The sequence below is a fragment of the Dreissena polymorpha genome, chromosome 15 (genome assembly GCF_020536995.1).
Source record: "Dreissena polymorpha isolate Duluth1 chromosome 15, UMN_Dpol_1.0, whole genome shotgun sequence".
Classification (NCBI taxonomy): Eukaryota; Metazoa; Mollusca; class Bivalvia; order Myida; family Dreissenidae; genus Dreissena; species Dreissena polymorpha.
In genome coordinates, this window is record NC_068369.1 from 20,248,072 (window position 1) to 20,361,874 (window position 113,803).

The window sequence follows — 113,803 nt, forward strand, 5'->3', positions numbered from 1 at the left end:
GTTAGTGAATACTTAATACGAAAGTATCCGATTGTTTGCGATTGGCACGGTTAATTGTATGCGCATGTTGAGGTCATATGCAAGTTTTCTCAGCAGTTTTCACGGAAAGGTGGACTCAAGAACCATCATAGTTAACCTTACGTGAACACCAGGATGTTTACAACAGGCACTCGTTACACATGTATCAAAATCCACAAATAACCCCCATTTTCATAACTGGTGAGCAGAGAAACCCACTTTCAATAACTTGTGGTTACGCGAAAGTCTGAGTACACAAATGAATCAAAGCGCTGTAGGCACGGAAGGCCTGGGGCTAGGTTTAGTGTGACGGAAAATGCATTTACGATGTTTTGTCCGAATTTCTACCTTTTTCCGAATTTATACGGATTGACCCTAGCGGTTGAGTGCAGAAGCTCAGAGATTGTAAGACAAGACAATAGTTGTGTATATACTACAGTGTACTTAGACGGTGGAGGACAACACGATACTGGTTGTGGGAACGATAACCTTTTGTTCAACTCTTCAGATCTGGTAGAGGTTCGTCTACATAGGCGGTGAAGATATGCAACAACAACATGGCCGCAAAAAAACTGTTATTGTTGGCGTCAAATAAATCACTTTCAATAGCCTAAAATAGCTTTCTATTACATAATTAACAGATCAGGAAAACACTCATACTTCCTTTGTAATGACTATACAAAAGAAAATCCACTTAAGCCCAAGTCTCACTTTGGCCGTTAGAGCCCTGATCTATCCCGGTTGGCTAACGACGGTCGACCGGCGAGGACCGGGATGATTCGTAGATTTTTTTACGCAGTCACACTATTTCCCGTAGCCCCCCGGTTGAAGCCGGTCAACAGCCCGGCAGAGTCCCGGTCGACCCGGACTGGTTACGGTTTATCCCGGTGAAGCCCCGGCAGAGCCCCGGTCGTCGCCGGTAGTGCCCCGGTGAAAGCCGGCAGTGTACCGGCATAGCCCCGGTTGTCGACGGTAGTGCCCCGGTTGAGCCCCGGTGAAAGCCGGCAGAGCCCCGGTATACCGTAACACCGCCGGCACTCACCGAGTCTATACCGGCATCAGACGCCAGCAGAGCTATGGCATGCCCCCGGTTTTACCCCGGTCGCCGCCGGTAATGCCCCGGCGGAGACCCTGTGAATGCCGGTGGCTTTTCGGCAGAGCGCCTGTTTTCTTACATGCCGTAGCTATACCGGGACTCTAACGGCTTTCACCGTGGCGTTGTCGTAGCTCTGCCGGGGTCTGTATGGGCCCCGGTGGAGCTACGGTGCCGTCCCGGTTGTTCCCGGTGCCGTCCCGGTTGTTCCCGGTGCCGCGTCGGTCGTTGCCAGTCCTTCCCGGTGACTCCCGGTACATCCCGGAGGTATTAAGTATTCTAATACTTTCCCGGTGGAGCACCGGTTTTTCCCGGTTTATCCCGGTCGTTCCCGATGGAGCCCCGGTTCATCCCGGTAGAGACCCGGTTCATCCCGGTAGATTCCGTATCATGCAAAGGGACCCCGCTGGCATTATAGTGAGACAGGGCCTTTACCCTGATAAAGAACGGTGTACAGATTGTGTACGTTGTCTCACGTTGAACTTTTCGCGCTCGATTTGCGCGCTCGATCTGCGCAGTGAAATATCATATTCGGTAACTTCGTATATATCCGAGAATGATCATGAATATTTGTTGTTGTTTTTTTTTTCATTTTCTTTTTTCTTGAATGTCTCGTTAACGCAAAATAAAATAACAATATCTAAAAATATGTTTATAAATACCAAAATGCAATGTCTTCAAAAAATGTATCAGAAAAAAAATCTTCTTACTGTTTCGGTTGACACTCGTATCTTTTCGGCCTAGACCGTCAAGTGAGGAATAAAATATAAATGAATAATAATAAAAATAATAAAATAAAAACATATATGAACATGTTGATATTAATAAAATAAAATAAATGGAGAAAGCGAGCGCTTAAAAAATAAACATACATTGTATGTTTTCAGTTTTTAAATAATCAGATGCGAGCGATAAGCGCAGCATAAACAATGTTGTGTCAAAACATATTTCTGCCAAACCTATTAAAAGCCTAAAAAAATTGCTAAAGCGCTCCTCATAAAACTATCTTGTTTATATTTTCATTGACTTTTGTTAGCGTTTTATGTCAATAAGTATCCTTGACTCGTTTTGTTTCTGGTGTAACTCATGTATAATACAGGACATAGTTTAGCCTAATTACCATGGGGTGGATTTTACGGAAGCATCTGATGGAGCGTAAGTGAGAAAAATACCAATTGGTGTTCAAAATGGCGACCAACGGCAGATTGTTTTATGTTTTCGCCCGAACTTTTGAAAGGTAAGTAAATTTTTCATACTCATTTGACATTTTCCTTACGCACAGGATGATCTAGTGATGTCCATTTAACCTTAATATAAATTATCGATATAAAATAGTTAGTGAATACTTAATACGAAAGTATCCGATTGTTTGCGATTGGCACGGTTAATTGTATGCGCATGTTGAGGTCATATGCAAGTTTTCTCAGCAGTTTTCACGGAAAGGTGGACTCAAGAACCATCATAGTTAACCTTACGTGAACACCAGGATGTTTACAACAGGCACTCGTTACACATGTATCAAAATCCACAAATAACCCCCATTTTCATAACTGGTGAGCAGAGAAACCCACTTTCAATAACTTGTGGTTACGCGAAAGTCTGAGTACACAAATGAATCAAAGCGCTGTAGGCACGGAAGGCCTGGGGCTAGGTTTAGTGTGACGGAAAATGCATTTACGATGTTTTGTCCGAATTTCTACCTTTTTCCGAATTTATACGGATTGACCCTAGCGGTTGAGTGCAGAAGCTCAGAGATTGTAAGACAAGACAATAGTTGTGTATATACTACAGTGTACTTAGACGGTGGAGGACAACACGATACTGGTTGTGGGAACGATAACCTTTTGTTCAACTCTTCAGATCTGGTAGAGGTTCGTCTACATAGGCGGTGAAGATATGCAACAACAACATGGCCGCAAAAAAACTGTTATTGTTGGCGTCAAATAAATCACTTTCAATAGCCTAAAATAGCTTTCTATTACATAATTAACAGATCAGGAAAACACTCATACTTCCTTTGTAATGACTATACAAAAGAAAATCCACTTAAGCCCAAGTCTCACTTTGGCCGTTAGAGCCCTGATCTATCCCGGTTGGCTAACGACGGTCGACCGGCGAGGACCGGGATGATTCGTAGATTTTTTTACGCAGTCACACTATTTCCCGTAGCCCCCCGGTTGAAGCCGGTCAACAGCCCGGCAGAGTCCCGGTCGACCCGGACTGGTTACGGTTTATCCCGGTGAAGCCCCGGCAGAGCCCCGGTCGTCGCCGGTAGTGCCCCGGTGAAAGCCGGCAGTGTACCGGCATAGCCCCGGTTGTCGACGGTAGTGCCCCGGTTGAGCCCCGGTGAAAGCCGGCAGAGCCCCGGTATACCGTAACACCGCCGGCACTCACCGAGTCTATACCGGCATCAGACGCCAGCAGAGCTATGGCATGCCCCCGGTTTTACCCCGGTCGCCGCCGGTAATGCCCCGGCGGAGACCCTGTGAATGCCGGTGGCTTTTCGGCAGAGCGCCTGTTTTCTTACATGCCGTAGCTATACCGGGACTCTAACGGCTTTCACCGTGGCGTTGTCGTAGCTCTGCCGGGGTCTGTATGGGCCCCGGTGGAGCTACGGTGCCGTCCCGGTTGTTCCCGGTGCCGTCCCGGTTGTTCCCGGTGCCGCGTCGGTCGTTGCCAGTCCTTCCCGGTGACTCCCGGTACATCCCGGAGGTATTAAGTATTCTAATACTTTCCCGGTGGAGCACCGGTTTTTCCCGGTTTATCCCGGTCGTTCCCGATGGAGCCCCGGTTCATCCCGGTAGAGACCCGGTTCATCCCGGTAGATTCCGTATCATGCAAAGGGACCCCGCTGGCATTATAGTGAGACAGGGCCTTTACCCTGATAAAGAACGGTGTACAGATTGTGTACGTTGTCTCACGTTGAACTTTTCGCGCTCGATTTGCGCGCTCGATCTGCGCAGTGAAATATCATATTCGGTAACTTCGTATATATCCGAGAATGATCATGAATATTTGTTGTTGTTTTTTTTTTCATTTTCTTTTTTCTTGAATGTCTCGTTAACGCAAAATAAAATAACAATATCTAAAAATATGTTTATAAATACCAAAATGCAATGTCTTCAAAAAATGTATCAGAAAAAAAATCTTCTTACTGTTTCGGTTGACACTCGTATCTTTTCGGCCTAGACCGTCAAGTGAGGAACTTATTCTCGCATGAATATGAAAACAATAAAAAAAACTATGTGGTAGCCAATGCTTAGCAATTTTGCTTCAATAATATTTTTTACACGTTTTATGGCACTGTCATGTTATACAGTGATGTTCTGTATTTACAAGGCGGGTTATTGAGATCTGCGAAGAACTTCTTTGATTGCGAATGAATTACCGCCAAGTGGTAAATCGGACTTTTGGGAATTCATTCATTCGTGGGTTTTGGCAGCCAGTCAATTCTGACTGTCTCAGAAATTTGTATCATTGCTATGGCCTTAGGGCTACGCCCGAGGCCAAAAATCATTTCATTAATGATAAAACATAAAGTTAATACACATGCTATACCTATTTACCAAGTAAATTAACCACCAAGAGTTTTGAGGAAATGTTGAAAATTTCCGTATTAATCTAAATATTTACTCCTTTTTTGTGTGTACATGATAAACCTCATTCTTAATAAAATTTCTATTTTATATCAGTTGAATGGCTATTACACGCGTTATAGAAGCAAGATCTTCAATAAAACATGTAGCTTTAGGTTTTGAACTGTGAAAGCATTGAAAAAGGAAATACCAATCGTTGTATATTAAAAAACATTGAAAACAAGAAATACCAATCGTTGTATATTAAAAACATTGAAAGCAAGACGTACCAATCGTTGTATTTTAAAAACATTAAAAACAAGAAATACCTATCGTTGTATATTAGAATTATTGAACACAAGAAATTCCAAATCGTTGTATATTAAAAAAACCCATTGAAAACAGGAATTATCAATCGTGTTATTATGAATAATGCTAAGTTATGCTTCATTTTGACCGTTGCACATAAAAAGTAAATTGTAATACGGCAAATCGTCCTGTGGTCGAGTGTCCGAAAATAAATATTTTCAAACATCTGTGTCCTGTTGTATATTTTCGAAAACATACATCAGTTATAACTTTTTAAGACCTTTCCCGTTACTACCGTATACACACACACACATGGATACGATGTAGCATTCGCTTGCGCGATAGATGGAAGCTTTTACACTTATTATCATAGTAACTAACAACGTAAATATTTCTTTTTTGTGTTTATATATAATCAGCACATAGTGACCGTATTCTGTTGCTGTTCATTTGTGAGGAAAAACTTCTAATATGACTCGTTTATTTCTCTATAAACAGGCACGTGCCTGTTATAAAGTAGTATTTGACATGGCAATACATTTGCTCTTTGGATCTTTATACTAGATGTTGAGCTTATGAAAACCACAAACAAATTTATTTATCTGAGAAGACAGTTGTCTTCTTTTTTTAACAAAAGGCTGTTAAATGTGTTGTTTTCTACAGTTTGTATCAAATAAATACTGTGTCGCCATGGCCGTCAGTGAAATAAATCATACTCATAATTACGCTAGTAAATTGAATGGAATTGACGTAAATGTAGTGTCGAATCGGAAAATTGTTTGGGCCATTGTTAAGCTTTCCAAAAAATGTTAAATATTTTATAGGTAACAAAAGCATTTCCCATTCGTTACGAGATGTAAATCAATAACTTACGCAAAACGGCGATCATATCCGATTTATGTTCAAAATAACATTAAGCATCGGCAGCAGTATAGGTCAAGGACAATGCAATACGATTGCCGAATGACGTCGCGTTAAACCATGGCATGCCGCTTTCTGTCGGTCCTTCTATCGAGTCAATGTATTATGTATGGTTTTCATAAAAACATATATAACCACTTACTCAAACAATAACACTTTTCCGCGAATCAATGCGAGCTCATGAATGTATGTATTAGACCGCTATCGTTGCTGTCTAATATGACCAAGCAATGGCAGTGCCTCATTGCGTCTGTTAAGCTGCAGCTTATCGTTTGAGGGACATTCATGGGCCTTTAACATAATGCATGCATGGGCTTCCTGCCTATGAAATATTAAAATATATATCACCATTGAAAGTCATGGTTGTGAAGTGGACACTATGGTGACCTCCTAGCATTCAGGAGGTCACCGGTTCGATCACCACTATAAAAAAATCAGTTTTCTTACCGAAAAGAGGTACTGTTTTACCCAGGAAAAGACTCGAGAGAGTATTGAGTGTCTTAATAAGCCTTAGGCTTTAGAATCAATCAACCTAATTTGTATTGTATGGTAATGTCCAGACGCTGTCTCTTTCGTAGCTTAAAGATCTCAATGAAGTAGTTCGTCATGGCCGTTTGTAAAAACCAATGATTATCATCAGTATCATAATTATGCTAATCATCATGTGTGAACCAATGTCCGCTTTTGGAAAAAATGTATAGTCTATATTGACTGACAATATGCGTTCATTATGCAGTGAGTACACATAACAAAGCATAACAAAGTGTGTGGGTCGTATCTATTTCTAACAACAATTCACAATAACACGTGGGACAAACTGAAACGTTTAAATTTTATATATAAAGTAGGGATAATACAACTGCTTACATTTCTCTTAAGTTCTTTCTCTCTAACATGACATCCGCCTCTTACTGTACCAATAATAAGCACAGTCGTAAGATTATATGACATGCGAATGTACCATTCATGTTGCTCATTGACTTTGGCTTTTTGCTAAATGTTAAAGGCTCTATAAAGGGGACAAATCCAGTTATTATGCATATCAACTGGTCTCATTTTTACCGGATTTCAGTTACTCTTGCATAAAAACTGCTAATAAAACAGCTTAGGTACAACGTTGTCACGAATTATGGAAGATAAACCTGTTTCATAATTGGAAGAAATGTTTACATTTTTGCAACTAACATGATGTGTAGCCTCAGAGCGGCGACATATGCTTAAATAGCAGAAAGAAAATTCAATTTTAATTCTATTTTAAACAACTTTTAACCAGCAGAAAGTAACTTATTAGATCACTACAAACGTTTTAACCATTTAAAAGAGACCTACTTTGTGGGTGATACCTGAAAACTTAAAAAATCTTCGTTTTATTTTTGGTGACCTGAGTCACTTTCACTTTCTCTTTTCCGAGTAAACAGCGATGTAAATAAACTGATTGTTTGTAAACACAATTGACTTGAAGGACACTTTATTTTGAGCTCAAAACAAGTTGTATGGCTTTTTTTTTGGTAATGTCCAAGAGCATATATATATATGTTTTTTGATAACCTTTATAAATAAAATATGAAAAATTATAATTAAAAATCGGTTAATAATTACGGATCTTCACCTTTATAGAGCCTTTAAATGTTGGGATCTGTCAAATGCAAGTTGTTTTTGCGACTCATCTACAACCAAAGTTCCATAATAATATATGCTCAATGCTCATAGTGAAATAATATTTGTCTGTAAAACATTCCTTACTGATACAGAAATCACGTATAACAATACTAGTTTCGTTTCTGAAAATGCTTTTTATTTTTGTGCAAAATATAATGTCACAGATAGTCAAGAAGTTGATTTCCTCGAAATTTGAAAGATCAAGCTATTTAAGTCTTAATACGATCATGCATTACTCAAGACAATTATTGCAGCCAATCAAAAGTAGCTAAATACCATCCAGCATTGCGCTATCTGAAATGATCTGTTTGGCAAAGACCTTATTCTATTTAACTCAACAATAAAGTAAGTTAAACGTTGAGAATAACGCTTTAATAAAACTCGACAAACAATACATTAAAGTTGAACGTCAATGTTGTTATTATTTAAAAAAAACAACATCCTGACATCACTGTGTATGTTTCTATGTAATGCGGATGTCCCACTTATATTATTGCTTAGGATTCGATATCATATTTACATTTGGATCGGTGGGGGTTATATATTCCAAAAATCATAAGAAAAAGATGTGCTTTGTCAGGCTTTGCCAATGCTCGAATGAGTTAAATGACCCATTTTTCGGATGGTCCTCTCTTGTTGGCAGCGGACCTTTCTTGCATTATTCTTTTATTCCACGGTCCCGTCGGCAACGGGGGGGGGGCGGGGGGGGGGGGGGGGTCATGCATGTGTCACATTAAATCTTCGGGGGAACATGTTTTGAAGGCATTGTTATCATCAATATAGTTCAAGCGTTTACAATAATACGACAAACAAGGTATTATATAAAATCGAATTGCTCAAGGTTCTTTGTGATTTCTCTTTAAATAATAAATGGTGTTCATTGACAGAAAAAGTATCAGAGTTTCCAAACAAAACACTCATAATAATCAGTCATTATTAACATGAATACATGGGTATTTGACTTTTGTCAGAAAACGTGTATAAAGATCGCGATTCTCTTATTGTGTTTCATTCGGGGAACATCAGAGGGACGAGAGGAGAAAATGACGGACTAGTAACCAAATGACCATAATGGACGTGCAGCGTATAGGACCATGCTTTATAGTAATCGGCATTTTGTTAGTAACACACGAGGGTGTAGAGTCTGTTTCTGCAAATACAAGTAAGTAAATGATGTATATTGTCTGCTGTCTTTAATTAAAAGGAAATTGCGATTTTTTAAATTACTGTTGTTTAAAAAATATACTGGCTTAGAAATTATAATATATGTATTTTTAAAGTTAAACAACCTTCCAGCATATCTTATATACCCTGTAAAATGGCATATTGCATTATATATGAATTGTTTTAATACCTAATGTCGTTTTCGTTTATGCGTTTGTCTAGGTATTAACTGGTAAATGGTAAACCTTCTAAACGTATGAGAACCGTTAATTACTATTCATTTAATTCCCCAAACAGGAGTATTTTCCAGTAAAAGCCATTGCTCATTTTTTTCATTAAATGGACCAGTTCATAAATAATAGACATATACAATTAATAAGGTTACATGCCATACATAGCTTAATTTAAATAACTGATAATACAATTCAAATGTTTGAGTCGTCCGGGAATAAGACGTGCCACGATAATGTTTCAGCCTCCCAAAATGACCTTTAGGACTTAAGGGGGTCCACAATTGACCAAATTTTGAAAACAAAAGTGACAAAATTTAAGGATTCTTTGCTTTTGTTACCATATATTTTAATTTGACTACTAGTAATTTGAAGCGTAATATAATTTAGCATTTGTGGCAAAGTATTTGATAAATGTTTTATAATTTAGAAAAATATAAGCATGTAAATAATCTCATAAGCTTAAATATAATGCCCTTGTTGTCTTCAAAATCCCCATCTGAAGAACCCCGCCACTTGTCTCTTTAAGGTTGAAAAAGCCCTGGCCAAAATCTCGATAGTTTTGTGCGAGTGGGGTTAAAACAAAAAAAGTATTTATACAGACAAGATGCAGTTTTTTAAAATGTGATATATCTTTTGAGCTTACCATTTAGTATAATTTGATATATAATGTATACAGTTACATTAGAGTATCGGAATATATAATTATAGGTAAATATCAAAATAAAAAGGACATGTCGTTAATGATGTTTTGAATTATTCTACGAGTGCATGCAAAATAACATTGCGGATACTGACCCAATTTTAAAAAAAATTAATAATTATAACCCTGACCGATAACACTTATTATCTCCACATATTTCAAAATTATTATGTCCCTTACCGGTTACATAAGTTTGGCCCCGCCCACATTTGCGATCCTCATGCGAATCTTCTATGTTTAATCATTCGTAAGTCACGCCTACGTGGAACTATTTTTGTAGGAATGTCGTTAAAAAAGTAAACACAAAATTGATCTTGGATAAAAGTTTAAAATGGATTGTTAGAATGGAGGTGATTATCAACAGCTCGGACAAAAATCATACGCGAAATAGTACCTGAAAGAATTAGGATACGTCCTTGTTAAAAAAGAAACACGTAAAGTTTATATAATTTAGTTTAGTTTAACAGGCCCGTAGCCAGGGTTTTGAAAAGGGGCCGCGAAATTTTGCCATCGACGATTGTTATTGAGCAACGAAGTGGCGAACAGGATATGTGCGGGAGGGGATGTCACCCTCCTGCAATCGGGGGCTTTGGAGGTCCTCCCCCTAGAAAATTATGAAAATGAAACAAAATCTACTGCATTATGGTCACTTTTTAACTGTATTTAGAGACTGAAGTTATAAAGCATTTAATATGAAATTTCACTTTCATTGACCATACTCAATGGTTACTGATCGACATGAATATGATATAGAGAATACTTGGTTAGCGTTGAATACAGAGAAGTTTATGTTGCGAGGCTTAGAATGCCGGGAGCGCGAGCCTTGGCGAGCGCTTTCGGTGTTCGAGCCGAAAAAAAGCAAAACACGTTCGAACTAGTATCTTACCTTTAATTATCCTTTAAAATCCATCTAATAATCCATTTAACTCAACAATTGACGATTTTGCATCTAGGGTATTTAATAATTATTTTAGCATAGTTAAATAAAGACCGTTATGCCATCCTATCACTATATTCAAATGAGTTTACGAACTCAAACTTTTTTCTCCGTCACACGCTACGTCATGTACTCTATGTACATTACTGCTGTTAAAATAAACCGGAACAGTTTATCAAATAATACTCGGTTGCATATGCAGATTTCTGCATACAAACATAATTATGTTTAAACTTGCACAATTTTGTATTTGTCTATGGTAAATGCGCTTATTGTACAAGAAAATAATTTAATATATAAATACATATATACATATATACAATGAAAACATTCCATTACACAACAAATAAATGAGTGGATAATACCAGTGTACAAAATAGGACGTTCCGAATTCCAGTGTGGTGCTATTTTTACCATCTTATACTTTACACAGCTCTATGCCTAACGTGAATTAATCGGAAAGCAAATATTGCAGATTATTTATGAATTGTGCGATATTTGTATGGCTTGTTGTACATTCCTAAATGTCAAAAGTATATGCATGGGTTATAAACAATGCACATTACACGAAATAAGGAAAATGTGAAAAATTGACAATTCAAATATGTCGTTATACAGTACATGTACGTGTGAAATAAGTCGCGTTTATAATAAATCGTCAATTTTTTTTTTTGGGGGGGGGGATGATGCAATAAGTGTCATTTTCAGCTGATTCATCATTATACGGGTGGCGAAAAATTATGTCATATGACTAGATTTAAAGGTTGAAGGCCGTATAATTTTGAAGCTAAAGTTTTCTCGACTTTATATCTTTATCTCGTGGCTTGTGCTATTTCGCATCACACTCGAGGCTCCACCTCTCGTGTGATACGTCATCACACAAGCCACTCGAGTGATACAAACTCTTGGAACAGTTGACTAGCGTAATATTCCGTATTTATCTGTTGAACGGCCCCTTTAAAATACGTTGGGCAACTAAAAATCCTCAATCGAATGGTGTGATGGTAGACCATTAAACACTTCGTTCAAAGTGCAAACCCTGGAAAAGTAATATTTTTTATTCTTATAAATATTTATGAAATTCCAATTATTATATGTTAGTACATGTATATGTGTTCGTCAATACATTTAATGAAATTAAACAAATTATGTGAACCGATCCCATTAATACCTAAATATTTTGATATTACTTCACAGATTGTGGTTGTGGTAGTTTCAAGTATATTCTGTATTTATGCACCACGTGTGTGTTACTGTACATCAACACGGAACAACAATGTGTATTTCTCTTGCTAGGTCGGGTTCGAGGAGTGGGTAAGGCCGACGAAGTTAGCCCTTTACTTTAATTCCGGGGCCGGCAGCGTGAATGCCATTAAGTGCTATGATTTCGTTATAAATGACCATGCTCTCTTATGGAGCAAAAATCAAGACAACATAAACAGGGCTTTAGATAATTTTTGGGGTAATTTGGTTTTTTACCCCCTGTTTTGGCATCAAAAGGGTTTTTGTAAATTCAATAGAGTTTTAGCCAAAAAAATTACCCCCTACTTTTGAGCTTAATTGGGTTTTTCAATCCCGGTTTTTAACTCAATTGGGTAATTTAGGGAATGACATGTATAATATAATACAAATCTACTAAGATTACTATATTATTATGTGTATGTGAAAAATAAATCAACATTAGTTAGTTTTAATTTACTTTTCATGTGTGTGCATAATGTACATTTCATAACTCCACTTTCCATATCCATCACCAGCCACGGGTGTTTGTTTCGCCACTCTATTAAAGTTTTTTCACTAACACTCCCCATAACGTCCGTTTTTGGGGTTTAAACTTAAATCTCCGATAATAACGGGCGAACTAAATTCTCGGAAGAAATGATCACATCTTGCAACAGATCGTTCAGCAAAGCAGCCCAGAAGCTTTCGGTTTCCCCAATATTCTGGCGTAAATATCTGTCCAAAGATTTGTTTGTGTGAGATTCTCTTTCTACGGCCACGAATGGCCAGTGTGATATTTTAAGAAAATGAAAGTAGAAATCGGACGGGTCCACGAATAATTACAGTAATTTACCTCAAAGATTGATAAGCGCTGGAAAGACTGCGTTCTTTTCCTCATAGGACGTCATATAAACTATTCGGTACATTTTTGTACGGGAAATAACCAGTCTAAAAATACGCCCGGTGTTTTTAAGAATTGCGTTTCGTTACGCAAGGTTTTTTATGGGAATTACTTTATTAAATTTATATTTGCGTTTTTGTTCGCTTGATTGTGAATTTAATTACGTTTTTGGTTGTTTTAATTGCGTAATAACGCACATACGCTTGTTATCTATAGCCCTGCATAAATAATGACAGACAGAAGACCGTCTCATACGTTGTGGTAAGTTTTTTTCGGAGGCCGCTCATGAGTGCATGAGTTGCATCGATCGATGAAAGTGGTGTCTTGCTCATTTGGTCGTCGTCGGCTAATTTACTATTTAACTGTACCCCGGGAAGTGTACTTCAATTTACCAAGGTTACGGAAAATAAGTTTCAAGGCAAACGGTCATACTCCGGGATACTTTTAAGTAAATTATTCGTACCCCGGGGTACTTTAAAGTACATGTAGTATATGAGCGGATAATGGCCTATCATGGCTTAATGTGTGCACGGATAAACGCAGAGATAAATATTTTAAAATGCCCATTTGTACATAAATTGGTTTATTAACGCATCATGATTGTCAAAGCACAGTTCTTCTGAAGGCTCATACATATTCTCTGAAAGTCTATTTAACTTCCCTTAAGACGCATGCCATGTAGTAGGGTTGATTAATTAATGTTTTAGGCGGATGGATGCATACATGCACATGAAAATATGATTGCATGTGTTGTACCGGTATGTGTATTTCGAAATGCCAAAGTTTAAAGTTTTATTTCAGAGTTCCTCATGCTATTCCTTAAAGTATATTGCGGTGTTTGCAGTATCAAATCACATGCTCATGGTAGACGCTATTTCATTACGCGGAGAGACATGTGAGTAGCCATAAAGTCTGTATCTATTTAATTATCATTACAAGATAAGTATTGATGCAAAGCATCAAAGAGCGTCGGGAATTTCAGTGTAAAAGGCACTCAATGAAGGTGCATGGAACGATTTTTTTCTACTGTAAATATTAATATATTGGCCGATTATTTTTAATAAAATAGAAAAAGATACTGGCATTACCATTATCTATGATTTTATGTTATAACCCCCAAGTAACTATTATCTATGATATTGTGTTATAACCTCCAAATAACCATTATCTATGATTTTGTGTTTCAACCCCCAGATATTTCATAGTTCATTTTATTTACATTGGTTTCCTTTCTTTTACTGGAATCCGTGTGCAGTTTTCATAAATGGAATAGAACTGTGTAGGTTTAAAAAAATCTGCTTCATCTTGTAAGCGTAATTTCATATTTTTCTTAACTTCAAGGGGAGACGATTCTGAACGTATTCTTACGTTGCTCATTTACGATAGGGGTTGAGTACGCATTGATATGAAAACAATGTAAAAGTTTTAATGTGTTTACGAAACCCCCCCCCACCCTCTCACACATATTTTTCATGGGCATAATAAAAACAAAACATGGTTACAATAAAACAGCATATTTATTTAACTTAAAATGTCTACATTAAAACAAAAGGTTTACATAGAACACAAATAAAAAAAATGATTCTACTGGGGCTAGAACCTTGGGCCTCTCACATGTGAAACGAGCGTGTAACCACTACACTACGGAACCGCTTGAAATATCACCTTCTAACTAAGATATTAATAAGTGACTGTAGTGTAACGGTTATCAATAAAGCAATAAACTATGTAATCGCTGTTGTCTTGTAAAATTGAAGAAAATACGCGTTAACCAAAACTCGAACAGCAAAAGTCTGCGCTATTGTTAGAAAAAACACAAAATAAATATATTTTGATTATGTTTTGTTTTTATACAAAACCAGAAAGTTTCACCGGTTCGCGTATTTGCCCAGTCCCTGTGGTCTTTTATTATAGCCCAGTCCATGTGATCAGTCATTAATTAAAAGAATTAGCTTTGCATTATTGGCAATAAATGTTATAGTAAATGTAATAGGCACAAATGCAGTGCTTATTAACACTAATTTACACAAAAATCACCACTATGCAAGATATTCTGACAACAAAAATATATACATTGATCCGTAAAATAACTTCTCCTCCCATAAGGAAAAAAAACGTATTACATACACGTCGCCGCACTTCAGTGCGACGCCAACAATAGTAGCAATAAATATTTTTGTTTATTTTCCCACGCACTGGTTTCCTTGGCAACCGCATGAGAATGAATCAGCGCAGGAACCGACAGGTTCACAGATTCCTGAAATGTATTTAGAATTTACCAACAAAGAAATAAAAATAATCAAAACTCATTTTTTTTAAAGAGACTGTGTAAACGGGACAATTAATATATACTAAGGTTAGGACAAAAAACGGTTAACCATTTTTGTCACATGTAAATTTCCAATCGCCACGCAGAGTTATCGTTTCTTGCTCTCACATACAATCTCTGCAATCACAAGAAAATCCTTCCAGATCTAGAACGATGTTATTTTGTTGGTTATGTATTTTACTATATTTGAGTCAACTTCAATGTTTTAGAAATGAATGGGGCATATGAAGGAAAGAATACAATTAGATCGAGTCGTCGTTTATTTAGGTATAGACTGTGTTCAGTAACATAATAGACAAAAACTGTCAACTGTAATATAATCTTCTAAATTCTTCCATTCTTATTCAGATAACAAACTGTTTACAGTGGTTTCCAGCCCTAGCTGAATTATGAATTTTCAGAACAAAAGCTGAAGAAAACAAATGACTGCTCGATTACTGGCGTGTTAATGTAAGCGAAGTAGAATCCCCATGTAGACTTTGTTGTGCTTAAGGCCAATGATATAAACAGTGTTTATTTGAATGTAACGGTCATCATGTAAATAACTAAATCTCGCTACGAGGAAACGGGCCAGTGAATCTCGCTACAGGAAAACGGGGCTTAATGCATGTGCGTAAAGTGTAGTCGTATATTACCATGTGAAGTCCGCACGTACTTATCAGGGACGACACTTTCCGCAATGATGGCAGTTTTGCTTAAAGAAAGCCTCTTCTCAGCGAAAATCCAGTTAAGTATGGGACATTTTTACGCACATGCATTTAGCCACGTTTTCCAAAATCAAGTTTCATATGATTACCCGGATGTCCGGTGGCTTTGCCGGTGGGCACTCCACCCTTAACCCAGGCGCACGTCGGGTCTCCCAACTCCGCACCGTTAGTTTTCCCGTCACTGTCACTGTCCTTCATACACAGGTCACGTGTCCACGCTTGACCAGCGGCGAGAAAGTCCTACAACATTTATAGATTACATGGCCTGGTTTCAGCTTAGTCCAAAATTGTGCTTTGGACAAACATCTTTCAATGTTTACCTCCCCTTTTGAGATAATACACTGATTCCCAAGTCAAGAGCTTCCAGATTTGGCAGCATTTATAGTTTGTAATGGTTTTCATCGCATGTGTAAATGAATGTGTTGTTCGTGTCATTTTACAGATGGTTTACCGTCGATAAAGTAAATTCAATAAAAATTAAGATTTCAAATGTGGTTTGTAATGACGTCAGGGATACATGCGCGGAAGTTGATCACTATATTTGTATTTAACTCCACGCTACGTTTATACGGATAAAACCCATATCTACAAATACTTTAAATATATTTGCAGAAGTAAATTATATCGAACTCTCATGTATATAAAAGGAATAGTTATGAATCTTGAAATACTCATGGAACAAGGCGTATTAGTTTAGAACGTTTGTGTTTTGAATTTGTTAAGTTTCATTCCTATCTGTACGGCTATCGTTTTGCGTAAGTCTTTATTAAAATATATAATTAGTAATTCATATGTTTATGTAATCATTTGCTGAGTGTAAAAAAATGTTTAAACATGCAATGACCGAAATTTGAGTGACATTCAATACCAGTCCAAACCGGTTCTTGTTGTTGGTGTGATGATTGGGGTCGTAGTGGCCAACAGCTTCCCATATTCCGCTGCCACAAGGGTTCGGCACAGTGTAACTAGGAAATATTATTATAAAGTATACTTACTTTTGTTTTTTTAAGTTTGAGTTGATTATATTTTGCGAGAGTGAAGCCTAGCAAGAGAGTATCATTCTTATTCAGAAATCTTCACAGCGTACCGTGTTTTCTCAACAGTGTACACTTTAGAAAAATACATGTGAATGTTCAGGTGAGCAAGAAACAATTATTTGAAACTGTATCAATGGTTTATTTGATCTTAAGTTGTATTCTAGTGTTGTTATTCAACACCGCGAAGAAAAGTAAATGGATTGCATATACACGCCTATAGAAAGTGAGTTTCTTTTATTTAATATTCCTTTTTTATATGCATGTGTTGATGTAAAATTCATAAAATAAAATGATAACATTTTCAAGGTGAATTTGATACTAACCAACGGATTATATGTGTCTTATTCTGAGAAAACTGGGCTTAATTCGTGTGCGTAAAGTGTCGTCCCAGATTAGCCTGTGCAGTCCGCACAGGCTAATCAGGGACGACACTTTCCGCTTTAATTGTATTTTTAGTTTCAAGGAAGTCCCTCCTTACCGAAAATCAAGTTTAAGCGGAAAGTGTCGTCCCTGATTAGCCTGTGCGGACTCCGCAGGCTAATCTGATACGGCACTTTACGCACAAGCATTAAGCCCAGTTTTCTCAGAACAAGACACAAATGTTGAAATAGGCTGCAAGTAGTCTCGAAATTAATATGATTAAAAAACATGCATGTTCAACTCGACACATTTAGCAGAAAACATTAGGAAATGTATATGTATTCAACATTACTTTTCCTGCTACAGAAAGCACAACATATTAAAAAATTCTCGTTTGAACTTAAAATTTGCATATATAATTGAGTTGGCTTTACCCATTTGGAAAGAAGTCCCTGAAGTCAGGATAAGCGCACGAAACGGCCAGACATAAAGCAAACACCAGTATAGACCGCATTGTATCACCTGTCAACATAATGTGTCTTGAACGAAGAATCCTGGACTAAAGTTGGTCAAAGTGGGAGAGCCTTTGATAAATAGAGATAGCGTCATAAACGTTATGTCATAACTAAGGGCAGGACAACAAACAAACATAACTTGTTTCGCGTTCCGTAATTGTGAAACAGGCAGATGTTCTAAGTAACGATAGTAAGAACATACCACTGTTCGACATCTTGTTTTAAATAATGCGTAAAATATATTTATCTACTGATCACAATGTTCTTGTGAAATAAGTGAAATTTTACAAAGGTATATATGATTGTCAATCACATAAATAAAGGTTCACCGCATGTCACAGAACGAAGCTCAAAACAAACTTCACAAACATGTGAACATTTCCTATGCGTCGGGTTTGTGTGCAGAATACTAGATCTGTATTATACAACAACGAAGGATGATAGTATATTTTCATGGATGTAAAATAATATGTTTAAATATTCATACAAAGTCATGGGCTATTTGTCAGCTGAGCTTAAAATAAAACCTCCTTGCAGCTGGGTCAAATCCATGCCTATATAACCGACCACGTGATGATAGCCAAGCCGAGTGGTACAACCATTTTAGCGTTGTTATTTCTACTTTTTTTTAAATTAAGTTAATTTATTTTTTAATATGGACCTAAACTTAAACAATATTTTGCAAATATAACAGAAGTTATTATAACTTTTCATAATATAATACTTAAACAAAAACATTAAATCCTACCAAATCTGGTTCGATTTTCTTGTGGTGGCAGAGAGTGTACGTGAGAGCAAAGAACGACAACTCTGCGTGGAGAATGCTTTAAATAATGATGTGTGTATCTTTTCATTAGAATGATTTTGTTAACACATTTTGCAATGGTGATGCAAGTTATTGAATTCAGATATTATTTGCATAACAGTCGAAGTGTGTAAGTGATTATATCGCATACTGATATGTGGGTAAATGACATTCTTCAGACTACATCATCGCTACAATAGCATCAATTCGTCTGCAGAAATATGTAACTAAAATATGATTGCACGGACACAAATGTGGTGTTAAATTTTACAAACAACCGTACATAACCACAAACATATTGACATACGCACACAAACAAGGGCGTAATCACAATGACTCCAATGACATTATATTAAACACAAACAACTGCTAGCTCAGTTGGTAGCGTGTGGACTAAATTCCGAGAAACGACCGCGGATACGAACCCCGGCTCAGCCATATAACTTAAGTGTGTTTTTTTTGGTCATAAATCATTTCAATGGCAATCCTGCCTGACGTTCGTGAGTAAAGAGAGTTGATAAGGTAAGAGGTTTGGGACACAAGCGCGGTCATCATATAATGCAGCCTTTGGAAATGAAGGACCTAATAAAATTCGAAATTCAAGGCGGAGAACAGCAACTTTGTGATATACGTTTTTCTGGGTTTATGCGAGAAAGGAGTCTCGGACCTACGCCTATACGCTGGATGGTAATGCGTCACATATGTGATGTCATTGATAAGCAACAATGGCATGAACAGAAATGATGGTCTGAAACGAGCATCGTAATCACACTGTAGTACGTGGTCACTGAACTATAACAGATAGTAGAGAAACGCAAGAGATGTCAATGACACCACACTGTGTCAATCGTGATCCTACACCATCAATATCAATTTAGTAAACACTAATGTCCGCATATTAAGTTACCATAGTCACTCTGACCTCGACCTCTTTACTAGAGAGAAGGTTATTACATGCCGCATGCTTTCTACACATTGCAAACATTTGTTTTCAGTTTTTATTGTTAATTGTATTTTAAATGACTTATATACAGTCTAGACATTCTGTTTTTTGCCCAAAATTTGACCTTTTTTATTTCCAACCATGACATAAACCTTTAAGACAGGAAGATGTGGTTAACACGAGACAGGGTAGCTGATCTTTGTTAATATTTTCGGCAATTTGAGTTTTAATTGTAAGATGACTGATGCAATAACTGTTAGACAAGTAAGGGCGGACTCACACACGCATGCTCTTTAACACACACAAAACATAAAACATGGTCACACCTTAATCGCGCATAAGTAAGTAACATTCTAATACTATTTACAAATTGTGACAACAGATCTACATGTAAGAAATGAGACGAGAAAGGCATCTAGCTTCTAGCTTCTAAATTAAGAAAACAGACCAGGGTTCATATTACAGTTCATGTTAAATGAAATCTTATTGGTAGCATTTACTTTTGTTGTTGTTCATATAAGTTTATTCCATGTATATATCAATTGTTCTTATTGGAATAGAATTATACGGCCTAATAGTATTAATATAAATCGCATATCATTAAACTAAAATTATAGTTATTAAAATATCGATAATTTACACTTAGAGGATAAAAGGCTCTATGGCGCTAATTTAAGACCCAGATGAAGTTAAAAATTGAGCAGTGTTCATAAGGCTTCGGGAAGAATTGAAGGTAAAACAAACCCCACATTTGGCAATCAAGTTTTTGAACAAACCATTTTCAGATGGTGGAAATCACGTGATAGTCAAGATGGCGACGTCTTTGCCAAGGCAGTTATTTTTCGCCGTTTAATACCTGTATTATTTGTGTAAATGCCGCTCACTTTGCAGCCATATCAGCAAGAAAGTTAATAGCGTTTGTTCTTTTTAATATTCGCTCCTTATCTCGACTTCACTCGCTGCAATATTACCCAGCGGGATGATGTAATTACAGCTCCACGAACAAAATTCGCGCGGAGTTAAGTTGAGAAATGAACATAATTTTAATACGAACTAAACGCTATTCACCTTATTACTGATATGGCTAAAGGTAAAGGTAAAGGTCTTTTTTATTATAGTGTCACCCATATTGAAAGGGCCAGCCAATTTGGCTTATGAGACACCTTTGCGTGTATACCATGTACCTCCCATGATATGACTGAAAAGTGAGCTTCATTTGAAAATTAAACAAAAGCAACAAAGGGTATAAAACGGCGAACAATTTCTGCCTCGGCATGGACGTCACCATCTTGTATATCACGTGATTGGCCTGCATACGTAAAAGTAAATTGAACATGTCTTTCTATATCGCTTAAAAAGTTTGTTTGATAAAAACGGCCAAGCATTAATGAACACCATAGATAAAACATTAATATAGCTCTTGATAAAATAATTTCATTTCATGAAGCTGGTGAAGTTATGTCACAGTCTCCAAGGTGGGTGAGAGACGAGCAACCAAAATGGTGGGACGGACACTGTAACTTTAAAAAAAATGCATAGATAGAAGTATTTACAGAATTTTTAGCCGTCCAATTCATCATATGACATACGACACATCAAAGAAACACATTAACAAGTACTGAAATAACAAAATATAGTAAAATGAAATAACAAACAGAAGGAAATTAATTAATAATCGCAATAATCCAAATAATATATGGACACAAAATAAATAGGCTTAACATAAAACATGCAGTGACATAAGTATACGTCCAAATATTTTGCGAGATTATTCCTCTAATTTACTTTATGATAATAATGATATCATAAATAAACGATTGTACGACTGGACATGAACTAGATTTTAACGTTCTTGACATATGTGTGCCCTAAACGGAATGGAAATTAGTCTTTGAAAAACACATAAATAATTGTATCTAGAAACACTGGACCTTTAAGAATTTACGAACACTGGAATTTCCGTTGCACGCGATCAAATACTACCTCTATTAATAAATACATGGTATTATTATTGTATAGTGGTATTGGATAATACCAAAACTTTCTTAGAGCGCTACACATGAACAGCACAAGCACATAAAGCAATTTTTGCTTTTTACAATTTAAAAATTCATGTGGGTATTTTTCGATTAAAGAATGATGTTTATTATTCGATAGGATGATAAAACCAATTCTATGCTAAGGATCACAAATATTGGGGTACGAATATATTGACTCAATTGAAGTTGTAAATAACACATTTTGTAAATGATTTTTTATGTTAAAGAATCTATATTATTGCATAAACTCTATCTATAATGCCCTCTGGCGAGGTGCAGAAACTTGGCAAAAGGAGGGTTTGCACGGGAGAAATCGTGTATTAACAAGGCGATTCACGTGCAGTTCAAGCCCTGTTATGTGTTTTTCATATCCATAATCTGGTCCACGCGCAGTTACTTCCCTTCTCCATCCTTCGACGACTTTCCAAGCATAACTGAATTAGCACCAGTTTCCTCATGCATGCAGGGATAATGGCAATGACTATTTCAATCCACTTTTCAAATTATACCATCTGCACTATCTTGACAACAGCTTTATTGTATTGGCAACGTTCAATGTAGTTAAGGTTATTTACTCAACACTGTCGAAAGACTGTGCTGTAAATGTAAGTGTTTATGTATCTTCAACGCCCCTGCTGTAAAATCCAAAATAATTCCTCATTTCTTACTTTGCGCGGCTGCATTTCAACTTTGCATTAATCCACTGTTTAAACACATTTTAAATCGAAAACTGCCTATCCGAAGGTAAAGCCTCGTCATTTCGGATGATGACCGAGTGAGGCATATGTAAAACACAACCTTGAACTGTATTGAAATAATCGAATTATTTTGTCGATGTCGAATGAACAAGACATATTGTTTTCAATGTTATTTTAATTTATTTTTGTATGTGTGATTTGTTAATGCAATAATAGCGGAAATACACATTTTCTCGGACATGATCATCTGCGGGCGCTCTCAAAATCCGTTCCTGCCCTCGTGCTGCGCACTCGGCAGGAACGGATTTTTCGAGCGCCCGCAGATGATCTCCAGTTATGTGCTGCCTACTTTTTCAATTTTATTATATATTGGTGTAATAAACTAACTATGCCTAATCATACCCAAAACAATGTTATACAATGTTTAAAGCGTTAGATGAAGAAACTGCTTGACTTCAAAAGTCAAAATAAAGTATCTTCGAAATGGCTATGGATATGCATCGATAAATATAATGTTCGACGTTTGAAATGTATTGAATTTGCCGCTGGAGACGCTGTAGAAGCACGATGATATTCGTTACTTGACTGAACAGTGGTCAGTTTTTGTCATTTAGCCTTGGAAACTCGCACGGTATACATGTTATTTTTATAATACTTTGTTAATATTTCATATTGTGAAAATGAGTTTTGGAATTGAATAGTTGATATATTTATTGTATTAAATTTACAAAAAAAATGTCACTGCATGAATAATGAAGAAAAATGTGAGGTATGTTTGACTGTTTGATGATGGTTGTTACGATGTTAAGTAATAATAAACTGACAGCCGGTATGCGAGTTCCAATTTTGAGTACGAAATACATTGTTTTGGTTTGTTTGCTATATAGGCAAAGCAAAGAAGTGATGTAAGGGAAGTCGAAAAATTGGTGATGTTAGTTTATTCATAACACAATTTTGCCAACGCATTACTGATTGTTATACTCTTAACTGGCAAAGTGATACAAACAATTCATCTCGCTGTCACAATTATATGTATCAAAGAACAATACTACATATAGATATATTTCCTCAGAACACATACCAATTAAACATAAAATTGCTGTTTCTAAATTTAGATGTTCTAATAATAAATTGTATGTTGAGATCGGTCGACACTCAAATATTATATTTGATGCTAGACTGTGATATTTTTGTCTTGATAAAAATATTATAGATGTTAGTGATTAAGAATTTCATACATTTTCCATTGTTTTAACTATAGAGAAATCCGTATCCAATATCTTTCTATTGGTAAAATGGTGGAAATTCAGTGTCTGATTTTTATTCATTAATTGGATCAACTAATGATAAAATAACATATAAAGTCACAACTAATGAATGCCATCTGTTAAACAACATCAATTTAAAACTTTATATTTATATGTATATCTTGTAAAATGAACAATAAATAAGGATACAATAAGTTAGAAGGCAACTTTGTGAGCGTATTCTGTATTTTTAGCAAGATGCCATTATTTACTTCAATGAAAGCGTGTGAGTTTTTAAAGTGTTTTCTTAATCACGTTATTTACTGTAGAATTATAATAATGCTGCACGAAAAACGTGTCGACCAATCGAATCAATTCACCTATTCTCGAGAAGATTGGTTGTGGGGTGCCTGATTCACGAGATAATAGAATGTTGATCAGCCCCTTTCAGTTATATTTCAATTCATGTTTTTATGAAGTGATGACCTTATTCTGATATGAATTTAATTTAAATGAATTTAAAAATAGATGATGAAGATACCATTTTCACGCCATGGACCACACGTCTTTGAATTTAAAATATTCCAGAAATAATCCCTCAACAAAGCCGGACTAAAATAGCTTGTATATAGCATAAACAAACCAAAAACAGTACAGCTGATGTTTGTAGTGTTTGTGTAAGTCTTCATTGACAAGTCTGATATATTATTGCAATTTAATTATACCTTTCGTTCAGTATATGTAATGATGCTAGTTCTTTACGTGTTTTATATCAAAATAAACCATTATCCGTGTTACGTCATTTCTTCCCACGATATCTCTGCATATATTTTAAGTATACTCAGCAATTACATGCATGATAACAAAAATTAATATCGTTATGAATTGAACATATTAGCACTACTTAAGATTAGCTGGCAATGATAGGTAGAAAAGAAATAAACTATCTAGGTGAACCAATACTTTTTTTTCTCAATACAACGTTCTTAAATAATATGCATCAACATAAGTATAACAGAGAAATAAAATACCTCTAGATATTGATCACTTCTACTGAAATCATATCATGTATTCATTTGCATTAATCTTTCTATCCACTACAAGTTCACTTCCCACTCGCAATAATGGTAGTTTTTGTTTCATCAACTTTCTAATATAATAGAACCGGCTTTACCCTTTTTGCGTTTTCATTACAAATATCGAGGGGTTAGAGCCAGAACGTGGTAAATGCACTTTTTATCAAAAATCACTTTTTTGCACGTTTAGAAAGCTATTCAAATACTCTTCAATTTGCACTATACCCTGGAATCATATCTTGTATACAACAAAGTATATCCGACAGAACCAAGGTGCACTAAGTGCGTATCGACAAATCCCTTGTATGCCAGAATGCTTTATATCCTTTTCATGACTGCAAGAAAGCTTTAATAGCACTTAAGTCTTTTTGGCACAATATGTTTTCATACATATTGAGAGGTAATACATGTGCCAAAAAGATTTAAGTGCACTTAAATTAGTTTAATATAAGCCAGTTGTGCCCCTTATTCAAGGTAAAAAAATAAAATATGAAGCCCTTACCTTGTAAAGGAATTACTGTATCTGGTTTATATCAACAGGAAACACAAACTATTGTGCTAATGGGTAATTATATAGGGAGAAATATGACTTTATCGGTGTTTATGTTGATAAAAGACACTGTTCTTCCACTAAGATGGTAAAATAATATAATTGTTACAACACCTTTCTCATTGAAAGTTCTTTCTTATAGAAAGAAGATGTTTTCAAAGAAAACTACTTTTACAGTAAAAGGTAAGATTTTTAGGTATTATATTTGTGTGTAAAAAGCTGTCTATTATAATTAAAATACTAAAATGTTTCACATTTGGACTTGAAAGGCAGGAAGAAATTAATGCTTATCTTTTTTAGATTTTGCAGTAATTAATTTTATACTTGTATTACAGGTATATGTCTCTCTGACTTCAGTGCCATTTGATATGTTCACTATAGACAGGCTTCATTGCAGATGTATACTTTTATGGTTATAGCATTCAAGCAGTTCATTACATATAGAAAGTTTGAAAAAGCATGTTAAAAGCTGGGCATCTATTAACTTATTTTCAAATAAACGTTTAACATGCCAAAGTTGTGCTTATATTTTTACAAAGAGTTCATATTAACGTCAGAAGAACGTCTTATGTTCAAACATAACGGCATAGGGTGTTACGACTGATCTGATTCGACGTTTCACTTTTAACGTGAAGAATGCGGAAAACCTAATTGGTAAATATTCCAGTGATCATAAATTGGAGAAATGGTAGGTGTTCGAAAATGAGACCTCCTTAAAATAAGTGAATCCACAGTATGACGTCATTGGAATGTGCGTTTAAAAACGTCAATCTTTATGTTTAAAAGTATAAACTGGTGGACAAAACTTGTCATAGTGTGTGCATCGTTATAAAAAAAATTCAAATGAATTTTGATAAACACATGTTTTGTGGATATTCTGAAGACATATAATATTTTAATCATTGTTCTTATATGTTTACTGTAGTGAATAACATAATATCTTTAAATTTTTCATTGAAAATAAAGAAGTGAAACTCCAGGTGCTGGAGCAGTATTGCATGTTAGTGACATGCAATTAGTTGGTCAGTAATTTAAGGCAAGTGACCAATTGCCAAATAGTACAACAAGGCACAATACAAAACAACATAAACATATACAAAAATAAAGCTTGTGTCACCGCCTTGGAACGGTCAACCTCACACTTGGCCCAGCAATATTCATGATACATATAAGTGTGAATAAAATTTAACCTCATAGCATTGCAACTCAAATTAAACAATAATAAAAGGAAACCAAAACGCATTCATTTTAATTACCATTTAATTACTCAATGGTAGGGAAGAGACCAGAGCAACAAAGTTACAACCTTTTGAGGAACGATGAAATGAAATTACGAACAAGTGTCAATTACGTCCCTTATTTTTAGAAAAAAGATTTGAGAATATAGCAAACCAACTTTTATTTGAATAACATAAATCTTTACTCAAATTAAAATATAAAAGGCGTAGGTTAAAACTAAACCCATACATTCCAGAGTAGGTAAGCAGCTAGAAATTCGCGCATGACTTCTTGGCTTCCTTAACTGACTTTTTTCTCCTGGCAGTATTTGATGTAACATTATGCAGTCAATTTGTTTACTGATAATGACGAACACATATTTTATAGAAAAATGTTTAAAGATATATTCATGTTCTGTAATCAAATCCCTTATCATTAAAACAAGGCAACAATTTTTCCCCATTCATGTTGCAAACTGACACAGATTGAGCAATATTTAAAGGACACGTTCTTGATCGTTCTTGTTGATGCCCTGTGTTAGTGTCATTTTCATTACAGATTAAGATGGAACAATATAACATAAATTGGTTAAAAAGTTCGCAATTTATTTTAACAAATATTATTAAAGCGAGACAATACGATTTTTGTATGTGTTAAATTGTAATATATTGATTTAAATATGTTACAATAACGCAAAATAGGCAAGAAAAAATATACATTGAAGACAAATTTCATAAAATGCAGCAAAGACAAATTAGCGCCCTGAGCCGATTGTGACGAATATATTTCGTACATATTTTCCTACAATAACCGAAGCATTCATCTTTTTATTAGGTTCGGAGTTAGTGTTCGTGTGTCGTATGAATATATATCTTTGCAGGAAATTAAAATTATCTGTAAAACAAAATTTAGATTCACATCGTACATGCATGATATACATGCTGGCAAACTCGACTGTACAGACATTGTCGATTTCAGAATTAAATATCAGGCTTATTTCGCATTTTTCAACACATGTCCTTCTTAACTTTTATTTTAATCTATATTGAAATATATGTATAATAAGTTTTTACACGTTTTATATAAATTCATAAATATTTGACAAAATCGTACAATCTCGGTTTAAAACGGAAATAATATAGTTTATGAAATGACATAAAATAAATATTAAACAAAGATATGCATGTCTATTAAAACATGCCTACTTAAAATAATATACAGATTAAAACAAGATGTGTTTGTGAAACACTATGTCCCCGTATATGACGTTTGACCTTGGAGGATGACCTTGACCTTGACCCTTCACCACTCAAAATGTGCAGCTCCATGAGATACACATGCATGTCAAATATAAAATTGCTAGCTTCAATATTGCAGAAGTGACATTACATGAGCAATTTTGACCCATATATTTGACCTTGAAGGATGACCTTGACCTTGACCTTTCACCACTCAAAATGTGCAGCTCCATGAGATACACAGGCATGCCAAATATCAAGTTGCTATCTTCAATATTGCAAAAGTACTCATCAAATGAGCGATTTGGGCCACATATATTTGACCTCTGACCTGGAAGGATGACCTCGACCTTGACCTTTCACCACTCAAAATGTGCAGCTCCATGAGATTCACATGCATGCCAAATATCAAGTTGCTATCTTGAATATTGAAATATTGCAAAAGTGTACATTAAATGAGCGATTTTGACCCATATATTTGACCTTTGACCTTGAAGGATTACCTTGACCTTTCAACACTCAAAATGTGCAGCTCCATGAGCATGCCAAATATCAAGTTGCTATCTTGAATATTGAAATATTGCAAAAGTGTACATTAAATGAGCGATTTTGACCCATATATTTGACCTTTGACCTTGAAGGATGACCTTGACCTTTCACCACTCAAAATGTGCAGCTCTATGAGATACATATGCATGCCAAATATCAAGATGCTATCTTCAATATTGCAAAAGTTATTGCAAATGTTAAAGTTGGCGCAAACCAATCAACAGACCAACAGACAGGGCAAAAACAATATGTCCCCCACTACAATAGTGGGGGACATAAAAACAGTAAAAGCATATTACGATACCATACAATATGTACTGCTATATATTTGTATCATTTGTAGTTACCGGTAAATGTCTGTTTTTGTTTAATTTAAATTTGTTGCTGTATTAATTTCTTTTAGTTATATCACTGACTTATGTCAGTCAACCTTCTCACAAAATAAGTGAACAAGTCCCTTCAAAATCTTACACTTTCTTCCTTCCATGAACATCCCAGCCCATATGACAATAAAAATGACCCACAGGTCAGTACAGGGGCAAGGTGGGGGCCATCCTTAACATGGTTAGAAGAGGCAGAATGAATAAAACAAAAAACTAAATAAATGAAGAGTGCAATGAAAAAAGAGCAGTGAATTAAAAAAAGGAAAGTGCATTAAACACTTTACTGCGCCGCTCTTTGTTTCGTTGCACTCCTCTTTTATTTAGTTTTGCACTCTATTTTTCTATCTCGATCGTTCCCTTAACTTAGAAAGTTTTTCCACAACATAGCTTACTCGTTCCCACGAGTTAGTAAGTCGTTCCCTTGAGATAGTTAAAATGCTCTCTTCTTTTGTTTAATGCACCCCTCATATATTTACTGCACCGCTCTTTTTTGATTGCACGCCTCTTTCATTTAGTTGTACACTCCTGTTTTTTTCTATATCATTCACTCGACTACGCTGACTGTTCCCTCGAGTTCTAGTTAGTAGGTCGTTCTCTCAAGTAAGTATGTCGTTGGAACGAGATAGAAAAAAGAGGAGTGCAATGTAAAACAAGAGTAGTGATTAACAAAAAGGAGTGAATGTCACCTATATGCCACCGTACTACTGATGATCAATACATGCATCTTACTGGAACGTTTTGAACAACATTTAAACAACTGCTGTAGAGAATCAATATGCATTTACAACATAGGCATCAATTTACATAACCTAAGTGACAAGGCGGTTCAGAATATAATAAGTTATAAGTAGTTTTTGGTCTATCGATGTGTTTAAAAGGATGTTGTCCCTGGAGTGCGGAATGTAAAGACTCCAGGATCATAATTAACATGGATGTTAGTCAATATATATAATATAAAACCTATTGGCATTGCATTTTGAATGCGCTGATGTTGAATGTTTTGTTGATATTTATAAAATCTATATAACCCATGCGACCCTGAACCATTCAGGCTATATTTCATTTGACTAAGTTAAAACAATCAAAGCATTTATAGTGTTCATAAGCTTTTTCTTATAGTTGACATGGTAAACTAAGTTTTGAAAATACTTTACTTAGATTTCATCTTTGTTGTGATATTGTTATGATACAAATTCTTACCAAATGTGATCAACATTTAGTCATAAGGGTAGCTTCTACAGTTGTTACACCTTTAGCGTAACCGTTAACCTGTTGACCAGGTTTTTTATATCAATTGGCCCAAATTTTACTTTGATTTAAATATTGTCGAGATAAACATTTTTACTTTTATATTTTATTTGGCCTTAACCGAAAATCGGAGTTTGCTTTATTAGATCAGTACTGTAACTTTGCTCTACTTTGCTGTCGGTGTCATAAACTGTAATGAAATCATTGTAGGTCCCGAATTTGATGGTATGAAAGTATTAAACTTTGCATATTTTGGTGATTTACCCAGACAAAATGGACATGAGTTAATTAGAAGCGAATTAATAATTGTCTTCGTGAGGATATATCACCAACGGTTTGGAGTTCCGATGAATAGGAATTAATTACAAGCATCAGAATAACAAACCGTTGGTTATTACCTTAACAAACAACGTAAGCTATATATGATTTTAAATCTAACATGATCGTTTATACATAATATGCCCTTTTTCCACAAAAAATACATACATTTGTTTTTATGACGACAACACACTTAAATTATAAAAACTTTTGTCAGGTTCATTAAGAGTATTTGAGGAAATTACATTCAATAAAAATATTAAGCTAATCATGCAAAATGTATACCATGTACAGGTTTGGTAACTTATGTATGAACATTTTACTACTTAAATGTGGTTTCACTGGGCCGAATGCAGAAATGATATGATTGTCAAACGTCTCCTATATCACATATTTAAGGAGGCACATTTTACTGAACTGAACATCTGGGAATTCTTGAATTACCATGACAACAGAGGGCTCTCTTTCCTTTTTTGTGAAGTAAAAGTAAGACGCTCAATTTATTTGGAAAAAAAAATCCCACAAATTTCAAAATTGTGAGAAATTTAGTCACAAACTCCTCAAAATTTTACAAACATATTTCACATACTTGTAGAAATTGTAAAATGATGATTTTTATGCATAGTTATAGTAAAATATTTTCATAGGCTGGACACTTTTGCTTTCGAAAAATAAAATCATACATCATATGAGCAACTAAATTCTGACAGGTTTAACTGTATCTTCAATGATCCATAGTCAATACTTTTGACAAACATTAAAATGTTTGTCTATGTGATTTCTGTTGTGTGGCTAGACACATTAGTTATACATTGAATTTTAGTTCTCGTGTGAGAAATGTAAGCCATATAATTTTTCCAAGTTTAAAACCTTTGTCAATAACAATTGTGCCATGTCACATGCACATAGGATTCCCTATAAATCATACATATTAACAATATTTGACATTAAAATGCATTTCATGAACTGCATTTTAATCTATTTGAAAAGAAATTATTCAAGCTTTAAAGAAAATTTACACATATAAACGGATAAGAATACGAAAATCTACTCCAAATTGCTGCCCTTGCCTGGCTCTCTGCCAGTACTACATTACTCAAGTGTTTTCACTTTCGTCACATGATCTTTCTGATTCAAGGTATTTCCGTTGTAAAAGTGCATGCTTAAATCTTACTGTGATATCTTTAAAGTGACTCCTAATTCAAACAAATCTGGATCCCCACACTGACTTTTTAAACAAAGGATCTCAAGTTTTACTATACAATTTACTGACGGTCCAATGCACTGGTGTGGTTTTTTAGCCGAACTAACGTGACAACACTGGTTTCACCAGTTTCATACTTGTTATTCCTTAACAACAAGCAAATTCGTTGAATTGATATCCCCCTTCTCCTCATTTATATATAGACACCTATGAAGTTTCATGTTAAAAAAACTTAAATAGTTTTTCAGATATAGCTCCAAAAATGTTGTGACAGACAGACGGATGAACTGTACTTTTGAATATAAAATTTCTGTTAAATGTCAAACAACTTACAAAGGCTGGTTTTGTAAAATAGTGTGGATATATTAGATTTGTGAAATGCTTGCATCAAAACTGTGAGATGGCTGACCTAAGCCACACGCAAAGAAGGAAATAAGCCCTACAACATTTACAGGTTTTGATAGCAGAATAACTCCATAATGTATTGCAGTATAACCACATGATTTGTCGCAAAATAACCTTTAATTTTAAAATCTGTCTACATAAAATAGGTAAGGGTGGTGAAAGAATGATAATCAATTAAAGCAAAGTAAAAAACAAGAGGGTCATAATGGCCCTGTATCGCTCCACCGTTTTTTATGCGAAAAAAACGTGCAATGCGCATGTGTTGAAATGTACTCAAGCATGTGACTTTCTCTTTCTATCCCTCGTCCCACTGGGCGCTTAAAAGTTGGAAGGGTGAGCGTTTTCATATATGGAAAAAGTTACTACCGTGTTAACTAAAACAGATTAAAAAGCCCGGGAATTGTTGCACAGGTCTTTTGCTTAAAACGTAGGTACATTTATCTCGCCAAAAGATATTGTTGTTCTTTCTATTTCACATATTTTTAGATGCTGAAGATCAAATCTACGCATTTGATTTGAAACAGATTCACAAGACCCATAGGAATCAAAATGCCTTAACCCTTTACCAAACGACACATTTTGGACTTTCCCAATTTGAAAGAGGTTGCAGACGACAATTAAATTGTAATGGAATATGAAGGAAATGATCAGGTAGGGTAGAAATAATTGTGATAAAAGGAGAAATTGCTCATCTTGAGCAATTTCTCCTTTTATCACAATTATTTATAAAGTTGTCAGCTACAAACCCGTAAAATCCTGTTAGTGTTTGGTAAAGGGTTAATAATCTCTGGTTTCTTCTTAGAGCCTTTCACACATTTATAACAAATACAATAGTAGCATCTTTCTTTGTAAAGAATCATCTCAAAATATAATTAACAACCCACACATCCCTATAGACCAACAGGCCTGAGAATATTATGATAATCTAAAGATTATTTCTTTATATTTATAAATGTATATAATTAAGTCATACATTTGACTTCAAAGATCAATTCATAACTTATTTTAAGAAAATTATAAAATGGTCAGAAATATATAGATCTATGGATCGTTGAGCAATTGACAATCATATCCACAATTTATGAGTCACGAATCACAAATGAAACAATGAATCATTAGTTATTAAAAAGCAGCATATACGATAGTTAAGAACATTCCACTTCATTAATTCCAACACCTTCTCTTGGATACAAAGTTTGAGTTAACCATGCAGTATCATATATTGACTTTTCTTTAAATAAATATGTTCATGGAAGTTGTGTTTTAAAAATCAATAAGATATTATTAAACTGGTTTAAACACTACAAAATAGACATGAAATTAACATGTCATCCGAAATATTTTTATCCGGATATATGTTCATATTTAAATAAAACCCGATTTTTTCAGTTTATAAGAAAAAAAATTCTTAACACTTTTTCTTACTTCAATTCCTTTGTAAGCAGTCACCATCTGATCTAAAATGGCACTAAATGACAGGGTTTAATCTCATGTTTACAAGATGTTGTTGTTGGTCACAGACACACGGCCGCAGTAATCTCCCTTGGTAAACGTCATATGTTCAGTTTTGTGACCCTCGGGGCAGAGTCAAATTTGAGCCCAGGGGAATAATTTGAACAAATTTGGTAGAGGACTATTAGATATAACTACACACCAAATTAAGTAGCCCTAGGCTCTATAATTATGAACAAGAAGATTTTTAAAGTTTGCACAAAATAGGCCTTAGTATCTTGTGGAGCTTGCTTAAAAATGTATAATAAGTATACGAACTAAATGTTCTAAAAACAAACCTCTTTAACCATTGGTGGGTTTTCATACACGAAAATACTTTTTCCAAGTATATAATCACAATGATGGTATTGTTAAGTTGAGTGTGTCTTTCAAAAATCACTTTAAGTTTCAATTAAACATTTCTCATTATGAATAAAATCTTCCTTGTTTAGGAGAACACTTCTAGTTATTAACTAGTGGTTGAAGTATGCATTCATGACTCTGTATTGAACCACTTGAGAACAATCTACCATTCATCCTCCTCCAGTCTGAATGTTAAATTATTAAAAGTGTTTTTGGAAGAGAGCATAACAAAACTGCCAACTAAAATATTTTTTATAGATTAAACAATATCTAGCATTAATATTTCATGTACAGTAAATTGTGGCCTTCAATTGTTTGCGTAAAATCTACTTAAGTTTACATGGAAGGCAGAGTGTTTGCGTGAAATCTACTAATGTCGACATGGGAGGAAGATGCAAATAGCATGAACACACAAAAAACATAAACATGTGCGTAATTTTATCTGGCATCAATTTTCTCGCTGCATACAAGTATGGAAAGGAATCTAGATCAAAACCTCTGGATAAGACAGCTACAGTAAAACAAGAAGGTCAACACACCCTTGTTGACTGTGAGTACTTAAATAGTGGATGGCTGGAAATAGCGATTAATAAAAATTGCATCCTTTTTCTGAATTAGTGGCTCTTGACTGACTTCATAGAAATACATGTTGAATGAAATTAAGCACGAATCTTTCCCCACTGCCATGTCTTGATTAAGATACATAATTATGTATATTGGGCACCTATTATACATATTTCCATGTGAGCTGGTAAGGTGTTGGTAGTTAAATTCTGTCTAAAAATGGACTTTTAAAAACACATGATGAGACAGCATACTTTGCACAAGAAACAGATTTTAAGATACCATGTGTAGATCAGTATTGTAAAGTCAGTAATTAGTCACTAGCCTTAAAGGGGCAGTCAACCAGATTGACGAAAAAAGAAAAGTTCTAAAATACCGTTATAACTCTAACCCTGCGAGTAACTCGCAGACTGTTTAGGTTTTTATGCTGTTCGCTGCTAATCATTATCTAAGGGTTGAAAATGAGGCCTTTACAACTTGCATCTTGTTAAATAGGAATTTAATTTAATAGTATTTTGTAAGAGACTACAAATGTGTACAAATATGTATCTAAGTTGAAAAGGGTTAAACAAGAGATTGGACTCTGCATTAGTCTGAGCCAAATGTAGGTCAGCGTCAACAGCAACATGAGGTAAGGTTAGAGTGGGTGTGTTGATAGTGTTCAAGGACAACATCCATGCAAGTATGAAAGCTTAGTAGGAAACATAATTGATATTCTATGGAATGTGCCATTTTGTGTTAACCATGTAGAGATGGAAGGATGAGTCAATCATTATATACCTCTCAGCCAGTCAATGCCGGGGCAAACACAATATTTTCGGATTGGGTCTACTTTTTAATATATTACTGTAAGTACCACATACAATTTGGTGTCACAATCAAGATCAACGAAAATAACTACTTGTGAGGAGCGGCAAGCAGATCTGGTGAAGGAAAGGGCATACTTAAATGTTGACTGTGAAGGACCGATAGTTAAGTATTGCTATTATGAACATCATAGTTCATAGATACAACAACAACCAAATTAAACACGATAAGAGTTAACAACTTAACAGATACATGTATATCAGATAGTCACTAACAAATTGTCCTATGTATATTTCGCTCCGGATTCATACAAACATTGCTAATTTTGACCGGAAACACTAGTTGGACTGCCACGATCATGCTGACAAGCAAAACTTAGAATGGCAATATACATGTTATAATATTATCTGCAACATAGCACTTTTTCAAATCGCCATACCCTTAAGGATGTTTCCTATTGAATGTTTATATTTGTATGACACGAAAGTTTTGCCTAACTGCTCCAGATGTATTTTTTTTTGTTATTAAAAAACAATAAATCAAATAGAAATGTAATGAAATAGATTGTGGGTAAATGACATGTATTATTTTACAAAAATTAGGTCTATGCCCTGCAATGTTGTTACCTTCTAGCACTTAAACAATATATCAGAGGAAGATAAAACGCTGCAATTTGAAAAACTCGGATATCAATAAGAAGAGCAAATGAACGAAAAATCAAATGCATACATCGTTGCAAAAAACTAATTTCTTTGTCAATGTATGAATGGCCATGATTAAGTTGTATCATGCAGAGAACACACTGACCTGATTGTTGTATAAAGCAGGGTGCACATTTACCTCAGTGTTGCATTATACAGATAACACATTGACCTGATTTTTGTAATATGCAGCCAACACATTAACCTGATTGCATTACGCAGCGAACACATTTATCTGATTTGTGTATTATGCAGCAAACATATTGACCTGATTTCGTTGCATTTTGCATCCAACGCATTGACCTGAGTGTTGCAATATGAAGCAAACACATTCACCTGATTTAGTTGTGTTATGCAATGACCACATTGACCTGATTTAGAAGTATTATGCAGCGAATACATAGACCTGATTAAGTTGCATTTTGCTTCAAACACATTGTAGTGAGTGTTTAATTATGCAGCATTCACATTCAAGTGATTTAGTTGTTTAATGAAAAACAACACATTGACCTGATTGTTGTATTATGCAGTGGACACATTGACCTGTTTGATGCATTATGCAGTTAACACATTGACCTGATTGTTGTATTATGCAGTGAACACATTGACCTGTTTGTTGCATTATGCAGTGAACACATTGGCCTGATTGTTGTATTATGCAGTGAACATATTGACCTGTTTGTTGCATTATTCAGCAAACACATTGACCTGATTGTTGCATTATGCAACAAACACATAGACATAAATGTTGCATTATGCAGCGAACACAATTTGATCTGATTGTTGTATTATGCACCAAACACATTAAACTGATTTAGTTGTTTTATGCATTGAACAAATTAACCTGATTGTTGCATTATGCAGCAAACACATTGACCTGATTTAGTTGTATTATGCAGCAAAAACATTGACCTAATTTAGTTGTATTATGCAGCGAACACATTGTCCTGTTTGTTGCAATATGCAGTGAACACATTGACCTGTTTGTTGCGTAATGCAGTGAAAACATTGACCTGTTTGTTGCATTATGCAGCGAACACATTGATCTGATTGTATTATGTAGTGAGCACATTGACATCATTGTTGCATTATGCAGCAAACACAATTTGACACGATTTAGTTGTATTATGCGGTGAACACATTTACCTGATTTAGTTGCATTATGCAGTGAACATTTTTTACCTGATTGTTGTATTATGCAGCAAACATATTGACCTGATTTATTTGTATTATGCAGTTAACACATTGACCTGATTTGGTTGTATTATGCAGAAATCATATTCATGTGATTTAGTTGTTTTATGCAGCGAACACATTGACATGATTTAGTTGTTTTACGCAACGAACGCATTGACATGGTTTAGTTGTATTATGCAGCAAACACATTGACCTGACTTAGTTTTATTGTGCAACGAACACATTAACCTGGTTTAATTGTTTTATGCAGCAAACACGTTGACCAGATTTAGTTGTATTATGCAGCAAAGGCATTGACCTGATTTTCAAAATCTCAATTTCAATAGGTGTATGTTAATTCATTATCTACAAGGCTGCCCGGTTACGGTTATGCAGTGGTTGGTACATGCACTTCTCACTTCTGCAACCGGTTTCCCCCCCCCCCTCCCCCCCGCACCCAGCATAGGACCACACCAAAATTGAATAACTTTCAGTAAAACCTAAATACATATGTAGCTGGAAACTGAAGCTTTAATTTAAAATTCGTTTCAACTTTCATGAGTCTAGTAATTAAATTAGGTAGGAGTAGTGGAACACACTATGGGTCTCCACATAATGCAGGCACTGTTCCGGAAGGACCTCATGAACTTTTAACATTATCTATGATTATAATCTTTTTTAATAATTTTTTTGTAACACCCCGCATCAATTTACGTAGATCACTTGTTTAAGCAATGAATGATTATCAGCATGTTTCTCAGCATGTGACATCCTGCCAATCTCGCTTAAAGTAATAGTTACGTCTACCTTAAGTCTCGAATAGCATCACGCACATCAGGGTGTTATACTTTACTACGCATGTATCACTGTTACCACGTAGGTTTTTTTTTATTTTAATGAGGGACATGACCACAAAAGCCAATAAAAAACATACCAATACAATTTAACACAAATAATGCTACATTTATGAATACAATCAGTCAATATGTTAGGGCCCAATGGTATAACAAGGAGGTATTTTACTCAATTTCAAAATGTAATTCACGCACATGAAATGGAGAACAAACATAAGTTTCCCTCCTACCAGTTTATAATACACACATTATAATAATTTTAAACAAAGTAACCATACTAGTATTATGCATGAGGAATTTGAGTTATAACCTATGTTACTATTTTTTTATACCAGACAATGGCTATACAATGTATTAAATATTATAGTCTGATCGGGATATATGTTAATCCAACCTCATTCATATTTACATAATTCAGGGATTGTTTTCAATATTTTACAATTGCCATTAACGGGGGATGTGCCGAGTCGTGTAAGGACACACTCATCAAAGCGCAGAGCTATTTCCAGAGTATATCACTTAGATACGAAATGTGTTTGCAAAGCTTTCTTCCAGAAGACGTTAGCTATTGGTGGCAGAATGATAGATCCAGCACTGAAATCACTATCTTCAGGAACATTTGCTTCCTTTGACAGGCGTGGAAAGCACACTCCCCATAACAAAACCCCAGATGCAATCATAGAAGATGTTCGTAATCATATAGAATCATTTCCTACTGTAGAAGCACATTACACACGCCAAGACACTAAAAGGCGTTTTCTACAATCTGATTTAAATAGTAGTAAATTGTATTTATTATACAAAGACAACTGTAAAGAACGGGCAGGCAATACATATCAAGTTCAATGTATCGTACAATTTTCTGTGAGGAGTTAAACTAGTCATTCCATATAACCAAGAAGGACCAGTTTCAGACGTGCGCTGTGTATAGAAATAAGGAGATAGCAGGCGAGCTAACCACCGATTAGAAAATTGCTTTTGAATACCATATCAAAAGAAAAAACAGAGCTAGAGATGAAAAGAAGTTGGATAAGTCTCGTGCAAAACAAGACAAGTCATACCATGTTGCAACATTTGATCTAGAGGCTGTTTTACCGATTCCATGTTCTCTTGTGAGTAAAGTTTATTATAAAAAAAGCTCAATTGTTACAATCTTTCCTTTTAAAATTTAAAAAACGCAAGTTCGACATGGTTTTTGTGGGATGAAACTTAAGGAAAACGGGAATTTTGTGAAGAGGGAACTTGTCTTTTGACTTACATGAAATCTCTTCATATCACAGTAGAGAATGTCTGTTTTTATTCTGACTGTTGTTGTGGTCAAAATCGAAATAGGGTTGTTACTGTTGCATTGATGCATGCTTAAGAGAAATGTAAAAACATAGAGACACTATTGAACAAAAGTATTTAGAAAGTGGACATACCCAGATGTAGTTGTGATAGTGTACATGCTTTGATAGAACGAGCAAAGAAACGTACATCGGTATATGTACCAAGCCAGTGAGAAACAATTTTGAAGGTTGCACGAAAAAGAAATCCGTATGTTGTAGTGCCGATGAAATACTATGACTTTTTAGATATCAATCATGTAGCCAAATATGTACTACCGTTAAACGTTGTAAATGTAAGTGGACAAAACGTTTTATGGACAAAAATAACATGGATAAAACTGCAAAAAAGTGATCCGGGGCGTGTGTTTTTTAAGAGCAATTTCGATGACACCAGTTTTCAGTGTGTGCAACTTAAATCCTCATGGAAAGGACCTTCTATAAAATGTGACTTAAAACCCTTGTATGATGCCAAACTTCCAATTACAGTAGCAAAGAAAAAAGACTTGCTATAACTTTGCTCTGATGAATAATTCCTTCAGAATATGACCAGTATTTCAAGGATATTCCATCTGATAAGACAACTAGGGACAGTCTTCCAGAACCAGATACAATGGAAGAAAGTGAAGATTCAAATGTGGAATAGAAAATCTGAATCTTGACTTTCTTCCATTGTGAAGGCTGGAGACAAACAAGTCCATACTGATTGAAATATATGTATTGTTACATGTGTATGTCCTGTTAAAATCTAGAATGCAAAAGGAAATAATGATGTATTTTCTGTATAATAATATCTCTTAATATTTATATGAACTTGTGCTACGTGCACATGTTTCGTTCAGTCTCTCAAAATAGATGCATAGCACACGGCTGTTTTGCCTTAAGGGCACTTAGACCTGTATGGCATTGGAAAAGCAGGGTACTATTCTTATGCTAAGTAGCACCAAGTGCACTTAACACAGTGGCACACAGAAAATATATATGTTTTACCTTTATGCCATAATGAAGTAAGTGCTATTTTGAATACAAAAGCATTAAATATTGTATGCAATTCTATGATATGTTTATAATGCCATAACAATACTTTTACTTAATATTGTAACATAAAATTATGCTAATATTCATATTCAAATAAAAGTTGTAGTTTGTCAAACCTTCTTTTGCGTTTTTCTCCACTATTTGAAAAATGGACTTATTACGTTCTGGCTCTTACCCCTCGATATATTGCACGTATATGTAATTGTTTTGTGTGCTTAACTGGAGTGGTACTCAGACGTAAACTATTTTTGTTTGTCTATTTGAGCATAGTTTTCTCCGTAGTTGTCAACAAATCCCCGGAAAACTAGGTTGTTTCTTCTTGATCTTGCTTCAATATCGATCATTTTATATGCAAGGGTCTTAAAAGAATCAGAATGATTATTCGCGGCTGATGCAACTTGAGAAAGCTTTTCATTATTGTTAACGATTTCTCTGTGCATGTATATTGCATTCAAACTACAATTAACTTGCTCGTTTCGGATGAATTAAGCGTAGTTCATAAAACATGTGTGTCACTTAATCTTGCCTCGATATGCTTGTGTACACACTTCCTCTTTTTGTTCATTAATATCCCGCTCCCAAATGGCGCTAAACCGGTTCCAAGGGCACGGATAAATGGTCAAAATCCATGTTTATGTCCTTTTAATCAATTGCACACACATACTAATAGCTGACAGTTACCACTTACTTTCTACTTACATCGATAAATTTGGTAGATTTTTAGCTTAAAATAAGAAATAATTTGTATTTTTACGCTAAAATGTTCACGACGTAAACACTCTGTCACGTGACAAATAAAACAAAGACAATTTGGAGATTCTTTATTTATGAGCAATATTTGAAGTAATAAACTGCTGAATGACTTTTAAATTTATTCAAGGACAAGTCTATATGAAATGATTAAATGTCGTTTTGACATATCGCAGGCGTGTTTTTGGTATTGTTCGAAGTGCTATTCTGAAACGGACACTAACTTTCGACTAATTAATTTACTATATATATATATATATATATAAATCTGAATAACCTTATATTGTTTTGCAAAACAAAATTAAACAATGTTCTTTAAATCGTTGCGCTTGTTTCTTGGAGAATAGATGGATTACTAAATGCAACATTATTTGTTGTTAGAACATAAGTTTTAACATACAATTACAAAAAATTAATAGTAAAAACATCAAAATATGTCATATTAACAATGTTTACAAGAGGATAAAACAATAAAATTTACATGGAAAATGTTGATACAAATACATAGCGGATAAAATGACGAGATAAAATAACAACTGTCTGACATTGTTCGAACGACAAAAACATCTGTAGTTCCAGAATAAATTTGGTTTATAATGAAACTCTAGGAAATGCAACAGCAAATTTACAATTGTATCAGTCCAGAAAATGCATAAAGCAAAACAAAAATATAATGTTAAAAACTCGATTTACTCTTACACGCTCTTTACAAAGCAGTGTGGGTAACCGGCTTTAAGGGCGAGCATTATCTCACACCGCCTATAATAAGTCGACGAACAAACAAATGCATACTTATATTTTTATATATATAAACGTTTTTATTATCACACAGTGGACGTAATGGTGCATTTAAATATGTAAGCATGAAGTTATGTATTTTTTATAAACACAGTGTTCCGTTTCAACTTTAGCCAAAGGATTAATTCGAAAATTTCGACTTCAGTGTTTGGAACATGTCTTGTTTTCTCATATATTTGCTCAGGAACTTCTAGACTGTGCAGTTATTGTCTAAATGTAATAAGTTCAAATTAGTTTAGCTGCTATACATATTGGGAACAATTTACGTACATGTACTTCACCATGGCTTCTATTGAAAATCATTAGATATCTTTATCTTCATCATTTCCTATCCCTCTTCAGTGTTTGCGTCTGTATTTCAATGTCTGGTAATGTTTATGAATTGTATTTATATTCTTGTTCGTAGTATTCTCCGCGACTGTTAAAATATGCGCCGCCGCCGCTTGGTTGTACTCGAAGAGCGCCTGTGATAGTTCGGACGATATTGTCCACAGGAGTTTGCTCCACAACTTCAATTTTTGACGCTGCCTTGCCTTGGTTTAATTGTCGAATACGGCTTTCAATATCCTGTATTTCCTTAGTTATTTGACGACGCAGAAGAAAAAGATGCTTATCATTTCCATGTTGTTTTATTGAATCGATGTTGTCTCGATCAGTGCTTATTTGGTCTCGTAGATTAGTAGTAGTCGTCTGTCGCATGTCGATGTTTTGCAAAAGTGTACGAGTTTGCATTTCACATTGAGACATTACAGCAGTCTTGAGGGAGTTGAACGCTGATTCCAGCTTGGCCTGAACAGCCTGGAGGTCAGCAGTAACTCTTGAAGCGCTGTCGGCTACCATGGAGCGTTCATTTGCGTCTTGTGTCAAAATCTCTGCTAACTGCTGATCCATTTCAGTCAATTGTTCAAGAAGAGTTCCCTCTGATAATATCTTCTTCGCAACATTTGTTTTCACAAGACTTTGTTGAAGTTGGTGCTGTTTTCTTAATCTCACCTGAAGCGCATTTGCTGCTTTTGGTACATTCGGCATTTGATGTGTAATGGTTTCGTTGTATATCGCGGTTGTCATGTATTGCTCAATTGTTTCCAACTGCCGACATGCTCTGTGGCTCGTATTAGCACATTGGTTGCAGCAGAGTTGGTCTTCATCAATGCAGATGTAAACTACTTCTTCGGACTGATGGTTGGGGCACGTGGTGAGTTTTTTCAGCAATTTGACGACATTGCCGGACGGCGCTTCTGCAACCTTCGACAATTTGTGATCCTTACTCAACTTGGATTTCGTGTGACAAGTGCCGCATACCTCACAAAATTTCTCGTCACAATCTAGACAGTACAGAACTGCAAGTATTTCTTTACAGTTAGAAAAGCATGGATCACACAACTCATTGGATGCCAATTTTACGTCGTCACTGCCGCTGGTAGCCATTTTGGTCGATTAAAAGTTTTAATCACAATGCGCACATTTTTTTTTATTTCAAAATATATATGAGTATATCCCGCACATAAAAAATACAAGCCACTCAATTTTCAAATATAAATGTCTGTCTATTCCGGTAAGTAAATATAGACAATGGCAATTAGAAAGCGAACGATAATAAGTGGGTAGCGTTTGTGTATAGACATCGGCCACATGAGGCATAACGATTATTTAAATCAACACCGACAAAGAGTGACGCATGTATCCCATTTCGTCGTGAACGTAAATGTTTTAAATGTAGATTTATAACTCCTTTATCTTTCATTTTTTTCATCCGAGCTGGATCTACAAATACGAAGAATATGCTTAATCCAATTCCTCACTAGGTAACAAATATTTGATAAAAACTAGTTGTCGCGAGATTTATTGGCGTTGTTAAAGCTTGGTTAAATGGTAATTTATCATATTGAATGCCCAATGTTAATTTTTTTACGTAAGAAATATATAAATAAATATAACTGGAAGAACACAAACGTGATCAAGTTTATTGACCTCTTACAGACTTACAATGAAAAAAGTGAAATCTTTATCTATTTTTAATTTTAAAGCTTTTAAATTGAGAGCTGACTTATATTATCAATTGTTTCTCTCCGTATACTTACATATATTTTTCAATTCAATATTAAAATACAAAATACGATAAAGTGTATACAATTGTTTTTGTATTAAGACTTTTATATAGGTTCAGGTTGTATACAAATTTTTGTATTACGACTTTCAACTAGGTTCCGTTAAAAATTCTATACGTCATTGACCATCTGTTTATATACTTTGTTGTAACGTGTGTGTACTCAATGGTCTAAAGCCTAATGTATGTTACAATAAACTTTAAAATCTATCAGAGTTTATTTCACTTTCATCATCTATAGTAATTTAAATAATATTGAATATAGCATTTATTTTATCTTCTTATTAACTACTTTGTATGCTTGAATAAAACATAATGCATACACGGGAGAAATTTAAACATTCAATATTGTCGCTTTTGTAAAGGAAAGTTGATAACTGACATCGACCTTTGAATACATCAATAGTGTTTGCCTCAAGAAACGCTTATCGATTCACTAAAACTTAATGAATGCAAGATAAATATTGCATTTGTGTGTTTAAATAAATGCTTTGGCAAAATATCAAATCGGTAATAATTATCGGGTCAAAATTTAAGTTCACAATTTAAAGTCAGATATCTTGATATACTAAAGCGTGTTACATCCACAGTGCACATGCTATTATAAAATATGACGACCTGTTTCTTTAAGAATCCACCGATTTAAATAACATTGTCCATTCCGCGATGAACTGCATTATATTTCTTTGGTTTTAAACATCATATGTTAGCTCGCCTTGCTTTTTTTGTCGATGACCCGAAGTCTTTTAGTTAAGAACTTGTCTTAATGAAACTTAGTAAAAACATGTGTCCAAATGATATCTTCGCCGCCTTCAAAATTGGCCCAGGTGAGGTAACAAATATATCAATAGGTCATATGAAACACTTGTTAAAACTCTGGAGTCAGATTATAGTCCTGTCTGCATGAAACTTGGTCAAAGCATTTGATCTTATGTTGTCTAAACTGAGAAAATGGTTCCGGTTCTAACTAAAACATGGCCGACAGGGGCGGGGAACTTTTCGTTATATGGCTGAAGTGAAACCTTGTTAAAACTTTAGAAGTCGCATTCTATAGTCCAATCTTCATGAAATGTATTTAGACTTTGTTCTAATGTCTGAGATCTACAATGATTGCGAAATGTAGCAAATTATGGCTGCCAAGCGGTGGGGCAGTTTGCCTTCGTCGATTTTGAAACGGAGGAATGTGAAGTAAAAATCTATGCCTTATGGCCAAGAAAAAAGAAACAGCTTTTTAACACAAGCCATATTTTAAATGAAATATGCTGAAACTTGGTCAGACAATTTATTATTGTGATATCTCAATGTGCCTATAAATTAAATATTAAATGTTTTATTGTTCCGTAGTTTTAATCATACTACTAGTATTATTTCCTTGGTTTGGTTCATTTGATCGTGAAGATTGGCGACTAACGTCTGACGAATTTTGATCGTCTGTAACATCAATTGTTTACGTTTGACTTTGTATAATAACTTGGTTCCTAAAAGGTGCTAACTGCAGATGTCAGCTTCCGTTTTTTGTGTTGCTCGTTAAGGAATGCCTTTTAGTTTGTAGGTGTACGTGGATGCCTGTACGACATTGCCTGCTAACTGCCTATCCGGACCATTTAAAGTACGTTCCGGAGAGAAGATTCAAATACATGTATTTCAACGATAGTCTTTCAGTGAGGCATCGCATGTTGTTAGCATAAATAGAAGTCCGTTGGTTTCAAGGCGTATGTAATAATGTTTATTATACTTTAATATTGCATTCTCATCATCATAGTATATTGTCCCTGACTGAACGGAGTATGTTTACATTTTTGCTAGTTTGTTTCTAGCTGTGTGCACTGTCCGTGCTGATTATTCGTACATTGGTTGCAATTAAGCTGTTCTCGTCAACAAAAATGTAAGCCCCTAATTCAGAGGGATAATTCGGACATGTGGTTCGTTTCCTACTAAATTGGACCACATTTGAAGAGCTATTTCATGGACGGTATACACTATCGTTCTTGTATAGCGTAAATTTCTTGTGACAATATCAGTAGAGTTCACAGATATGTATGTGCTAATTTGTTGAAAATAGAACCCCTGCAACTTACATATTTTTCGCAATACATGGGTTACATACTGCAGTTGGTGATGCTAAAGAAATGAAATTATAGTAGCGCGCGCAAAATTAAAAAAAACTATAATTCTGTTAACGCATACCAATAAGGTTAATTATATTATTCTATTAACTATTATTGCTCTATTAGCCGTTAACTTATAGTTCTATTGATGCTTTATCAATATTGAGGCTTGTTTTAGAGCAAAAAATAAATAGGAACGATGGAATTCCAGGAACAAAATGAGATATAATCTTACTCTTATTCTTACAATACCCACGACTATCTCATTTCAGAAAATGACCCATAGCCTATACATAACAGGCCAATACATGCCATTTGAAACTAAAACGATGATCAAAGGGAGTCAAAATGTTTGAACGATCAATGCAAAGCACAGGGTGTTTGTTTAGACCGGTTGAAGTCCGGATCGACCTTCAAACATAGTGACGATCTAATCCAAATGTGTATATACAATTTAACCTTATAGCATTGTTATTAACATGAAAGAGCAATAACTGACGATTTAAATTCGAATAAATTGAATGTTCTTACTCAATGGTTTACTATACACCTGAGCCTCAACAGACTAACATTTTTCTGAGGCACGATGATATTAAGTCAATACAACAACATTATTTCTTATTTAAAATGTTTTAGAAGGTAGTATCATATAGTTGTAAAGCCAGACTATCGTAAATGCATCCCATAATGAAGAATGTTTAAAGCCTTATCACAAAGGGTGTAGATATAAATACAATGCAGTCTTGGTATATGAATCATACCTTTTTTACCAAAGATAAACATTGTTGACTCAAGGTTTTGCAACCGATTTGTTCTTCTCAGTAAGCCACAATGAGTTCAGGTGCAATTAAAGTGTTCTTGTGTCGTATGAATAGATACCGTAAAGGGCATGACAGAGGAAATATTGCAAAATGAAGGACTAGCGATTGCATTAACCAAAGTTATCGGACAATAAATGAGACCGCTAGAGTGTTAACAAGGCAAATGTTGCCGCACAACGGAAAAAAGGCGAGCAAAAAAGCTCACCATAAGTACCATGTGCTAAGGTGAGCTAAATATGCATAATAAATGACAAACTTACAATCCGGACAAGCTGTTTCATGGTCAGATGCAAGTTCCAGCTCCTGTTGTTACTTAAACTTTGGGGAAGGGACACAGGTAATACATGCATCTGTGTAATTCCAAAATTACACGATAAAATACAAGGTAAGAGTCCCACCAGGCTCCTACTCACGCACGCAGATACAATCGACCATTATTACAGCTATATCGAACTGTTCGCACACAAGGCTCGACAATAATGGTTTAATCATAATCTGCATTTTTAGAAGTAGGTTATAAAGCTAATAGTTAATGGTAAATATATTTGGGAACAATTAAACTTTTTCCTTTTAATAAAATAGACGATATTTTGAGGATCAAAATATTGCCCACCACATCGGGACAAAAATCGATTTTCCACATGTAATTGCAATATCTGTATAATATCGAATATCATACACGCATTTGAATTTAGTGACAAACAAGAATATCAGTGAAACTGATGGATGCTCCCCGATGGTGCGCTTTGTCAATGTATGTGTTAATAACCACCTGATTTTTTTTTTATCAGCCTCGGTGACCTTGACCCCAGTGACCTCAAACCTCATCAAAAGAAAGAGGTTTATGCAAGGTACATACATGCCAAATAATTAAGAGATCGGTAAAATAGTGAAGGCGCTATGAGAAACTGTAACAATAGTGACTGAAAAATGTATTATTAGCCTCGTTGACCTTGACCCCAGGGACATCAAACCTCATCAAAAGGTAGAGGTCCATGCAAGGTACCTACATGCCAAATGCTAAAGCGATCGGTAAAGTATTGAAGGCGCTATGAGAAACGGTAGCAAAAAAGTGACAGAAGGAAGTCTATTATTAGCCTCTGTGACCTTGACCTTGACCCCAGTGACCTCAAACGTCATCAGAAGGTAGAGGTCCATGCAAGGTACCTACGTGCCAAATATGAAAGCGATTGGTAAAGTATTGAAGGCGCTATGAGAAACGGTAGCAAAAGTGTAACGGAAGGAAGTCTATTATTAGCCTCGGTGACCTTGACCTTGACCCCAGTGACCTCAAACGTCATCAGAAGGTACAGGTCCATGCAAGGTACCTACGTGCCGAATATGAAAGCGATTGGTAAAGTATTGAAGGCGCTTTGAGAAACGGTAGCAAAAGTGTGACAGAAGGAAGTCTATTATTAGCCTCGGTGACCTTGACCCCAGTGACCTCAAACGTCATCAGAAGGTAGAGGTCCATGCAAGGTACCTACGTGCCAAATATGAAAGCGATTGGTAAAGTATTGAAGGCGCTATGAGAAACTGTAGCAAAAGTGTGACGGAAGGAAGGAACTACGGAACTACAAACTGGCAACTAAAGTCTATTATTAGCCTCGGTGACCTTGATCCATGTGACCTCAAACGTCATCAGAAGGTAGAGGACCATGCAAGGTACCTACATGCCAAATATGAAAGCGATTGGTAAAGTATTGAAGGCGCTATGAGCAACGTTAGCAAAAGTGTGACGGAAGGAAGGAACTACGGAACTACAAACTGGCAACTATATGCTCCACCGAAAATATTTTCTGGGAGCATAAAAAGCCTCAACCTTTGACATGTATAAGCAGCTGCCCCATAATGTTCTAATAATGACAGAAATGCAAAAAACAACAAACGCAGAAAGTACAACATAAGTAAATTTTACTATATTCTAATGCGATTCACAACTGGTCACAACAGATCTACATGTAAGAAATGAGATGATGAGAAAGGGATCCGGCCCCTAAAGTGAGGAAACAGATCAGGGGTCACTAGCCAGAACCATCTTAAGGCATTAAGTAATTTTTTTTTAGCCATTTGTACCATGTCTATATCAATTGTCGATGAAGACCTGACTTGACCATTAAAAATCTTCATTTTAGTGTAAACAGCTCGTTGGTAAATAATTCAATCATTTATCTTCAATTGCTGGACTAACCTGTTCAATTTATTTTTTAATAAGAAATTAAATGAGCCGCTCATGTGACAATCTGTAATTGCGATATGCAAGACAAGACTGAGCATTTTGCGCAGTCTGTCAAGGAGCTTTAACATCCACTATAAAGTCACACATCATTTTAAGGTCTTATTCAAAGATGGGGCAAATCTTGACCAGACTTCTCAAAAGCTCAGCCTTGTCTGAAGCTACGCTGGCCACATTAGGCCAAGGAATTGGCTGCATATAGCAAAAGACCTGGCTACATATAGCAAAAGACCTGGCTACCTATAGCAAATGACCTGGCTACACATATCAAAAGATCTGGCTATATATAGCAAAATACTTGGCTACATATAGCAAAAGACCTGGCAACATATGGCAAAAGTCTTCACAACATATAGCAAAAGTCCTGGCTCAAATGAAAACGTTTTTTTTTACCAACTTAATATGATTTTTTTGGAAAATGACCCCCGATTCCAGGAGCAGCGGCTACTGCTATGCTGATCATGTGACATTCCAATGTCTTATAATGATTGGATACAGAATTATTAGACACATAAAGGAAAACGTGTTTCTTTTTTAAATGTACACAATGAGAATGATGGCTTAGATTATGAAATAAGCGGACATTCAATAATTGTGTGTAAGAAAGGTTTCTATTACTGTTAACAACTATCAAAGAAATATTATATTTCACCTAAACCAATAAATTATTTTGTGCTTTAAAACTTAACAGGTTAATTTATATAGAGTTTGATAATTTTAATTACAAAATGGTGTTCATAGAAAAATAATAATTAAGATTGTTCTCTCTTATTGTTGCATTGATTTAATGAACATTTTATAACCCTGATCTGCTCCTGATAACACTTTAATTATCCATGGATATATCTTATATGTTTAAAACGATTCAAGTCTACTGGCCAGTTTACTGTACAATTAACATTCTGTACAGTTGTGATCAAATAATTTATAATGTTAATGCATTAAATTCAGACTGAAAACTGTGTACACAAATTCAAGAGCAAATAAATATCAATGTTAAGACCATAAGCAGTAAAGTACAATAAAAGGTTGTACAAAACGAGATTTGTAAATAAAATTGCAGACTTTTCTTAATATTTATATTATAAAACATTATTAAATCATGTTAAGAAAATAAGAGAGCAAAAATTGTTCCCCATCATAAAAATTATTTGACTTGATTACAATATTTGGAAAAATGGTTTTGGCAAAACATCACAATATGATTACAGGTTTAAATCAATGGTCTAGACTCATTAACATTGTCATATATATATAAGTTAAAACGTGTGTTCATCATATTTTTGCTAAATACTCTCAGCTATCACATTAAGTATATGCTTAATACCTTAATAATGGCATTTTCATTATGCATATAAAAACAAAGTGTATTATAGTAAACAGTACAATTTGATAGAAAATGGAAGTGTCAAAGTCTTTGGTAAAAAGTCTCAAATAAAACATTTCTAACAACAATACATATACAAATACACACATACATACAAAAACCAAAGTCAAACATACAAAAAGTTTAAATGTAAACATGTATAACCGAAATGAACCAAACAAAGAACATAACAAAAAAGTACTTGGTAGAACTTTTAAAAATTTGACTGTACTTATCTAAGCACCCTTTTTAAGAACATTTGGAGAACACGAAACAGAACTGGCATCAACATTGTGCACAGACATGCAAATAAAACGTTACAAATGTAACAAGTATATAACAAGAGGGCCTGAAAGGCCCAAAGTCGCTCACCTGAGATAAAAAGAAATGACCTGTTCTTTGCAGCCCAAGATATCAATGGAACAAATGTTCTAACCAAGTATCATGAAGAATGAACAACAAATGGCCCCTTGGCGGCCATGTTTTTTTAACAGACCTGAACCATTTTTTAACTCTTCCAAGATATGTTCAAATTTCATGAAGATTGGGAAAAAATGTGTCTTCTAGACTGTTCACATGTTGTCACTATATACATATAAAGAAAACTGCCCCACTCCCTGGCGGCCATGTTTTTTCACTGATCATGACCATTTTCAAACTTGTCCGAGACATCCACATAACTAATGTTTTGACAAAATTTCATGATGATTAGGCAAAACATGTGACTTCTAGTGTTCACAAGCTTTTTTACTATATAAATATAAGGAAAAAGACCCCCCCTGGCAGCCATGTTTTCTATACCAATCCAAACCATTATCGACTGTCCTATCCAGGTGTGGTAGTGCAGTCTCCTTCGCTTACGCCAATGAAACGGTCACAGGATGGTTACAAGTTATAAAACTTTGTGGGCACTTATGCAATGCGGAAATATTTATTTGACAAACTCTTATTTTCGGTCAGGATGACTATACTGACTGGTCGTAATTCAATTAACTAAAGGTGTTCAGTCAGGGACGCCTAAATACACTCAAAGAATTTATTTATAACTGAAAACCAAGGCAGCTTTAACAAAAATAATTAATTTTTATTTAAAGAACTCGGAAAATGAAGAACAATGACAGAAAATAGAGAACAGGTACAAGCCAAGTCTAAAGAATCTAAGTATCGTTACAAAAATTAACGATATACAGCCAATACCTTAATGAATGTAAAAAAGAAGTTCAAAATCTGTCCAAAAAACTGATATAAATATAAGTTACTGTTAGTCTAGAAAGTGCTAAAAAATATAGTTTACAAAATAGGTCTAATTTAATCTAAAGAATAATATTTATGGAGATTAGGAAACTTCAGTGAATCAAATGTAAAAATAAGAAAAATTTACTAAAGTTATTGAAATAGAGTCTTTCTAATTTAGAAAATGCCAAATAAAATAATCTACATAATAAGAAGAATTTAGAAAATAATGTAAAAATGTCTTGATGCTGGTGTTTAAGATGACATTTTGTGACAATAATCTTAAAATTCCAGAAAAAAATTCTCTGATTTATATCAATATCAAAATTGGTCCTTAAGGGCCAAAATCCTGATTTCAGGCATAATCCTGAACTTTGACGCCTCTGTTTTTTATTAGAGTTTAATTATTTCAAAATTCCAACCTTTTTCAAGAGCTGTTAACTTTTCACGAATGCATCAAGGTGTTTAAATCGGCCAAAACAGCTTATTTTAAACAGTTCAGAAGAGATCAATTGCAGAGTAGTCAATTTTCCCTCAGAACAGTGCATTTATGGTTACAGTACACTAAATAACCGTTTCATGAAGGCTGTACTCTCTAAAAAAAATACCATAGTTGACAGGAAGGCATGTTTTACACTTTTATCTAGTATTCGGGTGTTATCTTTCGGAGATAATGGTAGGGCATGAATATGTGTTCACTACTGAATCCCTGAAATATGATAAACTTGGAAGACTATAGTAAACCATCGCACTAAAAAAAGGTTACACTCCACTAAGAAACGGCCGAAAAAAAAAGTTGCAAAAACAGTCAATTTTGATTTGTGTCAAGTTCTTTCTTGCATTGAACATGACATATCTTTTTTATTGCATAAATCGATTCCGCTTAGAATGGCCTTTAAGAAAAGGTATGGTTATTGGGGTCTCTATGTGCAAAATGTTGCATTTATTTTGGCCTAAAGTTGTTGTTTTCACATTGAATTATATAGGGAAACTATTTAGTGTATTCTGACCTTATCAATGATCAATATCTTCCCAAATTCCAGAGCAGAACTAAAAATAGATTACTGAACCAGGTTAAACAATGGAGATAAATTCTGCATAAATACTGAAAAATCATGTACATGTTGTCTTTCTTTCAGTTATCTCTTAGTTGAAAGGCTTATCATAAGTGTTAATGACTAAAACAGTTATGTTAACTATGAAAATTCTGTGTTATGAAAAATTACATAATACAGTTAATGTCACATAATATTGGCATAATAAAACCAAACTCGACTACACAAGAAACCAATGTTCTGACCAAATTTCATGAAGATTTAGCAAACTAGAAAGTTAACAAGATTTTACTATAGCCATATATAGCCATATAAGGAAAAATGCCCCGCCCCTTGGCAGCCATGTTTTTCAAGCCAAGGTTACCATTTTTGAACTCATTCACGGTATCATTGGGACAAATCATCTGAGCAAGTTTCATGAAGATCGGAAAATAAATGTTGCCTCTAGAGTGTTAAGAAGGTTTTACTTTGGCCATATAAGGAAAAATGCCACGCCCCCTGGCGGCCATGTTTTTCAACCAACCGACATCATTTTCATACTCGTCCAAGATATTATTGGGATGAATCTTCTGACCACGTTTCATTAAGATCAGACAATAAATGTGGCCTCTAGAGTTTTAACAAGATTTGTCTATAGCCATATACAGCCATATTAGAAAAAATGCCCCGCCCCTTGGAAGCCATGTTTTTCAAGCAAAAGTAACCATTTTCGAACTCATCCAAGATATCATTGAGACCTATCTTCTGACAAAATTTCTTGAAGATTGGAAAATAAATGTGGCCTCTAGAGGGTGAACAAGGCAAATGTTGACATCGCATAACGCAAGACGGACAAAAGTCGATCACAAAAGCTCACCATGAGCACGTTGTGCTCAGGTGAGCTAAAAAGAGAATCAAACATTTAAAAAAATAACATTAAAAGACCCGTCATGCATTTATAAAATGGAAAATACAATAATATTCTCCTCATCGCTTCTAGTAAATGAAACACTATTTTACTGTACTCAGTAACATTTATAAAAGAAATAGGCTAAAACTGATAAAATATCTTTTGCTGTGCTGTTGTACAATAAAATGTGCTGTCTGTATACTTTTATCATAAATCATTTAGCTATTAGTACCAGTAAACTATAGCTTGCCACAATAGTGACAAAGAAAATACCCCGATGACACATCCTGAATATGTTTAAAGTTGATACTAAAAACAAGGCAAATGTCGACATATGCCCACAATCTATTTTGCTTTAAATTTCAGCATTGACCTCTAAAAATGACCTCCACCTTTGAAGTATGGAGACAGTTGTTACACATGACACATTGTCTTAAAAAGTTTATCCATCTATATATGAAAAAGTAATGGCTAAGGGCAGGATTTTTCAAGTCAATCTTTTACCTCCAATTGTGACCATGACCTTTAAGGCAAAAAGATAGGTGTTATTCCCAATACATGGTCTAATGATTGTTGCGTTTGTGTCAAGCTATTTGAATCCATCAATATGCTGCAAGTTATGGATGAGACAGGAATTTTCAAGCTGTCTTAATGGAAAATTTTCACTTTGAACTTTAAGTGTGACCCGACCTTTGAGGAAGGTTGACAGGTATTGTAAGAAACATGTTGTTGTATATTGATTGCATACATTTCTGCAAAGTTTTTAGTCCGCCAGTATATGGCAAAACTATGTCTGACACAGGAATTTTTTAATTAGACCTTTAACCTCAAAGTGTGACCTTGAACACTTGAATTAAGGATTCTCATTATAAAACAAGAGCTGTCACCATGACATATGCCCCCTATAAACGCTTTGATAGAAGTTATAGCATTTTTCGAAACCTAAACGCAGATTTCGAAACTTAAACACAGACCCTAAGTTCAAGGTCAAGGGTGTCAAAATTTCTGTGCGTATGGAAAGGCCTTGTCCATATACACATGCATACCAAATATGAAGGCTTTATCTCAAGGGACATAGAAGTAATGAGCATTTTTCGAAACCTAAATGCCTTGTCCATATACACATGCATACCAAATATGAATGAAGGTTATATCTCAAGGGACATAGAAGTTATGAGCATTTTTCCAAACCTAAACGCAGATTTCAAAACCAAAACGCGGACCTTAAGTTCAAGGTCAAGGTCACAGGGGTAAAAAAAATTGTGCGTATGGAAAGGCCTTGTCCATATACACATGCATACCAAATATGAAGGTTATATCTCAAGGGACATGGAAGTTATGAGCATTTTTCAAAACCTAAACGCAAAGTGTGACGGAAAGACGGACTGACAGAGAGACGGACAGACAGACAGACGGACAGTCCGATCGCTATATGCCCCCTTTTCTTCGAAAGGGGGCATAAGAATTTGTGCGTATGGAAAGCCTTGTCCATATACACATGCATACCAAATATGAAGGTTATATCTCAAGGGACATAGAAGTCATGAGCATTTTTCAAAACCTAAACGCAAAGTGTGATGGAAAGACGGACAGACAGATAGTCTGATAACTATATGCGCCCTTTTCTTCGAAAACGGGCATAAAAACCCACAAAAAGCAAGAATGGCTTTTTATAAAATATACTTGCAGCAATTACATATCAGGAGCTATTTACTATGGCTTCCCATAATCACAATTATCAGATTTTGTGTGTGTTAAAATATATGTTTTAAAATAAATTATTATTAAAATAGTATGATGTTGATAAAAAAAAGCATTTTGATCAATAAAATTATAAACGCTAAAAAATAAAATACAGCACAATGTTGCAGAAAACAAATAAATGTAAAAAGAGGATTTTACATCAGATCAACAAAACTGTAAATGGGGAAAACAAAAACATTAAAGTAACAAAAGGCAAAATAAATGAAAGACCCAGCGAACATGCAAAATGGAAATGGTAAAAACAGGTACACAACAAACCCACACATATATCTGGAAGCAAACTAAACATATTGATGAGATTGTCTCATCAATTATGGAATCACTAAACCAAAATTAAATTTGTCTGTGTCTTCTTTTTCTCATATGATAAAAGCCCAAGATTTAAGTTCAAATTAATTAAATATAAAACGTTGACAAATTACTGTGGACATTCAATATTTGTCTCAACTGTTATACCTAGCATTGTGAGTATAATTGCACACTGGTAGTCACTGTTTCCACTATTGTCATAAGCAGATGAGCTCGTTGCACTCAATTCATCTATAACCAGTTAAATTTATAGAGAAAACAAATGTAGAATTGTATTAAGACAGACACAATGTATGGGCAGTAGCTGAAAGCTATATAGGGAATGCATTCAGTATTGTGGTATAAGTGATATGAAAAACCTAAGAGCATACATCTCCTTGTGGTTGTAAGAAAAGTGCTTGTCTATTCAAAATATGTGAATCACTTGCATGATTCAAGGCAAATTATAAAAGTAATAAATTTGGGGAAGGCTGGTAAAAGTTTTAATAAGTCATAGAAAAGTTCTTGAATACCGGTAGTGCCAATATTCTTTTTGCACTGGAGTTAAAGTTTGTAAAAACTGTAACATATACCTAGTATTTAACAGCCTGCTCAACTGCATGTATACATGTATGGATGCTAACAGATGTAACTGTCGATCAACAATTTACATGAATATCCTGTTAGCATAGCAAGTAGGCTGTATTGATACCCAGCACTTCATACAAATATCAATGCAATCCGCACAAAAAGTCAGCTTACAGGAAAAGATCTAAAAAATAATACACACAAAAAACAACAATGACAACATTTAAGTACAGACACAGACATACTCAATGACACAAAGACACAGACATACTCAATGACACAAAGACATATATTCAACAAGTTGTTCAGTTAGCACCTTTAAAAAAAGAGTGACGCCATAAACATGTACACATATGATCACTAAAACTAAAGACCAGATTAGACTATTTTGATTTAAGCATAAAAATATACAAAAAAGAACAGCTTTACTTTCAAAAAAGTAAACGGATAAACACACTAACAAGAAATTTATCAAAATCATTAACACACATAAGAACAAATCCTTTTTTGGCTAGTTGTGTATACCTTGAAAAATTAGCATAACAATAACAATCTTCTTTGAGACATGCTTATACAAATGAAATAAATTTAACAAAACAAGGTCTTTGTCACAGACAAAACATAAGTCCCGTTATATAATGCCCTTATAATGTTGTCGAAATAAACTGAATGTCAATAAAAACATTTAATCAAGCTTAAGTGCTTATTATTTATAAAGGCTGTAGTTTTCAGTTTTCTATTTCTATTACCGTAGCAACTACAATTTCATCCCAATGAAACCACAAAATAATGTGAATATCACTTGAATAGCCTTCTATATGTAAGTTTTATTTACGAGCTAAAGATTTAAAAATTGGAGGATCCAGAATTGGCAAACCAAGCATAAAAATATAGTCAAGCCAGTTACATCAATATGGGACACAAAAAAAGCAACAGTATTATAAACTAATAGCTAAATGCTAATTGCCTATAGTCAAAAGAAACAAAGTACTCAAGTATAATAAAACAAAGTTATCAAAACAAGTGAAATATGATAACAAGTGCACCAAATGAAAAACAAGAGACAGCATTCATTGTCACAACCACCATAGATTGATTGATGTACTTCAAAGAACTTAAACAATTTCATTTTGGATACACCTTCAGGTGCACACACCCTTGTAGCCTGGAAACACCTTTCTCATTTTGCATCATTGAACAAAAAATTGAATGTAGAATTAAATATGCTCTAATTCATAAATTGAAATTTGTCAGATAGTAGTATTACTTATAACTAAACAAGAGCTGACCACAGATATCTCTCGCGACTATTCTTTAGCTTTGAAAGTACAATTTTGAACATCTGTAGTAGTCATATAAGTATGTGAACTTTGAGCTGAACATTTATTTATCAAAAATACATTTTCAACTGTTAACTACCATTTAACTTATTGAGTTGTATTAAATTAACATTGAAAGCAGAGGTTGCATCTGAACTACCTGAGCACAAAATGTGACTGTTAATATAGACCCTGAACATATATGTTTATACACACGTATATTATTATTAATATATACCATTAATTTTATTTCATTATCTTTAATAGATTTAGTTATGAAATAATTGTATGCAAACATTAATCAGAATTTTCTAAAAAACAAGAGATGTGTTTGTCAGAAACACAATGCCCCCTATTGGGCCACTTTGAAATAAAATTTCAATATATCATTTGGCAGGTTTAGAAATTATCTCCCTTATAAAGTTTATTACTTCCCTTGGATTGTATTTTTTTACTTTTGACCTTGAAGGATGACCTTGACCTTTCACCACTCAAAATGTGCAGCTCCATGAGATACACATGCATGCCAAATAGCAAGTTGCTATCTTCAATATTGCAAAAGTCATGGCCAATGTTAAAGTTTTCGGAAAGACAATTGTTTATTTAACCATATGATTTTTTATCAAGCACGGTAGCTGGACAATATCCGAGTAAGAAATTCATACAAAAGATGGGAATTCACAATTTACACAGATTTTTTCTCTCCAAATTACAGCAATTTGGCAGTCTTAAATTTTGTAAAAATAAATGTTCATTCCCAACTTAGCAAAATTTAAACAATCTAGAGTATTCATTAATAAATAATTCCTCACGTAAAAGGTAGACAAACAATTTAATCAAAGCACCTTTGAAAGACATCAAACAAGCCCATGTATATGTGACCAATCCAAAGAAATTAATTTATACTTGTGTATGAGGTCAGGTAAGACGTCTCTGGAGCATCATTTTAGTATGGCAAGAAACGCAGTATTTATTCATTTAAAACAATTTGTGAAACACTTCACCACAATTCACAACACAGACTTTACACAATGGCAGATTTAATTATTTAAATTACAAGAGATTGGAAGTAAAAAATACATGACCACAACTACTGAATATCGAAAATAGCACAACAATTTTACAATGCTCAACATGGAAGTATGAAAACATGTTTGACAAATGTTCACAATGGGGTCATTATTTACACTGTATGTCGCAAAAAATAGCAATTGTGCCATTTGGTTAAACACGTGAACACAATATTGAACAAAAGTTGTATTGACAAAATGTAAGACTTCAACAACAAATAGGTGTATGTCACAACCTTTTATGCACCAAAAATGTCAGCAAAATATAATTGCAGATGCTACCAGTTTCATCAACGACAAATTTTAATGGTTTTTTGTTAGATACGATAGGCCAGGAGTCATATTTCTGTATGTGTGATGTAAATATAGCACAATTAGAAATAATTAGAATTATGCTACCTTGCTAGTTGTTTGTGTACTAGCAGCACATACTATAGTACCACTTTTAAGTAGCAAATGCTATTGAAGCTTTATCACGAAATGATGCAAGTATATATGGCACTTGTTACACATGTAACATAATGTTACATGAAATAATTGTATGTACATGTTTCTGTATACAAAAATAAATGAGAACGCAACATGAGTAGAAATCCTAACCAAAACTTCACTTGTTTTTCTCCAAATCAAAATAATTATAAACTATTGCAAAAAACAGACCTGCATACACTTAGGTAAATATATGTAATTCAATTGTTTGAGAAAAAAATACAGACATGTTGTCTGCGTACCAGACAAGAAGGTAGTACAATACAAAATGTGTCAACATACAGTCATATATTATAATGCTGAAAGTTTGGTCACAGACACTGATTTACAAACTAATGATTTAATACTGTACAAAGTGAGCCTGCATTTATTTTTGTCAATCTACATTAGTTCAATATAACTACCCTATTGCATGTTTCTTAACCCGCCCCGAACAACGAACATGAAAAACCTAAGTGTTTTTTAAATTTTCTAAAGATCATTTTTTTTTTAAATTATTTAAAAATTAATTACACGCAAATGATCAGGAAAATGTTTGCGTATACATGTAGAGAGATTTATATCCAAAATGTCAACTGTATTTTTAAATAATAAGGAGAAAGTGTTTCTTGCCAGTATTTAAAATCAATGCCAAAATTAATTTTAGTGTTGTGCTTATTACTGCTGAATATTTAAAGAAACAATACTGAAAAATAATGCCAAAGTATAATACTATTCTTTACTATTCCAGTTTTTCTACACTTGATTCATTAAGTCCCAATGAAAAAATAACACTCCTGACTTAGATAAGTATCTAAAATATTGGTAAGTTTATGAATAATCACCAAAAGAAATCTTATGTGAAAGTACCAAAAATAATAGTACAATTAACATGTAAAATATTGAGACAGCACCAGTTTATACCTTTCACCTTAGAGACAGAGGTTAAATTTCCACGACACTATTTAAACTGATAACGCAGCTTAGCTTAATGCTCTACAAGTAAACAATGCACACAGCAAAGATAGCCTTGCTTTTCTAAAGAGCACTGGAGAAAAATGAAAGTATAAAAATAACAGTTCAATAATGCTAATACAAAAATTAGCTACAATTATTTATTCATACCTAACATTAAGAACGTAAAGTAAAATAATTAGTTTGTATATTATGTTAAAAACATGCACAACTCTATAATGATACCAGCAAATAAACAATGAAAGGTCTCTACAATGTAGCAGACGAAAACTACAAAACATACACTTGGTACTATACATATAATATGGCCCATATTTTGAACAAGTCACTTAACACAAACTTGTTAACAGAAAAACTGCTACCCATAAGTGAACAAGAGTATTGCCTTCTGCAGTCCAAGGTGAGACCAAGCCCATCAACTGCCCGGTCTAGTAATCTGATTTGTCCACTGGCGGCAGTTTTACATTGCTCAGTGCTATTCTCTCCCATTCCTCTATACATCTCTGCACCTCATCTGAATCCGGGTTCAAGTAATGCATCACATTCATCTCCACTAGTTGCTTAGCAACTATCTGCTCCCATCCTTTGTTTGCATGCGGATTGATGGGACTTGGATGGAGAATGCACTCGACCTTCACATTCCCAACCCCAGCATTGTGGATGGCCTTGGACGCGCGCTGTTGGACAAACTTACCCACGGCCACGATGGTGCGGACATTCATTAACTTCACGAGTTCAACTAGCGCCACATCACAGCACTCGTTGATCTGATCGAGCTCGGAGTGTACCAGCTGTGGCGGTGTAACGTTCTTGCCTGACTCTGACATGTAGGCCAGAGGGCAGAAATTGTACACAAAAGCGTTCTTAAAGAAGTTTTCTGGGACTTTGCACACTGTTTGAAACAAGCCCCAGAACCGTGCTCCGCTTACCTAAAGTAAAATCACATTAATTACAAGTTTGTCAAAGAAAGAAAAATCACTTAAATGAGAAGTTTGTCAAAGAATGCCCATTTTGTTTTGTTACAAGCCCCTATCCAATGATAACAATTCGAAACTGAATATCAACTGAAGGGCATGTATACATGTGATTTTAGTTTGATCCATCTATAAAAGTATTAAGAGTTACATGTATTTATAAAGCATGTAGGACCCCTGATTTGATGCAAAGTTATCCTTGACTGAGATCATCACCTTTGATTATTTGATTTGGAAATCATAACGAACATCCTTCATCAAGAATAAGCAACATCTTAATTTATATGATCTCAAGCATTCTCTACATATTGTGTGGAAACAATTTTCATGTTTCAAGCTCATGTCATCTTCATGTTTTACCTGCTGATCTCAAAATTAATTGCCATCTTTCTTCACAAGTAACCAGCAAACCAAATTAGATTAGGTCAACACATTTCCTGCTCCAAGCACCTGGGACATTGACCTTTGACATAGTTACCTCAAAATCAATGGCTGTCTTCTCTTTTTACCAAGTAAAAACTAAACTGATTTGCAAGATAATAGTTCTTAACTCTCACACAAGATATGGTACTGAAACAAAATTACTGTGACAAGCCTTGTCCTTTGACCTCTTGATCTCAAAGTTATTAGACATCTTTCTTGCTTCTTAAGTAACCATCCTTCCAAGTTGAAAGATTGTAGGTCAAGGCATAGATACTGGGTTGAATCAAATTTTCTACAGACCAACCAGCCTACCCATCTACCAACCAACTTATGTTCAGACAGGTGAAAAGCAAAAATACATCCTCTTATTCCAAGTTTGGCATATAATTTGACAGTAAAAGTGATTTTGATGTGTGTATGCAATCATTAGGGAATTAAGTGTTAAAAGTTCATGTTTTTTTTATAATAATTGAAAGTATGCTGTAGGAATTGATATTTTGGATATCAATTGAATTTAAACAGATTTTTGTTACAACATGTATATAATTTAAAGGTTCAAATCCCTTGTAACATCCTCTACTCCAAGGTAACCATCATACTTATTATCAAAATCATAGGTTGAAAAATCTTAAGAAATCATGCTGCGATCAAAAGATCTAAGGGACCAACAGGTACACAGCAATTTAATTTACCCATCTACAAGGGGGGGGGGGGGGGGGCAAAAATATGATAAACATGCATTATCAAGGCGAGGATGGTGAATTTCCCTAGAACATTAAAAAGACATCAAGTATTGCTTGTTATCAGGACTCAAGAGTGCCTAAATATTATAAGTATAATTTTTTAGATTTAATACAGATATAATATATAATTTAAACTTAATTTAAAGGCTTTCAAGAAAATGCAAAACAATGGTTACCTCATTTCGATTACATGCCAGACCCGTCACAGGCTTCTTTGGATGCTCTACCTCTGGTTTGTATACGTCCCCCACGATTTTCAACCACTCTCTGGTGACCACTGCTTCTCCAAATGGAACCTATTAAGACATAGAATTCCATAAGTTTCAAAGGTTGCAAAATTTCAGTTTGGCGTACTTGTTCATTTTTTAGAAGCTAGTTACATGTACAACTTGTATATATAGCAATTATGTAGAAAATTGGGTCAATTTTTAATTTGTCAACACTGACAATATGTATTAACAAGCAATTTGTTGAATTGATATACCCCGCCAATATACTTCTGGACACATAGTTTTTGCAAGGATGGACAACACCAACATGGATCATCCTCTTATCCATATAAATACTCATACAATGTACCAAGATTAAATGAAATCCGTCAAAGCACTTCCAAGATATGGCTCCGGACACACAAAAAAAGCATTTTTTAAAGCTACAAAGGGCCATAACTCAGTTATTATCTAATGGTGTACAATGCCATTTGGCGTGCATCATCCTCTTATCCATATATATACTCATATTAAGTTTCAATGAAATCTGCCAAAGCACTTCCAAGATATGGCTCCGGACACAAAAAAGCATTTTTTCAAGACACAAAGAGCCATAACTCCATTATTAACAGATGGTGTACAATGCCATTTGGCGTGCATGATCATCCTCTTATCCATATATATACTCATACCAAGTTTCAATGAAATCCGCCAAAGCACTTACAAGATATGGCTCCGGAGTCCCGGACACAAAAGTGCCGGATGGACGAACGGAAAGACAGACGGACAACACCAAAACAATATCCCTCCGCCTATGGCGGAGGATAATAAAAAATAACTGAAACTTGTTAAAATGCTAAATTGTATGTGTGATTGAGGAACAGAAACATAAGCAATGCATTACTTGACTAAACGTTAATTTCATTTAACTCCAGCATTCTCTAAAATTTCAACAAAAGCACCACGCAAATTCACATATTAAATGGACACATGAAAGGATCATTTGTAAACATAAACTGTTTCAATTTAACATTCAGTGAAAAGAGTTGTTTTTTTCAATTAATTTGCCCGACAAAAGAGGATATAAATTGCTCCACAAACCTATACAAATTCATGGCTGTATAAGCAATATTTCAATTCAGTAAAGTGGGGCTAACTGGGGCTGAAAAATGTGTTGCACATTTAGAATTCACGGTGACGGTGACATATTTTAACCTTCAATCAAATTGCTTGAGAAATGCGGAAGTAGTTCACTTACATACAATATTTAAGATAAAAAATCATAATGAATACTTTACCCCATTCTGTGACGCGCCATAAGGTCCAGGGTTCATTCCAAGAAAGAGAAGGGTCCTTTCAGTAGTGCAGTACTTTGATACAAAGTCTCTATGCGTCTGGAAAGCGTACGTGAGAGGACTATAGATGACAGTCACAGGGTACCCGTATTTGATTGGCAACATCTTTTGAACCAGTCGCTGTTCTATCTGCAGAAACTGGGCACCTATAGGGGACAGGTCATCCTCAATGGTGAAGTTAAATATGGTCTCGATCTGATTGTCAAAGTCATAGGTATCGATGGTGGCCTCTGGGTTATCGATATCAATCAAGGGACCGAGCTTTGTTGAGGCCATGACAACAGTATTTGGTCTAGGCTTGTTTTCATCTGGAGGCTCTTTGTCAACCTTTCGCTTACGGCCTCGCTTTTTCTTTGGGACCACCCCTGGAGCGTCCATGCTACCAAAGTCTGAACCGGTGCTTGCCGGACTAGCGTTTCTAGGGATGTAGTTTGGCATCTCCCCATACTGGTTCAGGCTATCTGGTGGACAGTGTCCTGACTGTTGTGAATAATGCTGGCTGTAATTTCCCTGACCTCCATTATAACCCTGACTAGGATATCTTGAACCTTGCTGTTCCACTGGTGAAGGAGGAAACATGTTCCCTTGAGTATTGAATTCACTGCCACCTCTATTTGGATAAAACCCATTTTCAAATCTTTGGTTTCCATAGCTACCGTGGTTTCCTGGTAAATTCTTTGAATGGCTTGGATTGTAATAGTCACTTTGATTATACTCATTGCCATGGTAACTCGATTGATTAAAGGATTTCTCATTTCCATTTTGGTTTGGACCCATATTTGGGTAGTTTGGCGGAAAATTACCCCTGTACTGATCGTACGACTGGTTCTGATAGTTTGGGTCCCCTGGCCTCATTGGTTGGCCCCCCATGTTCCCATCACTTGCTCGATTAAAATTCCCCCACCGGTTTCCAGCCATATGGTTATAGTTGTCAAACATTTGGTTCCCGTAACTATTTCCCTGGTTACTACTTCTATGCACTAAAGGACTGCCCTGACGCATAATACCTTTCCCATATGGTTTCGATCCGTCTCGCATATTATCCTTGCAATGTTCCTGCGCCTTCTTCTCCTTTGTTGTCTTATCCAGGTCAATAAAAGTCTTGGGTGAATCTGACTCGCGAATTTCATCTGATTCACTCTTAACCGATGCACAGCTAATTTGGCTCCCATAAATGTTCTCGATGTATTGTTTAGAGTGCAGAAAATCCCACTGACCCTCGTCTGCAATACCACATTGGTCCTGGTGAGGCATGGACGCCATGGGCTGCATTGCACCATTCTTACAGGTGACCATACTAGTGCCTAGAGATGCTAGCAGATTGGGTTCAGAATCACACCTTGCTACAGAGGGCAACTGACTAGAGTCTGACATAACAGAGTTTTCATCATAGTTAATCAATGGATCAACTGTTGTTGGAGGAAAATTAGAATTTTCTTCTTGAGTATGGTAGCTCGGTTCACGGGGAAGAATACTAGGGCTCTGGTTGGCCCCATAGCAGTGATATGGGGGCAATGGTTCGTGTTTTTCACTAAACGGAGGTCCAGGAACACACTGGTACTGTTTTTGATTATCGGTTTGACTTTGGCACAACTGAGAAGCACTGTCCTTGTAAAAGTGATTGTCATGGTTCATTCCATACTGAGACATGTAGCCATGGTTTCCAGTCATATTATGCTCGTGTGAAAACCCTGCTTGAGTATTATGAGACTGATGAGATTCGGGGAACATTTTACTAGCACTGTCTGCATTAGACATTTGAGTATCCGAGTCAGATTCTGAGAGGTGTGAGCTCGAGACGGAAGCACCCAGCGAGTCCTCCATGTTTTTCAATACACTTATGGAACCATCTGTTGAAGACATTCTTGGTCTGCTGGGAAATGCTGGCCTACAGCGGCGCAACAATGGAGCAGACAACCGTCTTTCTTTCACCTTTGAACACTGTGAATTCTGTCCTTTTTTGTTCTCTGATGAATATTGCACTCTTGCGTCCTCTGAAACTGTTTGCTCACTTTGCTGTTCACTTACGTTCGATTGAGCGACAGTTCCACTTTCCTTCACCTTGGGAGATAAAAGAGTTGGTGATAGAACTTCTTTAAACTCTTTGCTTAATCGTCTGCTTCTAACTTCATTCACTTGATTGCTCAGTAATTGGAGTTCATCTTTTTTATTATGCTTTCCTTTCGTTGGTGAAAATGAGTTTGTTGGTGAAATAAGTTCTGGAGTTTTCAAAACTTTCTTACCACTTGAAGGTATTTCAATTTTCAAACTTGGCAGGCAATTTTTAACTGCTTCTGAAACTGTATTACTTTGATTATTTATATTTTCAACATCAGATTTAGCTACAGCTATTGAATGGGCTTCATCATCAGCATTAACAGCGCAATCATTATTTGTTGTTGGGTTATCACAGAAAGTGTTTGTAACAACTGGATTTTCCTGCTCAATTTTTAGATAGGCTTTTGCTGAAGGCTTATTTACTTCATTTATCTGTGGGTATACTGTGTCAGCTCTTAAAACATTTGTCAAAATTGTACTAGACTTTAAACTTTGATCTTGTACTAAAAAGGAATTTTCCTTTGAGAAAAGATAATTTTTAGGCAAACTGTGCTTAATTTCTTTCCCAGTAAATGAGCACCCTGAACTGATCACTGGGATTGGTCTTATTGGATATGCAGGTTTTTCTGAAACTGATTTTGAGGTTTCCACAGAATGCTTTTCAAAATTTCCATTTGCATCGACTTTTGTTGCTGTTTGCTCACTGCTTTCAAAAGTTATATTTTTTTCAGTTAAAGAGTCTATGGTAAAGGACCCCTTTGCCTTTGGTCTGGAAAGCTCTTTATATTCTTCATTTACCTCACTGACAGATCTTTCAAAGGGCTTCCAAATTCTGAAGTCCTGTTTTCCAATGTCAGTACGGCAATGTTTTCCGTCATCAAAATTTGACTTCTTGTGCCATGGAAACTCAGGTCTCAAGGGCTCACTTATATGTCCAGGTATATTTAACCTTGTAGCAAAAGAACGCTCATCTAACTGGCTTCTATGATTGGAAACCGGCGAAACAGAACTGGCTCCAGATCGATAGATCTGGTCAAATGTCAATGGGGATGGATTTTGAGAAAGATGAAAATTGGGACTATGAAGAAGATTTCTGGGTTCATAGGGTCCAAATCCATAAAGTGGCTCAAGACCAAGTGCTGGTATGTCTGAATTCTGCGGAAGATACCTTGACGTTGGATGAGAATGGAATCCCAGTGGAATGGCTGACAGGGGATCGAGCAGAGAAGATCGAACAACTGCTGGTAAATAACTTCCAGGAAGGTACAAATTTCCCGCTGGGAAGGAGTTCTGGTTAGAAGGCGTGAACGAGTTCCATGAGCTAAATGATGGTGGGTAGCCGGGATAATTGGACATAGTTTATCACATGTCTGGTAAAGTAGAGATCGGGAAAAGGTAAACGGCACATGACATCCAGTTGTTGATGGCACAGTTTGCTGTTAACATTTATTTGAAGCCTAAACTGGAGACCTTGTCACAAATATATGGCACCTGAAATAATACGAAATTGTTTCATGTAATTTTAAAATGTTTTTAAACATTCCAACTGGCAACAATATTGAAAACAACAAGAGCACCGCATAACGGGTGTCACGCTCGGCTACGGGTGCAGTTTTGAATAATTGAAAGCTTGTCAGATTTTATTTTTTTAGAGGTCACAGTGACCTTAAGCTTTGACCTAGTGACCCCAACATTTGCGTGGCGTGTAGAACTCATCATGGTGCATCTACATATGAAGTTTCAAAGTTGTTGGTGGAAGCACTTTGATTTTAGAGCCAATGTTAAGGTTTTAGCACGACGCGGACGGCGGACGGCGGACGACGAGCTGGCTATGACAATACCTGCCAGTGGGGTTTTCTCGGAAAACACCGAGCTAAAAATAGATGTATATGATAAAATATACAAGTAACTGTTTCAATTCTGAAATACAAATTTAAAATTGCCTTACTGTTTTGAAATTATTGGCAAAGTGGAATGGCAGATATTTTTCAACATAAGATGTAGGCTATACCCATTTAAAAGTGTTGAAAAATAGTCATTTCACAACAAATCTTTAACAACAGTATGATAAGCATTTAATCCTTTGATTTCTCTTCTGACTTCAGTATATTTTGTGTTTGTTCTACGCTGTTGTTTTACTAACGTTTTATCATTTATAGAGCATAATACCAATTTTTGGTTGATAACCCATTTATCAATTATTAGTGATGGGAATATACGATGAACAAGATGTGTTTGTGAAACACAATGTCCCCCTATATGATGTTTGACATTGTAGGATGACCTTGACCTTGTGAAGGATGACCTTGACCTTGACCTTTCACCACTCAAAATGTGCAGCTCCATGAGATACACATGCATGCCAAATATCAAGTTGCTATCTTCAATATTGCAAAAGTATTCATAAAATAAGCGATTTGGGCCACATATATTTGACCTCTGACCTTGAAGGATGACCTTGACCTTGACCTTTCACCACTCAAAATGAGCAGCTCCATGAGATGCACATGCATGCCAAATATCAAGTTGCTATCTTCAATATTGCAAAAGTATTCATAAAATGAGCGATTTTGGCCACATATAATTGACCTCTGACCTTGAAGGATGACCTTGACCTTTCACCACTCAAAATGTGCAGCTCCATGAGATACACATGCATGCCAAATATAAAGTTGCTATCTTCAATATTGCAAAAGTATTCATAAAATGAGCGATTTTGGCCACATATATTTGACCTCTGACCTTGACCTTTCACCACTCAAAATGTGCAGCTTCATTAGATACACATGCATGCCAAATATGAAGTTGCTATCTTCAATATAGCAAAAGTTTTTGCAAAATGTTAAAGTTGGCGCAAACAGACAGACCAACAGACAGGGCAAAAACAATATGTCCCCCACTACTATAGTGAGGGACATAAAAATAGAACAATAGGAGAGGATCAAGATTAGAACCTATGACTTTATTTGTATGTTATCTATAAAGGAGGCCTTTAGTGTGTGTGTGTGTGTTGATCTTTGCATGTTATATTTTAATGGCTCACCAGAATCAAAATGTATGTTTATGCTTGGTCTAATTTACTTTGCTTAATTTGCTGATTTTAATCGCTCATATTCCCAAAAAAACTTCTAAAATGAGTTCGGAAAATCCCATTTTTATGATTTTTGGTATTTGAAACAAGCAGTTAAGTAAAGAAATACTGAGTTTAATATTGTTGTGTCCATGCAGCTGGTATCTTCTTGTCTACTATATCAATCTTACGGATTAAAGTGTATCTGACATTATAATTTATTAATATAATTACATGTATTTTAAAGTTGCACATAAAGATATAAATCTTTTTCCCAATTTAACACTTTACCAGATGTATTTTGACGTGTTTGTAGTCCCTTAGAAAGTTAAATATAATTAAAGACCTTTCTTACTAAATTCAAGTTTTAAAGGCTTCATTTCCAAATCTTAAGACAGCGATTTTCCTTGTCCAATTGGGAAAAGTACCCATACCGGTCCGATTGGGAAAAATTGAGTCGTGAAAACCTCAAAATTGGGAAAAATCAGTCGTGAAATCCTGAAATTGGGAAAATCGCGTCGTGAAGTTTGGGTCTTATTGAATACATCATACAGTTCATACTTAATTGAACATACCCATTTAAATAATCATTTGCAGGCATGCCTTAATGACCATTAAGTTATAATGTTTATATAAATAACAAAATATTATAAAGAACACACCAAATCAATTACTAGTTGTTTTAATCTCTTTTAAAGCAATGTCTCTCTCTTTCATTTTTGTGAAAATTTCAACAATCTTTGATGTTTGATCATCACTCAGTTGCTTGCATCCCTCCCTGCACAGCATCATTAGTGCTGTCAATGTGTCCTGTGATAGATGGTTCCGATTGTTTTTTTTGCATAATATTTGCTATTATGACTCATTTCAAACTACGATAAGGTTACAAACCGACGTAAAACAGTACGCCGACTGCCTGGCAAAAGAACCGGAAACAGTAACAACTCTATTGATTGAATGCGCTGAATAATAAAACCCGAAATTAATCGAGCGCGTGGTTACACACAACTATACGATTTTCTTTGTTCGCTCGCCGAAAGTTGTTTTTTTTACGAAACTTTCGATCGTTTTGAGAAAAAATTCGGACGCTGATTGGGATTTTTCCAGATGCCGATTGGAAATTTGGGAATTTTTGCTCGATTGGGAAAGTACCGTTTTGGGAATTTGGGAATTTTTGTTCGATTGGGAAAGTACCGTTTACCGGTACTTTATAAAGAAGGAGGAAAATCGCTGTAAGATACTAATGAGCAGCAAACAGCATAAAACGTGAACAGAATGCAAGTTATTTATGTAGGCTGGTCTGGTTTTATGCTGTTTGCACATAGCCATTGTCACTTTGCTTCTGAGTGGTAAAGGGTTAAAGAAAATTCATTCTCGTATTCCGAATTTCACATTCAGTCATATTCCTTAAATAATGTAAAAAAAGCTCTGTTCCTCAACAACTTTAAGTGAATATTAAACAAGATGCAATCTTCTAATAGGAATGTACTGATGTAGTTTTAATGATCAAATTAAGTTGGGATAAGAAAGAAATAATGATAAAAACCCATATAGCAGGTCAAAATTCTTAATCCATATATTGCCAAATTAAAAGTATACACATATTCACATGCTTTACTGAGCGTTTCAGAGCACAAATGGAAGTAGGTCAACCATAAACAATTTGGAAAGTGTGGGCCTTTAAAATATAAGAATTAAACTAAATGGTCTTCAAAAAAATGCTCACTTTGCAGAAACGACATTAACAGTATATATTTTAGTGTACGGACGTCTTTCCTTCAACAGTTTCAGAGGCTGGCAGATCTATGTTAAGTTCAATCATAACATGTAATGATGTATCGTGAACAAAGGGAGCAAAATCAACATGCATTTCTGGGTAATCTAATTGCTAAATTTCTACTTACTAAACTGCATCACAACATCGATATATCTTACAATTGAACTGCTATGAGGGTTTCCACGGCTGAATAAACAAACGTTTTAAAACTTGTTCTAAATTGGAACAGACTCAGTGACTGACAGTCAAATGATAATGAGCTGTGCAGCCTCTTTGTAATGGGTCACGTGACTTAAGGAGAAGTTGTTTTATGTATAAATTATGATTATAAACCAAATAATCACATGCATAGCGTGTAATTAATAATATATTTTTATTTTACTTATTTTTCATATGTATGTAAGGGTTAATGAGATAGCTAAACGTGAAAATATATCGCTTTAGCGTTAGGCTTATCCCGACGGAAATTACGTCATTACTGACTTCTAATGTTTACTTCCCTAGTTTGACGATAGAACTAACTTTTTTTACTTCTTTTTGTAGAACAAGTTTTACTGTTATATTAAAAATGAATCGCTTGTTTGGTCGCTCAAAGCCAAAGGAGCCTGCGCCAAATTTGACCGATTGTGTTGCCAATGTAAGTAATTATTAATGTATTTAAATAATAAAATAAAACGTATTTTGAAATATCCTGTTAAATTGTATATAATAAAAGTGAAACTCAATGTCATATGATTTATTGTGACACATGACAGTAAAACAGAGTTATTTCTGAGACCTTCAGCGAATTTATTATCAGTATAGCATCTTTAAATACGGACCTTAATTTCCTAGTATCTCTCAAAGAAGGCCATTTTTATCACTTTTAGTCACAGGTTCATGAACAACCTGACAGCTTATTAACGGTTTCTTTCAGACTGTGTCTACACTATCTGAGTCCTTAATATGTTTTGTATGCAATTTTTATTCCCCGGACAACTGTAATATGCTCTTTCAACATAAATTTTAACAAAATAATAAAATTCATTAAATTACCAAACACTTTTAAATTGGATAACAGCAATGGCCAATTCACAGCACATTTGCTATGAATGACAGTACAATATTTTAACTTGTATACATGTGTGAAAATCTCCTTTTTGACACAATTTGTTATATATTGTAATTGTTATAGAAAAATTGAGCCAATGTTATCTAAATTTTAGTGATGGCAATTGGTGGTTGCCTGTGAGCCCGGGGCCAGTAGATTTTGGCCTGGGCAACTCCACTGCATATGCTGGAAGTCCGGCGGGGCAACTAGCTTTTTATGCCCCGGAAGGGCGGCATATAGTTTTTGAACTGTCTGTCTGTCCGTCAGTCAGTCTGTCCATCCGTCCGAAAACTTAAACATTGCCCATAACTTTTGCAATTATCGAAGATAGCAAGTTGATATTTGGCATGCATGTGTATCTCATGGGGCTGCACCTTTTGAGTGGTGAAAGGTCAAGGTCATCCTTCAAGGTCAAATATATGGCTTCAAAGCAATGCAGTAGGGGGCATTGTGTTTGTCACAAACACATCTCTTGTTTAAGCTTGAAACAATGCAGCACTATTAAACATAAAAAATTGGCAACTTTGGATCAATAATTAGTTTAATAATATGTATTAATTAAGGCCTAGGAAATCAGTCAATAAGACATAATACACAGAAAGTGTGTCATGTTAGCAATGTTTGTGTTTAATTATTTATTAATTTATTTAAAGACAGTATTTGATAAACAAGTTACATGAAACAACATGTACATTGTACTGGGCTTGTAAGTCTTTACACGGCTTGCGCTGCCATTCGTCAAATTAGACAATCGCTACAAAAAAGAACATTTGGCTAAAGAAATTTCCATTTGGCTACAAGGTTTTCTTCATAATTACGATTCAAATATTTTAAATAAATTTGTAAATTTGGCTACAGAAATTGTTTACCCATCTTTAGCTGGGCAACCAAAATACTAACGATTGTAAAAAGTTTGCTTCCATCCCATATATTGTCTGCTTAATGTGACAGTAGACTACTAGAAAAATGACATTTTCATGGGTGGCATGCACTTCATTACTTGATTATATAAAACTGTTTCATAACCCCTTTCCCGCTCAGAAGCAAAGATAAAATGGCAAACAGCATAAAACCAGAACATTAAGCAAAAAAAAAAAAATCATCAACTTTCTATGAATGGGATGTTAGTTAAAAAATAATCAGACCTTATTGATATAACGGATTTCAAAATAAAGCCCCTCAACAAATAATTACATGTATGTCCCAGTAGAAATTTGTCTGATGTGTCAACAAAATCCACTCACATTTTTCTAATTTTATTTAACTCATATTTTGAGTCAAATAAGTATTAGACAAAAATAGAATGAATGCATTTTTTTACAGTAATACAGTGTCTGTATAAAACTACACCAGTGTTGTTTTTTCACCATTTCGGAATGGGGCCAGTCCCTTTGGATGGGAAAAACTCATGGTGTTATGACTAATTAGAAAATTAATGTTGTTGTTTTTTTGCTAAAAATACTTTAAAGGGGCCTTTTCACGCTTTGGTAAATGACAAAATTGAAAAAAATTGTTTCAGATTCGCAAATTTTCATTGAAGTTATGATATTTGTAAGGAAACAGTAATACTGAACATTTACCATGCTCTAAAATATCCATTATGTGCATCTTTTGACGATTTGAAAACCTGAAAATTATAATGCGTTGCAACGCGAAACGATTGAATAATTTGGAGAATTCTGTTGTTGTCGTTGTATTTTTTTATACTACGAGGATTGCATATATAAAGTGAAAAACACGTTGGTCATGTTATGAGAGCGGATGGTCTACTGGATAGAGCGGTAGACTTATGCTCCATTACTCCAGGGGGTCAGTGGCTCAAGCCACGTTGAGGGTTCCTTTTTTTAATTCTTTATTTGTATTCTTGTTTTTTTATGCCCCCCTTCGAAGAAGAGGGGGTATATTGCTTTGCTCATGTCAGTCTGTCGGTCCATCCGTCCACCAGGTGGTTTCCGTATGATAACTCAAGAACGCTTGGGCCTAGGATCATGAAACTTCATAGGTACATTGATCATGACTCGCAGATGACCCCTATTGATTTTGAGGTCACAAGGTCAGGGTCACGGTGACTCGAAATAGTAAAATGGTTTTTGAATGATAACTCAAGAATGCATACGCGGCAAACAGGGTACACTCTGAACAATATTACTGAAGCAACTGGTCTGTAATCCTAAATCTATAATTATCAGTCCAATAAAACATCATCCTTTTAGTAAAATACAGTGGATCAGTAAAAATATTATCAGATTATGAGATTTTTTTATATTTTGTATATTAAATATTGTGTTAATGTTTAATTTTGTTGATTAATATAAATATAAGCAGGGCAGGGGAGGTAATACACTATTATATCTTTCTTATATACAGGGGAAACAAATGCAATAAGTTTAAATTTATTGTTACAGCATTTGCCTCCCTTGTAATATATTTAAATTTTACCAAATGTAAGGCTAACTGCATTTTTGTAATGTTTACTGCTACTACTACTACTACTACTACTACTACTACTACTACTACTGCTGCTGCTGCTGCTTCTGCTGCTGCAGCTGCTGCTGCTGCTGCTACTTCTACTACTTTTCTACTACTACTACTACTACTAATACTACTACTACTACTACTACTCTACTACTACTACTACTACTACTACTACTACTACTACTACTACTACTACTACTACTACTACTACTACTACTACTACATGTACTTCTGCTACTTCTGCTACTACTCTACTCTACTACTACTACTACTACTATTACTACTACTACTACTACTACTACTACTACTACTACTACTACTACTACTTCTACTACTACTACTACTACTACTACTACTACTACTACTACTACTACTACTACTACTACTACTACTACTACTACTACTACTACTACTATTACTACTTCTGCCACCACCACCACCACCACCACCACCACCACCACCACCACCACCACCACCACCTCCACCACCACCACCACCACCACCACCACCACCACCACCACCGTTCACAGTGACAAAAAACGTATTCACACAATGGCTGCTACTACAACTTATAGCCCATATAGGGGGGCATGCATGTTTTACAAACAGCCCTTTACTGGAGATTTTTAGACCCAATGTTAACATTTATCAACATAAAGCATTTAATGACAAACTTTAAAACATTCCGAAATCTGTGAAAAGGCCCCTTAAAATTGAGAATATTAAATAAGTGTTTTCAGTATTATATATACTAAGGTTTTATGTATATGGGTAGGAGATGAACAAAACATTGCATATTGAGATCTAAATAAACAAAATAAAAAAAAACTTCTTTTTTTTTTAAAGAACTGTCATAAATCACCCAATTTATTATGTGTGTCTTTAATATTTTATCTGTTAGAAACTTTTATTTTTTCAAGATTGATTCAAGGGGCGAGTCGATAGATAAAAAGATAGCCAGACTTGATGCAGAGCTGAAAAAATACAAAGACCAGATGGCTAAAATGCGAAATGGACCATCTAAGGTACGTTTTTCAGTACTTATATCTGTTAACCCTTTGCATGCTGGGAAATTTGTCTTCTGCTAAAATGTCGCCTGCTGAATTTCTAAAATTAGCATTTTCTTCGATTTTTTTCAAAGAATACTATCAGAATAGCAAACAGTTTGGATCCTGATGAGATGCCACGTTCTGTGGCGTCTCATCAGGATCATTACTGTTTGCAAAGGCCTTTAAAATTCGGTTCCCGCACTGAAAGGGTTAAATGATTATTCTGTTCAAGTCTATGAATACTTGCCGATAAAAAATCGAAAAACGTTCAGAAATGTTTTGTGATGGGTAAAATGTCCAAATAAAGTTTAATTACTTTGCAAAAATACAATTACCTGCTTAGTTGTATTCAATATCAATTTTATAAAAAAAGCTTTTTAAGTTGGTGAATGGACAAAAGTGGATGAACAATTATGCTAAGATGATAATTTCTAGAGGCAATATGAGAACATTGCAATTGGCTCTCATAAAAAAACATGATTCTGCTTCAAATCCAATCACAGGAGAATATTAATTTATTGTTATTATTTTATTATATTGTTACTTACTGCTAATTTTGATTTAATAGCACAGCTTTAAGGTACATAGTATTACATGTAACCTTAAACGTTTTAATAGTTTTAAACTTGATCAAGCCCATATATAAATGGGGTGAAATACTGGTGATATAACTTATTGATTTTTTGTACAGTGCTGCTGTTTGAACATTGGATTGGAAATGATCCTAATAATATTTATTTTCTAGGAACATTATTGTTTAGATACATATTTTGTATGCCAGATTCATGGTAATATTGCATGAAAATAGGCTTTTTCATAACTTGGAAATGCACACAACCCAAGTATACTCAATCATGTCTGAATTAATTTAAGTCTTTTATATTAATTTTATTATCAGAAAATGTTTGCACATGCTTTTTTGCAAATTTCAGAATATGGTAAAGCAGAAAGCAATGAGAGTGCTGAAGCAGAAAAAGATGTAAGTAAAGACTTAAAACAAATACATGTAGATTGTTGAAATTAATGAAAAAAATCTTTCTCAAAACTGTTTTTCTGTTAACACAAATCTATAAAAAAGAAATTCAAAGAAATTCAACATGAAGTAGAACTAACTAGCACTGTTGCCAAAGTCGGTCATGCCCATTCCGCATTGGGGATGTTTTTTGTAAGATCCTTTAAACATAGTTGGTTATCTGATTCAGTAATCTTTGATGAAAGGTTATGGTTACAAATGTGTGTCAACTTCACCATAATGCCTTAACTTAAATAGTCTTTCAAATTTTACATGTTGAATATGCAAATAATAATTTGGATAGAAAACTACAATTGACATTGAAAAAAGGGATAACACATTGAGATAACTGCGATTACTTTTTTCAGTTCATATATACAATAAGACCTTCAGAAAGCCAGAATTAGTTTTTTGAACTTCAACATACATGTTACTAGAGCGTTGACTTTATTTGAGCCGCGTTCTGAGAACACTGGGCTTTATGCATGTGCGTAAAGTGTCATCTCAGATAAGCCTGTGCTTTTATGGTATTTTTAGTTTCAAGGAAGTCCCTCCTTACCGAAAATCAAGTTGAGGCGGACAGTGTCGTCCCTAATAAGCCTGTGCCAACTGCACAGGCTAATGTGGGATGACACTTAACGCACATGCATTAAGCCCAGTTTTCTCAGAACAGGGCTCATTTAGAGATTACCAGTATACAAATTTTAAAGGTATGAACAGCAGCGTGAAAATCTCTCCAACCAGTCTTTCAATATGGAACAACAAAACTTCGCGATACAGCAGATCAAAGACACAAAATCTACTGTAAGTTGTACATTTTGGTGTTTCAAGTTTCTAACGGCATAATGATTTTTATGCCCCCCGGTAGGGAGGCATATAGCAGTCGCACTCACTGTCCGTCAGTTGGTCTGTCTGTCCGTCACACTTTTGCGTTTAGGTTTCGAAAAATGCTAGTAACTTCTAAGTCGCTTCAGATGTAACCTTCATATTTGGTATGCATGTGTACATGTATATGGACAAGGCCTTTCCATACTCATAAAAAAATTCACCACTGTGACCTTGACCTTGAACTTAGGGTCCGCGTTTAGGTTTCGAAATCTGAGTTTAGGTTTCGAAAAATGCTCATAACTTCTATGTCGCTTCAGATGTACATGTAGCCTTCATATTTGGTATGCATGTGTTTATGGACAAGGCCTTTCCATATGCACACAAAAAATTACCCCTGTGACATTGACCATGAACTTAGGTTTTGAAATCTGTGTTTAAGTTTCGAAAAACGCTCATAGCTTCTATCAAAGCGATTTTTGGGGCATATGTCATCCTATGGAGACAGCTCTTGTTTCTTTATCCTATGACAAAACGCATTTTAAACACAAAACCCTTTTGGGTCTTGCTTTAAATCATCATTTTGGGTTATATGACAGGCCTTTTCCGCCATATGCCACGGGTCCGAATTTCAGCCCCATTCCCAATGCAATTTTTTTTTTTTTTTCCCAATTGAAAAAAAAAATATTCCCAATTCAAAAAAAATAAATAAATAAAAAAATTTAACCTTTAAATATATAAGTTAACCTGATTCCAGTGTAGAAAATAGAAAAATATTGCATTATAAAATTATCTGTTGCCTTGAATTTGTTTTAAAACAGTAAAATATGTTAAATTGATTATTTAAGACTTTCCTTATTTTCCCCAAAATCCCGCGATTTGCGCGATTTTTTCCCCTTAAAAAAGGCCAGCCATTTCACCATAATCAGATAAAAAAACTGCACTTATCACTCATGTTCATAATATTTTGTAAAATTTTAATAATATGTTATCAAAATAGTCGTTATTTACCAGTTAACGGTTTCTTTAAAATATAAGAAACACTATTTACATGCGATTATTTTTCCCAATTGAGCCAGTTTTGCGATTATTTTTTTTCCCAAATGGTGTTTTTCACGACACAAAATTCTCAAAATTCCAGTGTGGCGTTTTCACAAAATGGAGCGGAAAAGATCTGTATGACAGTACCATCACAACTGCGGATATTGTTTTTGAACCTAATTTCAGTGCAATTATATCATGGAAATTATTTTCGACCAATTTGCTTGAAATGTATTTTTTCTAAAATAATAATTGTAATATTCAAACAAACACTGATCATTTATGTATTTATTCTGTGTAAAAGTAAGTAAAAGGGATATCTTCTATAAGTTAAGTTATGAATCAATTAAGAGATGTTGTTAATTTGCATTTATGAACTTCACTTTTCAGGTTGATGCCATGAAAGTAGGAGTGAAAGAATTTAAGAAGGCATACAAGCAAGTAAACATTGATCAAATAGAGGTAAATATTCACATCTTTGTATTGTTATAATGGCCCTTCAATAGTATGTGAAGGGTACTAGTATTTGACTTAATGTTGGAGATTAAGTCATGGCAAATTTAGCATAAAGCAAAAAATTAAATCAAGATTGGAAAAAATCACTTAAATGAAAACATGTTGTTGTTTTAAGCTCATCTATTTTTTTGAAGAAAAAAAAATAGCTATTGTCATCACCTTGGCGTCGGCGTCCAGTTAAGTTTTGTGTTTAGGTCCACTTTTCTCATAAAGTATCAATGCTATTGCATTCAAACTTGGTACACTTACTTACTATCATGAGGGGACCGGGCAGGCAAAGTAAGATAACTCTGGCGTGCATTTTGACAGAATTATGTGCCCTTTTTATACTTAGAAAATTGAAAATTTTGGTTAAGTTTTGTGTTTAGGTCCTTTTTATTCCTTAAGTACCAAAGCTATTGCTTTCATACTTGCAACACTTACTAACTATCATAAGGGGACTGTGCAGGCAATGTAATGTAACTCTGACTGGCATTTTGACAGAATTATGTGCCTTTTTTATACATAGAAAAATGAAAATTTGGTTAAGTTTTCTGTTTAGGTCAACTTTAGTCCTTAAGTATCAAAGCTATTGCTTTCATACTTGCAACACTTACTAACTATCATAAGGGGACTGTGCAGGCAAAGTTATGTAACTCTGACTGGCATTTTGACAGAATTATGGGCCCTTTATACTTAGAAAATTGAAAATTTGGTTAAGTTTTGTGTTTTGGTCCACTTTACCCCTAAAGTATAATAGATATTGCTTTCATACTTGGAACACTCGCAAACTATCATAAGGGGACAGTAAAGGACAAGTTGCATAACTCCGGTTGTCATTTTTACGGAATTATGGCCCTTTTTAGACTTAGTAACTTTGAATATATGGTAAATTTTTGTGTTTTGATCCAATTTTCTTCGAAAGTATCAAGGCTATTGCTTTCAAACTTCAAATACTTTCATGCTATCATGAGGGTACTGTACCTGACAAGTTGAATTTTACCTTGACCTTTGAATGACCTTGACTCTAAAGGTAAATTTTTTTAATTTTGCTAAAATTGCCATAACTTCTTTATTTATGATTAGATTTGATTGATACTTGGACAAAACAAGTCTTACCTGACATACCACTATAGACTCCACCAAAATCATTCCCCATGCCCCCCCCCCCTCCCGGATTTCCCCCCACCCAAAATCTCCCCCTTAATTTTTTTTTGGAAAGATCATCTAATAAATGACCACCAGAAAAAAATACACCCTCACACTATACCCCCCCCCCCCCCACAAAATTTTATTTTTTATTTTTTTTATTTATTTTTATTATTTTATTTTTGAAATACCGTCCATCCATCACACCCAAAAATACCCCCCCCCCCTCCCAAAAAAACCCCCACTCCACCCGTCCCCCCTTTGTGATTGAAATTGAGATAGGTCCCTTCACCTTTAAAAAGAAAAATAGATGAGCGATCTGCACTCGCAAGGCCATGCTCTTGTTAAATTTATATGCACCAAAACATTTGAATAATTAAGAGTTGTTTGTTGTTTTCATAATATTTGTCTACAATATGTTGATTGCATATATTAAATGCATAGCTTTGTTTGCTATGTTTTAACAGCCCTGCAGTCAATTACATAAATCTTGATAACTCCTATCCAGTGGATATCATTTGGTTATCTTAATTAATTTTAGGATATCTTGATTTGGTTAGCGATTGTATAAAAACAAAGATATCCAATCAGGTGCACGTTTTGGATACATTTTGTATAAAAAAAATAGCCTAGGTATTTGAAGCTGGTTAGCTTTATCCAAATAAAGGTTATCTTTTAAGATTGCGTAAAGTTATCCATATTTTTACAATTGGCTGCTGTTGGTTGATTGGTTAAGTTTTTTTAAAAATCCAAATTGCATCAGTTTTAGCCCATGTGGCGGTAAACATTAATTTTCTTACTAAAATTTTATTCTTGTTAAATATACTGCAGCTCTTGAGATCTGATGTTTCAATTGATTAGTTTAAAACATTTAATAAAGAACTTCAAGATATACCAAAGAGTGTGAAAAAGTCCCTTATAGCTTTATCTTACATTTATATCTAATGGCTACTAACAGTCTGAAACTTTTAACAGGTACATGTAAACCATGATGCTTATATAAATATGCATAAGAGAAACATATTTAGAAATGACATATTTCTATGCACAAATATTATGCCTGTTAAACCATGTAAAAAGAGAAAAAAAAGTGTTAATATACCAGAAATGCAAGGATTTAATTACATTTTTGAAACAATTAAAGTTTAAATTTTGTACTTTGTAATTTGAAAATTTCCTTTTATAGTGATTGCTCATGAAAGTGCAAAAAGTATTATAAAATATAAGAATTCTTTTGCTGATTACGGTACCTTATGAACCACACGTGAATCAAAACTATCGAATGCAAGTTTATAATTTTCCTTAAAAAGGCAATTTGATTGTGTGCCACTTTTAATTCCTTCGACGTGGTCTATTCTAGAATCTTCAAGACGAGTTGGAGGATCTGACGGAGCAGTCCAGCGAGATCCAGGAAATCATGGGGCGGAGTTATGGCATGCCAGAGATTGACGACGACGAGTTGGAGGCGGAGTTAGACGCTCTTGGTGACGAGATTGGCCTCGATGAGGACACTTCATACCTCGATGACGCAGTGTCCACGCCCTCTGTACCCACTAGTGAGCCTGGCAGGGAAAGTCATAGGGTGAGTGTTGTACCAACCAGTGCGCCTCAGGGTTAAATAAGTCGTGTTCTGAGAAAACTGGGCTTAATGCATGTGCGTAAAGTGTCGTCCCAGATTAGCCTGTGCAGTACACACAGGCTAATCTGGGACGACACTGTCCGCTTTTATGGTATTTTTAGTTTCAAGGAAGTCCCTCCTTACCGAAAATCAAGTTTAGGCGGAAAGCTTCATTTCTGATTAGCCTGTGCAGACTGCACAGGCTAATCTGGGATGACACTTTAAGCACATGCATTAAACCCAGTTTTCTGAGGGTGCGACTCATATTATAATTGATATATGCCCTCTTCCATGAAGCAGGATATATTGCTTTGCACCTGTTGGTTGGTTGGGCAAATGGTTGTTTGGTCTGTCCGTAGACTGTTTAGTTTCGTCAGGATATCTTGACAAACCTTTCACTAACAATGATGCAAATTAATATTAAGTAACTTGGGACAAATTGAATTATGTCTATTGGGTTTGATGTCAAAAGGTCAAGGTCACATGATTGTGATTGTATAGGTGAAATAGTCAGTTCGAGTCCAGTTCATACAAATAATAACAAACCCTTAATCAGACTGTCAATTATAATACAAAATTACCTGAATATTTTACTCTGTATTTCCTTATTACTTGATACATTATGATACTAGAATTAATAAATGTGTTTCAAAATTAAAACCCGTTTGTTATGGTGTTTACAAAAAGCCTGTTCCAGTCTGTTCATTTGTCTCGCTAGCTTATATAAAACTGCAGGGGATTGAAATCATTAAAAAAATATTAATATTTAAAAAGTTATGTTTGACCATACTTCAATTTTATATCGTCGTTGTCCTAAAAAAGTTAAATGATCCTTTTTGAAGACTACCCAAAACAAGCTTTCTTTAAAATAATTTTCCTTAAGAATTTACTGCACATCTAGATTTGTTCCCCCTGAACCAACATTTTGTTAACCAATATTGTTCCTGAACTCCTGTGCCTGGGCCCCATTCCAAATCTCTGGAAAATAGCCCCACTATAGTAACTGTGTATGTAAGTTAGCATTGTCTGAATATAAAATAATGTTTTGAGAAATGACTGTTGAAAAGAATTATAGTTGGCAGAATCACCCACATGAAGGCATGTAACACCATATTTCTATAATAAATTAATTGAAATGTTTTCCTGAGTGTTTGTTGGTATAATTGAAATGTTTTCCTGAGTGTTTGTTGGTATAATTGAAATGTTTTCCTGAGTGTTTGTTGGTATAATTGAAATGTTTTCCTGAGTGTTTGTTGGTATAATTAAGCCTCCCTCGGTAAAAACGGTGCTGAATGCATCTGCATAAAGTGACTTCCCGGATTAGCCTGTGCAGTCTGCACTTGCTTATCAGGGATGACACTTTCCACCTAAACTAGATTTTCGCCAAGAAGAGACTTCCCTGAAATGAAAAATATAATAAAACCCTAAAGTTTTGTTGCTGATAATGCTGTGCAGACTGCACAGGCTAATCCGAAACGACACTTAACACATGTCCATTAAGCCTCCTTTCTCAGAGCTAGACTCAATAATTTATTCCTTATCATTTCAGGACAGTGTGCCAGTGGATGAGTTTGGATTGCCTCAGATTCCAGCCAAGTAGTGCACTATTGTCAAGGCATATATGGTTGTGATAGGAATGCTGATTGGGATGGACTGCATGCATGAATGAGATTTGACTGGGAGCTTGACCTTTGTGCACCAATACTGGGTTGACAACAAGCTTATCCTGTGCTAAACCCACTTATTCCTTGATACAATTTTATATTGCAAATAAGGATGATTTTTTTCCACTAATGGTATTAACATTGAACTAGTGACGGTTGATATGGTATGTGAAATTGAAAGGATTTTTAATGTGTCGGCTTTGTTTGTATCAGCAGATAATTGGGTTTTACCAAAAGCTTATGCAATCTTGGATACTTCTTTTATCTATAGACAGTTACTTAAGCCTGTTATGGAACTGAAAACTGTAGCTTACAATTGTGAAATAAAATACCTTAAAAATTGTTTTCCAAAAGAGAAAAATATATTTCTTTTTCTCTAAAGCCTTGATGTAAGCATTTTTGAAAGAAAAATAATTCCTTAAAATATTTTCTAACAAATAATACCATATTATATTTTTCAGGATCCTGCCCCCAATAAATTTGACAAAAACCTTGCCTAAATAAGTTCAACTTTTAGATAAATATTTCCTACCAGATGACTTAAGTAAGCTTTTTTGAGGAAGTTATGCAAACATGTAACTAAAACTTTTTAGCATGCAAATGACCTGTGAGTGTACATTAATTTCAACCTTGCAACCATTTAACATTGATATACATGTTTGCATATTGTGGAATATGATTCATATATATTTTTACTAAAATTATTGGTATTCATGTAAAGATTGCTTTTTATTTTTTAAATTCAAGTTTGGATCTCCAAAAAAAATACTTAAATATTTTCCATGAAAATGCAATTCAAATGGTAAAATTATACTAAAAACCTAATGCTACTACATTCAGTTGGCTTTAGGTATCTGTTTAAAACAAATCATGTTTATAGCATTGTCATGTGAAAAATAGTGGAATATTTTCATCTTTTCAAATTAGTATACACTTATTAAACACATTATTTTTCAACACTCATTAGTAGGCCCCTATTTTTAAATACAAATGTATATAAATAAAATTATAATTTTTGTCATTTTAAGCATCTTAATTTAAGCATTATTATGAAACACACAAGACTAAAGATACAGATGTAGGTTTTAAGATGGTACATGCAATGATAAATAAAGAAAGCATAAAGAAAGCATAGTATAATTCGGTATGCGCATACACATCACAAACTGGAAATCTGTGTAATTAAAATGCATCATATTCATAATTCATTGATGTGCTCCATTGTTATTTATATGTTTTGTGTTGATGTTGATACAATGTAATGATATTGTAGAAATCTCTGAAAATAAAGTAATGTAAAGTCTTGCTTTGTTTTTTGTAAGTTAATTGTTGAATTTGTAAACCACTTATATACAGATCTGTACAACTGGCTATTTATGTTTCTTAACAAACTTAACATTTACAAAGTGTTTAAGACATGGTTAGACAGTTTCATCAAGAGGGTAGCAAATACAGTTTCATGTAAAAAGCAATCAGTAAACCAAACCAAAAGTGCTGTTTGTATTATCAACAATTGACATTTGTTAAGTCATTTTTTTCGCCCAATGTGCCAGTAAGCATTGTACTTGTCTGTCTGTACATGTATTCATACATCCTAAAATTGATTTCAATTTCTCTTGAACTTCTCAGGGATTTAATTCAAACTTTTATAGTAAATTGACCTTAATGTGTAGATTATCATATAAAAAGGAATTTTGCTGCGATGAGTTTTGGCAATTTTTTTATCCCTTTCTCTTCCCACTATGGAATATGTAGTCCCAAAATTTTAAGTTTTCAACTCCTCTTTATCTACACAGTTGAATGAATGTGCAGATTGTTAAGATAGGACTGTTTAGTGAATTTCTTGGTGAAATGAAATGACGTGCATAATGTCCATATTGCCATCTATCCATGTTTTAAGAACAAGTTTCATGAAACAATATGAAGAACTTTAAAAGTTATCGCAGAATCCAGAAAAGTGTTACAGACAGACTCACAGACCAACACACAGAGCGCAAACCATAAGTCCCCTCCGGTGAAACCGATAGGGACAATAAAATAGCCTGCAACTGCAGCTAAATTCCAAATTCGTCCCAACTTTTGTGATTCTTGTAAAGTTACATAGGTAGAGCGCTGACACGTTCTGGGTCCTCAAAACTGCAGCCTCAGACGCAGAAGGACCTTATTTACTTCGAAACACACACACTTGTTTACTCAAAATGTGGTTTTATATGCCTATTTTAATACAGGCAAGAAGGTAATCCCTAAACCAGATTTGTCAAAACTTTCCAGAAGATATCTGTGTAAAGCATTAATAGATTTCAAATAACTACGCTATATGACATTGGTCAAACAAGGCCACAGTGTAAGGTCAAACAAGGTAGCAATGTAAGGTCAAACAAGGTCACAATCTAAGATCAACGTAAGGCATATTGTCTACAGAATGAAGTTGGATTTTCAGGTAAATCATTAGATAAGTTTAAACCACATTCATCATGCTGCGAGCAAGCGTCATTAGCAAAAAGTGTCCCAAAAATGTCAAGGTCTCAGTTAAAATAAAGTATCATAAATCGTTCAAATTAAGTATCAGAAATCTAATCTATGAGTCTTTGTCTCAATAATGACCGTTTCTTTTTGTTTATATCACTATTGGTTAAACATAAAATAACATATTATAAGCTTTACATTTTAAATCCAGAATTTTTGTCTCGAATATTTTTGTGTTCAAAACTTGTAAACATTACATCCACTAATTCACTTGATAAATTTGTGTTTATTACTCTTCATAAATATTATATATTTTCTTAAAATATTAAAATTTAAATGCTTAGATCTGCACTATCATTTTCAATCAATGGATACAACTTAAATTAAAGTGACATACGAACACGTTCCCGATTGTGACCATTGTGACTCGGGCCGGAGTCTGGACGGTCGATATCGTGGCTTTTATATAGATACAACAACAACAAAAATGACTTTGACCTCAAAACTTCGATTATTTGTTAATAATATAAATTCTATTATTCTGAAGATAAGTGGAACACACCAAACACCAGGTTTGTAGCCACAAAGAATTGATACAATTACAATCGAATGATAGAGAATTATGCATCGTCTTTTTTACACAGTGTTATAAGTTTCGGATGTATCAGTTCGGATAACTTTAAACATGAACTTTAAGAATAGTTGCAAATATCCAACTGCTAGCTATTGAACTTCTGCGTCGCTGGGAGTTGCAACCGCTTTTTCGTGGAAGGGTTACGTTGCTGCCTGGAATCCAGGCAGTACTTAAATCGTAATATTAGCTACATAAATACATATCGACAGGGCTTTCCACAGATGCCCCGGGGCTGTTAGGGGAAGGTATTTTTTTACATTTGTAGAGTGAAATGACGTTATTTGGTGCATCATGACTCTTCAAGAAAAAAACGGCAATAGTCATTGATATAAAGGACATTTTTAACAATTGTTTTTACACTTTCCTGCATAGATACGCATAATCCTGTCTCAATCATTTCCTTAAAACATCCTTATCAACCATACTTTCTATCTATAACTGCATACTTACTACTTTTCCTGTCGCTACTCATTACCCTATAATCCTGTATAATCCAGTTTTAAAGCAAATTCTGGTAAATATGTATGATAAAAGTGCTCCAGAATTTAAAGAAACACAAACATTCACCATTTTTCTTAAGTATCAAATAATTGTTGGCATTTGTTACTATTCAAAGATGTAATGAAATAATGCCCAATGGGGCGTGTTTTTTCCACTGAAACCTGCGTTAATCGCCTGACGTGATGTTCACGTTTTTATACAACACAAAATGCACCCACACTTTCCATGCGACGTTCTACATGTCTGCATAATTTTCGCGCACTGTTTATTTAACGCTAGAATTTGTTAATGTCAGGTTAGCATTAATATTCGGAAGCATGTTTCGTATTACAAATTTGATAATGCTCATTTGAGAATCGAACGAAGCATTGACAGTGGTGCGTAATTAATTAAACGATAATTTGTTTAAGGGCATTACGAGTTGAATAAATGTTTTGACCATATTAATAATTATGCATGAAATGCACAATATCCACGAGGATTACACATGGTTGCCATCATCAGTCTTCTAAGTAAGTTGCCCAGATTTCATCGTGGAGGTGTACACCGTAGGCACTGATGAGTGTGTTAGAAAACAAAGCCAACAAACTGCCATAAATGTAACACTGGTGGTATCTATATAATAATTATACCTAATTATATTGTTCCACGAGTGCGGGTTCGTTAATGTTCAGGAAGATTTAAGACATGTAAACCTTTTATAAGGTTGTTTTATACTTTATTATAGTGCTACATATTAAATATTCAATATTCAATGTTGAATTCCAGATATGAAGACAACCTGAAATTAATAATAACACAAATTATAGTAAAATAACATACATAATAATATGATGGTCATCTAGTGGCTTTTATACAAAGTTGCATAGAAAACAATATACCGGTAATGATCAATATAAAACATACATATCCGCTTTTATAATGCATTCATGACTTTAACAATATTTCAATATTCTTACCATTTATGGAATGGCTGCTTTACCCTCACACACTGGTCTTACACACAGGATTCTCCGTGAAGATGTTAAGCTCTGCAAGTTAAATGCATGTGCTAATAAAGCATACAGAAATAGTGACTAAGATAGGAAAGAGCAATTCTGAGAAGTGCTGCCATTTTGCCAAGTCGCGGAAACAATACAGATTTATAAAAATGCACAATAATTACTTGTACAAAACAAATCAATTATCCACAATCATTATAAAAACACTATTGCAACCAAGAGACTTATACTAACCTCAAAGAAGCACGGCTCTTAAATTACATTTGAAAAAAACATGTCCTTCCAGCTCAACCCATGAAATACTACTGCCAGAGCGGGAAAGAAACTTGCCCAACAGATTCAATGTACAGGAAAGAAAATAGGCTAAAAACAACTATGCACACAAGGGAGACAACTTTTAAATAGAATTTGTGACTGGTTACACACTTCCCCCAGCTCAGAAATGATGTCCTCATCATTACATGTGTATGTCCATATTATTTGTCAAATGTCACAAGAATTGTCCCTGTCACATAACACATTCTGTCTTACATAAGAAAATACAAACTTACTATGAAACAGTACTATACCAATACAATAAAGTAAGCATTACACCAACTTACAATACATTACACTACAATTGTACAGTAACTAACTATACAAGTACAAATATACAACTCATACAGTATAAAGTTCTTCTTCAAATTTGTCTGATATCTTATGTTTTCCTTTGAAAGCAAGTATTTTGACCAAAACTCTGTCTCCTACTTCAAGTTTAGCTGCTTTAGCTTTCCTGTCATACACTGACTTTTGTTTAAATTTTGCTTTATCAATGTGTTTTTCAACAATATCCCTGGTTTTCTGCATTCTACATTGCAAATCCGCAATATATTCAGAAAAACTTTTCTGATTTGAATCAGGGTTTGCTTTCTCAAAAACAGCATCAATAAACAATTTTGGTTTACGACCAAGCATCACTTCAAAGGGAGACAATTTAGTGGACTCGTGAGGTATGCAATTATAGCTATATACTAAAGAGTTTACATATTTCTTCCAATTTTGTTTTTCTAAATTTTCCAATGTTCCAAGCATGTCTTAAAGTGTACGGTTGAATCGCTCTGGACCAGAGTTTCCTTGTGGATGATAAACAGAAGTATGTGATTTTTTTATGTTTCCAATTGTACACAATTCTTTGATGATTTCAGATTCAAAGTTGGCACCTTGGTCACTATGTTACCTTGTAGGCATACCATAGTGCACAATGAAATTATTATAGAATATTTCTGCAGTAGTTTTTGCAGTTAATTTTTTTGTTGGTATAGCCATGGCAAACTTAGTAAAATGATCAGTAATAACCAAAATATTTGAATATCCACCCTTACAAGGTTCAACACTCAGAAAATCAAAGCAAACTAACTCCAAAGGATAGGTGGTATTAACATTTATCAATGGAGCTCTGATGTTGGTTGAGGTTTTTCTTCTCAAACATCTGTCACAATTTAAAATCCAGTTTTCAACATCAGTTAACATAAATGGCCAGTAAAAACGCTCTCGCAGCAAACGTGCTGTTCTGTCTTTTCCGGAATGACCAACATCATTGTGTAGACCACAAAGAACTTTTTGCCTATAAACTATAGGTAAAACTAATTGTTCAACAGTTTCATCATTTTCCCTAATCTTTCTAAATAAGATTCCTCTTTTAATGACAAAATTACTAAATTGTTTTTTCATTATTTGGTCTTCTCTGGAAAAACATTGTGGAATTATTTTATTGATTGTGGTTATTCTCCATTTGTCAATCAACGGATCCATTCTTTGTTGTTTTCTCATTTCTCTTAGTTCAATTTGAGCCATTGGCTTTCCAGGATTTTCAGTAATTTCAACAATATTGACATTTATTGATGGCAGTAATTCTACAAAAGGTGGTGAAATACAACCACATATTGCATTCACTACATCAGTGTCCATTGAATACTTACCTGACTCCAGTTGAGAATATGGATAACGGCTCATAGCATCGGCATCTTTGTTATCCCCCGCCAGAGGCGGAGGGATATTGTTTTGGCGTTGTCCATCCGTCCGTCCGACTGTCCTTCCATCCGTCCGGCACTTTTGTGTCCGGAGCCATATCTTGGAAGTGCTTTGGCGGATTTCATTGAAACTTGGTATGAGTATATATATGCATAAGAGGATGATGCACGCCAAATAGCATTGTACACCATCTGTTAAAAACAGAGTTATGGTCCTTTGTATCTTGAAAAAATCCTTTTTACTATAGGCACTTTTGTGTCCGGAGCCATATCTTGGAAGTGCTCTGGCGGATTTCATTGAAACTTGGTATGAGTATATATATGCATAAGAGGATGATGCACGCCAAATGGCATTGTACGCCATCTGTTATAAACAGAGTTATGGCCCTTTGTATCTTAAAAAAATGCTTTTTACTATAGGCACTTTTGTGTCCGGAGCCATGTCTTGGAAGTGCTTTGGCGGATTTCATTGAAACTTGGTATGAGTATATATATGCATAAGAGGATGATACACGCCAAATGGCATTCTACACCATCTGTTAAAAACAGAGTTATGGTCCTTTGTATCTTGAAAAAATGCTTTTTACTATAGGCACTTATGTGTCCGGAGCCATATCTTGGAAGTGCTTTTGCGGATTTCATTGAAACTTGGTATGAGTATATATATGGATAATAGGATGATGCAGGCCAAATGGCATTGTACACCATCTGATAATAACAGAGTTATAGCCCTTTGTATCTTCAAAAAAATGCTTTTTTAGTGTCAAATATAACACTTTTGTGTCCAGAAGTATATAGGCGAGGGATATCAATTCAACGAATTTGCTTGTTATTTATACCTCAACGGTATTGAATGTCAAAAGAAAAAGAACTTAATGCTGATAACCAACGTTGGCCAGTAGCATCTAATTTAGCAGTTGTTAAAATATATGTTAACGGATTATTACCTGTTAACACACGAAAGTGATTGTTGGTCAAGTAATCAGAAAACTTTTCTGTTACTGCCCATTTTAGAGCTAAAAACTCTAATTTAAAAGCTGAGTAGTTTTTATCAGATGGGGACAAAGATCTACTAGCGTATGAAATTACGCGTTTGAGCCCATCTTGTTCTTGATATAAAATTGCACCAAGTCCTTTGGTAGAAGCATCAGTATGCAATTCAAAAGGAAGTTTAAAATTGGGATATGCCAATACAGGCGAAGAAGTTAAAATACCTTTCAAAAGTTCAAAACTTTTCTGGTGATCTGCACCCTATTGCCATTCCTTTTTATCCCCCCCCCCCATAGGCGGAGGGATATTGTTTTGGCGTTGTTCGTCCATCCATCCGTCTTTCCGTCCGTCCGTCTTTCTTTCCGTCCGTCCGGCACTTTTGTGTCCGGAGCCATATCTTGGAACTGCTTTGGCAGATTTCATTGAAACTTAGTATGAGTATATATATGGATAAGAGGATGATGCACGCCAAATGGCATTGTACACCATCTGTTAATTACGGAGTTATGGCCCTTTGTATCTTGAAAAAATGCTTTTTTTGTGTCCGGAGATATATCTTGGAAATGCTTTGGCAGATTTCATTGAAACCTGGAATGAGTATATATATATATATATATATATATATTTATATGGATAAGAGGATGATGCACTCCAAATGGAATTGTTCACCATTGGATAATAACAGAGTTATGTCCCTTTGTATCTTGAAAAAAAAATGTGTGTCCGGAGCCATACCTTGGAAGTGCTGTGACGGATTTCATTGAAACTTGGTATAAGTATATGGATAAGAGGATGATGCACGTTGGCATTGTCCATCAGTCCAGAAATTTTTTTTGTCCAGAAGTATATTGGCGGGGGATATCAATTCAACGAATTTGCTTGTTAGACTTCAATTTCCTTTTTTTTTCATTAGTGGGTAGAAGTAAATCCGCCAAACCACGTGTAATGGTGCTGAAATCTTTTACAAAACGACGATAATATCCTACAAAAGCAAGGAAACTTCGAAGTTCATCTGGATTTGTAGGTGTTGGCCACTTACTAACTTTATCAATTTTTTCAGGGTCAGTTTTTACTCCATCACTGCCCACAACATGACCCAGAGAAGATACATTCTTTCTAAAAAAAAAACACTTCAGGTGCAAGCTTCAAATTCCAAGATTTTAAACGTTCAAATACTTGTTCTATATTATCCAAATGTTCTTTGTAAGTTTTGCTATAAATAATAATATCGTCAATAGAAACGACACAAATTTTCATGTTTAAATCACCAAGACATTCAGTCATTGCTCTCTGGTATGTGGCGGGCGAATTCGTCAAACCAAAAGCCATTTTATTAAACTCCCAAAGTCCAAATGGTCCTAAAGTAAATGCTGTTGTTTGTTTATGTTATTCTTCTATTTCAATTTGGTGATATCCTGACTTCATGTCCAAAGTAGTAAAGTATTGAGCACCATTTAAACAATCAAATATTTCTTCAAGTCTTGGAAAAGCATAAGAGTCTTTTATTGTTCTTTCATTCAAAGTTCTGTAATCGACACACATTCATAATTTCCCATTGCGTTTCCTAACCAAAACCATTGGTGAAGCAAATGGTGACTTTGATGGTCTAATTACACCACATGAGTGTAATTGTTCTAAGTGCACACGCACTTCGTCGCACACGCACTTCGTCAACCATGACAGGCGGTAAACGCCTATACGCAATTTAAAAGGTGTGTCATTCGTCAATTCGGTGTGTAGTTTCTGAACACTGACCGATATCTGTATCACTTGTTGAAAAAATATCTTTATGTTTTAACAACAAAGTTTTTATTTCAACAATTTGTTCAGCAGTAAGTAGATCATTATTTTCAATCACAATATTGTGAACAATTTCTGATCTTTTGTGATCTAAATCATTTTCTTTCATATTTGTAATTTCCGTTGCTATGGTTACAGGTTGTAACTCCCCTAAAATTGCTTTAGGTTGAATAGCAACTGTATTTGTTGTCAAATTTGACAATGTGACAAATATTTCATTGTATTTACCAAATTCAAACACATTCACAGCAGGTGTAACATCAATGAAATCTGGAATGTGTGCATCAGTACAAGCTACAATTATAACACTTGAAGATGGATAAGCAATTGACCAGTCGCCAAATAATCGATCGCTCCGCCCACAAAGTCACGTGGTCTAGTGATTAGAAAACTCCGACAAGCAGATCGCAATTATAGCGGATTACGTGAGGGAAATTCTATATTTGTAATGATGTATTATGCTCTTTTCTATAAAATAAATTTTTAAAGCCGCACACTAAACTAAACTGCTTTGTAAAACGTGAATACAATCATAAAAACTTTAGAGAGAAATGGCGTAATCAAAATAAATGAGTTAACGGCAGACTGACTATCAGAAACGTTTCTTATACATATTATATAGGGAGGTGATGAAAAATCCGTTGTAAAAATGAGCATTTATTTCATATTGATTTTGAACTTGTATTCAACCGTCTGACAGTGAACCCGGTGGCTATTCATATATAATTTTGAAAATATTTTTATTAAATTCAAATGACATATCGATATCATGATGGGTTTTTGTTTATTAAAAATGTTTAGATCTTTGTTTTATTGTGTTATTTTTAAAAAGACACCGATTTTTTTATTAAGATATAAATTAAATTTTGATTGTAACCGTAATTTAATATAGGCCTGATTTCGTGGTTTCATTATCAGATAGTCTAATATGCATTTTATTACATTTATGTTTAATGCGAACCTGTTACATTTCACTATCAAAAAATGAAATGTTGGTATTACGGTGCTGTTCACGAACATTCGAATTGAATACATTTAGCATATTATGCATTTGCTTATTTATAACAAGATGGCCCTTATATGTTAATTGCAATTTTCACATTTCTCCCCGTATCAATCAATATATGTTGTATAAGAAATGTTGTTGTTGTAATATAAGCCGTACATTTTACACTTGAAGTCGCTTTAAGCTGGCTAAGCCGCGTTGAAATCACCTTTTTGTTGTTTTTACTTTAGTTAAAACAATATTTAAGTTAACAATTTATAATGATTTCCCTTGTTTATGATCCACAGAAAATAAATATATAATTGGAAATCATTTAAGTAATTAAATAGTTTTCTTTTCTTGTGTACAGTACCTAACAATGCCTTAATGTTCCTTCATTCTGAGATCCACGCAACATACTGTTATTTATTAATCATCGACAATTACGCTGAGATTAATAAGCACGTGTGGCAATTATTATGTTGCCCAAACTGCTTAATAATATTGTGCATCAAACGGTATAACACGTTCTATAGAACACACACCTGGTGTGGTTAAACTATTTATTGTGTTTGTATTCTCATTACTTGTTCATATGTTCAAGAAATAAAGATAAAAATATTAACCTTTTATAAAGTATGTATAGCACCTACAATTTTGAATAATGATCGAACAGTAATGATCATGCATTTGATATAAAATCTGTGTAAACTCTTAAAAAAATCGTCCATTCCATATGTACAACACGCTTTGTTTGTCGGACAAAATGGCGGCCAGATAAGCGTTGCTGAGGGGTGTGTGAAAAATCGATATCTGATTGGCTGATCGACAAAATGTGGGCGGAGTTGGCGACTGGTCAATTTGTTTATCTGTATAACATTTAAAATTTCTTACTTCATTTAGCTTCAACAAAGTAGTCTCTATGTTCAAACTTCTTACAATTGCAACTCTGCCATTGTTTCTTTTCAAAGACTTTTCTCTCAATGAAATAGCTCTAAAGCTCAAATACCATGGTGTATGTAACTTAGCTTTCTGTAAAAACTGTTCACCAAATGTATCATGACATTCTTCCAACAATCTGTTCAAAATATTGGTTCCCAGAATAACTGGTAACTTTGAAGAATATTTTGTGTCGGGTGACACGTTGGGCGCTATTTTGTAACACTGGTGGTATTTGTATTATAATTATACCTAATTATATTGTTCCACGAGTGCGGTTTCGTTGTTCAGGAAGATTTAAGACATGTAAACCTTTTATAAGGTTGTTTCATACTTTATTATAGTGCTACATATTAAATATTCAATGTTGAATTCCAGATATGAAGACAACCTGAAATTAATAATTACACAAATTATAGTAAAATAACATACATAATATGATGGTCATTTAGTGGCTTTTATACAAAGTTGCATAGAAAACCATTTAATGATCAATATAAAACAAACATATCCGCTTTTATAATACATTCATGACTTTAACAATATTTCAATATTCTTACCATTTATGGAATGGCTGCTTTACCCTCACACACTGATCTTACACACAGGATTCTCCGTGAAGATGTTAAGCTCTGCAAGTTAAATGCATGTGCTAATAAAGCATACAAAAGAAATAGTGACTAAGATAGGAAAGAGCAATTCTGAGAAGTGCTGCCATTTTTCCAAGTCGCGGAAACACAATACAGGTTTATATAAATGCACAATTATTACTTGTACATAACAAATCAATTATCCACAATCACTATAAAAACACTATTGCAACCAAGAGACTGATACTAACCTCAAAGAAGCACGGCTCTTAAATTACATTTGAAAAAACATGTCCTTCCAGCTCAACCCATGAAATACTACTGCCAGAGCGGGAAAGAAAACTTGCCCAACAGATTCACTGTACAGGAAAGAAAATAGGCTTAAAACAACTATGCACACAAGGGAGACAACTTTTAGAAAGAATTCGTGACTGGTTACATAAAATCACACACTTATGAAAATTACGTCACTCGTCGTCTGCATGATCTAACTGCAGGTATTACTGCTACCGAGTGTTGTCGCTCATTCAAAGCATGCGCTCTCATTGGACAATAACGATTTTCCATTACAACAACGATCCGCCTTTGGGCGAGCTTTAGGTGGGTAAAGATATACATTACGTAATTAACAGAGGATCATAAATTGGCTCTCACAATTTTCGGCGAAGTCGATATCGCTTTGATCTTAAGAATGCCTAGTTGCTATTAATGAAAAATACACACTGATAACAAAATTTCAAGCGCCCCGCGGACTCTGATTTTGAATTTCAAGCGCCCCGTCAAGGAACCGTTCAATGGCCTTTGGAAAGCGCTGATTGATAAACAATTTAGTGTTGTCAGGCATTAATAAACACAAACATATACTAAATAAATCACTCATATGCAAATTAAAGCAATTAACATGATATGGTATGCTCGCGTTACAATGATATCAGTGTTGTTGTGTTTTTTTTTTTGGGGGGGGGGGCATTTCCCTCCTTTAAACATATATAAATTTCAAATTAACACAGGTGGCAATACCCCCTGTGCTTACATTTTATATACCAAGACCGGCTTTAATATTTGTCGTATTTTTATTACCCAATCTAGCAAAAAACATCAAATTTTCATCTAGCTCAAGCTGTAATTGAAACTTGAAAAGCCGAAAGTTGCAGTAATATATAGAGTTGGGTTTATATGTTTGTATTGGGGAATAGGATCAAGTCACGATTACACTAATATATCCTTATTTATAATTGTAAAATGAGCAAAACTAGACCCACTCTTAATAATAAGTAAAATGGTTACTTTCTTTGCACTGCCATTTACTAAATGGAATGAATTATTATGATTTTCGTCGACGTAAAGAATGTGTCCTTTTGTTACCTCTTTTCTAGTAATTTCAATAGGGACTTTAGACAACGTGTATTATCAATTATTTCTTTAAAAAAAATGCCCCCAAAGGAGGGCATATAGTGATCGCTCTGTCCGTCACACTTTGCGTTTAGGTTTCGAAAAATGATCATAACTTCTATGTCGCTTCAGATGTAACCTTCACACTTGGTATGCATGTGTATACGAACAAGGTCTTTCCATACGCACACAAATTTTGACCCCTGTGACCTTGACCTTTCACTTAGGGTCCGCGTTGAGGTTTCAAAACCCGCGTTTAGGTTTCGAAAAATGCTCATAACTTCTATCAAAGCGTTTATAGGGGGCATTTGTCATCCTATGGTGACAGCTCTTGTTTATATTGTTATGTATATGTAAAAGCTTTCGAGTGTAATTTGTATACAACGGGTTGTAATAGACATATGTTGCTGGAAAACTCTGTAGGATGTGGAGTGTGATGTCCTCGACACCCCCCCCCCCCCCCACACACACACCTGTTGAAAACGAAAATGAAATATATTGAACAAAAAAAATATTTAAAAAATGCTGGAAACTGTTAGAACAAAGTAGCGAATTTATATTTATCAATGACTTAATGGCTGTTTTGCTAAATTAACCTCATTTGACAAATGTAACAAAATCAATTTTGGGATTGGGACCTTTCTCAAACAACTTATGGGGATTCCGAACAAAAACAAAACAATGGAAATGACTGAATATATTTTTTATTGTCAAATTTTAAGTATCTTTTGTGTGATAAATTGGTAATGAGATATTGTTTGATTCATGTCCATAATGACAATAGTTATTGTTTCCTTATATACATTAAAGTAAACAGTAGATGGGCAAAGAGCGAATATGTTTTGTAATGAGTGTCTTGGATGTACAATTTACTACTTCAATTTACTTTAAAAATTAATCTACTGTATTTAAAATTTTAGTGTCTATCTTGACTTATAGGGGAACAGGCAAGCTTATTTACTTACCCTGCGTTGTTGTCAGCATCAAAGCTAGCTTAACGATTTTCTGTAAGCTAGTTTTTGCTATCTCTAGTTTGATATCTATCATAATAAGGGGCGGTTTTACATTGAGACATTTGCATATATAAACAATTGGCAGGTTTATATTTCTCTCCAGTAACTCTGAAAATTCTGACCAGAACAAAATCAGTCAAGCGCACTGTCCTCCAACAGCTATTGAAAAATATTGTCTCAGTTCTTTTTTAATTTTCAAAATTTGCATTATTGCCATACTGTACCATTTACAGGTTTACCTGCTCTTTGTGTGGTTGAATGCCCCAGTCTCAGAGATGAAAAGTACAGCTCTCCCTCCGACATATTGGCGAGCATTTTTGAACCCATCATGCGGTGGGTCAATCCAAGAAACCGTAGGACAGTAGAGCGTCGATTAACAAGAAAAAACCTTCTTCCTCAGATGAAAGATGCAAGGCCGAAGAAGAACATTATCATCTGCTTACACTGCGGGAGACCTCATGAAATTCAAACATTATGTGGTAAAATAACATTTGTATGTCCTCACATCTTTATGTGTAATGAATAATAGTGTTCTCTTTAATTGTACCTCTGTATTTCTGTTTGTGTCAATTTAAGTAGATTTTCATCTTAAGAGCTTGAAGCTTTTTAAAAATATTTGATACTTTCACCGTTTTTGCTTATAAATTACCTATCTAACGATATCCCCAAGCTTCACCTTGGAATTTTGAATTAAATCTACTATTATTAAAGTGATACTTTTTAGTTAATTATATTTTGGAATTGAATCTACTATTGTTGAAGTGATACTTTTTAGTTAATTATATTTTGAAATTAAATCTATTATTGAAGTGATACTTTTTAGTTAATTATATTTTGGAATTAAATCTACTATTATTGAAGTGATACTTTTTAGTTAACTATATTTTGGAATTAAATCTACTATTATTGAAGTGATACTTTTAGTTAAGTATATTTTGGAATTAAATCTACTATTATTGCAGTGATACCTTTTAGTTAACTATATTTTGGAATTAAATCTACTATTATTGAAGTGATACTTTTTAGTTAACTATATTTTTTAATGAAAATATTCTTTTATTGAAGTGATACTTTTGGGGTAACTATATTTTGGAATTAAATCTACTATTATTGAAGTGATACTTTTTAGTTAACTATATTTTGGAATTAAATCTGCTATTATTGAAGTGACACTTTTTAGCTAACTATATTTTGGAATGAAAATCTACTTTTATTGAAGTGATATTTTTTAGTTAATTATATTTTGGAAATAAATCTACTATTATTGAAGTGATACTTTTTAGTTAACTATATTTTGGAATTAAATCTACTATTATTGAAGTGATACTTTTTAGTTAATTATATTTTGGAATTAAATCTACTATTATTGAAGTGATACTTTTTAGTTAACTATATTTTGGAATTAAATCTACTATTATTGAAGTGATACTTTTTAGTTAACTATATTTTTTAATTAAAATCTACTTTTATTGAAGTGATACTTTTGAGTTAACTATATTTTGGAATTAAATCTACTATTTTTGAAGTGATACTTTTTAGTTAACTATATTTACTGTTTCATTTAGCAGAAAGTATGCTTCTGAGTGGGCAAGAATCCCTTCCTCAGCTGAAGACAGTCTAAATGCATAAACGGAGTTTTAATTTTGCATCATTCCCTATACATATAATAAATACTTATTTGAAAATTAAAGAAAAAATCATGGTTTATGTTTTAACAAATGAGTATATTAGAGTTGTACATAGTTCTATATTTTTTATGTTGAATTTTTTAAGTACATGTACTAGTATGTTGAGTAGATGCATTTACATGTTTATTACAAGTTTTTGATAGATTGATGTGCACAATTGATATATATGAGACGAGTCCTGCGAAAATGGGTCATATGTGACCAGTGTTGCTTTATACCAGCATGCCTATTTTGGTCATGAGTTACCCACAGGTGGTTAGCGTGTGGCTATGATATTAATTAGTGAAAACATCATTTTGAATGATAAATAATCATATTATAACGAAAAATTAACTTTTCTGAAAAAAAAAATTTCACTATCAAATATATATATAACAAGGTATGCAACTCAAAATCACCCCAAAACGGGGTGCATCGCTTTGAACAGCCATATCTTCATCAATTGTGCAGCGATTTTCACGATCTCGGTCTTATTCAACGCAGAAATGAATTTCCTTTCTGGAAATGTATATGTCTTGCAATATTTTTACAAATGCTGGGTCAACTTTTAAGAAATAACACGATACACAACACGCATGACCCAGTTGACAGTGATCATGTATTCTTTATGAATGAAATCTCCAGTCGTAAAGACACACCTCCGCATTGGACCAATGAAATCACTCGTATGTTTAAAATGTCAGTTAGTTGAAATGTATGTAAACAAAGGTTTCAAACGGCGCTGGACAGTTAGTCTTGATGCAGAATGTAACGACAAGAACGGTAATAATGTTTTTTCATACGTTTTATTGAATTATGGTATCGAACTACATGAACTTTGTAGGGAAGTTGCCCTTTACTCCGTGAAGATTTCAGTCTTAAAGACAGCATGATCACTGTCAACTGTGTCATGCGTGTTGTGTATCGTGTTATTTCTTAAAAGTTGACCCAGCATTTGTTAAAATATTGCAAGACATATACATTTCCAGAAAGGAAATTCATTTCTGCGTTGAATAAGACCGAGATCGTGAAAATCGCTGCAAAATTTATGAAGATATGGCTGTTCAAAGCGATGCACCCCGTTTTGGGCTGATTTTGAGTTGCATACCTTGTTATATATATATTTGATAGTGAAATATTTATTTTTTTCAGAAAAGTTAATTTTTCGTTATAATATGATTATTTATCATTCAAAATGATGTTTTCACTAATTAATATCATAGCCACACGCTAACCACCTGTGGAGTTACCCTGTCAGCTAATGGTACCAAAATACTTTCCGTGACTTATTAGTGGACAGGATAGCCCCTGACCAGACTGTGTGCATGCTATGCTGGCTGCCTATGAAGTAAGACCCATTTTCGCATGACATGATATATAAATGACTAGTTTAATTTTAGCCTGTACATGACTTGTATGTTGTGTCTATGTCAACACAGTAGATTGTTCAGATGCTTTACCAAATACTGGACATGCAGTTTCAAAAGTTTAGTTTGATGTATTCTTTCCATTCCAAATAAAAGGTATTTTCCCTGAAATGAATATTTAAAGGGAATATATTTTGTCAATATATGAATTAATTAAAGGGGTCAAAATTTCTTAATGATCTGAAACTAGTAAATTTAAATTAACTCCCTTGCTTCAATATTTTACATAAAAATTATGCATTAAAATAAACTTTAGAACTTGATACTTAAATTTGTACCGGTACTTTTTTTACTACAGAAAACAGCAACAGTAGTTTAAATGTACATATAGCACTTGTTCTTTCTTCTACATATAACACTAGTTCTCTCTTCTACAGGACTAAGCAACTAAATTTATGGTGTACATGAAACACTAGTTCTTTCTACTACAGGCTCAGCAATTATATTTGTATTGTACATATAACACTAGTTCTTTCTACTAGAGGGCTCAACAATTATATTTTTATTGTATATGTAACACTAGTACTTTCTATTAGATCGCTTAGCCATTAAATATGTATTGTACATGTAACACTAGTTCTTTCTACTATAGGGCTCAGCAATTATATTTGTTTGTACATGTAACACTAGTTCTTTTTACTAGAGGGCTTAGCAATTATATTTGTATTGTACATGTAACACTAGTTCTTTCTACTAGAGGGCTCAGCAATTATATTTGTATTGTACATGTAACACTAGTTCTTTCTACGAGAGGGCTCAGCAATTATATTTGTATTGTACATGTAACACTAGTTCTCGTCTTTCTACGAGAGGGCTCAGCAATTATATTTGTATTGTACATGTAACACTAGTTCTTTCTACTAGAGGGCTCAGCAATTATATTCATATTGTACATGTAACACTAGTTCTTTCTACTAGAGGGCTGAGCAATTATATTTGTATTGTACATGTAACACTAGTTCTTTTTACTAGAGGGCTCCACAACTATATTGGTATTGTACATGTAACACTAGTTCTTTCTACTAGAGGGCTCAGCAATTATATTTGTATTGTACATGTAAAACTAGTTCTTTCTACTAGAGGGGCCTGGCACAGCAATTATATTCATATTGAGGGCTGAGCAATTATATTTCTATTGTACATGCAACACTAGTTCTTTCTACTAGAGGGCTCAGCAATAATATTTATATTGTACACGTAACACTAGTTTTTTTCTACTAAAGGGCTCAGCAATTATATTTGTATTGTACATGTAACACTTGTTCTTTTTACTAGAAGGCTCAGCAATTATATTTGTATTGTACATGTAACACTAGTTCTTTCTACTAGAGGGCTCAGCAATAATATTTATATTGTACATGTAACACTAGTTCTTTCTACTAGAGGGCTCAGCAATTATATTTGTATTGTACATATTACACTTGTTCATTCTACTATATGGCTCAGCAATTATTTTTTTTGTACATGTAACACTAATTCTTTCTACTAGAGGGCTGAGCAATTATATTTGTATTGTACATGTAACACTAGTTCTTTCTACTAGAGGGCTCAACAGTTATATTTGTAAAATACATGTAACACTAGTTCTTTCTACTAGAGGGCTCAGCACTTATATTTGTATTGTACATGTAAGACTTGTTCTTTCTTCTAGAGGGCTCAACAATTATATTTGTATTGTACATGTAACACTAGTTCTTTCTATTAGAGGGCTCGGCAATTATTTTTATATTGTACATGTAACGCTAGTTCTTCCAACTAGAGGGCTCAGCAATTATGTTTGTTTTGTATATATAACACTAGTTCTTTCTACTATATGGCTCAGCAATTATATTTATATTGTACATGTAACACTAGTTCTTATTACTAGATGGCTGAGCAATTATATTTGTATTGTACATGTAACACTAAATCTGTCTCATAGAGGGCTCAGCAGTTATATTTGTATTGTACATATAACACTAGGTCTTTCTACTAGAGGGTTCAGCAATTATATTTGTATTGTACATGTAAAACTAGTTCTTTCTACTAGAGGGCACAACAATTATATTTGTATTGTACATGTAATACTAGTTCTGTCTTTTACATGACTAAGCAATTGTATTTGTAAAATACATGTTACACTCGTTCTTTCTGCTAGAGGGCTCAGCAATTATATTTGTATTGTACATGTAACACAAGTTCTTTCTGTTACAAGGCTCATCAATTAGTGGATATGGTGTCTGCCAAGCAATTTTCCTATAGACACCAACTGCTAGTTATTCCCAGGAAACGGACTCCTCAATTATTTTGTAATGTACATGTAACATTAGTTCTTTCTACTCCAGGATACTGCTACAGCAAAGTGAGGGTGGAAACTAAGAAGCTCCAGGAACAGAACAAGATGATCAAAGACCAGCTTAATAAGTTCAAGACAGAGGTGGCCTTCCTTTACAGAGGTGAAAACAAGAACGATGTAAAGGACCATAAGAAGAAATATTTTGTTGAAGTCGATAGAGAACGACCTGAATGGTTTGCAAAGGAACTTATGGTGAAATATAAGGGTGAAAGCTGAATGTGAAGTTTAAAATGATTTGGGAACGGGTAAAAATAATTGTCAAGATTGGTTATAAATCTATAATTTGATAAATTTCAAGTTCAATTTGCCAGAAAAATTATCGATTATCATGTTTTTAAAATATGATTGCACTTTTATAAATGCTATATGTGTTACAATGTTAAGAGCATGGTGCACTTTGTGATAACTTGAGATTTTACTTTTTCCTGAGTTAATAATAGAATATACAAAATTCTTGATCAAGTTTGTTTGTTATTGAGTCACCTTTCTATGTCAGCTCTGAACAATTTGGGGTCTAAACCATTGTCTTTTGATTTATATAGAACCTTTAACCAAGCTAAGGTACATAGTGGTCTTAATTAAGTTAATTCCTGTATACCCTGTCCAGCGTTTATCTACAGGTTTGACAACAGATTTAGCAGTTGTGCCTTTATCTGTCTATCCGTCAACATAACTGTATTTTGCGTGGCAATAAAGACAATTTGCGCGTGTGTGCATGTACATTTTAAAGAAGACATTCTGTGCCTTTGCAGTATTATGTAAGGACCAGAATGTGTACCGACTTGCCTACCTTATTATTTAGCTAGACGTACACAAGCTGGTAGCAATTTTGCATTACAACAGGACCGGCTACCTCCATTTGTGTATCCAGGGTGCAGGATCAACGGGGTTTCACAGTGGTCTACACACGGACTGGATAAAATGAAAACACACCGTTAAGAACGTTTTTTTTGCAAATATCTCAAGTTATTATCCCCACGCTTTTTGAAAAGCGTGGGGATATTGTGGTTATCTCCGCCGGATGTCCGTCCGTCCGTCCGTCCTGGCCACTATCTCCTCCTACACTTTTAGCACTAGAACCTTGAAACTTACACACATGGTAGATATGAGCATATGAGCGACCCTGCACTATTTGGAATTTTGATCGGACCCCTGGGGAAAAAGTTATGGGGGTTGGGGTGGGGCCGGGTCAGAGATTTTTATTCATTTTTTTAGGTTATTTTACTATGATTTCTTCATTTCTACACCGATTCACTTCAAATTGATACTGAACCTCTCTTATGACAATACGGCCAATCTTAACTATGCATGGCCCCATTACCAACCCTGGGGCGCCCCACCCACATAGGCCACGCCCACCTAAAATTGCCTTTTACTATAATTTCTTCATTTCTACACCGATTCACTTCAAATTGATACTGAACCTCTCTTATGACAATACGGTTAATCTCAACTATGCATGGCCCCATTACCAACCCTGGGGCGCCCCGCACGCATAGGCCACGCCCACCCAAAATTGCCTTTTACTTTAATTTCTTTATTTCTACACCCATTTACTTCAAATTGATACTGAACCTCTCTTATGCCAATACGGTCGATCTCAACTATGTATGACCCCATTACCAACCCTGGGGCGCCCCGCCCACATAGACCACGCCCACCCAAAATTGCCTTTTACTATAAATTCTTCATTTCTACACCCATTTACTTCAAATTGATACTGAACCTCTCTTATAGCAATACTGTCAATCTCAACTATGTATGGCCCCATTACCAACCCATGGGCGCCCCGCCCACATAGGCCACGCCCACCCAAAATTGCCTTTTACTATAATTTCTTCATTTCTACACCGATTCACTTCTAATTGATACTGAACTTCTCTTATGACAATACGGTCAATCTCAACTATGCATGGCCCCATTACCAACCCTGGGGCACCCCTGGGTCAAACATGCGGCGTGGGGATATGCGTCGGCCTCTGCCGCGCCATTTCTAGTTGAAATATGTTTGCAAAAATCTTTAGTGCATAAAATACAGTTTGTCTTGCAGTTTGTGCCTATATTTTAAGATTTAAGAATACATTATTGAATTCGCCTGAAATCGGTGCCAATATTTAACGTCGCATGCAGCACAACCGTTGTTTTTCACATTGCCATAAGCCGCATAAAAACATTTTATGCACAAGTTGAAATTCTTCAGACAAATTTGTTTGAAAAAGATATTTGAAAAAAGCACCACTTACAGGTGTGTTTACATCCATTTGTGAAACCCATAAAGTCAAGTGATCCTGCACCATGGTATCGCTGTGTTACAGATCTTTCCACGGCCATTCCGCACTACCTCTGAGTCAAGTAGAACAGTTGTCAGTTACTTATAAACCAGATGAGGTAATCACGTGATTGTCAAGATGGCGACGTCCATGCCGAGACAGTTATTTTCGCCGTTTTATACCCTTTATTACTTTTGTTTAATTTTTAAATTACGCCCACTTTCCAGCCATATCAGTAAAATGGTGATTAGTGTTAATTTCAAACATCCATTTGTGAACCCCATAAAGTCAAGTGATCCTGCACCCTGGTATCGCTGTGCTATAGATCTCTCTATGGCCATTCCGCCCTACCTCTGAGTCAAGTACATGCAGTTCAGTTGTCAGTTACTGATAAACCAGATGAGGTAATCACGTGATTGTCAAGATGGCGATGTCCATGCCGAGACAGTTATTTTCGCCGTTTTATACCCTTTATTACTTTTGTTTAATTTTTAAATTACGCCCGCTTTCCAGCCATATCAGTAAAATGGTGATTAGTGTTAATTTCAAACATCCATTTGTGAACCCCATAAAGTCAAGTGATCCTGCACCCTGGTATCGCTGTGCTATAGATCTCTCTATGGCCATTCCGCCCTACCTCTGAGTCAAGTACATGCAGTTCAGTTGTCAGTTACTGATAAACCAGATGAGGTAATCACGTGATTGTCAAGATGGCGATGTCCATGCCGAGATAGTTATTTTCGCCGTTTTATACCCTTTATTACTTTTGTTTAATTTTTCAATTACGCCACTTTCCAGCCATATCAGTAAAGTGGTGATTAGTGTTCATTTCGTATTAAAATTCGCTTTATTTCTCGACTTTATTTAGTGAAGCTGTAATTAGGTCATCCTGCTAATAAATTTGCAGCGAGTAAAGTCGAGATGTAGTGCGAATATTTATTCGAAATAAACGCTTATAACTTTCTTGCTAATATGACTGGAAAGTGAGCGACATTTAAAAAATTAATACAAGTACTAAATTGTTAAAACGGCGAAAAATACCTGCTTCGGCGCGGACGTCGCCAACTTGACTATCACGTGATTACCCCCTCTTAAAGCGTTTACTTATATTTGGTAAACCAGCTAACCTCGAAAAGAGTGAGAAGGTTAACTGGCCACCGTTCTATACGTGAATGCTGTAAAAACATCGCAAAATGAATAGAAACCGACAAAAACGCTTAAAACAACTGCAGTTGTAAGTTGTCGATTTATTTACAAGTTTTATGTAGGCTTGTGATATATGTGCAAACATCGAGTACCTTGAGGAAATCACTTGGTGACAAATTCAACACACAAACACAAAAAGTGGGAAATAAAAATGGTTATCATATATTAGAAGCATACGTGACTTGGTTGACATATAACAAGCGCAACTTTTTCAACCGAGTTACTAAAACGAACTTCTTAACAGATTTTCGTATTTTTCAAATGTTTTTACATGAATTTGCTGAACACTAGAGTAATTTTAATAGTTTCTAATAAGAAGGGATAAGATTAAATGTGCCTGCCATTGGGTTCTGATTCGGGGCCTTAAGACGCAAAAGGGAACACGCGCTACTTCTACACCTTGCAGACCTCTGAATTGGGAAGGTAGATGTAAAGTTTTGACGGTAATACAGTTAGCTGCCAAATTATCGACGAAACACGTTACAAACGTGTGTTTTTTTCGCGACATCGATTGATGATTGTTACTAAACAAACATATGGCTTGAACGATTTAATGTCAGGAGTAATATTCTGCTTGTTTGAATGAAATGCATGTATTCATATATACATTTAGCAAACTGTCAACAAGTCCCTTAATTTTATCAATTTGAAAGCCAAAATCAACAATCATTGTAAAAACAATCAAAGTAAAGACGATACAATCATTTTACTTTGTTTGCCTACCGTCCTCCTGTTCATTTCCAATTTGTTCGTCCATCCTTTGGCAAAAACTGACGTACCGGTAAATGCAATTAGTTATGAAAATGAAATTTGGTATACAAGTAAAAATATTACACACACCTATCCTTCTGTGCATACCTCAATTCGGCAGTCTATTTACAGAAACTGAAATAGACTTGGCATGAAAAGAACAAACTATTTTGATGTGATGGCAGAAATATGCATGGCCCTAATCCCCCGCTGCCAGTTGATGTAACTAAACTAAGAATACTTACAAAAATACCTGTTAAAGTCAATGAGATACGACCATGAAACTGAATGTTTACATTAAAAGCAGATTGTTTCCCTTGGGATACAGGTCGTGAATTATTATATTCAAACAAAAAATCTTCATTTCAATGCAACAAGTCCGCCTTTATTTTTACCGGTTCCTACAAATGCATGTATAAGCAAGCTTAGAACGTTTAAAAATGTTACTAAAACCCTCTAGTGCTTATAGGTTTCTACGTTTGACTAAATGACTCACCGTACATAGGCTGCACATTGCGTCGGTAGTTGTAGGTTTGGCGGTGCGTGAAGAAGCTTATCGTAATTGCTTAACGTTTGTTTGCTATCTGAAGTTAAACGTTGTATTGAAACAACTGGCTCGACGTCGTTCAAACAAAACAATGGCCGTATGACAGCTGTCCATCGCATTGCATTCTGTCGTTTAATTGTCCATCGGTGTTGGTTCAAACGTTTCCAATCAAAGTAAAACGTTAACAGACAGATGGCGGCGAACGGCAAAAGGTGTTCACGTGAATTACAAACGTCGACTGATTAATAAAAGTAATGGACGAGACGCATTTTTTCTATTTTATTGTGTATCTCTATTGTGTGTTAGCGTTTGTTTCTTTTGTCTCACCATAACCTTTTTAGAGTTATTTGAAATTCTGGAATGCAACAGCCAGTCGCGGCGCACTGCTCTTTTCCATCCTCCATAATCCTCTGCTGCTCTGAAGGGCCGGCAAAATAAGACATGCGGAATATCTTAAATAATTACACACATGTTTGCTAATATTCTTATACAAATAAACGTAAAATTATGCAATTAATACAATTTTCTTTCAATTTTGTAAAAAATAACTTTGTACAGAGATGTTATTACGTAATGTTTGGAACTTCGGAAAAGCACCAACAAATCGTGCATGTAGCGAATGGTGACAAACCTATCGCTTCATTGTATACAGTGCAATCGATTCTTTGTTTTCTATTGGTTGTGGGGAACTGCAGGGATATACTTGTTTGGTGTGGTAAAATATTTAATTTAAGTTATAGCTTGTGGTTTGAATACAAGATGAAAACGATTCATATCGGGACGATTTGCGTAGGAGTACACCTCAATGTATTACACATCAATCAATAAACAGTTTCGTTTTTTGATTTTGCTGTTCAAATATAATTTCACGTGTGAAAGAAGTCCGCTCCGTCATTGGTTATGTAATACAATAACTTGACTTGATAGCATGTGGACGTTAAAGATCATCCAGCGAAGTACGTCCATGAAATCAAGTCTAAAAGCGAACGTAGAAATCGACATTCACAATAACACCACTTACCCCGTGACAAACAACGTTACAAGGCATAACTGCGATTGTAGGATGACCTCCTTTTATGGGTTTGTCAGTTGCTAGTGATTCTTAAATTTAAAGTCTATGCTAAAGTATTTGCTAAAACGGTAAGCCATGTTTAGTGAACGAAAGTCAGTTACTTAAAGTATAAGTAAACACGCGCTTCTGGTCAATATCGGCAGAGAAACTTTGTTGTCACAATGGAGCCATTGCCGTTAAAATACTAGACAATACATGCATAAGAAAACAAACGCATGAAACTTGGTCATCGCCTTAACGTAACATCCACTATTAAATACCGTAATATAAATCGTTTACACATTTTATATTCAATACTAGGCATGATTTTACATATTCGAAAATATATTTTTTAACAACTGTTACCATTTCGGCGGACCTTCCAATATATCAGTGCACGTAGGAAAATAACATATAACACTTATCTATATGTTCTTAATAATCTATATGATGCTATCAGTAATTATTTTTCCATCAGGTGACATTGGAAAGTCCTTATATACTAATATTTGTTAAAGTTGCTTTTATAAAATATAAAACAAAAACATTAGTGGTAATTAATGATATACCAATAAACGAATTTAAGCTAACATTTACTGGTGTGTCGCCATATAGATTTAAAAGAAATTATTTTCATATTTCCATGTATTATAATTAAAAGCATATTCAGCGACGATTTTGAAATATCAACAAAGAAGGTAACTTTCAATTCACTGCTTCCATGTTTTCCCATGTATACATTTATGTTTCAGCGCATTACAATAGTTGTTAACAAAAGCGCCACAAACACACTATACAAACCGGTATCGTGTATCTTAATAAATGTAAGATATTTTCTTCGTGAAAATATATTTAATACCTTTATTCTCCATTTTTTTCTCCAAATACATAATACAAAGAATTAAATTGTGACAATATTTGGAAGCAAGACAACGCGTTAATTAATTGGATCAATTAAATATGCCAAAACACGTAAATTGAAAATAAATTAAAAATGACGTAAGAAAAAGGTCGTTAATTAGACATCGGGGTTGTATAGTTGAGATCTTAATTAAATTCAACATAAACATATTTTCTATATACTTCTTGAATAATGATTGTGAATAATTGCCAATTTCGTGGAATTAAACTGCCGAATATATTAGCGGCCAAGGCAAATGACATAAAATATGTAACGTTGTTTAATATCAAACTCATGAAAAGTATATACATGTACATCATTTGCATGCAAATGCACATAACCTTCAATAAAAAACAATTAACATGTCTTGATCAATAAGTAAATAAGCGGAGACACTAGCATAGAGTAAGTATACATACTACAATATTGTATGCATGACAAAAATGTGTGTGAACATTCTAAATTACTTCATAACAAAATGTATTGGAATAAAAGCATAATACTCTTACATCATAATACTGGCCTCGCTGACCATTCTGTAAATAGGAAAAATATTTAGCATTGTTTAAAATACTTTATTAACTATTCATTAAGATATTATAGTATTTGTCTTAATTTGAGAAACTACAAAGGCTCTATTTGGTAACAATTATGTTGCAATTCGATAACAATTCGTTGTGATAACACTCGCAGAATTTTGTAATGTTTATGCGTTCGAATATATGCGTACATTTTGGAACGGTTTTATGTTTATTTTAAATAATCAAATAGAAACACTGTTCGACATGTATACGTTATATCAATTGGGAAATAAGGTTAATAAACTGGTAATGTTAACATCGATATTTGATAAAATTTATGGACAAAATCCTCAATTTCTGCACGTCATGTCTGTTGCAATGGTTTGTCTTTAACATACGGACTTTTTATCGCAATCGTAAAAGGTCAAAGAACTATATTAATTGTATTAATACCTCGTGTAATTGACATGTAAAAGAAACTCAAAATATAAACCAGGCCGTAAAAGTCAATCGACAGACTATTACGCGCCAGTCACTATTGTTCACCTGTTTTTTTTTGCAAGAAAGTCTACTTCTTTCGGCTTGTAATGTTCATCAGAAGGCCCCATATTCGATCCGAAAGTCGATTATTGACATTCGGTCATAAACGTCAAGAAATAAGGAGTGTGAATGACCAGAGACTTATAATTACTACATGAACATTGTTTACGTCAAAACGTTATTTGCGAGTTTTTGTGTGTTGTTTTACTGAAGCAAAAACTTACTTCCAATCACATAGATACATGCCCTTTTATTTATTTTTTTTATTTCCCGTGTCGTAGATAAATATTTGTAATATGATAATACACTATTATTATAGCATTGAGAAAGAAAAATAAATTAAAAGGTAGAGCGAATGAAGATGTGATTTCGAAAATCGTTTAGATGACGTGTAAATACCTAGTTTAAATGACTTTATACTATACCTATTGATTTATATGCAAAATCGACAAAGATAATTATATGACTACAAAGGAAAACTACCGTCTTAAAGGTGGTTTACAAATATTTTATTTTAATAATATAATTCATGTACACATGACGTTCATACGTTTTAAAATTGAATAGTGAATACACGAATTTGAAAAATGTATAGGATCTAAAGTTCTAACAAACATTACTTATGATTTTTTTCCAGGGTGATTATTTACATGTTTATGGCTATGACGAGATTTTACAAGTCAAGAGTACAACTCAAGTAAGAAAACAAAAACACACAGGTAAACTAATGAACGAAGAAAAACGGAAATAAAAACCCGTTTTAGCATTTTATAATTAAAGAAGAAAAATTTATAAGGTATATTATATAAACAAACAATAGATTCATGTTCAACAAGAAAACCCCTCGAAAACTTGTTTGACATTTATAAACCTAGAGCGGTTTGCATCATCATAAAATCTGCTGTTACCAAAAACGACCACGTCGCAGTCAAATTGTTTTATAGATTGACAGCAATGAAACGTTGTATGTTGTGCGGAAACAGCGAACACGTACACAAAATTGATACGGGTAGTGGCAGACACGTTCAATAGCTATAATGGGAAACACTTACGAGTACAAAGTACCCGGTACTAAAATCAATTATATATTTTATTAATATAATATTAAAATTGACCGAATTTCTGCACGACGATGACAGTCCATTCTTGTTTTATGTATTACTAGAAAATATGTTCGTCAATTGTTTTTGATGTAACTGCAAGGTATAGTACTAAAGCATCAGTATTTATTTACTACCACCTATATTGCAACATTTTACTGGCTCAACTAAAACGTGACATAACGGCATAAAAATCGCTGAACATTTAAACATTAAAAATATGGCAAGGTAACACATGGTTGCATTTGAACAGCATTAAACAGAGACAAACTAAAAAATCATTAATTTGTTTTATTGTTTTAACGATTGATCACCACTGAGAGCGTTTTTTTGCCACAAAGGCACGGTGGAAGATTGATCATGCTTTCAAAGACAAATCATTGGTCGACTTCAAAAGTTAAAATCACGTGTGCACAGCCATCTATCAGGTTTTGTTTTCATATTTCAATCCCACGTTGATTTTTTGTATTTTTACGTTTTCAGATGGTAACAAAAAGCCGAGATATTATTTGAAGTCTTGTCATTGGCTATTGATACAAGTACGTAAGGTTGATTCGCAAAAAAGTCTCATATGTGTGTGTAATAATATCGAAGCGTGTTAAGCCATTTTCGCGTCCATGTTACATAATTTATTTTACGACAATGATCTTTCGCATGTTTGTTTGGTATAAACTAGTTTCTAAGTATTACTATCATAATTTTAGTCTAGCTTTATATATGTTTTTCTTTGCATATTATCCGATTGTTTCTGCACATTGCCTAACAAGTATGTTTGATATTTCTCTTTGATGTAGCGAATTGATTCCAAAAATAACAATAATCCTTTAAATGATGTTCATCACAAACAGTTATGCGGTAAAACTAACCATCAAATAGTCAAAATATCATGCAAATAAAGGTTCATCGTTAACGATGTAACATCTTTTAGAAAATGTTAAACAAGTTTTTATTTTCGTTTTATTTTAAGCAATACAAGTACATTCTAGTTGAAATTATTTTTGTTGTCTTTATACTATTAATTAATACTACATTTTCAAACGAATATGTGCACTGTTCCTAATATGCATTTTTATTTTTATTGTGTTAATTTTTCATTATACATTTTAAAACGTGTACAGTTTGTGAAATATATATTGTGGCTAGAAAAAGAAAACAAAACAGTTTTATTTATAGGTAAGTCGAACAAAATGCTCAATCAACATGTTTCATTATGTAATTGATAATCCCTTTTATGGCCATGTTACATATAGTTATATGCATTATTTATGAACAATATGTATTTTTGTGTAAATATTATACAATTTTTAGCATATTTACATAACAACTTGCTTGAACGCCACACATTAAGGTTAAACATCGAGGAGGAACCTATCCTATCCAATTACTGCCTGATGTTCGGAAACAGCTTATTGCAATTCCTACCAAGGCAGAGACCTAACTACAGATACTTATTTACCCGTTTGTTATATTATTCGGGACCGAGGGTTAGGCAGACCTTTCATATATGTTGTTTTACGGGAGCACTGACACTAAATTTCGCAAAAAAGAAATAAAAGTATTTTTTTATCATTTATTCTTATTTAACCAGCTTTCAAAGGTTTAATAAAGTTTATGCTGATAAATGAAACAAAATTGCAAACGGCAATCAAAATATTTGCCTACAGTTAACACATATATCCCTTTGTTGCTAACAATAACAGATGTTCTTGCAACATATATAAATATAGATAATACATTTCACACAGGTAATCACATGCAAATTACCCATCTGTCGATATTACACGATGGAAATAAAAGAAGAAAAAACTTATTTCTAGTTCTTTTTTAGTATTTTCGGCGTTTAAAATTAATTATGCAAGTGAAAGTGTAACTCAGAAAAGGTAGTAATGGCTCCCATAAAGTAAAATATAGTGTTAATATTTGCTGTCATTTCGCGACCTATAGTCGTGAGAAAACACATATGGTAAAATCTACCAGAATTTGAACAGTTACTCCCCAATAATGATTTTAAATGCAGCACTGACCACAGAAGGAAGTATAAATTGATATATTGATCATTATTACACTAAAGTAGAGTAATTTCCATGAAACTTTGCTGTCTAAAGCAATATTGAATAGCTATTTCGTTAAACAAACATCACGATAACCAATAAAATCAAGACCATTTGTAAAATGGTTACATCGCGAAACCATTCGGTCATGTGACGTTTGATCAATCTAAGTAACATACTATATGTGCTCTGTCTGATATTAAATAAACTATAATTGCATAGGGGTTGTCTCACTGGTGCCTGTTTAAAGAAAACAAGCGTTTCATACATATAAACGTGAATTATAGATTCAATATCTCGATCAAAATAATAGGTATGCGGGTCAAAATTACCGCA

The 113,803-nt window shown here is 34.6% G+C and overlaps 3 protein-coding genes and 1 long non-coding RNA gene across 4 annotated transcripts; 2 read left to right on the forward strand and 2 right to left on the reverse strand.

Moving 5' to 3' along the window:
- Nucleotides 1–51,537: 51,537 nt before the first annotated feature.
- Nucleotides 51,538–70,642, reverse strand: LOC127859601 (uncharacterized). Its single transcript, XM_052397100.1, has 4 exons — nucleotides 70,522–70,642; nucleotides 63,402–67,007; nucleotides 62,071–62,190; nucleotides 51,538–60,683 (listed from the first exon to the last, which is right to left on the reverse strand). The coding sequence occupies exons 2-4, from the start codon at nucleotides 66,870–66,872 to the stop codon at nucleotides 60,183–60,185; spliced, it is 4,092 nt and encodes a 1,363-aa protein (XP_052253060.1). The 5' UTR covers nucleotides 66,873–67,007; nucleotides 70,522–70,642; the 3' UTR covers nucleotides 51,538–60,182.
- Nucleotides 70,643–70,818: 176 nt separating this feature from the next.
- LOC127860059 (charged multivesicular body protein 5-like) lies at nucleotides 70,819–84,086 on the forward strand. Its single transcript, XM_052397809.1, has 7 exons — nucleotides 70,819–71,000; nucleotides 74,849–74,953; nucleotides 75,910–75,956; nucleotides 76,700–76,793; nucleotides 78,246–78,317; nucleotides 80,860–81,081; nucleotides 82,667–84,086. Exons 1-7 carry the CDS (start codon nucleotides 70,932–70,934, stop codon nucleotides 82,715–82,717), a joined length of 660 nt encoding a protein of 219 aa, XP_052253769.1. The 5' UTR covers nucleotides 70,819–70,931; the 3' UTR covers nucleotides 82,718–84,086.
- A 1,589-nt stretch (nucleotides 84,087–85,675) lies between these two features.
- Nucleotides 85,676–103,240, forward strand: LOC127861048 (39S ribosomal protein L32, mitochondrial-like). The gene is made up of 3 exons (XM_052399406.1): nucleotides 85,676–85,819; nucleotides 97,335–97,580; nucleotides 102,520–103,240. Exons 1-3 carry the CDS (start codon nucleotides 85,735–85,737, stop codon nucleotides 102,744–102,746), a joined length of 558 nt encoding a protein of 185 aa, XP_052255366.1. The 5' UTR covers nucleotides 85,676–85,734; the 3' UTR covers nucleotides 102,747–103,240.
- On the reverse strand, nucleotides 86,973–95,036 carry LOC127861049 (uncharacterized). The gene is made up of 3 exons (XR_008040055.1): nucleotides 94,948–95,036; nucleotides 94,667–94,738; nucleotides 86,973–87,163 (listed from the first exon to the last, which is right to left on the reverse strand). It is a non-coding gene; the product is annotated as an uncharacterized LOC127861049 (long non-coding RNA).
- Nucleotides 103,241–113,803: the final 10,563 nt, after the last annotated feature.

Coding starts and splice junctions, on each gene's coding strand:
- LOC127859601 (XM_052397100.1), bottom strand. CDS start 66,872: ATGTCCAATTATCCCGGCTACCCACCATCATTTAGCTCATGGAACTCG. Junction 62,191..63,401: donor ATGGCGCGTCACAGAATGGG/GTAAAGTATTCA, acceptor ATGTCTTAATAG/GTTCCATTTGGAGAAGCAGT. Junction 60,684..62,070: donor TGGCATGTAATCGAAATGAG/GTAACCATTGTT, acceptor ATTTTACTTTAG/GTAAGCGGAGCACGGTTCTG.
- LOC127860059 (XM_052397809.1), top strand. CDS start 70,932: ATGAATCGCTTGTTTGGTCGCTCAAAGCCAAAGGAGCCTGCGCCAAAT. Junction 75,957..76,699: donor GTGCTGAAGCAGAAAAAGAT/GTAAGTAAAGAC, acceptor CAAATTTTAAAG/GTATGAACAGCAGCGTGAAA. Junction 78,318..80,859: donor TAAACATTGATCAAATAGAG/GTAAATATTCAC, acceptor GGTCTATTCTAG/AATCTTCAAGACGAGTTGGA.
- LOC127861048 (XM_052399406.1), top strand. CDS start 85,735: ATGACTTTGACCTCAAAACTTCGATTATTTGTTAATAATATAAATTCT. Junction 85,820..97,334: donor TGGAACACACCAAACACCAG/GTTTGTAGCCAC, acceptor TACCATTTACAG/GTTTACCTGCTCTTTGTGTG. Junction 97,581..102,519: donor TGAAATTCAAACATTATGTG/GTAAAATAACAT, acceptor TTTCTACTCCAG/GATACTGCTACAGCAAAGTG.